The sequence below is a fragment of the Anomaloglossus baeobatrachus genome, chromosome 1 (genome assembly GCF_048569485.1).
Source record: "Anomaloglossus baeobatrachus isolate aAnoBae1 chromosome 1, aAnoBae1.hap1, whole genome shotgun sequence".
In the NCBI taxonomy this organism is placed as follows: Eukaryota; Metazoa; Chordata; class Amphibia; order Anura; family Aromobatidae; genus Anomaloglossus; species Anomaloglossus baeobatrachus.
In genome coordinates this window covers 334,436,292-334,580,470 of record NC_134353.1, presented here as the reverse complement: position 1 = coordinate 334,580,470, position 144,179 = coordinate 334,436,292, and the positions used below count along the sequence as shown (strand labels likewise).

Below are 144,179 nucleotides of genomic sequence, written 5' to 3'. Positions count from 1 at the left end.
AGGGATAAATAGATAGAGGTATAAATAGAGGGATAGATAGAGAGATAGATAGAGGGATAGATAGATAGATAGAGGGATAGATAGAGGGATAGATAGATAGATAGATAGAGGGATAGAGAGATAGAGGGATAGATGGATAGATAGATAGATAAATACATTTTCTGTCAGTTCTAAGGGTAGGAATGCTTTGAAATCTCACAGTAAACACAAACTAACCTTTTTCTCCAGCTTCATATCCAGTGTGAGCTGCACAAACACAGACTGATTTGGGCTGGTAAAGTCCAGCGTCTGGAACGTTTTAAGCATCTGTATAGCAGTTTCTGGTTGGATGGTAGGTTTGCGGTAGTAGCGGGCCACGTACACATCATCACTAGGCTTCCATGCTGTTAGGCCATAGGGTTTAGGACGTTCTGTGTCCTTTCTCTTCTCCAGCAGATCCTCCTTAGTTAGTCTTTTAGAAACTGGCTCTTTACTGGCTTTCTTTTGTATGATGAATCTGAAAACAGAGATGATGCGTCTTATCCAACCAGACTGACAAATGGGTGTATCCAAACTCAGAGATTCCTACCAAACATAGCTTGGTTCAGTATACAGAGAAAACCCGGAAACAAATAAAGACAGAAGATATTTAAAAAGCGCAGTGCCTCAAATTTAATTTTAGGACAATATGCTCAAGGGAACTGGTCAGCACCTTTTAGGTACCTAAAACAGTATGGGTTGGATCTACTGCTGGCGTATGAAGCTTTGTTGGGTAGACATAAATTAAAGCGGACTTTGGCGTGATAGCAGCAAGGAGATCCCCTACTGTATTTTGTCATCACTCAAGTGACATTAGTGGTAATGTCACTTTAAATGACATATCTGCTCAATAGTCAATGAATAGAGAGGTTTTTTTCATGATCATACATGGTTAAAATTGCAAAGTGTTTTGTAAAAAAAAAAATAAGCAATTTTATAATTTACCAGCTATAAAAACGCAAAAAACTGTATGATTTTTAATTCTATCGTGTACTTCTCAATGCATAGGTTACCACTCTTTAGTCTAGCAGTGCTGGCCGGAATTTCAGGCAAGAAGTGCAGCACTGCAAGTTCTTTGTTATAGAGCTTGAAAACGCTGCTCTGAAAGTGGCTAGATTTGGCCAGTTCCAGCTCAGTCACCCCTGTACGCCTGCCATGCTGCAGGGGAAAAGCTGCCTCTGCTTCCAGGATTGGAGAATACATAGTTCGGGCCTTCGGCTCAGCCATGGAGCTAGACTGAGCTGTCAATCCACAGGAGTACACAGCCTCCAGCAACTGAGAAGCCAAGAAGGCTGTGTTCTTGAAAATCCTGGAAGAGACTTTATAATAGACCTACACACTCAAACATTCTGCAGGGAACCTATACTGTTTAGAGATGGCGTCACATTATAACTGTGAAGACCAAAAGCCCCTACTTACAACTGATAAGTGCAATATAACTGAAACGACACAAAGCAGTCCTCTAGTGAAGCCCCCACATATACACCTCCGATGGTTCAGCCGATCATTCAGCCAGCAGCAATCGACCAGTCTCCATACTCACAGGAGTGCTTGCTCAGTCGAGCACTTCAGTGTTCTCAAGGAGAGTCACTGCCAGACACCTCTGACGGAGGCTGAGCCCAGGGAGAACCAAATTAGTGGAAGTCTGAAATCAGACATGCCGGATTCTTAACTCCCTTGAAATAATCTGCCCGGGGTCCCCATACACATTACACTGTTGGCCGGACCCATTGATATACATGAGTTTAGTCGACATTAGTTAATGTGTATGGGGGACTTAAAATACCACTCCAACATATTTTTTATTTTACCGCTGGAGTGTTGCTTCTAATCTAAGTCCCCTGCTCCTTGTCTTATAATCACCCTCCGGGGTCATCATCTGTTTTCAGCAGCACTCCTGTCAGTCTTCTGCAGTTTGTGACCTGCATACCTTAGATCACAACTCAATACAAGTCTATGAGAGCCTTGTTCTGGATTTCAGGTTTGCACTGAGAGCTTGTGACATAGCTTGACTTCCGGCCAGCCGGAAAATGGCGCTGCGGGACCGGAGCGATACTGAAAAAAGGTGAAGATGCTGGAGGGTAAGTATAAGATTAGTGCCAGGAACGTTCGGTTAAAAGCACCACTCCAGCACTGAAAGAAAAAAAAAAAAAACAAAACTGCTGAAGTGGTACCACGACCACGGGCAGTAATCTTACGTCCTAGCGGTCATAGTGTTACTGCCCGCGATCTGCTGCAAGTAGCTTGCAGCCATCTCAGCTGATTTATACAGCTGACATGTGTGCCTGCCAGACACGAGCAGAATCGTTATCCGCCCGTGCCGTTTAAGCCCTTAAATGGCGCTGTCAATATGTGACAGCGCCATTATATTGGCACTTGCGGTAAATATTTACTCACCGACCGATACTGGAAGTCACGTGACGTTATCACGTGTCTTCCGGTTGTTGTCATGGTAGCACAGAGTCATGTGATGACTCCTGTAGCTCACATGACTCACTTCCTGCCTCACACAGCCGAGAGCTGGGTGAGACAGCTTAGCATAATATCTGCTGTTCACAGCTGTGTAGCTGTGATCAGCAGATACGGCAGAGCGATCAGACAGCTGATCCATATAGCCCCCTAGGGAACCTAGTAAAATTATAAAAAAAAGTTTTAAACAGTTAAAAAAAAAAAATAAAAAACCTAAAAGTTCAAATCACCCCCCTTTCGCCCCTATGAAAATTAAAGGGTTAAAAAAAACCACACACATTTGGTATCGCTGTGTACAGAAATGCCCGATCTATCAAAATATAAAATCAATTACACTGATTGGTAAACGGCGTAGTGGCAAAAAAAAATACGTTTTTTAGTCACCACAAATTTTGCGCTAAATGCTATAATGGGCGATCTAAACGTAGCATCTGCGCAAAAATAGTACAGTTAAAGACGTCAGCCTAAGACACAAACAAAAAGCCGTCACTGAGCCATAGATCCTGAAAAATGAGAACGCCATGGGTCACAAAATATGGCATAAAATATACGCCACTTTTTTCGGACAAGCGTCTGATTTTTAACCCCTTAGATAAAAGTAAACCTATACATGTTTGGGGTCTACGAACTCGCACTGACCTGACGCATCACACCAACGCATCAGTTTTACCATATAGTGAACACAGTGAATAACATATCTCAAAAACAATAGTGCTATCGCACTTTTTTTGCAATTTTTCCACATTTGGAATTTTTTTTGCCATTTTCCAGTACACTATATGGTAAAACTTATGGTGGTTTCATTTAAAAGTACAGCTCGTTCCGCAAAAAAAAAGCCCTCATATGACCAGATTGACTGAAAAATAAAAAAAAGTTACATCTCTTGGAAGAAGAATGGCAAAAAAAAACAATGAAAAATCAGCCGATCGTGAAGGGGTTAAGTAATCTACAACAGATAACAGTTGTTTTACGTGACTTTCTTCTTTATCCACTCTATTTCATCCTTGTATTTCATTACAAGTTTATGTACGCCACAATCCATAAATCAAGTGAGCATGCACTATAAGAATCATTCACAGAAACATACTTTTTTTTAACCACAGCGGATTCAGCGGCGTAGAACCTTACGGCAACCCAGCTTCTGTTTGCCATGGTGGAAGAAGGACAAATAAATCTCGCGTGCTGGAGCACATGCCTATGACAGCCATGGATAGCTGAAAAACAACAGAGAGAGTTAGAGATTTGTGTACATTTTAGGCTATGTATTATTCATGACCATATTTACCGTAATACTAGATTGCTAGAAACACTAAGGCCCTGTGCGCACGCTGCGGTTTTTGCCACGGATTTGCTGCGGTTTTGCTGCATGAATTCCTGCAGAAAATGTTTATAACCTCGCTGCAGTCCTTCCCCAGCAAAACCTATGCTAAAAAAAATGCTGTGTGCACGCTGCGGTTTTTTCCCTTACAGGTTTTGCTGCAGAATTTCTTGAGAAAAAGCATGAGCATGTCACTTCTTTTCTGCAGGTACCTGCGGTTTTTGCCCTAGATAATGGTAAAAAAAAAACGCAGGGACCAACCCTGGGTGTGGTTTTACTGTGGTTATTGCTGCGGGTGCGGTATTCTGCCAGAGGGTGCGGAATTTTCTTAACAAAAGTCCATTTTCTAGTGCGCACAGGGCCTAAGGACATATTCCTATAAGTTTACCACATAGGTGGGCTGAAATCTGTTACAAGAGGTTTCATTGTTTATTGAGCAATAAATGGAATTTGTCAGTGGGAGCAACCCTCCTAAGCTGTCTATATGGGCATGCAGGTCATAGCAAGCTGAACAATACCAAACCTTGATATCTTTGAGGCGGTGTTTTTCCTAATATGTAAATGAGTAGTTATGATCTACGGGCCAGAGATAGATCTCCCTGAGAATCTGCCTCCATTTTCATGAAAGGGACTAGTTATAATCAGGTACAGTTCTGCAGCAGAATGAGATGACAACTACTGCAATGTAATGAGAGTTAGGCTAAGTTCAGACGTCCATTGTTTTGCATCAGTCACAATCCGTCGCCTTGAGGAATTACGGTATCCTGCAAAATATTTTGCAGGAATCCATTTTTTCCCCATAGACTTCTATTAGCGACGGATTGTGACTGATGGTCTTTCGTTGCATCCGCCGCATGACGGATCAGTCGTTTACTGACTGACCGTCAGGTGGGAGCAACGTTGAATGTAACGTTTTTTGTGTGCGGCGGATCATTTTTTTTACTGTGAAATTGTGCACAGTAAAAAACCATGATCTACTGTAAATTCAGTTCCAGCAGCCGGAACAATGATCAGCTGATCACCCGGCGGCCGGCTTTTGAGTGCAATTAGCTGTCTGCCCGGTGGCCAGCTGTGAGCTGATTGTTCAGAAAAGGCGGCCAACGGGCAATCAGCTGATCGCTCAGTGGCCAGCTTTTGTAAGCAACCAGTTGTCTGCCCGGCGGCCGCCTTTTCTGAACAATCAGCTGATCGCCCAGTGGCCGGCTTTTGAGCGCAATTAGCTGTCTGCCCGGCCGCCAGCTGTGAACGATCAGCTGATTGTTCAGAAAAGGCGGCCAACGGGCAATCAGCTGATCGTTCACAGCTGGCCGCCGGGCAGACAGCTAATTGCGCTCAAAAGCCGGCCACTGGGCGATCAGATGATTGTTCAGAAAAGGCAGCCGCCGGGCAGACAACTGGTTGCTTACAAAAGCTGGCCACTGAGCGATCAGCTGATTGTTCAGAAAAGGCGGCCAACGGGCAATCAGCTGATCGCTCAGTGGCCAGCTTTTGTAAGCAACCAGTTGTCTGCCCGGCGGCCGCCTTTTCTGAACAATCAGCTGATCGCCCAGTGGCCTGCTTTTGTAAGCAATCAGCTGTCTGCCCGGCGGCCGACTGTGAACGATCAGCTGATTGCCTGGCGGCCGCCTTTTCTGAACAATCAGCTGATCGCCCGGTGGCTGGCTTTTGTGAGCAATCAGTTGTCTGCCCGGCTGTGAACGATTAGCTGATTGTTCAGAAAAGGCGGCCTAAAGGCAATCAGCTTATCGTTCACAAAAGGCGCCCGCCGGGCGATCAGTAAAAAACAGTAAATTGTTTTGCAGCATCAGTCACATGAGTTGTGCCACTATCTGCAACGCATCCGCTGCATCAGTCACACAACTGATTGTGACTGATGCAAAATAACGAAAGTGTGAACTTAGCCTAAGCTCACTTCAGCAGCCCTGTGCGAGCTCTGATATTACAGCTGTGTGTGATTATCAGAGAAAAAGTGTCAGTCATTACATGTCTCACACTCAATGTCTCCTTTCACTTAAAATAAGTTCTGGAGGCAGACTCTCAGGGAGATTCGTGCCTGGCCCATAGATCTTAACAGCTCTTTTACATATACTGTAATAGTAAGGATTTCTCTGGAATAAGATGGCAGATCGCAGATATCAAGGTATCGTTTTATTCAGCTTCATATGACCTACATGCGCATATAGGTGGCTTAGGAGGGTTGATCCTAATGATAGATGCCGTTAAGACCTCATTCAGACATCCGTTTTTAACATGTGTGTTCTATACATGTTATTCATGGATAGAGAACACACCCATTAGATATAGGCTGTTCATATGTTTGTGTTTTTTCGGCCAACTGTTTTTGATCTGTCACAGATCAAACTCAAATCATGTTTGTCCATGAAAGACACAGACAGCAGATGGATGCCATCCTAGTGCTGTTTATTTTTCAGGAGACTATTGGAAAACCTCTATCAAATTTTTATTCCTTTTACATACAAAAAATAAGGCTACTTTCACATTGCGTTTTGACTTACGTTCAGTGGTCCCGTTGGGGCATCCGTCCGAACCGCCCATTCCCCACAAAACGTGTTTCGGACACATGCGCCGACAGGGCCACTGACTATAATGGAGCAGGCTCCGATAGCATGTGCTCTGTGTTCGTCTGCAGAAAATGTATTTGTGCAAAAATGGTGCAAGACACAGCACACGCTAAAAGATCCTGCTCCATTATAGTCAATGGCCCTGTCGGCGCATGCATCCGAAACACGTTTTGCGGGATGGGGGAGGGGTGGTTCGGACGGATGTGCCGACGGGACCACTGACCATAAGTCAAAACGCAATGTGAAGGGCCTAACTGAAATGTGCAAAAAATAAAAGTGATATCTGAATGAGTCCTAAGCAAAATCCATAACAAATGGAAATAAAAAAATGTGCACCCATTTCTGTCTATGAAACAGGGTTTTCTATATCCCATATCCATGGGCCTTTGTGGATATACAGTCATATGAAAAAGTTTGGGCACCCCTATTATTGTTAACCTTTTTCTTTATAACAATTTTTGGTTTTTGCAACAGCTATTTCAGTTTCATATATCTAATAACTGATGGACTGAGTAATATTTCTGGAATGAAATGAGGTTTATTGTACTAACAGGAAATGTGCAATTCACATTTAAACAAAATTTAACCAGTGCAAAAGTATGGGCACCCTTATCAATTTCTTGATTTGAACACTCCTAACTACTTTTTACTGACTTACTAAAGCACTAAATTGGTTTTGTAACCTCATTGAGCTTTGAACTTCATAGGCTGGTGTATCCAATCATGAGAAAAGGTATTTTAGGTGGCCACTTGCAAGTTGTTCTCCTATTTGAATCTCCTATGAAGAGTGGCATCATGGGCTCCTCAAAACAACTCTCAAATGATCTGAAAACAAAGATTATTCAACATAGTTGTTCAGGGGAAGGATTCAAAAATTTGTCTCAGAGATTTAAACTGTCAGTTTCCACTGTGAGGAACATAGTAAGGAAATGGAAGAACACAGGTACAGTTCTTGTTAAGCCCAGAAGTGGCAGGCCAAGAAAAATATCAGAAAGGCAGAGAAGACGAATGGTGAGAACAGTCAAGGACAATCCACAGACCACCTCCAAAGACCTGCAGCTTCATCTTGCTGCAGATGGTGTCAATGTGCATCGGTCAACAATACAGCACACTTTGCACAAGGAGAAGCTGTATGGGAAAGTGATACAAAAGAAGCCATTTCTGCAAGCACGCCCCAAACAGAGTCGCCTGAGGTATGCAAAAGCACATTTGGACAAGCCAGTTACACTTTGGAAGAAGGTCCCGTGGACTGATGAAACAAAGATTGAGTTGTTTGGTCATACATAAAGGTGTTATGCATGGAAACAAAAATACAAGGCATTCCAAGAAAAGCACTTGCTACCCACAGTAAAATTTGGTGGAGGTTCCATCATGCTTTGTGGCTGTGTGGCCAATGCCGGCACCAGGAATCTTGTTAAAGTTGAGGGTCGTATGGATTCAACTCAGTATCAGCAGATTCTTGACAATAATGTGCAAGAATCAGTGACGAAGTTGAAGTTACGCAGGGGATGGATATTTCAGGAAGACAATGATCCAAAACACCGCTCAAAATCTACTCAGGCATTCATGCAGAGGAACAATTACAATGTTCTGGAATGGCCATCCCAGTCCCCAGACCTGAATATCATTGAATATCTGTGGGATGATTTGAAGCGTGCTGTCCATGCTCAGCGACCATCAAACTTAACTGAACTGGAATTGTTTTGTAAACAGGAATGGTCACCTATACCTTCATCCAGGATCCAGGAACTCATTAAAAGCTACAGGAAGCGACTAGAGGCTGTTATTTTTGCAAAAAGAGGATTTACAAAATATTAGTGTCACTTTTATGTTGAGGTGCCCATACTTTTGCACCTGTCAAATTTTGTTTAAATGCGGATTGCACATTTTCTGTTAGTACAATAAACCTCATTTCAATCCAGAAATATTACTCAGCCCATCAGTTATTAGATATATGAAACTGAAATAGCTGTAGAAAAAACCCAAAGTGTTAAAGAAAAAAGGTTAACATTAATAGGGGTGCCCAAACTATTTCATATGACTGTATATTGGCGTTATCTGCATCATTATATATTGGCTGGGTAATAAATAGTAATGTATTTAGTGAGAATTATCGGGCCAAGCCAATTACACTTGACAAAAGTAAATCAGTAATTTCATTGGGATAAATAAAAAATTAATAATGATCTATTACGACTTTAATACATTTGTCCCATTTGACCCACACCTTTTATTTTACACTAATACTTCTGGCACATTGCAGATTGTTTGGTATACAATTTGCACCTCAAAATTCATTTTTACACATGCAAGTGTTCCAGCACTTACATTTCCTGATGACTGTGATCAAGAACTACGGCTACCCATCTAATATATAAAGCTGTGCGTATGTGTGTATGTATGAATGTCCGCTAAAGGAATCCGCACCGTCGCATTTACAATCACGAAATTTTGCACAGACACTCCATGTGTCTCAGGGAACGTCATAGACTATGTTTGGGTAGGAACATGTAACCCCGTGCTTTCCATTTACTGTCCAAACATCCTGCCTACATTAAACTGAATGGAGGTGGGAGTTATAAACTGTTAGTATAAGAAGCTTATGTGTGAGGTAATAAGATGTCGGTGGAGAGACGGATAGAGAGACAAAGAGAGACAGGCAGACAGAGACTGTCTGTCTCTTTCTACGTCTGTCTCTGTCTGCCTGTGTCTCTTTGCCCGGGCTGTCTCGGGCTGTCTCTTTCTACGTCTGTCTCAGACGTAGAAAGCGACAGCCCGAGACCGCCCGGGCAGAGAGAGACACCGCCCGGGCAAAGAGAGACACCGCCCGGGCAAAGAGAGACACCGCCCGGGCAAAGAGAGACACCGCCCGGGCAAAGAGAGACACCGCCCGGGCAAAGAGAGACACCGCCCGGGCAAAGAGAGACACCGCCCGGGCAAAGAGAGACACCGCCCGGGCAAAGAGAGACACCGCCCGGGCAAAGAGAGACACCGCCCGGGCAAAGAGAGAGACCGCCCGGGCAAAGAGAGACCGCTCGGGCAAAGAGACAGCGCTCGGGCAAAGAGACAGCGCTCGGGCAAAGAGACAGCGCTCGGGCAAAGAGACAGCGCTCGGGCAAAGAGACAGCGCTCGGGCAAAGAGAGACCGCTCGGGCAAAGAGACAGCTCGGGCAAAGAGACAGCCACACACATAGAGACAGACTGATACAAATACAGACAGAGAGATAGAAACAGACAGACAGAGACACAGACAGACAAGGAAAGAGACAGACAAAGAGAGACAGACAGTGACACACATACAGAGACTGGGAGAGAGACAGAGAGACAGTTACTATCCCGGGCAACGCCCGGGTACTACAGCTAGTATTCAATAAAGTGGAAACCTGTAGGATAGGGCATGTTGGATCCCATGATTCACACATGGCAGATCTTCAAAACTGTTGGGACTGTTGCCATATACTGTACATTAGCGTGCCAACTAATGTGCCTGATGTCACCGCTCATCAGTGTGCTGGGTCTAACGGAGCGAAGCGTGAGTCGGGAGAGGCTGCTACTCAGTCTATGGAACCTCATTCTGAGGCTCCATAGCCTTTGATGAGGAAAGTCATTGGAACCACAGAACTATGTCAGACTTGGAAACTTTGTTTTGTAATAAATTGGTGAACGAGGGACAGTCTCTTGTTTTTTTGTCTTTCATGTTTCTATTTCTGGGCTACGTCGTACTCTCTGGACTACTGTGGACCTGCTTGTGTGTGTGTTTTCCCAATCTCGCTATATCGGTTTGTTTTTTGTGCGGCTGTGTATGTGTGCATTGGGACGTGGCAATTATACTGTCTCTTATGATATGGTGGTGGTTATACTCATGCAGGATTTTTTTATACCACTATAGTCTGCAATAATAAACTTGTATCTTTGCTTTGGGCAACTTCCCATTTGCTCTGCTGCCTGTGTTTCAACCAACTTTATTGCATCAAAAACACATACAAAAACGCAAGTGAACTTAGTTATGGGATTGATGGGGAAATTCAGCCACGTCAAAAACTCAACAATCACTGATCGTGGGTACGTACCCCAAGAATGCAGCCAATTTGGTGATAAAGCCATATAAGAGCTTATTTTTTTGTGGGGTGAGTTATAGTTTTGAAAGATACCACTTATACAATATGATATTCTGAAAATCAGGTGCAAGTCCAAGTAATGTGAAAAGGTCAAAAATTACAATTTTGCCATTACTATTTGTTTAGTTTCCACAGTGTTAATTGAGCAGTAAAAACTATCTGGTAAAATGATTCTCCTGGTCGGCTCAATTATGGCGATACCAGAAAAGCTGGCCTAAACCATGCAAGCAGAGGCAGCAGTAGCCTGGCTACCTGGGAGAAGGGTGGTCACCCCTGGCTCATTACTCGGAGCAGCCCACCCACAGTATCCATCATACAGGTACGGTTAAACATGGTGTCTCTGCATTAGCGCTCTCTATTCTGTAGGCTGCAGGTCGGAGTAGGCCGAGTGAGGAGATGACATGGCGCAGATACTATGACGTGTTGAGCGTCCCCCAGCACAATCACATCACCACATCGATTCATCCGCACCTTGAAGCTGTCTGGAGACTCGCCATGATCTTGGGTTAGGTGAGGACATGATTGATGTTTGCTGATAATTGTAATAATACTTGTAGGGGGACTGTGGGGGCATTAGTCATTGTTTACAAGGGCTTTTGGGTATTATATTGTGAATAAGTGGGCTTTGGTGGTACTAGACTATGCATAGGGGGCATTATACTGTGTAATGACTACTGATGGAGGCCATCATACAGTGTGTGTGGGGGGATAATACTGTGTATAGGGTAGCAGTGAGGGCCACAATACTATGTATAGGGAAACTGTACATAGGGCAATCAGGGGACATTATTACTGTAAGTTGGGGGTCTCAGGGTAAATTATAAGATGGTAAGTGGAAACTTAAGTATATTGTAGTAGAGACACTCAAGATATTGTGACTATCAAATGGGCAAACTGGGGGTATTACTAATTTCTAGACGGCAAAATGTAGGCACTGGTTTTAGGCACTTCCAGGGAGAACTAATATTATCTAGGGGCAATTTTACCATCTAGAAGGCACAAAGGAGGCCTTTTACTTTGAAAGACACAATTGCGGGCATTATTATGTGGAGCAGTAAGAGGGGCCCTGTTTTTGTGCCACACAGCAGATGCAGTAATAGGGACCCATCAGCATTGGGTATCAGCTGGATGAGGAGTTTGTGCAGGCTGGGAATAAATCGGGACGGTGCTGGAAATGTGTCTTTGCTGTAATATCTGTGGATAAGATGTGGCTGGAAGAAGTTATTATGGGGGTCTGCGCCTGATGGAAAAGTGACCGACTCCATCAGAAAAAACATCAGCTGTAAGTCACACGTACCCATGTTATTCTATGCTGTACTCACACGGTCATGCTTTCACATGGACCGTGTGACCTCTCATGACCCTGCACGCACACGTCCGTTTTTTTCTCCAGCTGCACGGGTGTTAGACGGATCGCACACTGATGTGATCCGTGTGACATCAGTGTGACACGTACTGGAGAAAACACGTGTCTTTTTAATAAAAATATTTTCTATATTTACCTGTCTCCAGCGATGCTGTGTTTGGCTCCTGATCCCCGCTCATTATACTCACTGAATATTCAGCGCCCTGTGGAGCTGGAACCAGGAGCAGCGCTGGGGACTTCAGTACCGGGGACCACATCGCTGGGTGAGTATACAGGTGGGTGAGTGTGTGTGTGTGTGTGTGTGTGTGTGTGTGTGTGTGTGTGTGTGTGTGTGTGTGTGTGTGTGTGTGTGTGTGTGTGTGTGTGTGTGTGTGTGTGTGTGTGTGTGTGTGTGTGTGTGTGTAGAACCTGGAAGCCATTGCGGTGACAGCATCGGGGACTCATCACAGTTCCCAAAGAGCCCGTGAAGCTGTAGCTCGGGTGTCATCAGAGTTCATTGGAAACTCCAATGACCTTATGGATGTCACTGTGCTTGCAGAATGCTCACCTGTCCCCATGATGCTGTCCACAGCGCTGCTCCAGCTTCCAGGTCCTGAGTGCGATGAATATAATGAGCGGCGGTCACGAGCGGGAGGCAGCAGAGCTGGAGAAAGCAGGTAAATCTTTTTATTTCACAGACCCGTGTTTTCTCTGGTACCTGTCACACGTAAGTAAACAGGGATGACACACGCGTGACCATAACCATGCGTGCGACTTGTACCTGATTAAACACAGACGTCTGAAACTGGCCTAAGGGTATGTGCGCACGTTACGTTCTGCTGTAACAAATATTCTGCAGCGATTTGCCCATGTCGCACAACCGATGTGGGCGGGTACCCACGCTAGCGATATCGGTCACGATATCGCAGCGTGTAAAGCGGCCTTAAGGGTATGTGCGCACGTTGCATTCTGCTGTGACAAATATTCTGCAGCATTTTGTCACTGCATGTGCTTTTTGGATGCATTGTAAATGCAGAATGGATGCAGAATTCATGCATTCTGGATGCTTGCTCTGCCATAGACAGAGTGGGAAAAGCCTCCAAAATGCACATAAGAAGTGACATGTTACTTTTTTGAACGCAGCGATTGTCAAAAATTTGGTATCCAAAATGCTGCGTTTTAAAATGCAACGTGTCCATGGAATTTGCTTAATTCTCACTTTGCTGGAGACGCAGAATGCATGAGTTTACGCTGCAGTTTAAAGGGCTGCATAAACGCATGAAAAAACACAACGTCCGCACATAGCCTAAAACTGTACTGTAATCTCTTACATGTTCTGCAGGACTGGTATCTACCACTATATGGCCATCGTATGGTGACAGTTATTTCTTTCCAGTAGCAGCATGATAATTTGCAGAGATTCCCCACGTTTAGGGTGTACCACTATGGTTGTTACCACGGTTACCTGTTTAGGGGCCCTCTCAGATCTGTTTCACCTCCCCTGTGCTGAGCCCCTAGCAACACCTCCGAGAGTGGCAGCTTTGTGTCAGCAGCATGGGAGGAATGCAGATCGCATCCGCTTCACTACAGTGCTTACAAGATCTACTACATAGCGTCTGGGCTGCTAAATTGGAGTAGCGGTAACCTAGGCAACAAGCAGTAAACAAAATAATAATCCCTCCATTTTTGCGAAGTTGCGAACATAGGAGTATTAAAGGGGTTGGTCCAATTAGTGACCCTTCTCAATCCATTTCTCCAGGAAAATAATAAGGCTCCATGCGCAGTTGCGCACGCTACGTTTTTTGGTGCAGTTTGTTGCATACAAACTGCATGCCTTTCCTTCCCCCAGGCAAACCGTATGAGAATTCTAAAATACTGTGCGCATGTTGCTTTTTTTTCTTCTTTTTGCCTTTGGCCGACAAAAAAATTGCAGCATATCAATTCTTTGTGCGTTTTTTAGCCCTTCCAGCCATTGATTTCACAAAAAAAATAAATGAAAAAAACATGCAAAAAAAATGGCAAAAACACGTGTTTTTTTGTTACGTTTTGTCACAAGGTGCATTTTTCTGCCAAAAGGTGCAGGATTGTTAATAAATAAACTGCAGTGTGTGGACCTTGGCTAACACCTATACTCCGCTCTGGTGCCAGCGTCTTTGCAGCGGTATCAGCACTGGCTCTCCTGAGGATTGCATGATATGTCACGCGATCCCTGCTGCAAATCAGACATCCAGAAGTGAGAACGAAGCCGCAGCTTTCATTTCCTCCAGATGTCATTAATGAGCGAGACCAGCATTACATCACGATTCCCAGGAGAAGAAATGGCGACACAATTAGGAACGGCTCCAGAGGGGAGTATAAGGTTTTGGCTCCACTTCCGTATTGCTTCCAATCGGATATGTCACTAATAGTGATGAGCGAGTACTAAAATGCTCGGGAGCTCGAGGCTCGGGCCGAGCATCTCAAAATACTCGTGTACTCGGCCCGAGCACCGAGCCCAATGTTATCCTATGGGAGACCCGAGTATTATTCTGAAATGACCCCCGGCAGCATGTAGAAACCATAAAACTGTAAATTAAAAAAAAAAAAGTGCGTGTGTGTGTAAGCGTGCATATATATATATACACGCGGAGTGGAGTGCGGGAGGGGCCGTAGCCGAGCGGGGAAGTGTCGGGCTAAAGGCACGGTCACGCTGTGCGGGCTGGCCAATCACTGCAATTCCACAACAGGGCTGTGGCATTGCAGTGGTCTGCCAGCCAATCCCTGCATAAGGGATGGCTGTAAAAAGAGCGCCAACATGAAGACCACGAGTACAGCACGAGTATCACGAGATTACTCGGTCCCCGCCGAGTAGCCCGAGTACAGTGATACTCGTGCGAGTACCGAGTAGTAACAAGCATACTCGCTCATCACTAGTCACTAACCCACGACTCAGGCTCTGCTGTGAGGGTGATCCAGGTGTCATTTACTGTAATCCGATCTTGCAATCGGCTCACAGGTGCGGAGAAGAGGGAGAGAGTAATTTCTCCATCTCCTCCGCTGCCTGTCTCTGGGAATATTGCACTGCAGTTGGATGACATCTGAGTGCAGTGTGATGTTTCACTCGCTCCCATAGACTTGTATGGGTGTGTAGGATGCGAGACTCACTGCCAAACGCAGCATGCTGCGATCCTTTTCTCTGGGCGATATGGCATGAGAAGAGAATCGCAGACGGACACTGCCTCATAGGTTTACACTGGAGCGAATGCAATCCAATGTTTTATCAGATTGCACTCATCAGTGTAAAACACAAGTGGAACCGAGGCCTGTGTTATTATTTACTGGGGGAAACATACGGACTGAGCAGTCTGAGGACAGGACAACCACTTTAAAGAGGAGCAAAATGTATTGTCTTTACAAACACTGTACTTTATACCTAAGAGCTTGCGGATAAAACAGACACAGGCAACAATTACAACACGGCACACATTCAGAAACACTGAGGCGTGAAAGGTCCCATGAATGGATAATCTGCTGACCCAGGAGTGTGCATCATCCCATAGGTAATAATGGAGAACACCAGTGACAGTGCAACCGGCCCAGACAGCACAACAGGGAACACGGCGTAATACGCGGACATAGCACATCTGATGTGCCTAATGGGTTAACCAGCCCGCCACCTCCTGCACCAGCTCACCTACAGAAACCAGGACAGCGATACACGGCTCAGGCAGGACACCGTGATGGAGGCACACCGGCAGGCATACAGTGCTCGTTTCAATAAACTTTATTGGAAAAAGACCCATGGACAACAGTCTTAACAAAACTCCAGCACCAAGCAAAGACACAGTAGTGACACGGCTCTGACAGGAGGAACACTATGGGCACCGCAACACGAGAAACCAGTCACTGACCTGTACGCAGGTGGCACACGGGGGCCGCCATGACCTACAGTACACAGGAAGCGTGTGTGCCGGAGGAAGGGGAGGAGTGAAGGGGCGGATGAGGAGTGACGAAGCAGAGGAGGAGTGACGGAGGAAAAGGAGGCGTGTGCGAGCTGGAGGAAAAGCATGAGTGACGGAGCTGGAGGAAGAGTAGGAGTGACGAGAGTGGAGGAGGAGTGACGGAGGAAAGGGAGGAGTGACGAGAGTGGAGGAGGAGTGACTGAGGAAAGGGAGGAGTGACGGAGGAAAGGGAGGAGTGACGAGAGTGGAGGAGAAGTGACGGAGGAAAGGGAGGAGTGACGAGAGTGGAGGAGGAGTGACGGAGGAAAGGGAGGAGTGACGAGAGTGGAGGAGGAGTGACGGAGGAAAGGGAGGAGTGACGAGAGTGGAGGAGAAGTGACGGAGGAAAGGGAGGAGTGACGAGAGTGGAGGAGGAGTGACGGAGGAAAGAGAGGAGTGACGAGAGTGGAGGAGGAGTGACGGAGGAAAGGGAGGAGTGACGAGAGTGGAGGAGAAGTGACGGAGGAAAGGGAGGAGTGACGAGAGTGGAGGAGGAGTGACGGAGGAAAGGGAGGAGTGACGAGAGTGGAGGAGGAGTGACGGAGGAAAGGGAGGAGTGACGAGAGTGGAGGAGGAGTGACGGAGGAAAGGGAGGAGTGACGAGAGTGGAGGAGAAGTGACGGAGGAAAGGGAGGAGTGACGAGAGTGGAGGAGGAGTGACGGAGGAAAGGGAGGAGTGACGAGAGTGGAGGAGGAGTGACGGAGGAAAGGGAGGAGTGACGAGAGTGGAGGAGGAGTGACGGAGGAAAGGGAGGAGTGACGAGAGTGGAGGAGGAGTGACGGAGGAAAGGGAGGAGTGACGAGAGTGGAGGAGAAGTGACGGAGGAAAGGGAGGAGTGACGGAGGAAAGGGAGGAGTGACGAGAGTGGAGGAGGAGTGACGGAGGAAAGGGAGGAGTGACGAGAGTGGAGGAGAAGTGACGGAGGAAAGGGAGGAGTGACGAGAGTGGAGGAGGAGTGACGGAGGAAAGAGAGGAGTGACGAGAGTGGAGGAGGAGTGACGGAGGAAAGGGAGGAGTGACGAGAGTGGAGGAGGAGTGACGGAGGAAAGGGAGGAGTGACGAGAGTGGAGGAGGAGTGACGGAGGAAAGGGAGGAGTGACGAGAGTGGAGGAGGAGTGACGGAGGAAAGGGAGGAGTGACGAGAGTGGAGGAGGAGTGACGGAGGAAAGGGAGGAGTGACGAGAGTGGAGGAGAAGTGACGGAGGAAAGGGAGGAGTGACGAGAGTGGAGGAGGAGTGACGGAGGAAAGGGAGGAGTGACGAGAGTGGAGGAGGAGTGACGGAGGAAAGGGAGGAGTGACGAGAGTGGAGGAGGAGTGACAGAGGAAAGGGAGGAGTGACGAGAGTGGAGGAGGAGTGACGGAGGAAAGGGAGGAGTGACGAGAGTGGAGGAGAAGTGACGGAGGAAAGGGAGGAGTGACGGAGGAAAGGGAGGAGTGACGAGAGTGGAGGAGGAGTGACGGAGGAAAGGGAGGAGTGACGAGAGTGGAGGAGAAGTGACGGAGGAAAGGGAGGAGTGACGAGAGTGGAGGAGGAGTGACGGAGGAAAGGGAGGAGTGACGAGAGTGGAGGAGGAGTGACGGAGGAAAGGGAGGAGTGACGAGAGTGGAGGAGGAGTGACTGAGGAAAGGGAGGAGTGACGGAGGAAAGGGAGGAGTGACGAGAGTGGAGGAGGAGTGACTGAGGAAAGGGAGGAGTGACGGAGGAAAGGGAGGAGTGACGAGAGTGGAGGAGAAGTGACGGAGGAAAGGGAGGAGTGACGAGAGTGGAGGAGGAGTGACGAGAGTGGAGGAGAAGTGACGGAGGAAAGGGAGGAGTGACGGGAGTGGAGGAGGAGTGACGGAGGAAAGGGAGGAGTGACGGAGGAAAGGGAGGAGTGACGAGAGTGGAGGAGGAGTGACTGAGGAAAGGGAGGAGTGACGGAGGAAAGGGAGGAGTGACGAGAGTGGAGGAGAAGTGACGGAGGAAAGGGAGGAGTGACGAGAGTGGAGGAGGAGTGACGGAGGAAAGGGAGGAGTGACGAGAGTGGAGGAGGAGTGACGGAGGAAAGGGAGGAGTGACGAGAGTGGAGGAGAAGTGACGGAGGAAAGGGAGGAGTGACGAGAGTGGAGGAGGAGTGACGGAGGAAAGAGAGGAGTGACGAGAGTGGAGGAGGAGTGACGGAGGAAAGGGAGGAGTGACGAGAGTGGAGGAGAAGTGACGGAGGAAAGGGAGGAGTGACGAGAGTGGAGGAGGAGTGACGGAGGAAAGGGAGGAGTGACGAGAGTGGAGGAGGAGTGACGGAGGAAAGGGAGGAGTGACGAGAGTGGAGGAGGAGTGACGGAGGAAAGGGAGGAGTGACGAGAGTGGAGGAGAAGTGACGGAGGAAAGGGAGGAGTGACGAGAGTGGAGGAGGAGTGACGGAGGAAAGGGAGGAGTGACGAGAGTGGAGGAGGAGTGACGGAGGAAAGGGAGGAGTGACGAGAGTGGAGGAGGAGTGACGGAGGAAAGGGAGGAGTGACGAGAGTGGAGGAGGAGTGACGGAGGAAAGGGAGGAGTGACGAGAGTGGAGGAGGAGTGACGGAGGAAAGGGAGGAGTGACGAGAGTGGAGGAGAAGTGACGGAGGAAAGGGAGGAGTGACGGAGGAAAGGGAGGAGTGACGAGAGTGGAGGAGGAGTGACGGAGGAAAGGGAGGAGTGACGAGAGTGGAGGAGAAGTGACGGAGGAAAGGGAGGAGTGACGAGAGTGGAGGAGGAGTGACGGAGGAAAGGGAGGAGTGACGAGAGTGGAGGAGGAGTGACGGAGGAAAGGGAGGAGTGACGAGAGTGGAGGAGGAGTGACTGAGGAAAGGGAGGAGTGACGGAGGAAAGGGAGGAGTGACGAGAGTGGAGGAGGAGTGACTGAGGAAAGGGAGGAGTGACGGAGGAAAGGGAGGAGTGACGAGAGTGGAGGAGAAGTGACGGAGGAAAGGGAGGAGTGACGAGAGTGGAGGAGGAGTGACGAGAGTGGAGGAGAAGTGACGGAGGAAAGGGAGGAGTGACGGGAGTGGAGGAGGAGTGACGGAGGAAAGGGAGGAGTGACGGAGGAAAGGGAGGAGTGACGAGAGTGGAGGAGGAGTGACTGAGGAAAGGGAGGAGTGACGGAGGAAAGGGAGGAGTGACGAGAGTGGAGGAGAAGTGACGGAGGAAAGGGAGGAGTGACGAGAGTGGAGGAGGAGTGACGAGAGTGGAGAAGTGACGGAGGAAAGGGAGGAGTGACGGGAGTGGAGGAGGAGTGACGGAGGAAAGGGAGGAGTGACGGAGGAAAGGGAGGAGTGACGAGAGTGGAGGAGGAGTGACGAGAGTGGAGGAGTGACGGAGGAAAGGGAGGAGTGACGGAGGAAAGGGAGGAGTGACGGAGGAAAGGGAGGAGTGACGAGAGTGGAGGAGGAGTGACTGAGGAAAGGGAGGAGTGACGAGAGTGGAGGAGGAGTGACGGAGGAAAGGGAGGAGTGACGGAGGAAAGGGAGGAGTGACGGAGGAAAGGGAGGAGTGACGGAGGAAAGGGAGGAGTGACGAGAGTGGAGGAGGAGTAACGGAGGAAAGGGAGGAGTGACGGAGGAAAGGGAGGAGTGACGGAGGAAAGGGAGGAGTGATGAGAGTGGAGGAGTGACGGAGGAAAGGGAGGAGTGACGGAGGAAAGGGAGGAGTGACGAGAGTGGAGGAGTGACGGAGGAAAGGGAGGAGTGACGGAGGAAAGGGAGGAGTGACGAGAATGGAGGAGGAGTGACGGAGGAAAGGGAGGAGTGACGAGAGTGGAGGAGGAGTGACGTTGGAAAGGGAGGAGTGACTGAGGAAAGGGAGGAGTGACGGAGGAAAGGGAGGAGTGACGGAGGAAAGGGAGGAGTGACGGAGGAAAGGGAGGAGTGACGGAGGAAAGGGAGGAGTGACGGAGGAAAGGGAGGAGTGACGAGAGTGGAGGAGTGACGGAGGAAAGGGAGGAGTGACGGAGGAAAGGGAGGAGTGACGGAGGAAAGGGAGGAGTGACGAGAATGGAGGAGGAGTGACGGAGGAAAGGGAGGAGTGACGAGAGTGGAGGAGGAGTGACGGAGGAAAGGGAGGAGTGACGAGAGTGGAGGAGGAGTGACGGAGGAAAGGGAGGAGTGACGAGAGTGGAGGAGGAGTGACGGAGGAAAGGGAGGAGTGACGGAGGAAAGGGAGGAGTGACGAGAGTGGAGGAGGAGTGACGGAGGAAAGGGAAGAGTGACGGAGGAAAGGGAGGAGTGACGGAGGAAAGGGAGGAGTGACGAGAGTGGAGGAGAAGTGACGGAGGAAAGGGAGGAGTGACGAGAGTGGAGGAGGAGTGACGTTGGAAAGGGAGGAGTGACTGAGGAAAGGGAGGAGTGACGGAGGAAAGGGAGGAGTGACGGAGGAAAGGGAGGAGTGACGAGAGTGGAGGAGGAGTGACTGAGGAAAGGGAGGAGTGACGGAGGAAAGGGAGGAGTGACGAGAGTGGAGGAGAAGTGACGGAGGAAAGGGAGGAGTGACGAGAGTGGAGGAGAAGTGACGGAGGAAAGGGAGGAGTGACGGGAGTGGAGGAGGAGTGACGGAGGAAAGGGAGGAGTGACGGAGGAAAGGGAGGAGTGACGAGAGTGGAGGAGGAGTGACGAGAGTGGAGGAGTGACGGAGGAAAGGGAGGAGTGACGGAGGAAAGGGAGGAGTGACGGAGGAAAGGGAGGAGTGACGAGAGTGGAGGAGGAGTGACTGAGGAAAGGGAGGAGTGACGAGAGTGGAGGAGGAGTGACGGAGGAAAGGGAGGAGTGACGGAGGAAAGGGAGGAGTGACGGAGGAAAGGGAGGAGTGACGGAGGAAAGGGAGGAGTGACGAGAGTGGAGGAGGAGTAACGGAGGAAAGGGAGGAGTGACGGAGGAAAGGGAGGAGTGACGGAGGAAAGGGAGGAGTGACGGAGGAAAGGGAGGAGTGATGAGAGTGGAGGAGTGACGGAGGAAAGGGAGGAGTGACGGAGGAAAGGGAGGAGTGACGAGAGTGGAGGAGTGACGGAGGAAAGGGAGGAGTGACGGAGGAAAGGGAGGAGTGACGGAGGAAAGGGAGGAGTGACGAGAATGGAGGAGGAGTGACGGAGGAAAGGGAGGAGTGACGAGAGTGGAGGAGGAGTGACGTTGGAAAGGGAGGAGTGACTGAGGAAAGGGAGGAGTGACGGAGGAAAGGGAGGAGTGACGGAGGAAAGGGAGGAGTGACGGAGGAAAGGGAGGAGTGACGAGAGTGGAGGAGTGACGGAGGAAAGGGAGGAGTGACGGAGGAAAGGGAGGAGTGACGAGAGTGGAGGAGTGACGGAGGAAAGGGAGGAGTGACGGAGGAAAGGGAGGAGTGACGAGAATGGAGGAGGAGTGACGGAGGAAAGGGAGGAGTGACGAGAGTGGAGGAGGAGTGACGGAGGAAAGGGAGGAGTGACGAGAGTGGAGGAGGAGTGACGGAGGAAAGGGAGGAGTGACAAGAGTGGAGGAGGAGTGACGGAGGAAAGGGAGGAGTGACGGAGGAAAGGGAGGAGTGACGAGAGTGGAGGAGGAGTGACGGAGGAAAGGGAAGAGTGACGGAGGAAAGGGAGGAGTGACGGAGGAAAGGGAGGAGTGACGAGAGTGGAGGAGAAGTGACGGAGGAAAGGGAGGAGTGACGAGAGTGGAGGAGGAGTGACGTTGGAAAGGGAGGAGTGACTGAGGAAAGGGAGGAGTGACGGAGGAAAGGGAGGAGTGACGGAGGAAAGGGAGGAGTGACGAGAGTGGAGGAGGAGTGACGGAGGAAAGGGAGGAGTGACGAGAGTGGAGGAGGAGTGACGGAGGAAAGGGAGGAGTGACGAGAGTGGAGGAGGAGTGACGGAGGAAAGGGAGGAGTGACGGAGGAAAGGGAGGAGTGACGGAGGAAAGGGAGGAAAGGGAGGAGTGACGAGAGTGGAGGAGGAGTAACGGAGGAAAGGGAGGAGTGACGGAGGAAAGGGAGGAGTGACGAGAGTGGAGGAGGAGTGACGGAGGAAAGGGAGGAGTGACGAGAGTGGAGGAGGAGTGACGGAGGAAAGGGAGGAGTGACGAGAGTGGAGGAGGAGTGACGGAGGAAAGGGAGGAGTGACGGAGGAAAGGGAGGAGTGACGGAGGAAAGGGAGGAGCGACGAGAGTGGAGGAGTGACGGAGGAAAGGGAGGAGTGACGGAGGAAAGGGAGGAGTGACGAGAGTGGAGGAGTGACGGAGGAAAGGGAGGAGTGACGAGAGTGGAGGAGGAGTGACGGAGGAAAGGGAGGAGTGACGGAGGAAAGGGAGGAGTGACGGAGGAAAGGGAGGAGTGACGAGAGTGGAGGAGAAGTGACGGAGGAAAGGGAGGAGTGACGAGAGAGGAGGAGGAGTGACGGAGGAAAGGGAGGAGTGACGGAGGAAAGGGAGGAGTGACGGAGGAAAGGGAGGAGTGACGAGAGTGGAGGAGGAGTGACGGAGGAAAGGGAGGAGTGACGAGAGTGGAGGAGGAGTGACGGAGGAAAGGGAGGAGTGACGAGAGTGGAGGAGGAGTGACGGAGGAAAGGGAGGAGTGACGGAGGAAAGGGAGGAGTGACGGAGGAAAGGGAGGAGTGACGAGAGTGGAGGAGGAGTGACGGAGGAAAGGGAGGAGTGACGGATGAAAGGGAGGAGTGACGGAGGAAAGGGAGGAGTGACGAGAGTGGAGGAGAAGTGACGGAGGAAAGGGAGGAGTGACGAGAGTGGAGGAGGAGTGACGGAGGAAAGGGAGGAGTGACGGAGGAAAGGGAGGAGTGACGGAGGAAAGGGAGGAGTGACGAGAGTGGAGGAGGAGTGACGGAGGAAAGGGAGGAGTGACGAGAGTGGAGGAGGAGTGACGGAGGAAAGGGAGGAGTGACGAGAGTGGAGGAGGAGTGACAGAGGAAAGGGAGGAGTGACGAGAGTGGAGGAGGAGTGACGGAGGAAAGGGAGGAGTGACGAGAGTGGAGGAGGAGTGACGGAGGAAAGGGAGGAGTGACGAGGGTGGAGGAGGAGTGACGGAGGAAAGGGAGGAGTGACGAGTGGAGGAGTGACGGAGGAAAGAGAGGAGTGACGAGAGTGGAGGAGGAGTGACGGAGGAAAGGGAGGAGTGACGGGAGTGGAGGAGGAGTGACGGAGGAAAGGGAGGAGTGACGAGAGTGGAGGAGGAGTGACGGAGGAAAGGGAGGAGTGACGAGAGTGGAGGAGGAGTGACGGAGGAAAGGGAGGAGTGACGAGTGGAGGAGTGACGGAGGAAAGAGAGGAGTGACGAGAGTGGAGGAGGAGTGACGGAGGAAAGGGAGGAGTGACGAGAGTGGAGGAGGAGTGACGGAGGAAAGGGAGGAGTGACGAGAGTGGAGGAGGAGTGACGGAGGAAAGGGAGGAGTGACGAGAGTGGAGGAGGAGTGACGGAGGAAAGGGAGGAGTGACGAGAGTGGAGGAGGAGTGACAGAAGAAAGGGAGGAGTGACGAGAGTGGAGGAGGAGTGACGGAGGAAAGGGAGGAGTGACGGGGCTGGAGGAAAGGGAGGAGTGATGTGGCGAAAATGGAGGTGTGTCGGAATGGGAGATGCAACTGGGCCAGAGGAAAAAAAAGGAGTGAAGGGGCTGGAGGAAAGGGAGGAGTGATGTGGCGAAAATGGAGGTGTGTCGGCGGAATGGGAGGAGCGACTGGGCCGGAAGAAAGAAAGGAGTGACAGGGTCGGATGAAAGGGAGGAGTGACGAGGCCGGAAGAAAGGGAGGAGTGACGAGGCTGGAAGAAAGGCAGATGTGATGTGGCCGGAATAAAGGCAGAAGTGACGGGGCCGGAAGAAAGGCAGAAGTGACGGGACCAGAAGACAGGCAGAAGTGACGGGGCCGGAAGACAGGCAGAAGTGACGGGGCCGGAAGACAGGCAGAAGTGACGGGGCCGGAAGACAGGCAGAAGTGACGGGGCCAAAAGACAGGCAGAAGTGACGGGGCCGGAAGACAGGCAGAAGTGACGGGGCCGGAAGACAGGCAGAAGTGACGGGGCCGGAAGACAGGCAGAAGTGACGGGGCCGGAAGACAGGCAGAAGTGACGGGGCCGGAAGACAGGCAGAAGTGACGGGGCCGGAAGACAGGCAGAAGTGACGGGGCCGGAAGACAGGCAGAAGTGACGGGGCCGGAAGACAGGCAGAAGTGACTGTGCCAGAAGATAGGCAGAAGTGACGGGGCCGGAAGACAGGCAGAAGTGACGGGGCCGGAAGACAGGCAGAAGTGACGGGGCCGGAAGACAGGCAGAAGTGACTGTGCCGGAAGACAGGCAGAAGTGACGGGGCCGGAAGACAGGCAGAAGTGACGGGGCCGGAAGACAGGCAGAAGTGACTGTGCCAGAAGACAGGCAGAAGTGACGGGGCCGGAAGACAGGCAGAAGTGACGGGGCCGGAAGACAGGCAGAAGTGACTGTGCCAGAAGACAGGCAGAAGTGACGGGGCCGGAAGACAGGCAGAAGTGACGGGGCCGGAAGACAGGCAGAAGTGACTGTGCCAGAAGACAGGCAGAAGTGACGGGGCCGGAAGACAGGCAGAAGTGACGGGGCCGGAAGACAGGCCAGATGTACTGTTGGTTCTACTATCAAATCAATGTTGAACTGTTAGCGTACTTGGATGAAGATAAAAGGGTCCGGCTACCATACATTATTCAACTCAACACCATAATTCCGGGAGTATGACCAGTGTGATGTTCCCTGGTGAAGGCCTCTTAACGTCTTCATGACTTGACGTACTGGGTACATCATGGATCATGTTAGGATAATCCCCGCGGCCTGCCGTGGGCAGTCTGCGGCGATCCGCGTGCACTGATTTCAACAGCTGAGGTGTGTGCCTGCTAGTCGCCAGTGGAATCGTGTTTCACCCGCGACTATTAACCCCTTACATCTCGCTGCCAAAATCTGGCAGCGAGATGTATATGCGAGCAGCCATAACGGTAACTTACCCGCCCCCATCGGAAGTCATGTGACATGATCACGTGACTTCTGATGGTTGCCATGGTAGCACAGGGTCATTTGATGACGCCTGTAGCTATCATGAGTCACTTCCTCTTACACCCGACACACTGTGGTGCGTAATAGGAGAGTTCCTTTTCTGCAGATCTCAGCTGTATAGCTGTGATCAGCAGATATGGCAGAGCGATCAGACTGCTGATCGTTATAGTCCCCTAAAGGGACTAGTAAAATAAAAAGAAAGTTCAAATCGCCCCATTGAAAATTAAAACACAAGCATTACTCCCATTGAAAATTAAAGGTTTAAAAAAAATATACACATATTTGGTATCACCGCGTTCAGAAATGCCCGATCTATGAAAATATAAAATCAATTCATCTGATCGGTAAACGGCGTAACGGCAAAAAAATTCCAAATGCCAAAATTAAGTTTTTTGGTTGCCGCAAATTTTGCGCAAAATGCAATAACAGGCGATCAAAATGTAGCATCTTCGCAAAAATGGTACCGATAAAAACGTCAGCTCAAGATGCAAAAAATAAGCCATCACTGTGCCATAGATACAGAAAAATGAGAACTCTACGGGTTTCGGAAAATGGCGCAAAACGTGCGTCACTTTTTTTGGACAAGCTAGTGAATTTTTTTTTAACCCCTTACATACAAGTAACCCTATCATGTTTGGTGTCTACAAACTAGCACCGACCTCAGGCATCACAGCGACAGATCAGTTTTACCATATAGTGAACATGGTGAATAAAATATCCCAAAAACTATTGTGCGATCACACTTTTTTTTTTTTACAGTTTTTCAACCCTTGAAATTTTTTTGCTGTTTTCCAGTACACTATATGGTAAAACTTATGGTTTAATTTAAAAGTAAAACTCGTCCTACAAAAAACAAGCCCTCATATGATAAGATTGACGAAAAAATAAAAAAGTTACGTCACTCGGAAGAAGGGGAGCAAAAAAAAACAAAAATGGAAAACCGCCGGGGGTGAAAGGGTTAATGATGTTGCCCATATGGTCTCCCTATGGAATCCAGAGGATGGAATGAGGTGTATTCTCTTCATCGATCAGTCCTGCTTTTTGGATGCAATGATAGCTAGAGATTGGTCAGAAGACTACAAGAGCAATGTCATAACACTATACCAGTCCTAGTGCTAGGATTGTGGTGTGGCGTGGCATAATCTATGGTAGCCAGACACCTCTGACCTTAATTCCAAGACAACTAACAGCTTGGTATTAGATTGATTTGGTGGTAAAACCAGTTTTACAGCCATTTCTCCAAAATTCCGGAAGAGTTATGCAGCATGTTGCTTATGCTACTGTCAGCAGCTTGCATGGCATGAATGTGCTACCATGGGCTGAAGCGTTTCTGGACTTGTCTCTCATCGAGCACATCTGAAACATCATTGGCAATCGTGAAATGAGGTGCCAGCAGAGGATCTTGATGATTTGCATGCCAAAATGCATTCAGAATGGTAGAACAGTCCTCAAACATTAATAACCTCACTGATAGTATGCCAAGGTGTATAAGTGCATGTATTTCAGTACATGGTGCTCATTCTTGGTACTGAAATTAAGATGCTTAGAAAATGTTTCTATATTTTCATAATTTGCATGTTATTATCAGTCTATCAATCCTGCAATTTCCATATCTCCACGACTTTTCCTTCTTGGTTTTACAATTTCATTGTTGAGGAGTGTAGATAGATGGAAAATTCTTTCATAAGGTGCCACAAGATGATGTATCAATGTAGCAAGATCTCTGTTTATAGTGGAAGCAAAGAAATCTAGTCACTACACTGCTCTGCTATGGTTGTTGGGTTTGTTTATTATGAAAACAGCAGAAATAGGTTATAAAAACGTGCCACGTTAAAGTACAACTCCAGTGAGAAGCTGACTTTTTGGCTGGATTTTACCGACCCCTTCATTTGCACAGGGACCTATACAGGGAATAAGTAAGTACTGTTTGCTTGCGAAAAGTTTGCTGTATTTTACACTGCCAGCACACTGCGTGAGATTTTAAGAAAATCCACCCAAGCTGTGGAAAATATCTGCAGTGTAAGGCTATGTTCATACAGGGCGTTTTTGCTCAGGTTTTTCCGCAGCAAAGCTTCATCTTTTGCCAGGAAGTTTCCCGTGTTTTTTGCTGCATGCACTTCCTCATTTATTTGTATGGGTGAAAAACCGCAGTAAAACGGCAGCAAAAATGGATAAAAGAATTGGTATGCTCATTCTTTCAAAAACGGAGCAAAAATCAAGATGGTTGACAAAATAGTCAGTAAAAAAACGCAGGTGTTTTGTGTGTGTGCACATGAGATTTAAGGAAACTTGCAGGCTTTGCTAGGACCGTGAAGGCAGAGTTTTATTAGCATGGATTTGCATAAAACCAAGACAAAAACCATGCTAAAAGCCGCAGCTTAGACGCCCTGTGTGAACATAGCCTAAAACTATTCTACTATTACATCATGTCTTATCCTCCAATCACATCCCATGCAATCACTTCTCTGCAGTATAAGGCATTTATCACATGGTGCGATGCACACACGTTTTGCATGGTCCGTGGTGAGGTGCGTGTGTGTGTGCGTGCGTGCGTGCGTGGTATGTGCTATCAATGTGCTATCCGTGTGACATCCATATAGCACATGGACAGAATGAACTTCTATACTTACCTGGCCCCGCCACTACTGTCTCTGGCACTGCTGTTACTTCCAGGTCCGCGGTGCAGTGAATATTCATAAGCATAATGAGTGGGCCCAGAAGCAATTGACAGCAGCACCCGAGACAGGTGAGTATACAGAATAATTTTATTTCAAAGACACGTTTTCTCCAGTGCATGTCACATGGGTTACATCAGTGTGTGGGCCGTGTGATATCAGTGCTGCTGGAGAAAAACAGACATGTCACCATGTGGAGCACATGGACACAGGGTCCATGTCAAAACACGCATGCGTGTACAAGCCCATTGATTTTAATGGGTCTAAGTGTGTCCGTGTCTACGGTACGTGTGAAAACGGACAGTGTCACACATACCAAAAACACGGACGTGCAGAAGAGGCCTAAAATTGACAAGAGCTGTGGGTTTGAGCTCGATTTATGCTGTGCATGTGTCTGTGAATGTCTATACTCTAGTCACATCCAAACCTACGGTGACAATATACAGCTTGACAGAATACCTCAGTGAACGTATTGTGCCAACACTAATTATCGTGGGGAGGGAGGTTGTGACTTTTGGGCTTACATTGAGGGTGTGATAGGGTGGTCAATCATTTTAGGTTCAGTTGGTCAGAAAAAATGTAAAAAGTAGGCTGGCAACCCTGTAGGGGATGGAGACAGCCACACATGCATCTCTGCTCCATTTGGAAAGTATGCTCATTGTCTTTACTTTTTCCCCCAGAAATCATTAGTAAAATGTCTTAAAGTCACAGACTATCCCTTTAATCCCATTTTTAGGATGTGAATATACATCTTGGGCAGGGGTTCTTAAGTGTGGAGGTGGCTGAGGAGCGAAGCCCACTCTTCTCACAGTATATGTCGTTTACAGTACATAGCCAGCATCTGTCTCTACTTCTCAGCTCCTGCCATAGCTGTTACATGACTGTCAAACTCAGCACGTAAATGGAGCGGCTGCTGGAGCTCACAACGCCATTGTGGGTTGCCTATGGGATATCTTGGGTGCCATCTTGGTACCCTTAATACGGTCAGGTACAGGCTAAGCTCCATATGAGACCATGATTTTTCATATAAACTGTAATATTGTGGCATTGTAGAATACAGGACAAGCAATTACAGGGTCAAGTCCAACAAAGGGACTAAAAAGTGCAGTGGGAAAAAAGTTTTAAAAATATCAAAAATTTAAAAAAAATAAGTTCACATCTTTCTGCTTTTTCCCATTAAAAATAAAGTAAAAAATAAACAAATGGGTAGTGCCGGCAAAGTAAAAAAAAAGAAAAGAAAAGGTTTACTTAAAGAGAAAAAAAAGTTTTACTGTGCGGTTTTTGTTTTTTTTGGGGTTTTTTCACCATTTCATCTCATTTTACATTTTTCTCCTGTTTTTCAGTATATTGTATATTAAAATAAATGGTGTTATTCAAAATTATACCTTATCCCGCAAAAATACCCAGCCTTTATGTTTATGTCAATGGAAAAAAATAAAAAAGTTATGGCTCATGGAGGAAGTCGAGGGAAAAAAAACTAAAGGCGAAAACTGGAAAATTCTCTGGTCATTGAAAGGTTAATAACCCATTTGTAAAATGAAAACAGCCCTTTAATTTGTTGTTATAGGAAATTTCCTTTGCACCAGCTTTGATATCTATGTCCAGCGTATCTCATTTTTCTATTCTTAGTTTACCAAAATGTATTGGCTTTATGAAACCATGCTGGCAAACAATGTTCTCTCTCCTAGATTGGGAAACACGTAACTGTGTGGTGTAGTTATAGTGTTAGGCTATGTGCCCACGGGACTCTGTACCCGAGGATTTTGCTGCTGAAAAACAGTGGATTTATCTGGATTTTCTAGATCAATCTGCAGGTTTTAGCAAGAACAGACACTCTCCATGTTATCCTATGGTACATGGGCAGTGTGTGTCCATGCTGCGGTATGTGCGGCTGCGGAATATGTTGCGGATGTCCCGCAGCCGCACGTAACTGCATGTCAATTATTCCTGTGGAAATACCTGCAGAAATCCCGGCCCTCCACTATGGAGATAGAGGCCGGGACGTCCGCAGGTAAGCCGCATGAATGTCCGCAGGTTTACCGCAGATATTTTGCTGGAATCCCGCAGCAATGGATAACTGTGGATTCCGGGGAGCTGCTGCGGGAAACCTGCGGATATACCTGCGGATATATCTGCATGTGCATAGTCCCGTGGGCACATAGCCTTATGGATAAACATGACAGGATTGGTAAATCTGATTAATCTGGAAAAAAAATCACTAGTGAAGTCCTGCAGTAACCAGCAGCAACCATTACACATATAATAGAGCTGCGCATTGCAGTCTCATTTAAGGTGCTGTGCACACGCTGCGTTTTTTACCGCGGTTTTGCCGCAGTTTTGCTGCAGCAAATGTTCATAACCTTGCTGCAGTGCTTCCTCAGCAAAACCTATGGTAAAAAAAAAAAATGCTGTGCGCACACTGCGGTTTTTTTCACCAACAAGTTTTGCTGCATGTTTTCTGCATCAAAAAGAATTGCATGCCACTTCTTTTCCGCAGGTACCTGCAGTTTTTGCCATAGCAGATGGTCAAAAACCGCAGGGAACAACCCGTGGAAAAACAGCGGCAAAACCGCATGCGGTTTTCGGGTGCGGTTTGCTGCGATTTTTACCGCATGTGCATGTTGCAAAATGTTGGCGCAACGCAGAGTTGTGTTTACATTTTGCAACTTTTGAAGCTTTTACACCAGTTTTTCTCAGTGCTGACAAAATGAGCAGAGCTGCGGTAGGAAGCCAGAGCTCGTCTAGTGCGTAATGAGTTGTGGCATTCCTTACACCAGAAATCCCCCTTCAGTATCTGGACTGGAGTGAGACTTCTGGAGTAGTGCTCCAGATTCATGAAGAGGGTGCACATTTTAATGAATCAGGGTCATCTGATTCTAACATGCCTCCTCATCAAGACAGGCATGAACACCACCAGTCTTGATGAATCGGGCCCAGGATAGATTTACATGACAGTATAAAAAAAAAAATGGTCTGATTTTCATCCAGAAATGTTGGATTATTTTTTTCCTCACTGTACATCCGTATGCAATCTTTTATACAGTAGAAGTTGTTATTTTACAGCTTCCTGTTACAGAATTAACCACAGTAACCATAAAAATCAGATACCATACTTGTCATCCATTTTTTTCCCGGCACCCATTTAGTTCAAAGGGTGAATCTCATCTGAGTAAATTTGCAGCCCTAAGCATTTACATCTATCTGCCGCCAGGGCTTAAAACAGCCGATTAGTGCGAGGCCGGATGTCAGACAACCAGTGATCTATTGATGACCTGTCCCACGGATTGGTCATCAATATATTCTCACTGGACATCCTTTTAATTGTGTAATCTAATTTTTATTTATTTAATTCCACTGTTTATAACTGGTAAACAGCACAATTGGGAATTGTAATTTTTTTTTTCCCTTTTAGAAGACACACCAATAAAATATACCCTTTATCATTTTCTTACCTTCTATCTGTCCCTCTACATAACTGCTAATCTGTGGTACTTTGGGCAGGTCTGGAGCAATGAGAAGTCACTACCTGCTCACAAGTCAATCCTCGGCACTCTGCTGAGCTTTTCTGGAGATTTCTGTGTACAGGTTTCTGTCCTATCCCCTGACCTGAAGCATATAAACTATTTTTAGGTAGAGAGCTGATCAGTGAACGGAGGACCCCAATGCTGAGAATAATGAATGAAAATTCAGGGGTGGGTAAAGTGATTGACTATGCATCTTCTCCAAAACTTGGCACTGTAGGAGGATATGTACATTGATATAAGCTGAACATACTCTACCACCATAGAATAGAAATAAAAACACCTTAATCTTTTATTTTATTAGGCACTGTAAATGGAAAATTTCAGTGACTTTTCACAATCTGTACAATCAATTTAACATTTGCTCTTCCTTTTTTCCCCTACTTATGAATCCCGTCGCTATTCCTCCATACTGAGGCAAGGTCCCCCACATGTGACAGCATGTGATTGCTTCAACTAGTCAGAGAATCAAGCATTACATCATAACAAATTAGTGATACCCTACTAGTAAGATTTTACCAGTAGCGTAACTAGAGTTCGATGGGCCCCGATGCAAAATTTGGACCTGGGCCCCCATGTACCGACAGTATTTCCCTCAGTACCCAACTTCCCCATGCTCTGCTGTACATCTCTCCCTCAGCACAGAGCTTTCCCATGCTCTGTTATATATCTTTACCTCAGCACAGAGCTTTCCCATGCTCTGTTATACATCTTTACCTCAGCACCCAGCTTTTCGATGCTCTGCTATACATCTTTTCCTCAGCACCCAGCTTTCCCTTGATATCAGAGCATGGAAGAGCTGGCTGCTGAGGGAAAGATGTTTAGCAGAGCATGGAAAAGCTGGGTGCTGAGAGAAAGACCCTTGTTCACCCAGCTTTCCCATCCCATGCTTGAATCTTTGTCCCCCATCCTTGTATATATGTCCCCATCCTGGTACATATGATCCCCATCACACCGCACACTTAAAAAAAAAATTAACAATTATACTCACCTTCCTTCTGCTGCCCCAATGTGTGGTGTTCTTTTCTGATACAGTTTTTCCACATGCACTCATATACCCCTACAGAGAAACACACGCTGTATACTGTACATACACTATTACAGCCATAGTATACTGTCCACAATATTACATTTACTGTATACCATATACACACTTATATACAATATAAACTATTATATACATTATATGCCAACTTTTATACACTATATACTACCAACATACACACTCATACACACTATATACTACCTACATACACACTATACAGTGTGCCCACCCATATCCTGTCCTCCAACATTAAATTGAGAATGGCGGCAGCTATAGGCATAGAAGTGGTGTCTAGGTATAGTAAAGTAGCCATGTGCTACGCAATGAAACCACCTATAGCGCCACCTGGTGGAAAACAACAGAGTTAGCATTTTTATCTCAAAACGCAAACAGAACAAGATAGAGAAAAAAAGTGAATTACAAAGATATGGGGCATCATCAATTGAATACGAATCGACACCTTGCATACAGAAATGCTATGATAAGAACGTGTAAACCTCACAAGGCTGCGGACGTGAAGCGATACCTCATGGAGACCTTCCTACAAGTCATTGCGTATGGTAGCTGTGTGCCAACCCCGTGCCAGCATCCGGGCTGCTCTGATCTGGATCCGCGGTGGCTCGAGGGGTCTCTGGAACCGGGGGTTGTGCGGCCACTCAAATGAAGGGGGGTATTTACAGGGGATTGTGTTAAAGTTTGTGATGCCACCCATGGTATGTGGTAATGCGGAGTACCACCGCTGCAGTTGTGAGTACCCAGGTGTGATGGAATGGAGCAGCCAGGTGTTAGAACCCTCCATGGGTAGGGGGGATGCCCCGGAACTTGGTGATGGTGTTCGGGGAGTGCCGTGGGGTGCGAAGGGGTCACTTTTGTACTCACTCAGTCCATTAAGCTGACACTGACAACTGGGTAAACCAAAGTTCTGTATACCGCTGCGGGGAGCTAGTTCGGGTCCCGTCCCCAATGGTGCTGCCTGGTGATCCGTGACCTTCCTTCTTGCACTAAGTTTACTTCTCTGTTGGTCCCGGTAGTATGGAACTAGTAGGGTCCCGCTCCCCATTATGGCTAAGTGTGGGAGCTTGCTCTCAGGGTTCACGCTTGGGATTTTCTGGACTGTTTTGGTGAAAAGTCCTATCCCCCTCGTTGTGCTAGTACCCCGATTTTGGAGTGGGTGTAGAGCGGATCTTGAAGGCTCTGTTCTCATCGGGTATATTGTCAGGTTGCCTGAAGCTACTCCCTGACCTAGGGTTCACGTACCCAGTCGTGCCCTGGTCCCAGCCCGGTGACGGTGCAAGGCCACCGGCTGTCCTCCTCGACAGTTCCGTGCCCCTTGCCACGATCCCCTGCGACCGGGGATCCAGCTCCTCTAGGTCCAGGCCACCGTCTGGTACCAAGATGGCTTCTTAGGAGCCCAGCTCCTGACCTCCTCTCTCCTTCACTTCCAACACTTCACTCTCTAGTCACTCTCCTGATACTCCTGACCTCCCCTAACCAACCCTCCAAGTGGGCGACCCTATTCCACTCAAGCTGTCCACTGGTGGGTGTGGTGCAGAGTGTACCTAGGATTTTAATTAGCTGATGTAGGCAACACCATGTCGTTGGAGACCCATAACCAAGAAGGATGTGGATATTGCACGGGAGGGCAGATTGTACAATACCCTGTGACGACCTGATAGTCCAGGAGTGTCACAGCTGTGTGGTGTGGCCTTCACGCTCACCTGACCTGACCCCATTGGACTTCTTTCTGTGAGGTCACATCAAACAGCAGGTGTATGCGACCCCTCCACCAACATTGCAGGACCTACGATGACGTATGACAGATGCTTGTGGAAACGTGTCAGCTACCATATTGCACAAAGTGCAGCAAGATACAGTATGCTGTCCAGATGTGCATTGCAGCTGATGGTGGCCACTTTGAGCATCAAAGTTAAATGTACGTCATATGCGTGACCAGCATTCAATGTTTTGGGGGGGGGTCATGGGTTTCATATCATAGCATTTCTGTATTCAAGGTGTTGATTTATATTGAGTTGATGATGCCCTACAATTTTTTAATTCACTAATTTTCTCTATCTTGTTCCGTTTTCGAGATAAAAATGCTAACTCCGATGTTTTCCACCAGGTGGCGCTATAGGTAGTTTCATTGCGTAGCGCATGGCTACTTTACTATACCTAGATACCACTTCTATTCCTATAGCTGCTTCCGTTCTCAAGTTAATGGCGGTGGACAGGATATGGGTGGACACACTGTATACTACCCACATACATACTATATACTACTCTCATACACACTATATACTACCTACATACACATTGATATACACTACCTACATACTGTACACACATATACACTATATACCACCTACAATCCTACATACACCCTGATATTCATCATGTACTACCTACACTCATATACACTATATACTACCCACATACACACTCATAAATTTTATACTACCCACATACACAATAATATACACTATATACTACCCACATACACCCTGATATACACTATATACTACCCACATACACACAGATATATGCTATATACTACCCACAAATATACTAATAAACACTATATACTGCATACACTTACATGTACTTACCTATGCTGAAGTCAGTCTTCAGGAGCAGCAGGGCCTTCACATCAGTGCTCCATCATAGGGCAGCAGCCATGACCAGTGAAGTCTCTGGTCTGCATGAAATGAAGAACACAGCACAGAGCAGGACTGGGAGCTTAACTGCCCACGTCACAGGTTCTGCTGCTACAGCTGCCATGTCCTCCTCCATCTAACTCTGCCCTCAGGCCCGACTACTTCTAGTGACAAGAGGGAGGGAGAGTAAGGGGCTGCACTGACCATTAGGTTCCCTGCAGATCACGATGGCAGCAGTGCCACACTCCACACACTGTAGAAGACGGCGATGCGGCAGGGCCAGTGAGCCCGAGGTCACAGGCAGCAAGAGGTTGTAGGGGGTGGAGCCAAGCACTGCCCGGCCACTTGTATTAAAGCTAGTATAGGAACAGCACAGTTTCTTTCTGAGTGGAGCCGGCTGCTTCCCTGCAGGGTGGGGGCGCCAGGCCCCTAACCTATCTGGCCCGGTCACAGTTGCGATCTCTGCGACCACAGTTGTTACGCCATTTCATCTTGCCACTATAGCTGCCTCAAGAGACAAAAGCGCTGGTATTGTAGAATGGGTCCTGCCATCATACAAGACTCCCAAAAAGTTAGGGATATTTTGCTTTTGGGTGAAATTTCAGGATAATCCTAGCATGCACTCTAACCTTTTCGGGGGACGTTGACGTAACCTTCTCTAAACTTTTCAATGCACATGTCCAGCAGTTCAATGTTTTAGTACGTTTTGCACAACTTGCTGTTCTCTAACAAGGAGCTTAATGACAAAATTCACAAAAGTTATTTGATGCATGAATTTCCCAATACATTTTGGGGTTCAATTAGAATTGGTATTTAACCAGTCCGCCTCATCATGCTGTTCACATTTTGACATCATGAGACCAAGAGGACACTTAACAATTGATCAACAGTATCTCACGATTGTGAGGCTTCAAGCAGGATGTTTTCAGATGGAAGAGGCCACTGAGCTTAAAGTGTCACCAGCAAGTTGCAACGGAGATACAGAGAGACTGGAAGAGTCACAGAAAGTAATAGTCCTTTGGCCATATTCCACACAGATTACTGATTCATTGTGAACAATGCCCTTCGGAACCGGATGATGAATGCCACACAACTCTAGGCATATTTAAAGGTGAAAGGTACCCAAGTATCCTGTCAGACCATTCGAACCATTTACATTAGCATGGTCTGCGTGCTAGACGACCTGCAAGGGTACCTCATTAGACCACCAGGCACATGCATCATCGTCTAGCTGGATGAGGGATCAGTGTACCTAAGTGCTGTTTACTACCGAAGGTCGATTCAAGCTGAGCAGAAATGACAGCCGCCAAAGATGTTTGAAACATCAAGGAGAGCATTATGCATCAGCCATGGTTGTCATCAGACGATATTTTGGTGGTGAAGGTATTAATGTGGACAATGCTCCAGCTCATCGAGGTTGCATCATTAGGGAATGGCTGCTGGACACCGGGGTACCTCAAATGGAGTAGCCTGCACTTTCTCCAGACCTGAATCCCATAGAAATCCTATAGGATCCCACTGTGGAGAGGCTTGTAACGCTGTACCCCAGCCGCTCTTCAAGAGCTGGTTGCCATGCCTCAGCAATGACCTCACCTGTGAACAGCATGAGATGTCATCATCAAGATGTAATTGATTCTAAAGGCCATATGACAAGCTATTGAGACATTTACTTTTTTTGGGAGGGGGGTTATACCCCCCACAGTTGGATTTTGTTTCAATAAATTGTTTGATATGAGGAAGTCACCACTGCATACTGCTACTTGATTGTCCTACTTTCATGATAACATATCACTGTGTCATGCACTTTTTACATTGCCATACATTTCACCTAAAAGCGGAATTTCTCTAACTTTTTGTGAATAGTGTATATATAACCAGTTAGTACACACATCTGCATGAGCTGGTGACCAGCCAGTATCTGTGCATTTACATGCATAAATTACATATGGGAGCAAGGCCTTTGAGGATAATGTCACAGTTTAATGTTGAAGGTAGACACAACTACATACACTTCTACCTGTAACCCAACATGTTGATCCAGAGGAAGACAAAAACCTTATGAGGCACCTGCTAATTGTCCCTTTTTAGGGGAAAAATTCCTTCCCAACTCCACTAACCGCTATCAGTTCCCTGGATCAATGTTCCATAACAGAATTTAGTATCCAGGCCACAACATGTAATGTTATATTTCTCAAGAAAGGCATCCAGGTCCTCCACGAGTTATGAACCAGCCATGGGTCTACAGCCTGTAACACAACAGACTCAAACATATAATTGACTGTAAATTTTGTGTCACGCCAGTCCGTCCATCATAGTATGTACACAGACTGTGACAGATGGCTATCTGAATACAGTACGCTTTTTGGAGTACGGGAATTAATCCAATTGTCCAGGACAGATGCAGAAGGAGCAAAGTCTAGGAGACAGGAGTGGGAGGGTCAGATTTTGGCAAACCAGAGCACAGATAGGCAGAGATGATAGAAAAGATCTGGGGAGCTGCACTATTGTGAAGAGCCTTGTAGGTAAGTATTAGGTTTAGTTTTCTGTAGTGACTTAGAAAGGCATATGTGTAGACGTACATGACTTAAGCATACATGGCCTACTGTTTAGGGCCCAAAAAAGGGGGATGACATGTGAGCTATAGAACCAAACATTTCCCGTGCATGTTAATTTATTCCTATTGACACGGTGCTGCATGGGATGTCTACTGCTGCTTGCATTGGACATAAAGGGCTGGTTAGGGGGGACGCATTTAGCATTTTATTGAACACTATTACATACACATATATATTTTCCGGTCAGGTCCCACAAACATGCCACAGTGTTAACATGCTGATATAGGACATGCCCCCTCCTTTGCTGATGGGTGATTGCCCCATCCCCTATAGCCCTATGCTGATGTGACAGGTCTCCTTGCCTCTGTCTCCTATATCCCCATGCTGATAATGATTGCCCCCTTCCCCATATTTCCATGTTGATAGATTACCACCCATCCCCCATATATCCTCATGCTGATAGGCGATTGCTCCATCCTCTATATTCCCATGCTGATAATATTGTCCCCGTCCCTTATATCTCCATGCTGATAGGCAATTACCCCACCCCCGATATAGCCTCATGTTGATAGGCGATTACCCTCATCCCCTACATCCCCATACTGATAGGTGATTGTCCCGTCCCCTATATTCCCATGCTGATAGGCAGTTGCCCCTGTCCCCTATATCCCCGTGCTGATCGGCAGTTGCCCGTCCCCTATAGCCCCGTGCTGATGGGTGGTTGCCCCCTTCCCCTGTATACCCATGTTGTTGTGACAGGACTCCTTGCCTCTATCCCCTATATCCCCATGCTGTTAGGCAATTGCCCCGTCCCCTATATCCCCATGCTGTTGTGACAGGACTCCTTGCCTCCGTCCCCTATGTACCCATGCTGATAAGTGGCTGCCCCATCCTCTATATCCCCATGTTGATTGCCTGCATCCCCTACATCTCCATGCTGTTAGGGGATTGCCCCCGTCCCCTATATCCCCATGCTGTTAGGGGATAGCCCCCGTCCCCTATATCCCTATGCTGTTAGGGGATTGCCCCCGTCCCCTATATCCCCATGCTGTTAGGGGATTGCCCCATCCCCTATATCCCCATGCTGTTAGGGCATTGCCCCCGTCCCCTATATCCCCATGCTGTTAGCCCCGTCCCCTATATTTCCATGCTGATAGGTGGTTGCCCCTTTCCTCTATATTCCCATGCTGATGTGACAGGACTCCTTGCCCCCATCCCCTATATCACCATGTTAATAGGTGATTGCCCCATCCCCTATATCCCCATGCTGATAGGTGGTTGCCTGCATCCCCTATATCCCCCTACTGTTGGCCCCGTCCCCTATATCTCCATGCTGATACGTGGTTGCCCCCTTCCCCTATATATCCATGCTGATGTGACAGGAGTCCTTTCCCCGTCCCCTATATCCCCATGCTGTTAGAGGATTGTCCCCATCCCCTATATCCCCATGCTGTTAGGTGATTGCCCTATCCTCAATATCTCCATGCTAAGTGGCTGCCCCATCCTCTATATCCCCCATACCGTTTGGCGATTGCCCCGTCCCCTAGATCCCCATGCTGTTGGCCCCGTCCCCTAGATCCCCATGCTGTTGGCCCTGTCCCCTAGATCCCCATGCTGTTGGCCCCGTCCCCTAGATCCCCATGCTGTTGGCCCAGTCCCCTAGATCCCCATGCTGTTGGCCCAGTCCCCTAGATCCCCATGCTGTTGGCCCCGTCCCCTAGATCCCCATGCTGTTGGCCCCGTCCCCTAGATCCCCATGCTGTTGGCCCCGTCCCCTAGATCCCCATGCTGTTGGCCCCGTCCCCTAGATCCCCATGCTGATGGCCCCGTCCCCTAGATCCCCATGCTGATGGCCCCGTCCCCTAGATCCCCATGCTGATAGGTGGTTGCCCCTGTCCCCTATATCCCCATGCTGTTGGCCCAGTCCCCTAGATCCCCATGCTGTTGGCCCCGTCCCCTAGATCCCCATGCTGTTGGCCCCGTCCCCTAGATCCCCATGCTGTTGGCCCCGTCCCCTAGATCCCCATGCTGTTGGCCCCGTCCCCTAGATCCCCATGCTGATAGGTGGTTGCCCCGTCCCCTAGATCCCCATGCTGTTGGCCCAGTCCCCTACATCCCCATGCTGTTGGCCCCGTCCCCTAGATCCCCATGCTGTTGGCCCCGTCCCCTAGATCCCCATGCTGTTAGGTGATTGCCCCCTTCCCCTATATCCCCATGCTGTTGGCCCCGTCCCCTATATCCCCATGCTGATAGGTGGTTGCCCCTGTCCCCTATATCCCCATGCTGTTGGCCCCGTCCCCTATATCCCCATGCTGATAGGTGGTTGCCCCCGTCCCCTATATCCCCATGCTGATAGGTGGTTGCCCCCGTCCCCTATATCCCCATGCTGTCAGCCCCCGTCCCCTATATCCCCATGCTGTCGGCCCCTATATCCCCATGCTGTTGGCCCCCGTCCCCTATATCCCCATGCTGTTGGCCCCGTCCCCTATATCCCCATGCTGTCGGCCCCCGTCCCCTATATCCCCATGCTGTCGGCCCCCGTCCCCTATATCCCCATGCTGTCGGCCCCCGTCCCCTATATCCCCATGCTGTCGGCCCCCGTCCCCTATATCCCCATGCTGTCGGCCCCCGTCCCCTATATCCCCATGCTGTCGGCCCCCGTCCCCTATATCCCCATGCTGTCGGCCCCCGTCCCCTATATCCCCATGCTGTCGGCCCCCGTCCCCTATATCCCCATGCTGTCGGCCCCCGTCCCCTATATCCCCATGCTGTCGGCCCCCGTCCCCTATATCCCCATGCTGTCGGCCCCCGCCCCCTATATCCCCATGCTGTCGGCCCCCGTCCCCTATATCCCCATGCTGTTGGCCCCTGTCCCCTATATCCCCATGCTGTTGGCCCCGTCCCCTATATCCCCATGCTGATCGGTGGTTGCCCCCGTCCCCTATATCTCTATGCTGTTGTGACAAGACTCCTTGCCTCCGCCCCCTACATCCCCATGCTGATAGGTGGTTGCCTGCATCCCCTATATCCCCCTACTGATGGCCCCGTCCCCTATATCTCCATGCTGATGTGACAGGAGCCCTTGCCCCCGTCCCCTATATCCCCATACTGTTAGATGGTTGCCCCCTTCCCCTATATCTCCATACTGTTGTGACAAGACTCCTTGCCCCCGTCCCCTATATCCCCATGCTGTTGGCCCCATCCTCTATATCCCCATGTTGTCGGCCCCCGTCCCCTATATCCCCATGCTGTCGGCCCCCGTCCCCTATATCCCCATGTTGTCGGCCCCCGTCCCCTATATCCCCATGCTGTCGGCCCCTATATCCCCATGCTGTTGGCCCCCGTCCCCTATATCCCCATGCTGTTGGCCCCATCCTCTATATCCCCATGTTGATAGGTGTTGCCCCCTTCCCCAATATCTCCATGCTGTTGTGACAAGACTGCTTGCCTCCGCCCCCTACATCCCCATGCTGTTGCCCAAACCCCACAACCCGAGGACTACGTAACCCCCCGGCCTATAAATAGCGCCGTCTGTGCGGTCCCGGCCATGTCTCCTCCTCTTCCTCTGTCGTCATCACCTCCTCATCAGCAGAGCCCGCCTCGGCCTGTGAACGCCCCTTTTATCCCCTCAGTGTACACACATCCTCCTCACCCTGATTATTCATCTCAATATTTATATCCCTGCACTCTACGGCCATCGCTTATAAGCCGCCGGAGACGGGAAGCACCGAGCGCGGTGTGAGGAGAGCAGCACAGTCCCCGGAGCCAGAGCTGAGCGCGGCCGGTCCCCGCACCTCCCGCCGCTGCCTGCATGTATTTACTGCCTAGTGGCTCCCGCTTAGCCCCTGTCCGCCGCCAGCAGCAACCAGGCCCGAAGGGAGAGCGACGAGAGAAGCGACTGAGCCCGTGCGGAGAGCCCGTGCTGTGAGGCGCTGAATGCAGGTGAGGGGGAAGTGCTGCTTTGTCTGGCATGCTGCTCTGTGTATGCACATGTGCCCGGGCCCGACCAGTGTGCCCCCCCCTCCCCGGTAAGGCCCCGCCACGCTTTACTTCCCGTGCAGAGGTGTGAATGGAGGTGAGGCCCCGCTGCCCACCCCCTATTGTGCCCCCCAGCCACAACACTACAGCTCCCCCTCCCGCACAAGTTCTGTCTTTGTCTGCACACGTCAATATGTCAGCTCCATCAGGCGGCTGTATGTATGTCGGTCACTTTCCTTCCGTCTGGGATGCTTTGTTTCAGTTCCCATTCTGGCCCATGAATTAAATGCTTATAGGGGCCCCTGGCCCTATAGTGTGGAGAAGTGTACTGTATATACTGGCCACAAGCTAATGTACAGTGTCAGGGCTGTGCAATATATATGCTCTATGCAGTATGGACAGACTGGAGTCTAATGTATTGTCCATAGTGATGTGCTCATACATCTATAGCTATACAGCCATCAGGCCAGAGCCTGGCTTCCATACATAATCTGTACATCACTGGAATATGTGGGTGCTGTGTGTACCTTGTACTATAAGGTGTAATCACTATTATGTGGGTGCTATGTGTATACCTTGTGTACTGCAGGTTCTAATCCCTACTATGTGGGTGCTATGTGTATACCTTGTGTACTGCAGGTTCTAATCCCTACTATGTGGGTGCTATGTGTACACCTTGTGTACTGCAGGTTCTAATCCCTACTATGTGGGTGCTATGTGTACACCTTGTGTACTGCAGGTTCTAATCCCTACTATGTGGGTGCTATGTGTATACCTTGTGTACTGCAGGTTCTAATCCCTACTATGTGGGTGTTGTGTATACCTTGTGTACTGCAGGTTCTAATCCCTACTATGTGGGTGCTATGTGTATACCTTGTGTACTGCAGGTTCTAATCCCTACTATGTGGGTGCTATGTGTACACCTTGTGTACTGCAGGTTCTAATCCCTACTATGTGGGTGCTGTGTGTATACCTTGTGTACTGCAGGTTCTAATCCCTACTATGTGGATGCTATGTGTATACCTTGTGTACTGCAGGTTCTAATCCCTACTATGTGGGTGTTGTGTATACCTTGTGTACTGCAGGTTCTAATCCCTACTATGTGGGTGCTATGTGTATACCTTGTGTACTGCAGGTTCTAATCCCTACTATGTGGGTGCTATGTGTATACCTTGTGTACTGCAGGTTCTAATCCCTACTATGTGGGTGCTATGTGTATACCTTGTGTATTGCAGGTTCTAATCCCTACTATGTGGGTGTTGTGTATACCTTGTGTACTGCAGGTTCTAATCCCTACTATGTGGGTGTTGTGTATACCTTGTGTATTGCAGGTTCTAATCCCTACTATGTGGGTGCTGTGTGTGTATACCTTGTGTATTACAGGTTCTAATCCCTACTATGTGGGTGTTGTGTACACCTTGTGTATTGCAGGTTCTAATCCCTACTATGTGGGTGTTGTGTACACCTTGTGTATTGTGGGTTGTAATTAGTATTGTATGGGAATGACACTGAACTTCACTGTGGAATATGTGGGTGCTATGTGTATATTTTGTGTATCATAAGTTAGCACCCACATTCCACATAATAGGGATTATATGTGTATACCTTGTGTACTGCAGGTTATAATCCCTATGTGGGTGCTATGTATATACCTTCTACACTAGGTTCTTATAAGTTATAGTACACAAATATCACCCACAAAGTAATCACTTATATGGGTGCTGTGTATAGCTTGTGTAATGCAGGTTGTAATTACTACTGTATAGGATATGACACTGAACGTCAGTGCAATATGTGGGTGCTGTGTATACACCTTGTGTTCTGTAGGGTCTAGCCCCGCAGCCCTTGATATGGTTTATGATCCACCTTGCACACTTGTTTCCGCTTTGGTGACCCCTGTATTTCGGGGTGATCCTATCCTATAGCGCTCTGTCGCCGATGATCCATGTGTCCCCCCCCAGCTTCCATGTTGTAGTCCACCCTAGTCGGGGCCTACCCTGCATTTATTTCCTGGTCTGAGTTGAGGCCTTTGGAAAATGCCTGAAGTGTAAATACAAAATGTTTTTCTTGTGGTGATTGCATAATATGTATGCTATTGTCTGTATATAATCACATGGTGTATATGTGGGACTGTAGGAAGGAAGAGGAGGTGGCTGAGACTCAGCCTTGGCCTAGTAAGAAAAACAAGCAGCGGTGGGATTGTTCAGGCAGCACTGCACGCTTCTCCACTGGTCGCTCACTATTCCTCCACTGGAGGACTCCTACCCCTTCCGTTTTAGTTCCTTCGTTCAGTCCTATTGTTGTGGAGCTGATATCTGAGGGATCACACAGGCTGCTAGTGAGGCTCTAACTTCTATCCATTTGTTTTTCTTTTGTAGCTAATCTTCTAATTCTTGACTTTCGAGAATCTTGTAGGTGTTCTATGTAGCCTCTAAAGCAGAGTTCTTTCTTATGGCCTTTCTTGCAAGTTGGAGAAATGGTTTGTAGCGTTAGAATAAGGCAATGATGCAATCATGAAAGCCTGTGAAAAAGTAAAACCACCTGAATCTGTAAAGACAATGCTTGTAATGTTCACAGGCCACATGCGGGCTTCGACTAAGTTTGTATATTGTCACTTTCCGTTATCTAGATTCATCACAAAACGCCAAGCAATACTATTGACTTCTAATTTGTGGAGTCTGTCATTTTCGTGGGAAGAACAGGCTACAGGTTGCACTTGTCGTTCTATCATATGACCAATCGGGAGATAGACCTTTTGTAATGATTGACTATGTATAAAGATAGTGGATAAGGAGCCTGGAGAACTGGGTCTGTAGCATCCTAACCTGCCCGCTCCCCCTTGGGTGAGGAGATTCCCCATACAGTGCAGCAGGTGGGGAGAAGCTGCCAGTCTACCGCCTGTCCGAATAGCCTACCATGTGGCTTTGCCCCTGGCGCTATTAAACGGTGTCCCTAAAACACCACAGCATCTGAGTTAGCTATATTTCTGATGTCCTAAAGCCACTGCCAGATACAATCTGCCTGATCCACACACAGCATGTATCAGCTGTAAGGTTCTGTTTAACCCTAGAACGCGCAAGCAATTCAATCTACCATAGAAAACAAATGACCTAGCAGGCCTGCGAGGCCCCAGGTATGCGTTCTAGGGTTAATTAAAGAACAATTGTTAACGATTATCTTTCAATATTCAGTGCAAACTACAGTAGCTCATTCTTCGGGAGAAGTGAACTTTTACACAGGACGAAAAAGTTCATTGTTCTCGACAGCACTTGTCGCAGTCGCACTGACGAGAAAAATGTCAGCCTATGAGCAATCTAGTGTAGATCCCTGAATGCATACTTAGGCTATGTCCCCACGTTGGGTATTTGCATGCAGTTATGCAGCGTATTGCACTGCAGCGTAACTGCATGCGTCCTGCGTCCCCAGCATAACCTATGAAGATTGTGCATAATCCATGCGCAGGTTGCGTTTTAGAACGGAGCGATTTGCATGCTGCCAAATTGCTGCGTTCTAAAAAGCAACATGTCCCTACTTTCGTGCGCTTTGGATGCAGGTCCTGCTCTCTATGGTGAGGGCTGCATCCAGAGCGCATGAAATCTGCTTTTCAGTACTGTGTTTCTGCAGCGATTTGAAGCGCACATGTGCTGTTCAAATCGCTGCAGAAATTTCTGCAGGGACAGAATGCAACGTGGGCACATAGCCTTTCTGTGATCTACCTCTGTAAGGCTGCTTTCACACATCCGTTTTTTGCAGTGCGGCTCAATCCGGCTCAAAAACCTATGCAACGGATGCAGCGAAAAAACTGATCCATTGCATAAGTTTTTCAATGTAGCCCGTCCATTTTTTGACGGATGCGGCTTGATAATGAGCATGCGCAGTAGATAAAACCACTTCCGGACGCCGGATGTGGTTTTTGCCGCATCCGGCGTCCATAGGCTTGCATTGTAAATCGCGCCGTATCCGGCGCGAGGCTGTTTTTTGCCACACAAAAAAACGTGCCAGGCAAAGTTCCATCGGGCCGCCGCATGTGCTAAATATGCCACATCTGTCAAAAACCGGACGCAACGCAAGGCCATGCGGCACAATACGGTGCTAATGCAAGTCTATGCGGAAAAAACGCAACCGGCGGCAAAAAAAGGTTGCGTTTTTTCTGCAAAGCGCCGTATTGTGCCGCTCAGCAAAAACCGGATGTGTGAAAGCAGCCTTAGCATGCTATAAGGCTAGGTTCACGCACTGCTCTTTTTTGACGCTGCGTTTTGGTGCGTTTTTGCAGCAAAAACCGCACAAAAAACGCACCCGCGTAAAAAAAGCGGCCATAAACGCACGCGTTTTTGCCGTGATTTGGTGCGTTTTTTGCTGCGTTTTGCTGCATTTTTGCTCACTGCGTCTTTATGCGTTTATCAGTGAACAAAAAAAGAGGTCTGTCATTTCCTTCTTCAATATGTTCTTCATTCTCCACTAGTGTATGCAGGAGAGCAGACAGCAGCTGAAAAACTACAAAGCTCAGCATGCTCCATCCAGGACTGTATGCTGGAGGGAGAGTCAGGGGGAGCAGACCTACAAGGCTCAGCATCCTCCATCCAATAGTGTATGCAGGAGAGCAGACAGCAGCTGTCGAACTACAAGGCTCGGCATCCTCCTTCCAGGACTGTATGCAGGATTTCTTTGCCCCCCCAAACAAAAAAAATGATGTGGGCTTCGCCATATTTTTGTATGCTAGCCGGGTACAGCAGGCAGGTACGGGCTGCCCCCAACCCCCAGCTGCCTATTTGCACCCGGCTGGGAGCCAAAAATATAGAGAAGCCCTTTTTTTTTAATTATTTCATGAATTTCATGAAATAATTAAACAAAAAAAAATGACGTGAGCTTCGCCTAATTTTTGTGTCCAGACGGGTACAACTAGGCAGCTGGGGATTGGAATCCACAGTGCAGGGTGCCCATGCTTTCTGGGCACCCCCGCTGCGAATTGCAGTCCGCAGCCACCCCAGAAAATGGCGCTTTCATAGAAGCGCCATCTTCTGGCGCTATATCCAACTCTTCCAGCTGCCCTGATGCCGGGTGGCTCACTGGGTAATAATGGGGTTAGGGCTAGCTGTATATCAGCTGGCCCTAAGCCCGAAATTCATGGTGTCACGCCAATATTAGACATGGCCACCATGAATTTCTAGTAAAGATAAAAAAACCACAACACACAGAAAAATATTTTTATTAGAAATAAAACACACAACACAATTAGTGACTTTATCTTTATTGAAATAAAGAACCCCCCTCCGCAGTAATCCTGGGTCAAGGGTCCCGCGCCGTCCAATCTGGATCCAATATCATCTGATCGGTTTGCTGGAAGGCAAACCGATCAGCTGATGTGTCAGGATCAAGTGCCTGAATTACATCACACATCAGCTGATTGTATAAAAGCCGTTTATACAATCAGCAGATGCATCAGTGCAAAAAAAAACAAAAACAACTTGTGCTGATTACCAGCAGCTCCTTGAGCGATTGGAGGAGTCTGATCCCGTCCGATCGCAGCTGCAGGTAATCAGAGATGAAGTCTCCTGATGCATCCGCTGATAGGTTAAACCGGCTGGCTGCTGGCATCAGCCCGAGACGTACGATCAGCTGATGCGTCAGGTGACTGCATCAGGTGATCCATCGCCAGGTCCTACATCCTGCAGGCATACGTACCCGGGGAGACTGCACACACCCAGAGCGGCGGTACTGGGAGGAGGAGATGGGAGCGGGCATGGCACCGGGAGTCTGCAGACAGGTGAGTATGACTTTTTTTTTTTTCTTTTTTTTTTCTACTGTTCACTTTTGATTTCGCAGCTGCCTCCACCTCCTGCCCAGACATGGCGCCGCATGGCAACATACATGCACAGGATTGGAGGTGGACGCAGCGGTGACGGTACCGGGAGGATTCACACTTCTGTATTTACTGACAGAAGGAATCCTTTTCCTGTACATGTCACTTTACTACCCACCTCTTGCGTTTATAGCTGCGTTTTTGGTCTTAGAAACGCACTAAAACGCACCAAAACGCACCTATTTGCGTTTCTCATTGCGTCTTTCAACATCCCATTGCACTCAATGGATGAAAAGCGCAGTGAAAAACGCGGGAATAATTGACATGCTGCGTTTTTGTGGCACCACAAAAACGCAGCTGGAAAAAAACTGTGCAGACAGCAAAAATGAAAACTCATAGACTTTGCTGGGGAAGCAGTCATGCAGTTTTCTGAGCAAAAACGCACCTGAAAACTGCGCAAAAACGCCGCGTAAAAAAGGAACTGTGTGAACTTACCCTTAAACTTTTGCTAATCGGTGAAGGTGGGCAATTACTGCCACAAGTTCTTGTAAATGGACCCTTAGTCTAGACACAGTGCACCAGACTTTTCAGCAGATCATGTAGGATAATAACTTTAAAGCACTACTCCAGTGTTTTTATTTTTGCAGCACTGGATGCATGCTAATAAGGTGAGGTCCTTGCACCTAGTATTATATTCGCCACTAGAGCTGAGCGGACTCGCAAAAACAGGATTGGCGATTCTCTGCTCATTTTCTTAAATCTTGATCTGGTCCGGAATCTGGTACCCATATAAGTCTATGGGAACCAGAATCCGGTTATTAAAAATGTTGGTGGAAGGGATCGGGGAATAGGAGCGTGCGTGGTGTACTCACCCATACTCCGTGTCATGGTGGCAAGCTGCTTCTGGGTCACGCATTCACTTCCGGAGCTGCGTGGGTCTTGATCATGCACTAAAAGTAAAGATAGACGCTAGAATGTATGGGCTCCTTCCAGGTATGACGTAATTTGTCACGTGATAGTGGGGTGCATGTAAATGCAGCCCACAATGTGTCCTGATCTGCTCAGCCTGAGCGGCATGCTTCATGGAGTAGGTAGCCCTGGATGAGCTGTGCCTGCGATATGTACTCCTCTGTTCAGCCTGCTTCATGAAGCAGGCAACCCAGAATGAGTAGTGCCGGCGATGTTTCCCTCTCTGCTCAGCCTGGGCCTCCCGGTGCATGACTCGTGCACTGGGAGGCCCAGGATGAGCCACGCTGGCGATGACCTGCAGACAATGTCTGTGAGCAGAAGCAGTCAGACGCTGTCACAAAGGCTGGGGGCGTGTCTGCACCAGTCACAGATGCCAGGCCGGCCGGTGGGCGGGGAATGCTGTGCATATGAAGGGAGGGAGCAGTGTACAGCCGGGCCGGAGCTGGGTAAGTATGAAGCTCTTGCTTCATTCTTATTTTCTTTATTTTTCTTATATTTTTGAGTTCCGGATCAAACACCCAGAATCCCGGGCCCAAGCCCGGCGCCTGGGCAACTTTGAAAGTGTGCAAATCCGGACTTTTACAGTGTGGGTCTGCTCAGCCCTATTCACCACCGGCCGTCTTCAGCTCTCCCCACTGGTGCCTCAGTACAGATCCACCAACTTGTGGCTGCAGCCTCTAACCAGTAGTCAGAGGTAACAGTCACAAGCCTCGTTCTTAGGCTTATGTGCCCACGCTGCAGAAAATGCGCGGAATTTGCCGCAGATTTTTCGCGGAAATTCTGTGGATTTTTCAAAAATCTGCAGCACAGCTACTCCCCATCCATTTCTATGGCATTTGGGAACTGATGTGCCCACGCTGCGGATTTTTCCGCAGCGGAAATAATGCGGATTTCCCTGCGGAAAAATCAGCAGCATGTCAATTATTCCTGCAGATTTCTCCGCAGGGTCCCATATACTTACCTGCCTCACCGGAGTCACTTTCTCTGTCCGGTGTACAGAAGCGCGGTGAATCCAGGTACAGGAAAGAGGTGGGCGGGGCCTGCACGAGCTCCGGTCATGTGACAGCCGGAGCTAGTTCAGGCCCGCCCACCTTCTCCTGCAGACGCTGACAGTGACACGGCCGCCGGAAAGCGAGGTGCTGCGTGATGGAGATCAGTATGAACACCCGATCACTCAGCACTTGTTCTGCATTGAGGATGCAGTGCCGAAGCCATGGTACTGTATCCTCAATGCAGAAAGCCCGCAGCATATCCGCAGGACATTCCGCAGCATGGAAACAGACAAGTTGTGGTGCGGTTTCCTGGGCGCTCCTGCGGATATATCTGCAGGACACTGTCCCCGTGGGCACATAGCCTTATGCCGGGGTCAGACGAGCGTATGAATCAGACGAGAGCAATATGAGAATCTCGCATTGTACTCAGGCCAATGGTATTCAATGAGGCAGAGCAGATCTGCAAATTTTTCCTCAGCTATAATCGGATTGAAGAACAAAAAATTGCTGCATATGGTAACTTATATCGCACAAGACAAGCCAATGCAAGCCTATGGGCGTGAGAAAAAAGGCACTCGTACATCCCAATTTGTACTGCTACATTACAATTCTGTAGCACAGAACACTGTAAATGGTCCTGTGAATGAGTGTAGAATAAGAACTGCTGAGAAACAAATCTCATTGCATACGGATGTTAGGCCAGAAAAAAGTCACTCGTATAGCACTCACATAACATACGGAATACCAAACTGATATCTTCAACTTTTCTGGATGAAAATCGGAGCAATTCTTCTTAAGCTCATGTGACCCTGGCCTAACCTGCAAGATAAAAATGAAGAAAAGTGCTCCGTGTGTGAGTCTGCACCACTAGCAGATGGAAAACCAGGTGAGATGCTCGCTGGTCAGGCACAACACTGAATACACGTAGGCTATGTGCGCTTGCTACATTTTTTTTACCACAAAGATGCACAGTTTTTATCTTGTGGTGACCACAAAGATGCAGCATTTTTTTGCCTAAAAACGCAGCAGTCCACCTGTCAGGCCTCTATTGAAGTGAGCCACGGGATTGCCGTTGATGTCACTCAGGTGATGTGCGGCGACAGTCCTCCACATGTCACCGCAAACCGCATGAGTGACATCATCGCTGATCTCGCGGCTCACTTCAGCCGCTACCTGATATGCAGTCACAAGTGGAGGACTCCAGCTGTCACCACACATCACCTGACTGACGTCACCGCTGATCTTGCGCAGCTCACTTCTGGCGTGGTCTGATTTGCGTTAACAGGTACAGGACTCCAGTCAGGTGATGTGCGGTGATATTTGGAGTCCTCCCCCTGTTACCGCAAATCTGGCTGCGACTGAAGTGAGCGCGAGATCAGCAGTGACTTAAGTCAGGTGACGTGCGGTGACAGCTGAAGTCACCGCTGATCCCGCTCGGCTCACTTCACTTTGACCCTCACAGCGAGCAGTCTTGTTCTATGGCCGCTTGCTGTGATTGTCAGATATAGCAGAGCTGGATGCGTCGTGGGACCTTGTGTGGATTACGTCGGACCTGGAGAGGTGTTTTAGGGGTTAATAAGGTGGTGAAAGAGGGGGGGCTTTTTTGGGGTGATTGTGTTTATTTACTTTCACTTACAGCTTAGTGATGTGGGGGTGTCTCATAGACTCCTTCCATTACTAAGCTAGGACTTAGTGGCAGCTATGGGTTGCTGCCATTAACTCATTACCCCAATTGCCACCGCAACAGGGCAATCGGGATGAGCCGGGACAAGTCCTAGGACTGTTGTATCTAATGGATGTGGCAATTCTGGGCGGCTGCTGGCTGATATTTAGGCTTGGGGACTCCCAATAACGTGGGTCTCCCCAGCCTGAGAATACCAGCCCCTACCTGTGAGATTTTATCTTGGCTGGTTTTCAAAATTGGGGGGGACCGCACGTTGTGTGTGTGGTTTGTTGTGTGTTTTTTTTTTTTTTTTTTTTTTTTTTTTTTAAATCTACGATATAGGCCCGCTCGCAGGCATCTGTGATTGGATGTAGTCACAGCTGTCACTCAGTGTGGGGGCGGTGTCTGCCTGCAACCAATCACAGCCACCGGTGAGCAGGGAAGGAGTGAATGTTATGAGCCTAATATGCGGCCGGCTCTGGATGAGAAAGCTGCCGCGGCAGCAGTGTGACAGCCTCCTGGTGATCGGTGAGTATAAAGCGCTTGCATCTACCCCTTTGCGCCTGATTTTTGTCCCCATAGACTTTATATGGGGAGCGGTATCTGGCCAAATACCAGCAATCAATCCCTGACGACCCGGAGTCTAGTTAGAAAAACGCATGTAAAATAACTTGCGTTTTTAATTGCAGTTTTCCACACCTCATTGAACTCAATGGGTGAAAAACGCCAAAAGAATTGACATTCTGCATCTTTGTGGTCACCACAAAGACTCAGCCAAAAAAACCTGCAACGTGCGGACAGCAAAAAGGAAATCTCATACTTTGCTGGGGAAGGAAATTCATGCAGTTTTGAGACCAAAACTGAACCCAAAAAAATGCGGCAAAAAACGCAGCGTGCGCACATAGCCTTACAGTAGAGTGAACTGTCTGGTTCCACACCTCCTTGGATGACTGCATTAGCCAAGCACGAGCCCAGGTGGACTCATGGATTCACTTTCCAGCAGTTGCTGCACGGACCACGGTCTCCACATTCCTCAGTGCAGGAGCGAAGTATGTGGAAATGCAGACTAAAAAAGCAGATATATACAGCTGCTGCAAAGGAGGGTATTACCCAGGTTGTGGGACTCCTCTGCAGCTCCTGAATATATCTGCCTTTTTTTTTAAAATTCCTTAATTTTTTTTTATTTTTTTCTTGGTTTTACATTACACGGAGGTAAAATGAATGGTGTAATTCAAAAGTACGTCTCTTCCCGTAAAAAACAAGCCCTCATGAATGTGGGCTGAAAAAGTTATGGTTCTGGCAAGAAAAGTTGGGAAAAAAAACTGTTCGGCCTCGTCGTGAAGAAGTTATTGCATCTTCAGATACTTTTTTAATGTTCCCCCCCCCCCCCCCCACACCTTAGCTGGCCTTCTTTTAGGCTACTTTTGAAGGCAAATAGCTGGCCATGGCCTTCAGTTGTTTATTTTATAAATACAGTTCCTAGCTGCTACAAACATCCTTGATACATTGTGTTAAAGGCCCCTTTACACACTGCAACATCGCAAATGACATCGCTGTAACGTCACCGGTTTTGTGACGTAATAGCGACCTCCCCAGCGACATTGCAGTGTGTGAAACACATCAGCGACCTGGTCCCCGCTGTGAGGTACACATCTCTCAGGACCATTTTTTTGGTCCTTTGTTTCCCGCTGTGCAGCATGCATCAGTGTTTGACACCATTAGGCTGGGGCCACACGGGGCACTACTGCGATGCTCGCATGAGACTCCGGTCGTGCTGGCAGCACAGCAGGGACCGAGTGTCATACGAGTGTGCCTGCATCTGAGGTCCAATCATGTGAGCAGACCTCAGCTGCGGGAGGCGGGCTGGCACGGAGGAGGGGCGGGAGGGATTTCTCTCCCTCTCTCCTCCATAGTCGGCTATTGCCATTCTCGCACTGCACTAGCGGTACACCGGTGTACCGCGAGTGCAGTGCGACTTTTCTCTCGCCCCATTCACTTGAATGGGTGCGAGAGAGAGTCTCAGCTTACAATTGCAGCATGCTGCGATTTGTTTTCTTGGTCCGATTAGGGCTGAGAAAATAATCGCTCATGTGCGCTGACACACAGGCCAATATTGGTCCGAGGGGAATGCAATGTTTTATCGCACTCCACTCGCACTGATTTTCTCGCCGTGTGGCTTAGGCCTTACAGCAACTTCGTTAGCGACTTCTCTTTCAAAAAGCTGCTTTACAACGTCCCCAATGACTAGCTAGGTCGTTCTGCAGGTCCGGATCGCTGTTTCGTTTTCCAGGTTTGCCTGTTTGACAGCTCACCAGCGACTCACCAGAGACTTTGTAGCGATCCCAGACAGGTTGGGATCGCTGGTGGGATCGCTAGAAAGTGTGTGTAAAGGGACCTTTAGTTTCTGGTTCAGTGCATAAGCTGCCTAAAACCTATGTGGTGTGCATGGCATGTGGTGGTTTTTTTTTTTTTTTAACCAAATGGGTTTTCAATTCTGCTACTTTAACACATCAGTTTTTTGGCATCAGGCACAATCCGGTGTGTGCCTGATGCAACGGATCTGGCTCAGAATATGCAAAAATGGATGTGCCTGATCCTTTTTCACAGATCCAGTATACCTGATCCGTCTAAAAACTGATCCGTTTCGTCCGTTTTTTCCAATACATTGGAGCATGCTCGGTTTACAAAAATGGATCCGGCGCCGGATCGTTTTTTTTTTTTCCGGATTGTGCCTGATGGAAAAAAACTGATGTATGAAAGTAGCCTTAGGCTAAGTTCACATTTCCGCTAAAATGTATCAGTCACAATACGTTGCTCTTGTAAACAACGGAATCCATTTAGCGGATTCCGCTGCTCCCATAGACTTGTATGAGCAGCGGATTGTGACTGATGATGCTGCGTTGCACCCTCCGCCCGACTGATCAGTCGTGGAACGACTGACCGCCGGGCGGGGGGAACGCAGCATGTAACGTTTTTTGAGCAGCGAGATCCGTCGGATTTTGCTGCGCATGCTCTCTGGCTCCCTGCACACGTCACCAGCTTTGGTTGGTTACCCGATATTTACCCTGGTTATGGTGCAAGGAGCCAGCGCTAAGCGGTGTAGGCCCGTAACCAAGGTAAATATCGGGTAACCAAGGTAAACATCGGGTGCTTTGCTGTTACCCGATATTTAGGCTGGTTACGTGTGCAGGGAGGCAGACACTTCCCCGCCCCCTCCCGCACTCCGCACATGTATGTACACACACACACACACACACACACACACACACACACACACACACACACACACACACACACACACACACACACACACACACACACACACACACACACACACACACACACCTGTCCCCAGCCATGCAGACAAGCACTGCCACTGACGCCCTCGTCTGGCCCCGCCCCCCGCTCGGCTCCGCCCCCTCCCGCACTTTACATACATACATACATACATACATACATACATACATACATACATACATACATACATACATACATACATACATACATACATACATACATACATACATACATACATGCACATACACACTCACTCACACATACTCACCTGTCCCCAGCCATGCAGACCGCAGCACTTCCACTGACATCCTCAACACCTGGCCCTGCCCCCGCTCGGCTCCGCCCCCTTCCGCACTTTGCATGTGCACACACATACATACATACACATACACACACTCACTCACACATACTCACCTGTCCCCAGCCATGCAGACCGCAGCACTTCCACTGACATCCTCAACGCCTGGCCCTGCCCCCGCTCGGCTCCGCCCCCTTCCGCACTTTGCATGTGCACACACATACATACATGCACATACACACACTCACTCACATACTCACCTGTCCCCAGCCATGCAGACCGCAGCACTTCCACTGACCTCCTCAGCGCCTGGCCCCGCCCCCCGCTCGGCTCCGCCCCCTCCCGCATTCAGCATGTGTACACACACACACACACACACACACACACGCACACACACGTCCTGCAGTCCCTGCGGCACTGACGTCCTCAGTGCCACGGCCCCGCTCGGCTCCCCTCCCCCCCCCGAACTCCGCCCCGCGCACACAACGGAATCCGACAAAGAATTCTGTTCTTTGTCATCCGTTGTACAGCGTTGAACAGCGCATCAGTCACATGCGTCAAGCGACGCATGTGACTGATACAAAACAACGGAAATGTGAACTTAGCCTTAGGCCTCTTTCACACATCAGTTTTGTGACTGATGGAACAGATCCGTCGCAGATTGTAGTAAAACTGATGCGAAGGATCCTGTAACAAAAAACAAAAACTGACCAGTCGTACCACTTTAACTTTTTCTGATCAGAAATGAATTTACATCTCATCTGAGCATTCCATTATAACAAACAAGGGACGCCGAAGGCTCTGTCGCTGTCCGTTTTTTGGCGCAGTCAAAAAGCGTTCATTTGGACTTGTCGGCCGGACAAACATTTTACGATGGATCCGTCGCACGACGAATGTAACGGGGGGCAATCCGTCGCTCATACAAGTCAATAAGAAAAAAAACTGATCCAGTGCCAGATCATTTTTTTTTTTTTTCCACAAAACGACGGATTGCGACTGATGGCAAAAAACTGGGTGATTGAGGCCAGAATTTTTTTTTTTTTTCTTTTCTGGCCTCAATTTATTTAAGTCAGAAACAAATGGCAAACTGCTAACATGCAATACAAAAACCAGACTTTATTTTTTTTTTTTAATTTCTTTGACCCTTTTTTTTTTTCTTTGCTCTTGTTGCTAGTTTTGAGCAACAAATTCTTCAAAGTGACAAACTGGTCCCCAGGCAGTGTGAAAGAGAGCGGGCAGGAGAGGTGCAACGGTGCTCAACTCAACTGCACTCATCGACATACAACTTCAACTATGGATTTCTGTAAAATGGCGAGTCTGGTGTGTACAAAAGAGAAGGATTGATCTGCATTAAAGCGCCTTTAAAGGGAACCTGTCATCAAATTTGACAACTATAAGCTGCGGCCACTACCAGTGAGCTCTTATATACAGTATTCTAGAATGCTGTATATAAGAGCCCAGGCTGCTCTACATAACCTAAAAATCACTTATTATACTCTCCTAGGGGACGGACCGGTCCGATGGGCGTTTCTGCTCTCTGGTCCGCCGCCCCCTGCACCGATCACAGCCCTCCTTCTGAGGGCTGTATGCATGACTTGTCCTAAGTCACCCACACAGACCACTATTGAGGTCCTGCGCAGGTGCACTTTCATCTGCCCTGAGCAGGATAGATCAAACTATTGTAGTGCGCCTGCACGGGCAGTCTTTAACCCTTCCTCACACCTGCGCATTACAATAATTTGCTCTGCTGTCAGCAAGGCAGATCAAAGTGCGCTTGCACAAGACCACAATGCCAGCCTTGTGGATTATGTAGGACACCTCATCCATACTGGGCTGGTAGGAGGACTGAGGTAGTCGCCGAGAGGAGGCACCTGACTAGAGAGCAGTGACAACAATCGGACCGGACCACCCCCCCAGGTGAGGTTTTTGTTTTGTTTTGTTTTTTGTTATACAGAGCAGCCTGGGCTCTTGCATTCAGTATTCTAGAATGCTGTATGTAATGGTCTACTGGTGGTGAGCGCAGCTCATAAGGGAATAACCTGGTGACCAGTTCCTTGAAGTACATGATTGGTTTCCAGAATAAGATCCTGATGACATTCTCTTTGGAGACCTGGTGCTTTTTTACCTGATTAAAGTGATGCCCTTTTAAGTCTATTTTGTTCTTCTGTAGTAGGCCGTGACATGTATGCTAATGGGGCGCAAGTGCAGTGGGGCTGGACTTTGCTCTTGGATCTACTCCTGGCAATCTGAATATCTGTCCTGTGACTTCCAGTCTGACAGGTCACTACATTCGGGTGTCCATCTGCAGAAAATGTATATGTGCAAAAATGGTGCAAGACGGAGCACACTGTAATGGAGCCTGCTCCATTATAGTCAATAGCCCTGTCGGTGCATGCGTCCGAAACACGTTTTGTGGGGGAGGGGCGGTTCGGACTGATTCCCCGACGGGACCACTGAACAGAAGTAAAAACGCAGTGTGAAAGGGGCCTTAGACCTCATGCACGCGCAGTTCTTCCCGGGCACTGGCCATGTGCTATAACTTCCAAATGACAGAATTGAGCCAAGAAAGTGATGTTCGTATGCGCTGCCCCTGGCACCCACATGAAATTTCATAAATGGGAGGTCACTGAACAAGCAACAGCCTGTCAGTCCTTCACCAGAGGCAGGCGGGGAAGGGGATAATCCCCAGACAGGCAGGAGTACAGTGTACATGCAAGTGCAGTGGCCAACCCCTATTGCATGCTCTTGCATTCATTAGCATAACACTTACATGGTGTATTACAGAAGGACAAAACTGATTTCATAAAGGTAGCATTTTGAATCCGCTTCAATGTGCCATTATAACAACGTCTGTAGTCCTGTTTGATCAGGGGCCTATATAAAACCTCATTCACACGTCCATATTGACAATGCTACTGGTATCATCAATGGTTTGTGTGTGTGTTTACTATTTTTCATCAGTGTTTTTCACAGAATAAATTACAAAGTTGTTTTTGTTTTGTTTTTTTTTGTTTTTTATTTTATGGTTCTATTGGCCCTTTTCATCCGTGCTGCTGGGAAAAACTGACATGTCTCCTTGAGTGTAGCTGGACGAACAATCTGTGCAACAATCTTGAGCGAACACTACCGTGCTCTGTACTCATGAAGAGCAGTTGGACGCTCTGACGGGCCTGACCCATGTACCAAGTAGTGTGGGAACTTTTTGGGGGAAAAATTGCTTAAAGCGCACCAATCACCAGGATTTTCCTCTATAACCTAAACCCAGTGCTATACAGGCACTATCAGGCTGATTCTATACATATCTGTAGTGCTCAGCTCTGATGTGTAGGTTTTGAAACACAAGCAAGTAAAGTTTGTAAAATTGGCAGCTTTTAATGACCGCAGCAGCTAATATCTGGGGGGTATTCATAGTTATCCCTTCCCCCTGTTTTTTATGCTATTCCTATTATAAAATCGGTTTAGTTTAAGACTAGAAGGACCAGTGCTGATGTCATACCCATGTCACCAGAAGGAGAGGGGCCTCAGCCAATATTAAAATGTTGCTTCCTAGTAGCCACTATCTTGGCTGAAGCCCCACCCCTTCTGGTCACATGGTTATGACATCAGCACTGGTCCTTCTAGTCTTAAAGTAAATTGATTCTATAATAGAATTAGCATAAAAAACGGGGGGAAGGGATAACTATGAATACCCCCCCAGATATTAGCAGCTGCTGTCATTAAAAAAAGCTGCTGATATTACAAACTTTACTTGCTTGTATTTCAAAACCTACACATCCGAGCTGAGCACTGCAGGTATGTATAGAATCAGCCTGATAGTGCCTGTATAGCCCTGGCTTTAGGTTATAGAGGAAAATCCTGGGGATTGGTGTGCTTTAAGTTCCCCATTGACTTCTATTATACTTGGGTACTCTAGCCATGCACATCGGAGGTTCTGACTGCTCTAAGGCTATGTGCCCACGTGTGCGTATTGCATGCAGTTACGCTGCGATCTGCAGCGTAAATGCATGCGTTCTGCGTCCCCAGCACAATCTATGAAGATTGTGCATTATCCATGCCCACGTGGCGTTTTAGAACACAGCGATTTGCATGCTGCCAAACCGCTGCGTTCTAAAAAGCAACAAAATCAACAAAATCAACACTTTCATGCGCTTTGCATGCTGGCTCCATTCAGAGGCAGCATCCAGAGCGCATGAATTCTGCAGTCACCAAAGTTTCAGAACGGAGCTTTTCAGCTGTGCTGTGAAGCGGACATGCAGTGACGTTACGCTGCGGTGCAGAGCGCACACACGTGGGCACATAGCCTTAACGAGTACCGAGGATGGGCGCTCATGATGAAGTCTGAATTTGTTGTATCTGTAACAAACAAAACTGGGTGCAATGCAGATGTGTGAATCCATGCTGTTTTCTATTGAGTTCTAGAAGTAGGTTACCACAAACAGCTTTCTCAGCTTATTAACCTGGCTTCTGGGAATTGTCCAGTCTGTCATTGCGTCATAACGTTTCCATCCTATGTATGCTGATCTGATTATGGTGATTGGTATGAGCATACTGAATGGGATGTAAATAGCGATGGGCGAGCACTAAAAGCAGGTCAGACATTGAGTAACTAGTATAATGGAAGTCACTGGTCAGATCGTCTCTCCGCCCACATACAGCCAGCTGAAAACAGAACATTTCTGGGTGGAGCAAGGTGTGTTTTGTTTGTTTTTTTTTTTTTGTTTTGTTTTTTTAACTACATCCGAAAAAAATGCAATACTTAGCAGAGCTCTGTGAGTAGCCGAGCACCCTGATGCTTCGAGTAACGAGCTGATGCGAATTATTCCACTAAAACTCTAAGGCTATGTTCACACTAGAAAAATGATTTTTCTTAAGAAATTTCTTGAGTGAAGGATTAGTGCACCTGCGTTAAAAAACGCACCAATAACGCAGGTGCGTTTTTTGGTGCGTTTTTTTCATGTTGGTCCCTGCATTTTTTTTAATGCTTTTACAGCAATAAAGCACATTGAAAATGAAAAAAAAATAGATAATACAGAGATAAAGATAAGAGGAATGGATAAGATATTCCAGCTTTATTTATGTTTCCTCCCCACACATACTGCACTTCTCACGGCCGGTAATGTGTTCACATCACCGGCCGCGAGAAATGTCCTGTAGTTACCCGCAGCCTCGCTCAGGAGCCGCATTCAGCAGTCGATCACTGACCGAGGCCGTAGATAACTGTCACAAGCGGCTGGAGCAGGGCTGGATGCGCTGCAGGACATCGCTGTGGATTACGTCTGAGCTGTGTTCTGGGGGATAATAAACTGGAGAAAGAGGGGCTTTTTGGCTTTTATTCAAAATAAAGGATATTTCGGTGTGAGTATTTCTTTACTTTTACTTTCAGATTAGTGACGGCGTGTCATAGATGCTGCCATCACTAATCTTGGACTTAGCGGCAGCTATTGGCTGCCATTAACTCCATATTACCTGGATTGCCCGCGCATCACGGCATCTGTAAGAGCCGGGGACACTCCGGGACTGTCGCATAATGGATGCGACAGTCCTGGGGCAACTGCGGCTGATATTCTGGGCTGTTGGAGGTGGAGGGGGCATTAACCTTGTCCCTCGCTCTCCCCAGCCTGAGAATCCCGGGCCGCCACTGTGTTTACCTGGCTCTTCTTCCTCTTCCTGTCCTAGTGACATCACTTCCCTGCAAAACGCAGGGCAGATAAGTACACTGTCCCGAAAACGCGAAATAACGCGGGTATAACGCAGGAATAACGCACATCACTTGCTACCTGCGTTATTCCTGCGCTATTTCATGATTACATTACAGTCAATGGAGTGAAATAACGCAGTTAGCTGCAGATAAGTGACATGCTCATTCTTTTTCTTAAGAAAATCTACTGAAAGAATTTTCTTAAGAAAAAAATGCAGTGTGCGCACAGCTAATTTTTTTTCCCATAGGTTTTGCTGGGGAATGTCTGCAGAAAGGTTACAACTATTTTCTCAAGAAATTTCTAAAGCCAAAACGGACCAAAAACGCGGGTAAAAAACGCAGTGTGTGAACATAGCCTAAGTGTACGTGCTCATGATGAGTGTTAGTAGTGATTTTGAAGCTGAGTATTTTTGCTGTCACAAATTCAGCGTTTTACAGTTCAAGGAAAGTGTATGAGATGAATGCGTGCACTGGGGCATTTTTCCAAGCCGCAACATTTCATTTTCTTCTGAATATGCTGAGACTCCAGTACAGAATTTCCCCATATACTGTTTTTTTTTTTTTTTTCTAAGACGCACCGGATTATAAGATGCACCCCAACTTTAGAGGGATAAAAAGGTAAAAAAGTAAAAGGGATGCATAGGGGGGGACAAGTCCGTCTTACACTCCAGTGTTGTCTTACCGGAGGGGGGTGGGGGCAGGGGTGGAGTCACAGGAGGAGGAGGCTGTGGTGGGTCTGTGGTGACATCAGCAGGTCAGTGGTAGCAGCGGAAGCTGTGGTCGTTGTGTGGTGGAGCAGGCCGATGCGGCGAATGTTCCAGTCTGTCCTCTGTTCGGGCTTCAAAGAAATCGTGCACGGAGCGGCGTATGCGCAGATGGCGCTCTTATCCAAGAGCTCCATCTGCTCCCGCGCTGACTCTCGGCGTCATCATTTGAAGCTGAGACCACAGACAGACTAAAACACCCGCTGCACAGCCACCGCTGTCCGGACAGCCACCATGCCAGGTGCCCGGCAGCACAATGGCAGCCAGCAGGCTGCTCTCCTGGACAGAGGCAGCCAGCCCGCACGCATGCACCCGGCCGCCCGCACACAGCCACACAGACAGCCCCCTGAAAATTCACCTCCCGGTAAGCTATAGTCGGATATTAAGACCCTCATTTTCCTTCCACATTTTTGGGAGGAAAAGTGCATCTTATAATCTGAAAAATACGATGCCTTCACCAGATGCAGAAATTCCACAGGTAAAAGATGCACATTTGTTTACACAGCAGAAATGCATGTAATCTGCTCCTAATGTCAAAAAAACCCAAGATGAAAATATGGCCGTATACTGAGCTGTAACTAAACGCATAATGCATATAAATTAACCTAGGGGATTTAGTAAACTATTTTTGATTAAAAAAAGCATAAAGCCAGTGTGAACATGCATATACATGCTTATACCATGCATGTATAGCAACTTGCACTCAATACCAGAAAGTTTCAAAACCAAATCAAAAAGGAAACTGCTTTATTTAAAGGATGACACACCAAATAGACAAAAAAAGCGCAAAAATGCGATAAAAGTAAATGAAAACAATAACAGAAGGTGATGGAGCCGAAATTCTCCAGCCAAAAACTGAACGGATAACGATCACTGGAACTTGGTGTCGCACACAGTTGCTAGAAAACAGAAAAACGTGACCCTGTTTATTTATAATCAAAATACTAGTCAAATGTTTGGACACCTGTTTTTAGAGGGTTTTTTTTTTGTACAACTGTACCGAACAGCTGAACCTTCTGAAGGCTGGGGATTCCACAAATGGGCTCTTGATGAGGCATACCTGCTCATTGGAAGCCAGGGGACTACCTGGTGAACCTGCTTCAGAGAATGCTGGGGAGGAGGGGAGCATAATGTGATCAGAATGGGAGCACTTTGAGGAAAGTAAGGTTGTTTCCACAATGAGTTTTTGAAGTTTCTTTTGTAATCCGCACATGACTATCAAAGTAACCTAGCTTGGGTCATGAGGTTAGACATTCTGCAACATCAAACTCAACATTGTTTCACACTTGTTTCTTTACTTTTTGGTGTTTTGTTTTTTTTTTCCCCAAATGTGTTCATTTGTTACTTTGCTGTTTTTGGACAGTCTGCAATGCACACATTCCAATTAGAAAAAAACACTACATGAGCAGGTGTCCAAACTTTTGACTACTATTATAGATTCTAGATCTGAAGGACTTGCATGGATGTTCAACCACACTATCTATAGGCATGGTAGAATTTCTAAGTTTAAAGGGAACCTGTCAGCAAATTTGGGGCCTATAAGCTGCGGCCAGCACCACCGGGCTCTTTATATACAGCATTCTAACATGCTGTATATAAGAGCCCAGGCCGCTGTGTAGAATATAAAAACACTTTATAATACTCACCTAAACCAGTCGCTGCGGTGTATGTGACCCAGATGGGCATCTTCGTCCTCCGGTGCCGAATGCCGCCTCTTTCGGCCATTTTTGTCCTCCCTCTTCTGAAGCCATGGTGCATGACGCGTCCAACGTCACACTCGCTGGCATTCAGGTCCTGAGCAGGGAAGATCAAAGTATTGCAGTGCGCCTGCATCGGACCGGCGAGTGTGTATGACTTAGACATGTCATGCACTGCGGCTTCACAAGATCGAGGACGAAGGTGTCCGAAAGAGGCGGCACCGGTGGGCGAAGACGCCAATTTGAGCCACATCCACCGTACCGACCATTTATGTGAGTATTCGTGTTTATATTCTACACAGCGGCCTGGGCTCTTATATACAGCCTGTTAGAATGCTATATACAAGAGCCCCGTGGTGCAGGTTGCAGATTATAGGGCAAAAAAGTGATGACCGGTTCCCTTTAAGAAGCTTGTCCAGGTTTAGAGGACAAACCACCAGGGTTTTTCTCTTGCACCCATCTTGCCAGTGCTATACTGGTGCTAGGATGCTGATTCTGTACATACCTTTATTTATGAGATCAAATGTATAATTTCTGAAATGTAGGAAAGTAAAGTTTAAGATGTGCAACGGTATATCGAATAGGTGGGTTGGGTTTTACTAGCTATTCTCAACCATGTCTGTCCTTCCTACCCCTGTCTGTTATTAGAGGTGGAGGGAGGAAGGACAGGCAGACTGGGTGGGAATAACCAGCAAAACCTGACCCACCTATTGACTATTCTGTTGCACCTCTCATCACATAACCGTGCATTTGACTTGCCTATGTTTCAGAAAGTATACATCCAATCTCACAAGTAAAGGTATGTATAGAATCAGCATGATGGAGCCAGTATAGCACTGGCTTTAGGTTATAGAGGAAAATCCTGGTGGTTGCTTTTATATCAAAGTCTGCAGTCACTGACTGTAGACTAGTGTATCCTGAGTGTACACTGAGTGCCACTGTCAGGGTTCTTCGAAGCTGGAAGCAGGCGGTCATGTGACCGGAAGCATGCAATATGCATAGTCCATTCCAACTACATGTGCGCGGCCTTGCTCAATTCACTTGTGTTGTCAAAGGCCACACACGTCTAAATGGGATGAGGCCAAATTGCGTATCATGTACTTGGGGGTCACATGAGCACCTGCTCCCAGCACTGGAGAATCCTGACAGTTCGCACTGTGCACTCCTATCTTGACATGTGAGCAGGCCAGATTTTCAGAATAACATGAACAATTTGGAATGGATTTTTCTGCGTTCTCCTAATGGGATAAAATGAATGCTTGATTTATTATCTAATTGGATGACAACTGCTGGCCATACACGCTGGATTGCTGGTGGTTTCTCTGAAATTGGTTCAGCAGTCAGTCTGATGTATCGGCTGCCTCTGAACTCTCCCTTCTATAGATTTTGGAGACAGATGCATCAGACGTGTCGCATATTAATGCCCAAGCCTTCTGTTCTGTGAAGAGATAAGCCGCTGCCAGAGGTATCTGACAACCAAATAATAATTGTTCAGCACAAATGTGTACCCAGCAAACCGAGCATGCTTCAGTATAGGAATGGATGGGGAAATGGGCTTGTAAAATGCTGCACGTTGGAGTTTCCAGAGAAGTTTCTAGAAAACCTTGCGATGTGAGTGTGCTCATAGGCAATAAATGGAAGAAAAGATACTACTCCAGACCGCAAAGTAGCCAATACACAACTGGCTTCAGTTATACTCCTATACATTATCACCCTTCACTTGATGGGTATATTTGAGCAGTAGTTTTGTAGATGCTGTCTGCTTCTACTTGAGTCCCATTCAGGCAGATTTATTTTAAATTATCTAATTTACCAATGCGGCATTACTCCCTATCCACATATGGACATAAAGGAATTTTAAAGGGAACCAGTCAGGTGCAATATTAGGAATTCCTGCTTAACTGTCCTTGTATACACTAGCATAAATAGATCTGTAGAAAAAGTATTTCCAAAGATTGTTTTATCATATGTTAAGGAGTGCAGGGACTAGTCGCAATGGCGTGATTTTTCCTTGGCTAGTCTGCCCATAGCATGCTAGTATGCCCACAGGGGCGTGCGAACATGCTAATGAATGCGCGGCGACATACCTCAGTCTTGATGGCAGCCAGCGGAGGAAGGATGCGCACTGCGCATGTTCCGGAGTCCCCTGGACTTCCAGTCATGTGTGCTATACCTCACTGAAGTCGGAAGCTTACACCCGCCATCAGTTTAGTGCGCATGAGCAGAAGTGCTGAGGATTACTTATCATGTGCAGTGCACATGCATCCTCCACCAGCTGCCATCAAGACTGAGGTATGTGCGGCGTCGCTGCTCATTCATTAGCATGTTAGTACGCCCACAGGGGTGTGCTAGCATGCTATGTGGGCCGACTAGCCAAAGGAAGGAACACCCTTGCGACAAGTCCCTGCGCTCATTAGCATATAAGGAACGATCTTTAGAAATACTTTTTCTAAAGATCTCTTTATCTATGCTAGTGTATACAGGGACGGTTATTCAGCAATTACTAATATGCACCCAGAACTGCTTGTGGTCGTGGGTGCATATTGGACCTGACGGGTTCCTTTAAAAATTCCTTTGTCCATATGTGGGTAGTGAGTAATGCCACATTGGTAAATGTTGCCCTGCTCCTGAGCCACTGGTCCATTATCTGCTAGGTTCTTGGTATCATTAAGGATACGCTCACATGAGCATATGACTTTGATGAGTGCAATGTGAGAAAATCTGGCATTGCACTCGGACCAATGTTCAGTTACTGAGAGCAGTTGGTCAGCTTTTTTCTCATCTTGAATCTTGATGAGCAAAAACTTTCAGCGTTCTGCGATTGTCAGCGAGAGCCATGTTGCGCACACCTAACAATTCTATGGGTGCAAGTGAAACCTTGGACTGTACTCTGATGACATCCAAGTGCAGTGCGATATACGCAGAGGCAGACAATGGAGGCGATGGGGAGACTAACCCCTCCTTTTTCCGTAGCCCCCACTCTCTCCTTCACAGCTGTGATCCAATCACAGGATCAGATCAGTTGCATGACACTCAGCTCACACTGGCAGCACAGCAGAGCTGAGGGTGATTAGCATATAGCATCCGATGCACTCATTGCCTGCCATACGATCGTGTGACTACAGCCAAATAGTGACACTGCAGGATTGATGTAGCCAGTAAGTTTCTGCCTGCCATTGTAAGAATATTGATCTTATAGTACTGTAGATTATACATGACTTGGGGTATGTGCGCACACTAGGTATGTGCAGTAGTCAATGTCACATGATTACAATTGGCATTTCATTTATGCGCCTGAGCCACAAACATGTGTTACTCTGAAATACTATGGTGGTTCTGCAAAAAACGTGATAGAAAACAGGTCCGGGAATGAGGGGACTAGTCAGAGAAATGCTGGCCTAGCTTCTCCCTGGCCCCTTGGCTACATTGATAAGTCTGCCTATACACCTGGGGGGTACAGGTCTGTATAATTGAGACTTTCATAGTAAAACCTGCCTGTAATGAAGAAGATGCATTGATTTATGCAGGCAATAGTGCGGACAACATGGATCATGACTCCTGTACAGAGTCTGGAACCCTAACTACTTTTTCAGACTCCTTCATATATGCATTATATGGACAAAGGCATTGACGCCTGCAGGAGCTAAGACCTTCTACAGCCATATGCAATTGACCCCGTTGCTCCAGGATGGCTAGAATTTTTACTTTTTTTTTTTTTTTTTTCTTTTTCCTCACTTTCTTCCAAGATATATATATATTTTTTTTTTTTTTTTTTTTTTTTTTACCTCATTACCATGAGGACAAAAATTCCAAGTGGGACAACAGTGGCAATAGATGCAATCCATGGTTTGTAGGTTGGTGTGGTAAGCAGTGTGATACCATTTTGGTATACAGTACATATCGATTGCCATTGTTCAGCTGTGTTTTTGGTTCAAACCTCTCAGATAACACACTATAACTTTACAGAGTTAACAGTACTTAAAGCGCACCAATCGCCAGGATTTTCCTCTATAACCTAAAGCCAGTGCTATACTATCAATCTGCTTATCTACATGCCTGTAGTGGTCAGCTCGGATGTTTAGGCTTTCAAATCAAAAAGTAAAGTTTAAAAAATCATCAGCTTCTTGATTGGCATTTGCAACTGAGCAGATAATCTCTGGGTGGGTATTCAGATGCATTCCCGCCCCCTGCCTGTTCCTCCCTCTCTTCTCTATGGTAAGCATTATACAAACAATTCACTTTGAAGGACCTGTGGTGAGATCATACCCATGTGACCTGGTATCCAGCTTGGTTGGCTGAGGTCCTGCCCCTTCTGGTCACACAGGTATGACCTCACACAGGTCCTTCAACAAAGTGAATAGTTTGTATAATACCATAGTGAACAGAGAGGGAGGAACAGGCAGGGGGTGGGAATGCATCTGAATACCCACCCAGAGATTATCTGCTCAGTTGCAAATGCCAATCAAGAAGGTGCTGATTTTTTTAAACTTTACTTTCTTTGATTTGAAAGTCTAAACATCCGAGCTGACCACTATAAATGTATGTATAGAATCGGCCTGATAGTGCCAGTATAGCACTGGCTTTAGGTTACAGAGGAAAATCCTGGTGATTGGTTCCCTTTTAATCACTTTTTTATATTTTACTAGATAAGGTATTTCCTAGTATTGAGGATTACCGTGCCCGGTACTCCTGCATTTAGATGCTTACATGGGCTTGACTTGTGTACCGAGTAAAATGGAAGCCACTGGGAAGATCTTCTTGGGGGGAAAAATACCGGAGTTCACCTTTCTCTTTCATTACTCGGTACATGAATCGCACCCATGTGAGCATCCAACTGCTCGTTACACCTACCAGCCACCCGAGCATGGTAGTGCTCGCTCATCACTAATGTTTACTGATGCATCAATGTTGGATATATTACTTTTTCTTAAAACCTTTTTTTTGACTGCCAATATGCCTAATTACTAAACTGAGCAGCGAAAATATCCAAACCCCCCTCATGATGGGTAAAAAATGTGATCAGTTGTATACTTCAGCTGACACCTGCTGCATTGGCAAGGATTGGTGCTGGCATCAATTATAGCTGTTTACCCCCCCTTCACTAGATTTCTGCTTCAATAGAAAGTCTCATCAAAATAATTAAAGGAATCTGTCACCAGGATTTTGCTACCTGAGAGCATTATGTAGGAGCAGGGACCCTGATTCCAGTGCTGTCACTCTCTCCACCAAGGCAAATTTACAGCTGTCAGTGTACCAGGGATCATATGAAGATGGTTCCAGTCCCTCCTTCCTTTTTTGTCTGTTCTGAGAAGGCTTTCCTTAAGATTTTTAGATTGTGGGAACTTCTCCATTCTTCCAAAAATGAGGTCACACTGATGTACTATTGCATTGGGTTGCGTTCGGGTATCTTTTGACCCAGTCATGTTCTTCCACCCCAAACGCGCTCATCCTGCCTTTGATCTTTGCTATGTGCACTCGGAACAAGTCATACTGGAACTAAAAATGAACATCTCCATCTGTTCCCTCATGGTGTCACTGCATTTGAGTCCTCAGAGCATTGACTCTCATGCACTGTGACTTATTGACCCCTGGTCTGCCATTTTTGTGGATTTTTTTTTTTTTTTTTTTGCCTCTGTTCCTAATCTTTCTCTCATTTGTGAATTTCATTCACCCTGGATAACCTTTTACAAGGAAGAAATTTCTATGTCTACATTACAATGGTACTATATTCTAATTCAGTGAGCTCTAGAAGGAGCCAGACTACAAGGCTAGGGGCTTTATTTCCTACAAGTGGTAATGGGAGTGAATGGAAAAGTCCTGAATTGGACAGCTGTTCCCATTCGTTTCTCTGTATAGTCTAAGGTAGTGCAGAGGTTAAATGGCCACTTTGGCCAGATTATGCCAGCTTTCTGATATCAACAGTTTGGCAGTGTCTGTCGTTACAGGGGTTGCCTTTGAGTAAATTCGGTTGTGTAATTTACACAATTAGTTTTCAGCTCCGCTTGTGGGGTCATCGGTTGTCATGTGACCACAAGTAAGCGGATTGCCTACTATTGGTTATGTGGCAATGAGTCTCTTCTGCTGCTTCACTCAGTGCTCTAGTAGAGATCTGTTACAATATGGGATGTTTGGGCCAAGATCATTCAGTCTATTGGTGGTAGTATGATTTTGTAATAGTAATTTACCGAATTTGCTATTGTGACTGACCAGATATGGTTCAATGTCACTGACATGTGAGTTTATAAGTTATGGATGGCATGAATCAATTATTGAAGATATATTAAATTAGCTTATTTTGTCCCTTTATACTCCAAGCCAGCTCTTGCCTGTGCAGTTAATGTCCTTAAAGGGGTGGTTCACCCATTTTATTTTATTTTTTTTCTCCCCAATGATTCTCACTTACCATTTGTCTGCATCTTCTGCATTGGCTTCTGTTTCCATTTCTGGCACTGAGCGGCGCTATCCTGCACGCTCAGTGCCAGTCACATGACCCCCTGGAGCTGTGGCCGCCGGCATCCTCTGACGTCCCGGCATTTCCGGGCTCTCAAACTAGACTGGTACGTCACAGGATGCCGGCGCCACTCACACTGATTGACTGGGCTGTGGGCGGTGACTACCGCACGTCACAGCCCAGCATCGAGGGGAGGAGCCTGAGGACGTCAGTGTGGAGTGTGGAGCGGTGAAGGCAGAGCGCGCTCTTACCCTCCGTCAGCTATGGCAGGTATGGGCTCCAGTGTGGAGTACAGGGGGGTTTTCCTCCACTGAAATCCCCCCTGTCACGCAAGTATGTGATCACACTGTCCACCCGCCCGCTGTGCTCAGCTGTCAGGAGAGCGGGCGGTGTCAGCAGTGTGATCATATACTCCCACCAGCAGCACAGGTGACCGGACGCTGCATGGGACCAATCTGCTCCACTCTGTCACCTGCACAACAAGTCCCACAGTGGAGACAGTGACATGTAGCATCCGGTCACCTGCACAACAAGTCCCAGAGTGGAGACAATGACATGCTCTGCTCTGACACATAGTGTGCTGCATGTCACTGTCTCTATTCTGGGACTTGTTGTGCAGGTGACCGGATGCTACATGTCACTAACTGTCTCCACTGTGGTACTTGTTCTGCAGGTGAGAGTGTATACAGTTGGTACTATGCAGCAGAAATCACAGAGTGGATACAGTTAGTGACATGCAGCATCCGGTCACCTGCACAACAAGTCCCAGAATGGAGACAGTGACATGCAGCACACTATGTGTCAGAGCAGAGCATGTCACCAACTTGCTCTGCTCTGTCACCTGCGATGCTGCATGTCACCAACTAAGGGTAAGTTCACACAGTGCGTTTTTCTGGTGCGTTTTTACTCAGAAAACTGCATGACTTTGCTTCCCGAGTAAAGTCTATGCCATTGTGCGCACTAGGCGTTTTTGCTGCGTTTTTTGCGGCGTTTTTTTAACCACATTTTTGTGCTGAAAACGCAGTGACATTGCTTCCCCAGCAATGTCTATTGGTTTTCAGAAGTGCTGTCCGCAGACAGCGTTTTTTTGTAGCTGCGTTTTTGTGTTGACCACAAAAATGCAGCATGTCAATTATTTCTGCGTTTTTCACTGCGTTTTTCACCCATTGAGTTCAATGAAATGTTCAACAACGCAATGAAAAACGCATATAGCCGCGTTTCTATGACTAAAAACGCAGCTGTAAACGCAAGGGGTGGGCAGTAAAGTGACGTGTACAGGAAGAGGATTCCTTCTGTTGGTAAACACAGAAGCATGAATCCTCCCGGTACCGTCACCGCTGCGTCCACAACCCGCCCAGTGCCATGTCAGCTCCGTGCGGCGCCATGTCTGGGCGGGAGGTGGAGGCAGCGGCGAAAACCAAAGTGAACAGTAGAAAAAAAAGTCATACTCACCAGTCTGCAGGGTCACGGTGCCATGTCCGCTCCCAGCCCCTGTCTCTGTACCGCCGCTCTGGCTGTGTGCAGTCTCCCCGGGGCACGTACGAAGCTTGCAGGACCTGGCGGTGGATCAGCTCATCGATTCTCGCGGTGTTGCCGGCTTTTTCTCTAGTCCCTTCCACGACAGCATAGGAGGTTGTCTCTCCACGCCCTAATTGGGACAGGAAGTTCAAGAGGTTTAAAAGGACCCTCCCACCTCCCACAGCCAGTGTCTTTCCTGTCCCCATGGGGCATGGAGAGGTTTTGTTTTTTCTCCTATGCTGTGGTGGCCGGCGAACTGCAGCATATTTTTTTTTTTTTTCCCCCTATTACCTTCAGCCGGACGGCATCGGTCGGGCCTTCACCGCTCCTCCCTTGCTGTTCCCTCACGCTGTGGGGGACCGCTGCTCCAGCCTTCCGGATCCTCCTGAGGGGTGATGCAGGCTGTTGAGCTCCCCGGCCGGCGTCCTCCCTGAGCCGCCGGCCGCCTCCCGCATGCACGCTGCCGGAGCGATCCGGAAGTGCTCCCGGAGGCGGGACTTCTGGTCTTGCGGACTTCCGGTCGAGCGCTTCCGGTTTGCGGAGGCAGCGTGGAGGCACGCCGACTGCGACTCGACCTGCCCAGGACCGGATGCGGGAGGCGGGGAAACGTGCACCGTCACTGGGGAGGCAGGCCCTTGTCCATAAGGGCTGCCACGAAGACATCAGATCATGGTAAGACCGTGCTCCCTGTCATGTCTTCCGCTGCAGCTGCCTCTGCAGAACCCAGTGTGCCCCCTGCTACTGTGAGTATGGAGGGGACTGGTCCCTCGGACATAGGTCTCATCGGTGATTATGGCTCTCTGCTCTGTGTTTTCTAGGAGGACAAGGCCACCAAGAAAACTGACAGAAATGAGAAATCAGAGAAGCCTGAGAAGTCAGAAAAAACTGACAAGTCCGATAAGCCTGATAGACCTGACAGAGTGGACAAAATTAAAAAATGTCCCATCTGTATAAAGAAGCTCCCTGCAGTATGGGATAAAAAGCTTTGCCAGCAATGTACGGACCAGGTTATTAGGGCCGAACAACCATCTCTGATAGATGAGTTGCGGTCCATGATGAAACAGGAGATTAGGGCCTCACTGGCTTCTCTCCCTGTGCCTGGCCCTGTTCCTGGCCCTGTGCCTGGCCCTGTTCCTGGCCCTGTTCCTGGCCCTGTTCCTGGCCCTGTTCCTGGCCCTGTTCCTGGCCCTGTTCCTGGCCCTGTTCCTGGCCCTGCTCCTGGCCCTGCTCCTGGCCCTGCTCCTGGCCCTGCTACTGGACCCTCTCCTCCAAAAAAGAGGAGACTCCAGTCGACCCCTTCTGATCAGGAGGACGCTGATTCCACCTCTGAGGGTCCTGATGAAGGATTTCCATCTGGGGGGTCTGACCAGTCCTTTCTTTTTCACTCAGAAGAGTTGGGGGATCTTATTGAGGCAGTTCGGAGCACTATGGGTTTAGAGGAAGTGCAGTCTCTTCCTTCAATCCAGGACGAAATGTTTGCTGGCCTGAAGTCAGTCAAACAGTTGGGATTCCCAGTTCATGCCAATATATTGGATATTGTTTCTCAGGAATGGGAATGTCCTGAGAGGCGGGTACGGAGTGACCTTAGACGCCGGTTTCCTCTGGAACCTTCGGGACTACATTGGGAGATCCCAAGAGTAGACGTTCAGGTGGCTAGGGTAGCTAAGCAAACGGCTCTTCCCTTGGAGGATACTTCCCAACTGAAGGATCAAATGGATAGGAAGGTAGAGGGCCTGATGAAGCGGTCCTGGGAGGCATCGTCTTCCTCTATTCAAGCCAACATTGCCTCCACCTGCGTATCCAGGTCCCTAATTAGGTGGTTGGACCAGTTGGAGGCTCATATTTCCCAAGGGTCCCCTAGGGAGGAATTACTGGAATCCCTTCCCTTGCTTAGGAAGGCTACCTGTTTTCTGGCAGATACCTCGGTGGAATCTGTCCGCCTGGCAGCCAGGACCTCGGTGCTTTCTAACTCTGCCCGACGTGCCCTCTGGCTTAAGGCATGGAGTGGAGACTCCACCTCTAAAATGAGGCTTTGTTCCCTTCCTTTTAAAGGGGATTTGGTGTTTGGACCTGCCCTGGATGATATCCTGGACAAGGCGACTGATCGTAAGGCCTTGCCCGATCCTAGACCTACCAGGAAGCGGTCCTTTCGTCCCTCGATGCCTCAGGCCTCCCAGCCCAGAGGGAAAGGGAAGGCAGGCAGGTGGAGCTATCCCAAAGGTAGAGGGAGAAACATCCTCATCCCTCCACATCAGCAACGTCCTCAGCAGGACAAGCAGTGACTCGGCCCGGGTGGGGGGAAGACTCTCAGCGTTTCTTACCCAGTGGCAGTCCATAACCTCTTGCCAATGGGTTCTGAAGATCATCTCGGACGGTCTTCTCATAGAATTCCTTTCCCCCCCTCTTCCGGGTCTCCGAGTCACTGCGCTGGCATCGCCGGGTTCACAGACTCTGTTGTATACAAAGATTTTAGAGTTAGTGCACTCGGGGGTCGTTTCCCCAGTCCCGAGTCGGGAAGAAGGGATAGGACACTACTCCCGTCTCTTCCTGGTCAAGAAGCCATCCGGCGACGTCCGTATAATTATCAATTTAAAAAGTCTAAACCGTCAGGTCAGGTACCGGCGGTTCAAGATGGAGTCGGTGAGATCAGCCATTCCCCTGATAGGTCTACACCACCAGATGGCCTCTATCGATCTGAAAGATGCCTACTTCCATGTACCCGTCCATCCGGGACACAGACAATACCTCAGGTTTGCGGTGCTTCACGGGGAAGAAGTACTTCATTTCCAATTCAATGTACTTCCCTTCGGGATCTCCTCAGCTCCAAGGATCTTTTCCAAGATCATGGCAGAGGTGGTCGCCTTCATAAGATTGCAGGGTATCTGTCTAGTTCCGTATCTGGACGACTTTCTTCTCATGGCTCCGTCTGCTCCAACCCTCCGGAGCCATGTGGAGAGGTCTTTGGGAATCCTTCGGTCTCTGGGATGGATTCCCAATCTCAAAAAATCACAGTTAACCCCCTCCTCCACACGGCAGTTTCTCGGAGTGCTGCTGGACTCCGACAGACAGGCATCCTTTCTCCCAGAGGGCCACAGGATAGCTCTGTTATCCAAAATCTCGAAGCTCCGCAGGCAGGCTCGCCCAACGCTTCGAGCGGCTATGTCAGCCCTGGGTTCCATGACATCCTGCATCCCCTCGGTCAGGTGGGCTCAGGCCCATTCTCGGTGTCTCCAGGATCATATCCTGGCACACTGGGACAGACTCCCGTCATCCCTAAACAGAAGGTTTCGCCTCTCGGAGTCCGTCTCCTCATCCCTTCTCTGGTGGCTGAGTCCCGCCAACCTGCAGGGCAATAAGGGCAAGAAGGTGGCTAAGAGTACAGTCGCCAACTGGATTGTGCGAGCAATTAGAGATGCATACCTCGCTCAGCATCTCTCTCCGCCTACTGGATTCACGGCGCACTCCACCAGGGCTACCTCTGCCTCCTGGGCCGAACGGGCAGGGGCCTCCCCTGAGCAGATCTGCAAGGCGGCTACGTGGTCTTCGCTCCATACCTTCACGAAGCATTATCGTCTGGATCTGGATTCCAACAGGGATTTGGCCTTTGGCAGGAAAGTCCTGCAGGCTGTGGTCCCCCCCTAGGTATCAATTCTTTGGTATTCCTCCTATGCTGTCGTGGAAGGGACTAGAGAAATAAGAATTATTCTTACCGATAATTCGCTTTCTAGGACCTTCCACGACAGCAGGTAATTCCCTCCCCTATGTATTCATGTATTCCTGAATGTGTAGTACTTCTCATATGCTATGGATTCTTTGTAAGACACTGGCTGTGGGAGGTGGGAGGGTCCTTTTAAACCTCTTGAACTTCCTGTCCCAATTAGGGCGTGGAGAGACAACCTCCTATGCTGTCGTGGAAGGTCCTAGAAAGCGAATTATCGGTAAGAATAATTCTTATTTTGCGCCCGGCCGGCTATCAGTTGATCCTGCCGTCAGGGGACTTAATCAGCTGATTACCGACAGCTCCTGCAGCGATGGGACAGGATCATACTCCTGTCCAATCGATCGCTGCAGGAGCTGCCGGTAATCAGCACATAAGTATGTATTTATTTTTTTTGACTGATGCATCAGCTGATTGTATAAAAGCCGATTATACAATCAGCTGATGTGTCATGTGATTCACGTAGTTTAACCTGACACATAATCTGATCGCTTTGCCTTCCAGCAAACCGATCAAATGATATTGGATCCGGATTGGACGGCGCGGGACCCTAACCCAGGATTACTGCGGAGGGGGGTTTATTTCAATAAAGATGGAGTCACTAATTGTGTTGTGTTTTATTTCTAATAAAAATATTTTTCTGTGTGTTGTGTTTTTTTTTTTTATATCATTACTAGAAATTCATGGTGGCCATGTCTAATATTGGCGTGACACCATGAATTTCGGGCTTAGGGCTAGCTGATAATATACAGCTAGCCCTAACTCCATTATTACCCGGCTAGCCACCCGGCATCAGGGCAGCTGGAAGAGTTGGATACAGCGCCAGAAGATGGCGCTTCTATGAAAGCGCCATTTTCTGGGGTGGCTTCGGACTGCAATTCAGTGGGGGTGCCCAGAAAGCTTGGGCACCCTGCAGTGTGGATTCCAATCCCCAGCTGCCAAGTTGGGCCCGGCTGGACACAAAAATTAGGCGAAGCTCACGTCTTTTTTTTTTTTTTTTTTTTAATTATTTTATGAAATTCATGAAATAATTAGAAAAAAAAAAAGGGCTTCTCTATTTTTGGTTCCCATCCGGGTACAAATAGGCAGCTGGGGGTTGGGGGCAGCCCGTACCTGCCTGCTGTACCCGGCTAGCATACAAAAATATGGCGAAGCCCACGTCTTTTTTTTTTTTTTTTTTGGCAAAAAACTGCATACAGTCCGGGATGGAGTATGCTGAGCCTTGTAGTTCTGCAGCTGCTGTCTGCTCTCCTGCATACACTAGTGAATGGAGGAGAGCAGACAGCAGCTGCAGGACTACAAGGCTCAGCATCCTCCATTCACTAGTGTATGCAGGAGAGCAGACAGAAGCTGCAGAACTACAAGGCTCAGCATCCTCCATCCAGGACTGTATGCAGTTTTTTACCCAAAAAGAAAAAAAAAATGACATGGGCTTCGCCATATTTTTGTATGCTAGCCGGGTACAGCAGGCAGGTACGGGCTGCCCCCAACCCCCAGCTGCCTATTTGTACCCGGCTGGGAACCAAAAATATAGAGAAGCCCTTTTTTTTTTTTTTTTTAATTTATTTCATGAATTTCATGAAATAATTTAAAAAAAAAATGACGTGAGCTTCGCCTAATTTTGGTGTCCAGCCGGGTACAACTAGGCAGCTGGGGATTGGAATCCACAGTGAAGGGTGCCCAAGCTTTCTGGGCACCCCCACTGCGAATTGCAGTCCGCAGCCACCCCAGAAAATGGCGCTTTCATAGAAGCGCCATCTTCTGGCGCTGTATCCAACTCTTCCAGCTGCCCTGATGCCGGGTGGCTAGCCGGGTAATAATGGAGTTAGGGCTAGCTGTATATTATCAGCTAGCCCTAAGCCCGAAATTCATGGTGTCACGCCAATAATAGACATGGCCACCATGAATTTCTAGTAATGATATAAAAAAAAAAACACAACACACAGAAAAATATTTTTATTAGAAATAAAACACAACACAATTAGTGACTCCATCTTTATTGAAATAAACCCCCCTCCGCAGTAATCCTGGGTTAGGGTCCCGCGCCGTCCAATCCGGATCCAATATCATTTGATCGGTTTTGCTGGAAGGCAAAGCGATCAGATGATGTGTCAGGTTAAACTACGTGAACCACATCACACATCAGCTGATTGTATAAAAGACGATTATACAATCAGCTGATGCATCAGTGCAAAAAAAAAATAAATAAATACTCACGTCTGTGCTGATTACCGGCAGCTCCTGCAGCGGAGTCTGATCCTGGCCCATCACTGCAGGAGCGGCCGGTAATCAGCTGATGAAGTCCCCTGACGGCAGGATCAGCTGATAGCCGGCCGGGCGCGAAAAAGCCGGCGAGACTACGATCAGCTGATGCGTCAGGTGACTGCATCAGGTGATCCACGGCCAGGTCCTGCAAGCTTCGTACGTGCCCCGGGGAGACTGCACACAGCCAGAGCGGCGGGACAGGGGCTGGAAGCGGGCATGGCACCCGGACCCTGCAGACAGGTGAGTATGACATACATACACACTCACTCACACTGTATATACGCGCACACACACTGTATATACACACAAACTGTATATATGCACACACACTGTATATACGCGCACATACACTTTCTTCCCCTGGCTGTGCAGAGCTGCTGTATCTGTGATTTCTCTGAGTGCACATCCACTGGGAAGAGGCAGGGAGGAGGGTTTGGGTGGGAGCAGAGTGGGTGTATTAGACACAATGGGTGTGTTAGATAAGCCAGACACCGCCCTAGAGCCACAAAGAATTCTGGGACTTGTAGGAACTGAACACAGGAAGTCAGAGGAGAGATTAACCCCATCAGAGCTGGAGCCAGCAATGAGCATGTGCTGCTAGTGCACAATGAAAGGTAATTTTGCTGAAAAAAACATAATAGATGTGTTGAGGGGCACATATTAGCAAGATTTATCAGAAAAAAAAAAAAATCAGTTTTGGTAACTGGACAACTTCTTTAAGGCTATGTGCCCACGAGACTTTGTACCTGTGGATTTTGCCGCAAAAACCTGTGGATTCATTTGGATTTTCCAGATAAATCTGCAGGTTTCAGCATGTACAGACACTCCCCATGTTATCCTATGGGACATGGGCGGTGTCTGTGTCCATGCTGCGGTATGTGTGGCTGCGGATATCTTGCAGCCGCACATAACTGCATGTCAATTATTCCTGTGCAATTCCCAACCCTCCACTATGGAGATAGAGGCCGGGACTTCCACAGGTAAGTCGCACGAATGTCCTCAGGTTTACCGCAGATATTTCGCTGGAATCCCGCAGCTATGTATAGCTGTGGATTCCGGGGTGCTGCTATGGGAAACCTGCGGATATATCCGTGAGTACATTGTCCCGTGGGCACATAGCCTTAAAGGGAACCTGTCACCTAGAATATGCGTTCTGACCTATCAGCAGACACGTGTGCCCTAATTACACCTCCCTACCCATCCCTGTTATAAAATTGTATAATATGAACGTAACAACGTTTTATTACCTTCATATTTCGTATGTAAATAGCAGGGAATGTGGTCACAGGGGCGGCGCCTTGCCCTATGGACGTCTGCATATTTCTGTGTATCACGCCCCTGTGGGCATGATACCATGGAGCGACGTCCCAGTCTCATTCTATCCGGCGCGCATTGCAGCAGGCTTCTTTTCCGGGTGTTCAGTTGCCGGCTTCATGCATGCATGCGCAGTGCGCATCTGAAACTGACAAGGAGAACCTGGAAGAGAAGCCTGTTGCAATGCGCGCATAAACGTTTTTTGTTACTTTCATATTATACAATTTTACAGCACAGGGATGAGTCGGGAGGTGTAATTAGGGCACACATGCATCTGCTGATAGGTCACAACGCATAGTCTAGGTGACAGGTTCCCTTTAAGGGCATCGGTTACTAGGTTTTTGCTCGCCCATCATAGAGCATAATCTAGACTAACAGATTCCAGCAGTGTGTCACTTACTGAGCTGTTTGCTGTCATTTTGAGAAAATCAAAGTCTTCTCTGTTGCAGATCTAGCAGTTATACAAAGCTCATGAATATGCTGGACTACCCAAGTACTTCTCTAATGATGACCTACTGTTGATTAACCAGTAATTTTATGAAAACTATACTAAGCAGCTCAGTAAGTGGAACATCGCTGTAATCAGGACCTCTGCCCCTACATTATGCTGCTCTCAGATTAAACGGCAAAAACCTGGTGAGATTCCTTTTTTTTTTTTTTTTCTGCACCCCCCCCCCCTTCCCTTACTTACCCCTCCCACTTTCACTTCCCCTTCCCCTCCCTCTTGATAAATCTGTAATACTTTTGATGTTTTTGAGTCACTTTACTGGTAATTGCTTGAAAATCTGCTGACTTTCAGGTGAAACATCAGGAAAGGATCTGGTCGCTGCTCTAGAATGTAACAAACATTTGCAACATTTCTGTTCACTCTAAATTTCTTCCAATGTAAATGGCTAAGCTGGATACAGATATTTAAGCTCCCTTCAACTGTTGTGTAGCTGCAATATTAGACACTACTATAGTACTCGGGAGAAGTTTAAACACTTGTTACTCGAATGTGCACATTGTAGATTCAGTCTGAAGGCGCCAAAGCCATGAAAGAACATGGAAATAAAGAGGCAAGATACATGCAAAACTAACCAGAATGTGATAAAACCTAAAGCATAACCGTTTTTATTTTTTTTAGTTTTTTTATTCATAAATCAATAGTACACAAGATATTACAAAGTTGTTTTCATAACAGACAAATTGATCAGTAATGGGAAGTAGTCACTGAATACAGATTATACTTGTGAATTTTAGTAATGACTGATCCATTCTGGCAGGGAAAGTACATTTCTCTAATAAACAGTACACATGAAAATAAGAAACTTTGTAATATCTCAAGTAAAATTTTAAATGACAGTTACGCTTTAAAGCGCAGCAATGAACACACACGTATTTTATGGACGCCATGTTTAATGCAGATACCGTGACAAGATCCTGAGGCCCATTGTTGTGCCGTTCATTTACCTTCACCTGATGTTAAAGCATAATGCACAGCCCTATGTTGTAAGGATCTGTACACAAATCCTTCAAGCTTGGTCACACTAGATGCTGACTCGTTTTCTGACAATCCTCCTCCAATACCCCAATACTGTTAGGCTATGTTCACACTAGAAAAATGATTTTTCTTAAGAAATTTCTTAAGAGTGAAGGATTAGTGCACCTGCATTAAAAAACGCACCTGCGTTTTTGCCGCGTTTTTGCTGCGGTTTTGGTGCGTTTTTACCGCTCGTTGCTCCCTGCGTTATTGTGCCAATTATCTATGGCAAAAAACGCAGTTAGCTGCAGAAAAGAAGTGACATGCTCATTCTTTTTCTTAAGAAAATCTACTGAAAGAATTTTCTTAAGAAAAAAACGCAGTGTGCGCACAGCTAATTTTTTTTGCCATACGTTTTGCTGGGGAATGTCTGCAGAAAGGTTACAAGAATTTCTCAAGAAATTTCTGCAGCAAAAACGGACCCAAAACGCAGGTAAAAAACGCAGTGTGTGAACATAGCCTTAAACTGCACATATGGGTGTCCTTTTATCGTGGCCAGCCTAAGGCACACATGTGCAATAATCATGCTGTCTAATCCACATCGATATGCTGCACCTGTGAGGTGGATGTATTCTCAGTAAAGGGCTTACTAACTAATATAGACAAATTTGTGAACCATATGTGAGGCCTTGTGTACATGGAAAGTCTTAGATCTTTGAGTTCCGCTCATAAAAATGTAAAACGCAACACTTGTGTTTGATAACGTTCAGTGTTTTATTCAGCATAAAAGATAATTGTTCTTGGTTGTGCGGCATCCTGTGTAAACAGGCCTCGTGCTGCCGAGAACCATGGCAGCCTTTGTGCACAGAGTGAATTAGTGTACGTTACTTAGGGCACATTCTTTGCTGTGGTCTACCTAAGTGACCAGTTGAACAATAGTCGACTGGTAGTTTAGCAGACTGCCTTGCCATTTAAGTCTATTGGTCTTAAAAATGGTAATCCCACCTAAAGCATGTCACAATGTGGCGCTTGGTTTACCTGCGCTTCATAGATGCTACTCACTATTGATTGCTACAACTAAAGATTAAGTCAAAAGGAACAGTAATTTCTGGTAAGTTCTTAGGCCCTGTGCGCACCCTGCGTTTTTTACCCGCGTTTTTTTGCGTTTTTGCTGCAGAAATTTCTTCAGAAAATGGTTGTAACCTTTCTGCAGACATTCCCCAGCAAAACCTATGGAAAAAAATTAGCTGTGCGCACACTGCATTTTTTTTAAAAAAAAATTTCTCTCAAATTTCTTTCTGTAGATTTTCTTGAGAAAGAATGAGCATGTCACTTCTTTTCCACAGGTAGCTGCGTTATTTCACTCCATTGACTGTAATGTAATCATGAAATCCCGCAGGGAATAATGCAGGTAGCAAATTATGTACGTTTCATGGCGTTTTCCTGTGTAATTCCCACGTTATTTCGCGTTTTTTGGGACATAATGTTCATCACTGCCCTGCGTTTTGCAGGTAACTGATGTCATTATGACAGGAAGAGGAAGCTGAGCAGAGTAAACACACATCACACTCACACTCAGACTGACATATTGAATACACCTAAATCAAACGTACATATTAAAAATAAAAAATTTAAAAAAACAAAAAACCTGGGCTCCGCCGTATTTTTACCGTCCAGCCAAGGTAAACACACAGCGGCGGCCCCGTATTCTCAGGCTGGGGAGGGCGAGGGGCATGGTTAATGCCCCCCACTGCAGCCAAGAATATCAGCCTGCCGCTGCCCAGAAAATATTGCATCCATTATGCTACAGTCTCAGCGTGTTACGGACTGTTCCGATTGACATGATACGGTGGCCATCGGGGTAATAGCGAGTTAATGGCAGCTATGTGCTGCCACTAAGTCCTATCTTAATCATGGCAGCGTCTGAGACTACCTACAGGTAAATCATGTAAGCTAAGTGAATAAACACACACCGAAAAATACTTTTATTTTAAATAAAACACAAAAAAGCCCCCTCTTTCACCACTTTATTAACCCCCTTCACCTCCAAACACACAGCACAGGCTTAATCCACACAGGTCCCACGATGCTTGCATCTAGCTGCGTCTGAAACATACTCAATGCAGCCTCGTTCAGTGAGCGATGCTGCAAGGGAAACTACAGGTCATTTCTCACGCTCAGTCATGTGAACACATTACCGCTCGTGAGAACTGCAGTGTGTCCTCACAGGGACTCTATCGATTTATCTTTCTATCTATCCATTATATATCTATTTATCTGTCTATTCATCTATCGATCCATTATCTATCATCTATCTTACCTGTTTATTCCTGTTAAAGCATTAAAAAACGCAGGGACCAACCTACAAAAAGCACCAAATCGCATACAATGCACCACAAACGCATGTGTTTTTCTGTGCGTTTAACACATGTGCGCTAATCCTTCACTCAAGAAACTTGAGAAATCCTTTTTCTAGTGCTCACATAGCCTTATAGTGTAAAAAGCTTAAACTGTCTGAATCCCCTCGTTATCGCTGGTAGTATCTATGTATTCAGCTGCTGTCCACATCCCTATAGCGACTGCGTCCTGTGTCAGACTGCTCAGAAAACTCCTATAGAAGTCAATGAACATCTCCAAAGTTCCTGTGGTTGCTGTAATATAAGCCTCTGAATGTACTTACCAGATGGGCACTCCTAGGATTGCATACAGGATTAAAAAATCTACAGAGATGCTGATGTTTTTTTTTTTTTTTTTTTTCTTTGTATATCAGTAATTCTGAATTTCCACCACACAAGGCAGTAATGGTAGTTTTGCTGTATTGGGTAAACCGTCCATTTTCCTGTAGCTGAGCTTTTTTATTTTATGCTGCTTCGGATTTAACTGTGTTAGTGTACTAAGATCGCTGAGAACAGCAGAATAGGACATGATTTAAGATGCTTGTTGCCATAACAGAAGTTTAGTTTTTAATCTGCTCCTTTTTAATAACCCAGAAAAACAAGTGTAAATGGATTTGGTAAACTCCCACTTGTCCATGCATGTCTGTGCTGGACGTAGCTGTTCTTTCAGTTGTATAGAATCTGAGTGCTGTCACAGGTGAATGCTTTGTATTCAGGCCTTCCATATGTTGGCCCCGCTTTGTGTCTGATTCCTTGGCAAATTTAAGTTGCTGATCCAGTTTATGCTGCACGTACAATAACTGGATACTGATTAAGGCTGCTTTCACACATCCGGTTTGAGCCGTGCGGCTGTGAAATCTATGCAATGGATGCGGTGAGAACACCGCATCCTTTGCATAAGTTTGTTTACATGCGGCCCGTCCGGTTTTTGCCGCTTGCGGCATGCTACTAAGCATGCGCAGTGGCAAAAACCGCATGCGGCGGCCGGATGCGGTTTTTGCCGCATCCATAGGGATGCATTGAGAAAAGCGCCGCATCGGCTGGATGCGGCGCGATTTTATTTTATTTTATTTATTTATTTTTTTTTTTTTTTTTTTTTGCCGCACACAAAACCGTGCCAGGCAACGTTCCATCCGGCCGACGCATCGGCTAAATCTGCCGCATGCAGCAAAAACAGGACGGAACGCAAGGCCATGCGGCACTAATTAAAGTCTATGCAGGAAAAACGCAACCGGCAGCAAAAAAAAGGTTGCGTTTTTCCTGCAAAGTGCCGGATTGTGCCGCACAGCAAAAACCGGAGGTGTGAAAGCAGCCTTACATTACTGATTTCATAAGGCCGAGTCACACTTTACTGTTTTCTTTTAGGCTAAGTTCACACACTGCGTTTTTTGTTTGTTCGTTTTTTTGACACTGCGTTTTTGGCCGCTAAAAACGCACCCGGGTAAAAAAAGCAGCAAAAAACGCATGGATTTTTACCGCGATTTGGTGTGTTTTTGGCTGCGTTTTGCTTCGTTTTTGATCTCTGCGTTTTTCCAATGCATTGCATGGGGGGAAAAAACGCAGAAAGAATTGATGTCCCTTTTTTTTTTTTTTTTTTTTTTTTAGCTCAAAAACGCAGCTTAAAAAAACAGCTGTGTGCGGACAGCAAAATTGAAAACTCATAGACTTTGCTGGGCAAGCAAAGTCATGCAGTTTTGAGGCCAAAAACGCACCCGAAAAACGTGCAAAAACGATGCGAAAAACTCACTGTGCGCACATAGCCTTACTTTGTTTTTAGAAGCCTCTCTTGTAACAGAATGCATTGTAAAGTAGTAGCTGACATCAACTGTGATGCAATTAATTCATTGATCGTCAAATAGCTTCTGTTAGCACAACTCCATGTCAAAATTGATATCTATGTAGCTCTGTGCTGATTGTGTGAAGCCCCCCCCCTCGCCCCTCCCCGCTGCAACAGCCACTGGAAACCGGTGATGTTGTATAACTTGAGCTCTAGAAGTTGGCATAGGCTAAGTTCACATTTCCGCTTAAATCTATCAGTCACAATCCGCTGCCCTTGTAAACAGCGGAATCCGTTTAGCGGATTCCGCTGCTCCCATAGACTTGTATGAGCAGCGGATTGTGACTGATGATGCTGCGTTGCACCCTCCGCCCGACTGATCAGTCGTGGAACGACTGACCGCCGGGCGGGAGGAACGCAGCATGTAACGTTTTTTGAGCAGCGAGATCCGTCGGATTTCGCTGCGCATGCTCTCTGGCTCCCTGCAAACGTCACCAGCTTTGGTTGGTTACCCGATATTTACCCTGGTTACGGTGCAAGGAGCCAGCGCTAAGCGGTGTTAACCAAGGTAAATATCGGGTAACCAAGGTAAACATCGGGTGCTTTGCTGTTACCCGATATTTAGGCTGGTTACGTGTGCAGGGAGGCCGACACTTCCCCGCTCGGCCCCGCCCCCTCCCGCACTCCGCACATGTATGTACACACACACACACACACCTGTCCCCAGCCATGCAGACAAGCACTGACACCCTCGTCTGGCCCCGCCCCCTGCTCGGCTCCGCCCCCTCCCGCACTTTGCATGTGCACACACACATACATACACACATACATACATACATACATACATACATACATACATACATACATACATACATACATGCACGCACATACTCACACATACACTCACCTGTCCCCAGCCATGCAGACCGCAGCACTTCTACTGACATCCTCAGCGCCTGGCCCCGCCCCCCGCTCGGCTCCGCCCCCTCCCGCACTTTGCATGTGCACACACATACATACATACATACATACATACATACATACATACATACATACATACATACATACATACATACATACATACATGCACATACACACACTCACTCACTCACAGATACACTCACCTGTCCCCAGCCATGCAGACCGCAGCACTTCCACTGACATCCTCAGCGCCTGGCCCCGCCCCCCGCTCGGCTCTGCCCCAGAACTCCGCCCCCCGCACACAACGGAATCCGACAAAGAATTCTGTTCTTTGTCATCCGTTGTACAGCGCATCAGTCACATGCGTCAAGCGACGCATGTGACTGATACAAATCAACGGAAATGTGAACTTAGCCATAACCTCAGCGTTGTGCAGCCACTCGCCCTGACTGTTCTGTGGGCAGTGTTTCATTGCACAGCCTAGAAATGGAGCGCTTGGTACTGGGACCTTCAGCTGGATGTAGGTCTGAGGGCACACATCCAGCTAAAATACATGGCAGCACAGAGACCGGTCAGGTACCTGCACTGCAAATTGTGGCGTCTCAAGAGGCAGGAGCCGACGCTGGGGAGAACACATGTGCCTGCTGTTTTAAGTGGCTGAATATTCACTGCTCCCCACTCATAATCCTGCCCACCTCTTCTTATTGAAGCCGGTGCCTAGAGGTGGGTGGGATTATGGGCATGACAGCAGTGAATATTAATTTTCTTAAAAAAGCACACTTGATCACCCAGCCGCCGGCTTACTGTAGCTGCTAGGCGATCCCATGTGCCTGCAGATTAAGGAACTATTTGCTTCTCCTCAGTCGCATAATCCCAGGCATTGGGAGCAGTGGATATGCCGGCTGCTGAAATTGGTGTTAGCCGGCATGCTTGCACTGCCACAAGATAAAGGTGGCTGACAATAGAGTAAGGAGGGGTTTAGATGGAGTTTTGAGTGGTTGTGATAGATGCAGGGTTATAGGCTGATCAGAGGGGAAGTTGTCAACCCCATCAGAGCTGTTTCCAGCTAAGGCTGCTTTCACACATCTGGTTTTAGCAGAGCCGGCCAATCCAGCTCTAAATCCTATGCAACGGATGCGGCGACAAAACCGCATCCTTTGCATAAGTTTTTAACATGCGGCCTGTCAGTTTTTTGTTGCTTGCGGCAGGCTACTGAGCATGCGCAGTGGAAAAAACCGCATGCGGCGGCCAGATGTGGTGTTTGCTGCAGGACGCCGCATGCGGCGTCCATAGGCAAGCATTGCAAATCGCGCCGCATCGGCTCCATCCGGCCGCCGCATCGACTAAATCGGATTGTACTTCACAGGTAACTGGATGTGAAAGCAGCCTTAGAGGTTGTGCTGCTCGAGCATGATAAAAGGGTATACGGTATTAATAATGAATGGTCCGGTGCCACAAAACAAACTTTTTCATAAAGTTTGTTACTGGGCAACCTCTTTAAGAAAAATATGAAAAAACATTCTCTATGCACATCCTTTTACTAACCATGGCATTTACTATTCACTTTGTAAATCAAAAATACTGCACCATTGCAAGCCTGTGACCCTATGATACATGGTTTTGTCCATGGGTTTCTAGATCAAGCAAATATATTGGGTAATCTTTTCTGATGAATCTATTCACTGAAAAATCTCCCTAATGTATACATTGATACCAGATGTGTTTTTTGTTTTCAGTCCTTTCCCCTCTGATTCACTCGTCACTGGCTTTAAAAGAGCATCAATGTGGCAGATGTGATGTAACTTTAAAGGGTCTCTTAGAAAACCCATCACCTGGCTGCAGTTTAAAGGGACCGGTCACCAGGTTTTTCCCTTATGAGCTGCGGCCACCACCAGTAAGTTCTTATATACAGCATTCTGGAATACTATATATAAGTGCTTAAGTTGTTCTATAGCATGTGAAAAAAACCCCAACTTTATACTTATCTAAGGGGCGGGGCTGGTCCAAAAGGATGTCACTGCTCTCAATCCGACGCCACCTTCATCTTGTGCAATCTGAATCCTCCTGCCCAGCCCGTGTGCGTGACACGTCAGAGGCCGCCATTGCGCTTCTGCACATGCGCAGTTTGATCTGCCCGCCTGAGTGCAGAATACTGTAAAGTGCAGGCAGGAGGAAAGATAAAAGACCATGTGCATTAGTATTTTGCTCTACCCAGCTTAGGAGAAATCAAAGTGCGCATGCCCAGGAGTACAATTGTGAATGACACAAGTCATACACACAGGGCTGGGCAGGAGGACGGCGATTGCACAAGATGGAGGAGGCGTTGGACCGACACTAGCAACACCCATTGGACCAGACCGCCACCTAGGTGAGTATAATAAAGGTGTTTACATTATACAGGGGCCTGGGCTCTTATATATAGTATTCTGGTATGCTGTATATAAGAGCTCACTGGTGGTGGCCGCAGCTCAGAAGGGAAAAATCTGGTGACAGGTTCCCTTAATAAAAAAAACCCTGCTTTAATTTTCCTCCCCAGGTCCAACCCCTGCCCTGGTGTCTGTTCATGTCTGCAGTGCTGATGTCATGTCAATAACTGAACACAGTGGCTATGCCCATGTAGACAGCAGGAGCTACTGAGCTTACTGGAAGCAGTCAACGTGATGTCACAAGTTCAGCCAGAGTAGTGGCATCAATATTGCTGCAACCTGGGGAGGGTGGTATCTGCTGGTGGTTCCTGTGTGGCCTCCCCCGGCACCTCACCTTCCCACTCTGATGGCATTCATAAATTTGGCAGTGGAAGTGCCTGAGATTTTTGCTGTAGTATTCATAACCCATTAAAATAACACACTAGCGTTTACATAGCAAGAACCTGCTGACAGAACCTTTTTTTAATCTTAGGACAGTGTGATGTAGGGGTTAGGACACTGAATTCACCAATGTCATTAGGTTTTCTCACCAGGAGATAATCGCTGCCTGCCAGGACTGGCCTGGCCACACTTCCTTTTATTTAAGCCACTCATGGTCAATAAACAATGTATACAGAAAGCTGGGAACGTGCAGTGTTGGCTTTCTGAGCTCTGCATGTAAGAAATCTGTCAACTGCTGAGCCAAGTAAACTAAGTGATTATTGTTGAAAGCCGGGTCTTTTATATTTTTTTTTTTTTTTATCCTACAGTATAATGCCCTTGAATCTGGTTACAAAAACCTGCTGACTGATTATTTTTTTGTTTACTTTTTGTATTGCACCCCTACTTGAGTCTAACTCAACAGTAGTGTTTAAAATACTTGCCTGTTGCTGTCTTCTGCAGTCTTCGTGGTGTGTGTGTTTTTTGTTTTGTTTTTTGTGTGCATCTTTGTGACAAATGTATGTCTTTCCTTATGCCAGCAAAGGCAATGAGATTTCTTAAGTACAGTACTTAATTTTTATTTTTCTCTTGTGGTTTTGGGGTGCTAAAAAAATCTTTAGCATGTCAATTCGTTGTTTTTTTTTTTTTGTCCCCCCCCCCCCCTGCGTTTCATAGCACTTTCAGCCATTTTTCACTAAAGAAAAGCATTGCAAAAGTGTGTGTATATTATAATTTTATTTTTTTTGCCTAAAGCTGAGTATTTTAGTGCAGAAAACATCTGCTCCGAAAACTCAGCGTGCCGACATACCCTTAGATTCTTTAGGAAAAAAAAATCTCACCAGATTTTTTTTGCCAACTAATTGAAGAGAAGCCTAATGTAAACAGACCGTGACTTCAGCAGTGTCACTTACTGGGCAGGGTGCATGCTCTATCTATCTATCCCACCTGTTCAGAAATGCCTACAATCTACAATGAACTCACTGCCGCCCGACCACCGTGCGGAGGTGCCGCCCAATCTACACCCCACCTACGTTCTCCTCCCCATAATCCTATAGAATGTAAGCCCTCTTCCCTCTGTACTAGTCGGTCTACTGTAACTTGTATATGTATTTTGTATGTAACCCCCTTCTCAGGTACAGCACCATCGAATTAATGGTCCTCTATAAATAAAATATTAGTATTTATTATTATTAGTATTATTATTTAAAATGTATGTATGTGTATATGTATGTGTATGTATTTCTTAGGTTTTCAGTGTAGCAATAGTAAACCTGCTGTCCAGGTAGTCAAGCAAGGGTTTAGATTATGGGTGGTGCTGTGATGTTTATTACCAAGCAACCGCCCATAATCGCGGGACCGCGCTTTCCCCCTCGGCGTCCTTCGTTCTGCGCAAGCGCGGTGCTGCTGACCCCACGTCACCTCCTTCCCATCTTGCCCTGAGGCAGGAAATAGATGGGAAGGAGGTGACGTGGGGTCAGCAGCACCGCCCATAATCTAAACCCTGCGCGCACGTCACCAGCGGTGACACTGGGCACAGTGCTCATCCACGAGAGATGGGCACTGGGCATGTGCGGGGATGGCTGGAGCAGTGGTCGGTGTCCACAAGTATGGAAATCAGCGACGGGGGCGGCATACAGGACCAAGGGGCAGAATAACGGCCATCAGGCAGCCCGCCCCCGTGTCACATTTATAGAATCCGAAGCCAAAAAGGTACCACTTTATAAACTTTTTTTTTTGGTCAGAAAGGGGGCACAATACTAACAGGGACCTTTCTAGAATGCAGCCCAGGAGCTGCAGAGGGGGAATCTGTTAGGTTTTAGGGGAAATTTCTGCTGACAGGTTCCCTTTAAGCTCTGTATAATTCTGCCCTCACAATTGATGGCCAGCTTTCTGCGTACACCATGCATGTCAAAGTTTGGCTGGCTAGCTAAATCTGACATGCAGGGTAATTTGGCCATGAGGAATTGCCCAATGTCTACTGGAGCTGGCCCGCTCTAGAGGGCTAATGCTAATTCCACAAATAACTTGTTATAGAGAATCTGTCGGCAGGTTTGTGCTATGTAAGCAGAAGACTAAGTTCCAAGATTAAATCAGGTCACCATTCCGAGAAAGTCTTGTTGCGGGCGGTGAACGGAAAGTCCAGTCCTGCTAACTGGCTTGATAGGAGTCAATGCAGGCAGAAGGGGGTATCCAGCACTAATGACAATAGCAATCCAAAAAATAGATTGAAAACATCACATTTATTGGTAATCTATTTTTTTGGATTCCTATTGTCATGAGTGTATGATATCCCCTTTTGCCTGTAAGCTGATGAAAGCATGATGTAGAGGTTTAAAAACCAAAAGGCAACTATGCCTCTCATCTGTGTGCTATTGTTTACTTATACTGATGCCATTATTACCCTGTGATTACCATTGCTGGAGCAGAGCAGTCCTGAGTCAATGCACAAGCTCTGACAGCCAGGTGTGGTCAGGACAGCTCTCTGGGCTTAGCTACATGCTTAACTCTCAATTCTTTGATTTTTGTGAGAACGGCTGCACCCATTAATTTGTGATGCACCATTGGGTTCAGAATCTTCTTGCGTACATTGTTGCTGTCAAATGAGGTATCAAAAACCTGCTGATAGATTCCCTTTTTAAAGGGGTAGTCTGAAGGCAAAGGTTGTCATTTTAAATCCCTATATTTGATGCTATAACTTAGAAAATAACTTAATACACTTGTCATGCAGAAATTAAAAAAATCCATGCAGACCTTTTTACCCCCACATTGAACATATGGGAATTAATAGAGGAAGAAAAATAAATCTAACACTACATCTGGCCCCTGTTCAGCCAGGCTCCCCTGGTGTGGTCAGGTAATTAAAACTGGTATATCTGCCTCTGAACATACAGATCCCAGACCTTGTGTGTTTACAAGCCAAGTAGTGTATTTTCAAAAGAAGCAGCTTCCTCTGATCAAAGTAGAATTTTGGGGCCAGCGGTTGGTGAATATTGTGATATCTATCTATTTAGATATCTATGGGAGGTACAGTTTCAGCTTTGTGATTCCCAAGTAGACTAACATGTGTATGTAATTGTGCAATCAGTGGATTAGCCCCAATTTAATATTGCTTAATGGATGATTCTATTCATGCCATGTGTCATCTCTATAGAAAGGTAAATCATAAATATAACTATCTTCCACCTGGGACCTCCCAGGGGCAAAAATATCTTGAAAGTTGGGGATCTCATAAATTTCTAAAGACTGAAGCCACATCCCATGACCAGCCATGTTGTCACCAGAGGGGTGGTATGTGAGTGACTGTTCTCTAATACAGAAGTTTGAACTGACAACTTAGTCAATGCGAGGAAGATGCATTGCTGGGTATGGTTGTTCCACATTTCCTTGGAGTTCATCCCTCTATAAATCTGAGCCATTTGTATGATTGCATATATACTATAACCTCACTGTGCTCCCCAATAATCTGCCTGTAGTGAAAGCTGCTGCTGCCTTGCTCATCAATCTTAGGACAATACGCAATTGCCCTGACTGGAGGCAGCAGAGCGCTGTTCTTGACAAATTGGTGGGATATCTGCATGATCTCCAAGGCTGACACTTGGCTTAAAAACTCCCTACCTACATTATCTAACTATTCTATATATTTTTTTTCTTATCTACTCCCCCTCCCCCCTCACTTACTTTTTCCTGTCTGCTGACTATTTAAGGATCCCAGTGCATGCTGGGATACTCGGTGTATTCAGGGGGCAGTCTGTAGCAGTAACCACAGCCTTTGTCCACTCCCTGAAGCCTCATCGTGGTGCCAGTTTCAGGGCCTGGTTGACGTTTTGTCCCTCCCTGTGCTGTGCACTGTGCAGTCTGTGCCCACTCTGTCGTCTGATCTGTATTAATCTGTTGGTCTATTCCCTCATGCAGGAGCCTAGCACTCCCCTCAGTGGTGACGTCACCGGTCTCCTGCATGCTGGGTATAGAAATCAGTTTCCTGCAGATTACTGATCTGAGCCGACAACAATGCAGGGACTGTGCAGACTGCACAGAGCAGCCCCCTACGAGTGTCATAACACTTGTTTCAGAAAGGAGACATGGGCCGCCATCACTGCCACAGACTCTGCCCTCTGACCATGCTGCGGGATTCTCAAACCACTCATCAGACAAGAAATAGATTTATTTTTATCTGTGTATTTGGAGAACAGTAAGGGAGTCTTTATTAAAAGTATATTAGATAATAGCTTAATTATAGCATCAAATAGGGATTTCCAATTAAATTTACTTTTGGTTTTGGACCAGCCTTTTAAGTTTATAGTTCCCATGGTTACATCACATGCCCTTATTTATCATTCTGGCGTCCATGGCAACCTTGCACTTGGTACACACGTGTGCTGTGAGTTGGCAGCCTTATTCCTGTGCAGGTGCTCCAGTTATGTGATCTGACTTCATGCTCGCTGGTCCATATGTGGACAGGGATTCGGGTCTCTTGGCCGCATCCTTAGCTGACATGCGCTGTGATGTGCCTCCCCTGTCCTGTCATGCTGTGCACCAATGAATGGGGTTCTAGATTCACACTACCCACACCTTATATTGGTTGAAGCCTGGCTCACCTGTTCTGCCGTTCTACTCTCCTCCAATGAAGTGGGCAGTTACATGCCGTGTTGCTGATGTTGTTCATGATTGGGTGGTGACTGATACAAAAATATCCTTTTGCAGGTGTGGTGACACCCGCCCCGCCCCCCCTTCTCCTTCCCTAGAAGAAGTCATTGTGCAGAAATATTCCTCAGTTTGGCACCACCCACCTCAGGAGGAGTGATCCATTTTGTTATTGTTGTAGTTTTCATTATTTTTGGTTATCATATTCCATCTCTTTTGAGGGTGTACTTTATTACCTTCGGTCCCTCATTAGGTTTAGAAAGCTCTAAGCATGCGCTGTATGAATTCCAGTGTTGTCCTTTATTACATATTTAAATTGGGCCATGTTTGTTTTTTCTTCTCTGCTCTTGCATAACCTATTCCAGTATGCTGAATTTGTGATTGACCAAATACATCCAATTGTGGAACTCTAAGGCCTATTAAGTAACTTCTCTTCTCCCCCCACAGGTCATTTTTGGAATTCTGACCAGTGTCACTTTGACTGGTTAGAACTCTGCTCAATGGATCCCATGACTGAGGTTTTTTTTTTTCTTTTACATAACATATTGTACTTCATGTTAGTGGTAAATTTAGCCAGATATTTTTTTTTTCTCTGAAAATATTGAAAATTTTGCAAAAAAAATGAGAACTTCGCCATTTTCAAACTTTTCGTTTTTATGCCCATAAATCCAAGAGTTATGTCACACAAAACAGTTAATTTTCCATACAAGGGATAATCAATCCAAGCCAATTCATCCAAATACCATAACTAGAATATTCCATACAAGGGATATTGTGGTATGGTATCACACAAAATAGTTACTAAATAACATTTCCCAGTTTATTTTTAAAAACTATTTTTTTTTTTTGTTCGGAAGTTTAGAAGGATTCAAAGTTTCAGAGAAGTGTGTGTATATGTACACTCATCATAGAGTGTAGAATAAATGTGAGCTGCACTGTACTGCCATCTTTGGGAGGCAGAATGAACAAGTCAACAGCAGTTCATGAATTGGCTTTATTTTTTATGCTGTTTAGCTTGCGGCATATATGATTAGGTGACCACCTTCCTCCTTTCAGAACAATTAGAGATACCAGATTTGTGGTGGTGGGTGGTGGTGTGTGGTTGTGTGGTGGGGGTGTGTGTGGGGTGGGGGGGTGTGGTGGTTTGTTTTTTTTTTTTGTTTTTTTTGCTGCCATCACGCTAAAAAATGACCGTAAAGTTTGGATTTGGTTGTTTTCCAGGATGAGTTGAAGTTTTCATTGGTACCATTTTGAGGCCACTATTTTTTTTAACATTTTATTCTGCTTTTGCAACTCAGAATCATGAAGAAACAGTAATTAAGAGGTGTGTGTTTTGTTTTGTTTTTTTTTGTTGTTTTTTGGGCATGGTCATAAGTGGTAAAGTTTTTTATTCTTCAGGTCAGTACAAACACAGCAATACCACTTATTTATGTATCTATTTTGATCTTGCCACCTAATTGCTGTGATCACGTGACAGCACATGTGCACGTCAAATCGCTGCAGAAAGACTGCATAATGCAGTTTTTTGTTAAAAAAAAGCCGATTTCATGCTCTATGGCGGCTGCCCCACCATAGACAGTGGGAGCTGCAACCAGAGCGCACAAATAATTGACATGTTGCTTTTATGAACGCACAGATTTGAGTCAAAATTTTAGCATCCAAATTGCTGCGTTCATAAAAGCAACGTGCGCACGTATCATGCACAATCTACATAGATTGTGCAGGAGATGCATGCATTTGCGGTGCAATACGCAGCGTAAATGCATGTGAGTACGCAACGTGCGCATGAGCCCTTTGGTTTTGTCTAGGAAGGTAATATTAATAAATGATTTGCAAGTTAACTGTATTTGTGATGTTATGGAATTTCCTTTTAGTTTTATTATTTGACAGTTCCCTAAAGATGTTTCTGATGTATGTCTTTACAGGTTCCTGTGTACATCGGGGGGATATATGTATATGGTATTTCATGTCATCTTGGTATGGGACCCTCAAAAAAATCATGAACAATGATGTTATGAATGGGATTTTTAAGACTTTATTAAAAATAGATGGGAGGAGTGGGGAAATGTCTTTGCTCTGAAAGACCGATTTTGGTGCAGTCTTCTGATGTAAAGCTTTATTTTTCATGTTACTGGAAACTTATTCTGACTGTCTTGCTTTTCTTTCTACCCATGTTTTTAGATTAACAGGGATGCCCAAAGAAAAATATGACCCTCCTGATCCTCGTAGAATATATACCATCATGTCAGCAGAAGAGGTGGCCAACGGCAAGAAGTCTCACTGGGATGAATTAGAAATCTCTGGTAAGGTGGTCCTGCCCCCTTTTACTTTTTAATTTTGAGATCTATTGAATTGGCTACTAAATTCATTCTGTCACTAGAATTGTGTTTTTTATTAAATTTTTTTCTTAATAGGTCAGCTGGTATTGCTTTATAGTTTCTATTTGTCATAAAATGTAATGGTAATTTGTTAGGCCATGGATCACATAGTAGCCCCCTTGAATTGACATGGATTGTTCTCTTCGGGAGGTCGCCATTTCAGTTAGTCTCTATAATGAAATTGTATGGAATATATCACACATTCTCTCCACAGGGGGAAACTATCTGATTATTAGTGCCAGTTAGATTCAGTACACCATAAAGGGAGGCTGAGCAGTGTCCTCTGCATTATACTGGCTCATCTAGGAGAATATTCAGTGGCAGCAGGCAGATTTTACTGGCTTGAGCTTCCAATGTGATGCTGTACTGATGCATCATGGGAAAGATAGTAGAGCATGGAGGAGAAAGAAGCAGAGTACAGTCCAAAGAGAAAAAAACTAGTTTACCGTACGTATTTTGAGGTATGATCCCTTGCAGAGTGCTAGGATTGGAGTGGACCTGGAGTGCTGCACAAGTCATATATAATTGGAGCAGATGGGAAAGAGGTGACGTGGGGTCATCTGGCCAGCGCTTGCGCAGAACGGTGGAGGCAGAGGGGAAAGCACGGGCACGAGATTATGGGCGGGTACTTGCTGATGAAAATCACAGCGCCGTCCATAATCTCATGCATGCGCAACACGTCACCAGCGGTCACATTGTGCACAGTCCCGCTAGAGTGGCACGGCGCATGTGAGAGACCTCGGGCGCTCTGGACGGTGTCCTGAAGTATGAAATTGAGCGATGGGGGACAGCGTAAAGCGGCAGGAGGCAGAATAACTGACACCAGACAGACCGCCCCCATGTACGATTAACAAGATTTGCATAGGAAAAGGTACCACTTTATAAAGTATTTATTTTGGTCTAGGGGGCACAATAACAGGAACCTTTCTAGAATGCAGCCCAGGAGCTGCAGAAGGGGAAACTTTTAGGTTTAGTGCAAAGTTTCTGCTGACAGGTTCCCTTTAAATACTGTGAATGTTCCCTTTTGAGACTAGTAAGTACTTTCATTTAAAAAATAAATAACACACTTGATATTGCCACTTTCATAATAATCCTTAGAACTAATTTATCTTGGTCTGAGAACGTTGCAAAAAGAAACAATGCCATAGTAGCTTTTTTTTTTTTTTTTGTTTTTCCCACCTCGATAAGTCATCTAAAAGCTGCATGCACCCCAAAATGGTACCATTAAAAAAAAAAAAAAAATATAGATAACCTGGTCTATAGTGAGATCAAGAGATGAGTCACGCCTGACAAAGTAGACAAAACAGTGATATTGGTTTTTAAAGACTCTTCACCCTCCAGCTGCTTGCCACCTGTCATATAGTTTTTTTTTTTTTTTCCTTCACTCTGCCATTTGGCTGTGCTGTATTTCTGTGAATTCTGGCAGCATCCGTGTCCCAGAGGTCACTGCATTATAAGGTCGCGACCTTGTGTGGCGCAGTGGCCTCCAAGTCATGGTCGTAGCAGCACAGGATGGCAAATATTTTGTCCTTTTAAGGTAAAACATTTTTAACAGGCAGGGAAATGTTTTACCTCACAAAAAGAATCATCTGATGCCACTGTAATATCGGTATACTCTTTTTGCGTTAGTAAGTTATTTATCCCTATTTGGTGCCTCTGATACAACGCAACCATGTGAGGTGTTATTCTAAGGCAAGTTTAACAGAGAAATACAAAGGATTATGGCTTTTTGAATGCCTAGGTGAAAAAATAAATATTGCTTCCACCTGAAAACACAAAATGGGACGGATCTGATAGGTAAGAAGTTTTTTGGGTATTTTCACAATTATTTTTTTTTATTGCAATTTGAGTGAAATCCACATTTAAAGTGTTTATCTTATCACTTTCTTTGTCCCCTCAGGGAGGGTGCGCAGTTTAAGCACATCGCTATGGTCGTTGACGCACTTAACAGTGTTGCACCTCAGTGATAACAACCTCTCTCGTATTCCACCTGATATTGCCAAGCTCCACAATCTGGTTTATTTGGACCTCTCTTCCAATAAGCTCAGAAGTTTACCAGCAGAGCTAGGGAACGTTGTGTCTCTCAGGTGAGTGCTCACCATGCCACCCCTTTTTGGATGAATACGGTTTGTGTTTTGGTGATATATAGTTATAATTTCTTTGTCGCTCCATTGGGAGACCCAGACAATTGGATGTATAGCTTCTGCCTCCGGAGGCCACACAAAGTATTACACTGAAAAGTGTAACCCCTCCCCTCTGCCTATACACCCTCCCGTGCATCACGGGCTCCTCAGTTTTATGCTTTGTGTGGAAGGAGGCACACATCCACTCATGCATTCCCATTTTAGTCAGCAGCAGCTGCTGATTTTATCGGCTGGAAGAAAAAAGGGCCCCCACAGGGCCCCCCGGCATGCTCCCTTCTCACCCCACTATGTCGGCGGTGCTGTTAAGGTTGAGGTACCCATTGCGGGTACAGAGGCTGGAGCCACATGCCGTTTTCCTTCACCATCCCTTAGAGGCTCTGGGAGAAGTGGGATCCTGACCGGTCATCCATTCACTGGGACCGGGCTCCCTCCGCAGCCCCTGTGGTGGGAATCTGCCGGACAGGAGTCTATGTATCCTCAGGGACAGGGCCCTGCATCTAAAGGTACTCTGTGTCCCCATGGGGACTGTGCATGGAGCGCTTGTTTCACAGACGCAGCAGCTGCTGGTTTGTGAAGACCGGGACTTCCGCGCCGACCGAGCCTGTTTGTCGGCCGCGGTATTAAATTTAGTCCCCGGCTTCATTGCGGCCTAGTACCATAACTCGCGCCCCCGGGCCTGCCAGTCAGGGGTAAAGGCGGGACGGTCGACCTGACGTCGGCAGTGAGGGCTGGAGCATACTTTAGGTTTCCTCCCCCCCCTCACTGATCACTGTGGGGCCCCAGATTCCCGCACTTTACTAGTCGCCGCCCACGGCTCCCTCCCCTGAGAGCTCCGGCAGCCATTTTTACACACATTCTGCCGGTGGAGGATTTCAGGAACGAGCTCTGGGAGACCTAAGGCAGGGAATCTGGTGGACACACACTCCGCTTTGAGCGGTCGGTAAGCCACACCGGTCACCCGGTGCTGGTCCCCCTAGGGTGCCGGAGTATGTATATGTATATGTATATGTATATGTATATATATATATATATATATATATATATATATATATATATATATATATATATATATATATATATATATATATATATATATATATACACATATATATATATATATACACATACACATATATACACATATATTTTCTCTGTTCGGCCGGGTTGTTTACTTTTGGCTATATACCCTCAGTGATCACTCTCCTAGGAGAAAACAGCATGTCGTCCACAAGGAGCAAGGGCGCTAAGGCAAAGGGTTTTTTTGCAACCTGTACCTCTTGTGCGGCTAAGTTACCTGCGGGTTCCACCTACCCTCACTGTGAGCAATGCTCGACCCCTGTTGCACTTGCTCAGCCGGAGCCTCGGTCACTAGTGGGCCCCTCGGATCAGGCAGACCCTCCTGCTTCCACTGTCCAGGCGGCAGGGACAGAGTTTGCAGTTTTTGCTGAGAAACTGAGTCGCTTTCACAATCCATGGCTCAGTCTATGGACAAATGGTCTGCCAAGCTACTAGAAGCCTTGCAGTCCAGACCAGTCCTTACACAGGCCCCGGGCACTGTTGGATCATCGCCTCCAGGCCCCTCACGGTCTGCGCCGCAGCGTGCTCCTGGGGTGGCCCCTAGGTCTCACGTGGAGGACTCCTGCACGGACCACAGTCCCAGACCGGCTAAGCGGGCTCGCTGGGAATCTTCCCCGACTTCCTCACGCTGCTCGGGGTCTCAGCTTGAGGACTCTCTGGAGGACGAGGCGGACGTCGCAGCTCAGGGCTCTGACCCTGACGTTGCCCTCAATCTTGATACACCTGAGGGGGACGCCTTAGTAAATGATCTTATATGGTCCATTAACCAGGTGCTAGATCTTTCTCCCCCCACCTCCACCTATAGAGGAGTCGGCTTCGCAGCAGGAGAAACACCAGTTTAGGTTTCCCAAACGTACACGGAGTGCGTTTTTCGATCACTCTAACTTCAGAGATGCTGTCCAGAAGCACAGAGCATTTCCGGACAAGCGCTTTACTAAGCGCCTTAATGACACACGTTACCCCTTCCCCTCTGACGTAGTTAAGGGTTGGGCTCAATGTCCCAAGGTGGATCCTCCAGTCTCTAGACTGGCGGCTAGATCTGTAGTATCAGTTGCAGATGGCTCATCGCTCAAAGATGCCACTGACAGGCAGATAGAGCTCCTGGTGAAATCCATCTATGAAGCCACAGACGCGTCTTTTGCCCCGGCCATTGCAGCCGTGTGGGCACTCCAAGCTATCTCAGCTTGTCTGTCTGAGATTAATGCGGTCACACGTACCTCTGCTCCGCAAGTTGCGTCTTTGACTTCTCAGGCGTCTGCTTTTTCGTCCTACGCCATGAACGCCGTCCTGGACTCTGCTAGCCGTACAGCGGTAGCATCAGCTAATTCGGTGGCAGTCCGCAGGGCCATGTGGCTACGCGAATGGAAGGCAGACTCTGCTTCCAAGAAGTTCTTAACCGGTTTGCCGTTTTCTGGCGACCGATTGTTTGGCGAACGATTGGATGAAATTATTAAGGAATCCAAGGGAAAGGACTCGTCCTTACCCCAGTCCAAACCGAAGAGACCTCAGCAACGGAAAATACAACCGAGGTTTCGGTCCTTTCGGCCCTCAGCCAAGTCCCAATCCTCCTCGTCCAACAGGCCGGAGAAGGGCCAGAGGAACTCCTATGCGTGGCGGTCCAAGTCACGCCCCCAAAAAACCGCCGGAGGCACTGCCTCCAAGGCGGCCTCCTCATGACTTTCGGCCTCCCCGAACCGCATCCTCGGTCGGTGGCAGGCTCTCCCGCTTTTGCGACACCTGGTGGCCACATGTCCAAGACCGATGGGTGAGAGACATTCTGTCTCACGGTTACAGGATAGAGTTCAGCTCTCGTCCTCCGACTCGTTTCTTCAGAACATCTCCGCCCCCATCTCGGGCCGGCGCACTTTTTCAGGCTGTGGGCCTTCTGAAGACAGAAGGAGTGGTGATTCCCGTTCCCCCTCAGGAACATGGTCACGGCTTCTACTCCAACTTGTTCGTGGTGCCAAAGAAGGACGGATCATTCCGTCCCGTTCTGGACCTCAAACTGCTCAACAGGCATGTGAGCACCAGAAGGTTTCGGATGGAATCTCTCCGCTCGGTCATCGCTTCGATGTCACAAGGAGACTTCCTAGCATCAATCGACATCAAGGATGCTTATCTCCATGTGCCGATCGCACCCGAACATCAACGCTTCCTGCGTTTCGCCATCGGGGACGAACACCTTCAGTTCATGGCACTGCCTTTCGGCCTGGCGACAGCCCCACGGGTCTTCACCAAGGTCATGGCATCCGTTGTGGCGGTCCTACACTCTCAGGGACACTCGGTGATCCCTTACTTAGACGATCTCCTACTCAGGGCACCCTCCCGGGTGGCGTGTCAGCGCAGCCTGACCGTCGCTCTGGCGACTCTCCAGCAGTTCGGGTGGCTCATTAACTTCCCAAAGTCAAAGTTGACACCGACCCAATCACTGACTTACCTCGGGATGGAGTTTCATACTCACTCAGCGGTAGTCAAGCTACCGCTGGACAAACAGCTTTCGCTGCAGACAGGGGTGCAATCTCTTCTTCGGGGTCAGTCACACCCCTTGAGGCGCCTCATGCACTTCCTGGGGAAGATGGTGGCAGCAATGGAGGCAGTGCCCTTCGCGCAATTCCATCTGCGGCCACTCCAGTGGGACATTCTCTGCAAATGGGTCAGGAGGTCGACGTCCCTCGACAGGAACGTCTCTTTCCCTTGCAACCAAGACGTCACTTCAGTGGTGGCTCCTTCCCAACTCTCTGTCGCAGGGAAAATCCTTCCTACCCCCAACCTGGGCTGTGGTCACGACGGACGCGAGCCTGTCAGGGTGGGGAGCGGTTTTTCTCCACCACAGGGCTCAGGGAACCTGGACTCCGATAGTCTTCCCTTCAGATCAATGTTCTGGAGATAAGGGCAGTGTATCTAGCCCTAAAGGCGTTCCATCGGTGGCTGGAGGGCAGGCAGATCCGCATACAGTCGGACAACGCCACGGCGGTCGCGTACATCAACCACCAGGGCAGCACGCGCAGCCGTCAAGCCTTCCAGGAAGTCCGACGGATTCTGCTGTGGGCGGAAGCCACAGCCTCCACCATCTCCGCAGTTCACATCCCGGGCGTAGAAAACTGGGAAGCAGATTTTCAGTCGTCAGGGCATGGATGCGGGGGAATGGTCTCTTCATCCAGACGTGTTTCGAGAGATCTGTCGCCGCTGGGGAACGCCGGACGTCGATCTCATGGCGTCACGGCACAACAACAAGGTCCCGGCCTTCATGGCACGGTCTCAAGATCACAGAGCTCTGGCGGCGGACGCGTTTGTTCAGGATTGGTCGCAGTTTCGACTCCCTTATGTGTTTCCTCCTCTGGCGATGTTGCCCAGAGTGTTACGCAAGATCAGATCCGACTGTCGTCGCGCCATTCTCGTCGCTCCAGATTGGCCGAGGCGGTCGTGGTACCCGGATCTGTGGCATCTCACGGTGGGTCAGCCGTGGGCGCTTCCAGACCGCACAGACCTGCTGTCACAAGGGCCGTTTTTCCATCTGAATTCTGCGGCCCTCAACCTGACTGTGTGGCCACTGAGTCCTGGCTCCTAGCGTCGTCGGGTTTATCTCAATTACCTCACTCCGAAGAGTGTCGGAGCTTGCAGCGCTGTCATGCAAATCCCCTTTCCTGGTTTTTCACCAGGATAAGGTGGTTCTGCGTCCTGTCCCGGAGTTTCTCCCTAAGGTGGTATCTCCTTTTCATCTCAATCAGGATATCTCCTTACCGTCATTTTGCCCTCATCCAGTTCACCAGTGTGAAAAGGATTTGCATTCATTAGATCTAGTGAGAGCACTCCGGCTCTACGTGTCTCGCACGGCGCCCCTGCGCCGTTCAGATGCGGTCTTTGTCCTGGTCGCTGGCCAGCGTAAGGGTTCGCAGGCTTCCAAGTCAACCTTGGCTCTGTGGATCAAGGAACCGATTCTTGAAACCTACCGTTCTTCGGAGCTTCCTCTTCCTTCGGGCCTGAAAGCCCAATCTACCAGAGCCGTGGGTGCGTCCTGGGCATTGCGACACCGGACTACGGCTCAGCAGGTGTGTCAGGCAGCTACCTGGTCTAGTCTGCACACCTTCACAAAACACTATCAAGTGCATACCTATGCTTCGGCAGATGCCAGTCTAGGTAGGCGAGTTCTTCAGGCGGCGGTTGCCCACCTGTAGGAAGGGGTCGTTTTTCGGCTCTCTTTTATTGAGGTATTCTTTTACCCACCCAGGGACTGCTTTTGGACGTCCCAATTGTCTGGGTCTCCCAATGGAGCGACAAAGAAGGGAATTTTGTTTACTTACCGTAAATTCCTTTTCTTCTAGCTCCTATTGGGAGACCCAGCACCCGCCCCTGTTCCCTTCGGGCTGGTTGTTCTTTTGTGTACACATGTTGTTCATGTTGAATTGTTCTTTTGGTTATGGTTTCAGTTCTCCGAACATCCTTCGGATTGAATTTACCCCAGACCAATTTATAAGTTTCCTCCTTCCTGCTTTTGCACCAAAACTGAGGAGCCCGTGATGCACGGGAGGGTGTATAGGCAGAGGGGAGGGGTTACACTTTTCAGTGTAATACTTTGTGTGGCCTCCGGAGGCAGAAGCTATACACCCAATTGTCTGTGTCTCCCAATAGGAGCTAGAAGAAAAGGAATTTACGGTAAGTAAACAAAATTCCCTTCTTTCCATTATGTTGCCATTAACTTTAAAAAAACACATTACAGTTCAGATTCTTGTCTTGTCCACTACTTTATAACCAATCCTAAGGATAGGTCGTCAAATATCTGATGTCCGATACTCCGCACCCCCGCCGATCAGCTGTTCTCGGTCCCCGCGGTGGCAGTAGTTAGCCAGAAATGCTCAGTTCCGGAGCTGCTCAATCTTCTGATAGCAGCCGGGTACTGCAGATCCGCTTCCGATTGATTAGAATGGGAGGTGGATGTGCAGTACCCGGCTGTGGCCACTATAAAGACTGAGCAGCGCTAGAACTGAGCATTGCCTGCTGCCGGGACAGTGAACAGCGTATCGGTGGGGGGGGGGGCGGAATGTCTGACTTCGGCCGATCAGACATTGATTGCCTATCCTCAGGATAGGTCATCAGTGTCAAAGCAGTGGACAACCCATTTAATTAATGAGTGAGCATGGTAAGATTGCCATTGTTATGAAGATGGGGTTTTGAGATATGTGCGCACACTGCAGTTTTGCTTCTCCAGCGAAAAACGCACCCTCTGGCACAAAAACTCTCCTCTGGCTGAAACTGCGCTTTTGCCGCGTGTGTGTTTGTTTTGTTTTGTTTTTTTTTTTTTAACATTGTCAATGGCAAAACGCAGAAAGGTGACATGCTGCTGCTTTTTTTCTGCCACCAAAACTGCAGGAAACAAGAGCAATGTGCGCACAATCTTTTAGATTTCTCAAACTTTGCTGGGGAAGGTCATACAGGCAGTTTAGGACCACAAACTGCACTAAAAACGCAGCGTGCGCACAAGGCCTAAATGAATTTCTAATCATGGCTTCTCTCTCCATACAGGGAATTGCTTTTAAATAACAATCTGTTACGGGTTTTACCTTATGAGCTGGGGCGACTGTTCAGGCTTCAGACACTGGGTTTAAAAGGTAAGTTTTATGCATGTTGTCATAGATTGTGTACACAATCTGTCTCCTCTATGATCATTAATTTATATATTTTTTTTTTCTCTCCAGGCAATCCTTTATCACAGGATATTCTCAGTCTGTACCAGGAGCCAGATGGGATCAGAAAGCTACTGAACTACATGCTTGACAATCTAGCAGGTGTCCACCTTTAGCTCTTCTACATAGTCATACTCTTACCCCAGCAATGGCAGGATTCCAAGTCCGATACTTTGGAAGACCAGTCTTAAAAGTTTAGAATGAGATACCTATGTTTGTTTTGTATGTATGTGTTTGGGTAATGGAAATCCATTCCTGTAGATAGGACTTGAAGGACTAATCAGAAGTTAAATCTGCTTCCGTGGTATTGATGTGATTCTCATAGTACACTTGCAGCTAACATCAATTTTATTGGAAAACCAAATATTTTTTGAAAGACAAACTTTTGAAGAGGGTTAAACGTTTTATAATTGCATGGAAGTTTGTTCATTGTTTAGATCCTACAGCTGACCTGTGGGGTGTCAGAGCCCATCAATCTAAGGCTGCTTTCACACTACGTCTTTTTAACATGGGTCATGAACGTTTTTTCTAACGCAAAAACGGATCCAGTGCAAATGTGTTTTCATTTCAATGCATTTGCAATGGACTCGCGTCGAACATGCGTTCACATGCGTTTGCGTGCGTTATAGTGAGGATCCAGCGACTTGCAGTTTTCAACTTTTTTCAAAAACTCTACTTGTAGCGTTTGAGCTGCGTCCAAATACTGCGAATTGCTGGATCCTGACTAAACAGCATGCAAACGCATGTGAACACTGGCATGCTGATAGACTGGATCCTGCTTGGTCTACTGAGCATGCCCAGAAACCAGCCTCGCGTGATCAGTCTCTCTCCCCCCTCCCTCGCTCCCCCTCCCTCACGCGGAGGACACTCGTAACCAAGGTAAATATTGGGTATCCAAGCAAGTTACCCGATGTTTACCTTGGTTACGAGCCTCCGCAGCTGTCAGATGTTGGCTCACAGGCTTTCACGTTCAGTTCCCTTCACTCCCAATCACATGACTCAAATGCCCGCCCATAAACTTAAAGTGACAGGATCCTGCAAAATAACACATGTTTGCATACGTTTTTCTTTGCAAAAACAGGATCCGCTTTTGCAGCAAAAAAACGTTCATGACGCATGCTAAAAAAACGTAGTGTGAAAGCAGCCTAATTCTGACTGGGCGGTTCGGCTGTCTAATATGTCTCATAGCCCTGCTCATGCTGCAGATGTTGTGATTAGAGCTTACTTTGGCTCCAGCAAGTTAACCACATAACTCAGTAGCAGCATTTAGGGGGGAGGGGAGTTCACCCCAGTGGCCCACGTTTGGTCTACAGAAGTCTGTCCCAAAAACGTTTCCCCCAATATAAATGGTTTTATTATGAAAGAAAACATTAGATTTCTGTTTATTTTGGTGTTCAATAATGATTAAATACCATTATCAATTGATGGCTTGCATCATTACAAACAATAGCACTATTGTGGTTTTTGTTCATTTCACAAAAATGGGCTAAAAAAGGTAATTAAGTTGTCCCAAATGATCCTGATTAAAAACGTTGATTACTCCTGTAAAGCCATCATGGCCTCTTGGGTGTAAACTTGCCTTATCTCCTGTACCACAAGGGGAAAATGTGATAGGGCGAGGGTCTCATCTCCTTCCCATTCAGTAACTATTAGCCATGAGTATATGGGAAGATAACTAGTTTAGGGTGAGCTGAGGATTCCTCCAAGAATTCTTGTCTTTGCTTAGCTTCAGGGTTTGGGGATCCATACTTTAAATTTCATGTGTCCATGTTTTCAGCCTCTGCTAATGTGACGATGCCTTCATTATTAATATGCCAATCTTTTGTCACTATTCAGGACCAGTGGTAATGGTGATGTCTCCTCACACTTTTCTTGTACACTTGCAGTTCATCCAGAACAGCTTCCTCAGAGGCCGTGGATAACTTTAAAAGAACGAGACCAAATTCTCCCCTCAGGTATTGTATATCAGTATTGTGAAGATTGTCCATTCTGGCTTAGTACGCAGAGGTGTTCTTCTGTGTATGTGTGTGTATATGTATATATGTGTGTATGTGTATGTATGTGTGTGTGTGTGTGTGTGTGTGTGTGTGTATGTGTGTGTGTGTGTGTGTGTGTGTATATATGTGTGTGTGTGTGTGTGTGTGTGTATATATGTGTGTGTGTGTATATGTATGTGTGTGTGTATATGTGTGTGTGTGTATATGTGTGTGTATATATGTGTGTGTATATATGTGTGTGTGTATATATGTGTGTGTGTGTATATGTGTGTGTGTGTATATGTGTGTGTGTGTGTATATATGTGTGTGTGTGTATATATGTGTGTGTGTGTATATATGTGTGTGTGTGTATATATGTGTGTGTGTGTATATATGTGTGTGTGTGTGTGTGTGTGTGTATATGTGTGTGTGTGTGTATATGTATATATACCGTATTTTTCAGATTATAAGGCGCACTTTTCTTCCCAAAAATTGGAGGAAAATGAGGGGTGCATCTTAAAATCCGAATATAGCTTACCAGTGGTGGCTGTGTGCGGGCAGCCGGATGCCTGTCGGTGCCGGCTGCCTCTCTGTCCTGCAGGCCGGCGTGTGTCCTCGGTCCCAGTTTCAAATAATGGCACTGGGAGTCAGCGCGTGTGCAGATGAAGCTGATGGATGAAAGCTCCATCTGCACATGCACCGCTCCAAGCGCCCTCATTTAAACGGGACCGCGGACAGACTGGGATGCTCACCGCACCGGCCTGCTGACGCCACTCAGCCGCTGCTGCCTCCTCCTCCTGTGACCCCGCTTCACCACTACTGCTGCCCCCCTTTAGTAAGACCACACCGGAGTATAAAACTGATCCCATTTTCTTTGTCGCTCCATTGGGAGACCCAGACAATTGGGTGTATAGCTTCTGCCTCCGGAGGCCACACAAAGTATTACACTTTAAAAAGTGTAACCCCTCCCCTCTGCCTATACACCCTCCCGTGCATCACGGGCTCCTCAGTTTTATGCTTTGTGTGGAAGGAGGCACACATCCACTCATCATCTCATTTTAGTTATATCGGTTGGAAGAAAAGTGGGCCCACACGGGGCCCCCGGCATGTTCCCTTCTAACCCCACTATGTCGGCGGTGCTGTTAAGGTTGAGGTACCCATTGCGGGTACAAAGGCAGGAGCCTCATGCCATCTCCTTCACCATCCCTTAGCGGCTCTGGGAGAAGTGGGATCCTGAGCGGTCATCCAGTCACTGGGACCGTGCTCCCTCCGCAGCCCCTGGGGGAATCTGTCGGACAGGAGTTTGTTTATCCTCAGGGACCGGGCCCTGCATCACTAAAGTACTCTGTACCCCCATGGGGGATGTGCATGGAGCGCCTTCATCCCGGACGCTGCAGCAGCTGCTTATTTGTGTCGGCCGGCGGACTTCCGCGCCGACCGCGCCTGTTTGTCGGCCGCGGTATTAAATTTAGTCCCCGGCTTATATTGCGGCCTAGTAGCAAAACTCCCGCCCCCAGGCCTGTCTATCAGGGATAAGGGCGGGACTGCCGACCTGACGTCGGCTGTGAGGGCCAGGGCTTCCTGTATGTTCCTCCCCCCCTCACTGATCACTGTGGGGACTCCAGATTCCCGCACTTTTCTAGCGCCGCCCACGGCTCCTCTCCTCCCCTGAGAGCTCCGGCAGCCATTTCTTTGGCATTCTGCCTGTGGAAGATTTCCTGGAAAGAGCTCTGCAACGCTGGGAGACCAAAGGCAGGGAATCTGGAGGACACACACTCCGCTTTTTAGCGGTCCGTAAGCCACACCGGTCACCCGGTGCTGGTCCCCTTAGGGTGCCGGAATAGATACTATATATATTTATATATTTCTGTTCGGTCGGGCTGTATACCCTTCCCATATACCCTCAGTGATCACTCTCCTGGGAGACAACAGCATGTCGTCCACAAGGAGCAAGGGTGCCAAGACACAGGGTTATTTTGCGACCTGTACCTCTTGTGCGGCTAAGTTACCTGCGGGTTCCACCTACCCTCACTGTGAGCAATGCTCAACCCCTGTTTTGCTTCCACAACCGGAGCCTCGGTCACTAGTGGGCCCCTCGGCTCAGGTAGAATCCCTTGCTCCCCCTGTCCAGGCGGCAGGGACAGAGTTTGCAGTTTTTGCTGAAAAACTCTGAGTCACTCTCACAGTCCATGGCTCAGTCTATGGACAAATGGTCTGCCAAGCTGCTTGAAGCTTTGCAGTCCAGACCGGTCCCTACACAGGCCCCGGGCCCTGTTGGATCTTCACCCCCAGGCCCCTCTCTGCCCGCGCCGCAGCACGTTCCCAGGGGGGACCCTAGGTCTCACGTGGAGGACTCCGGCCCGGACCACAGTCCCAGACCGGCTAAGCGGGCACGCTGGGAATCTTCCCCGACTTCTTCACGCTGCTCAGGTTCCCAGCGGGAGGACTCTCTGGAGGACGAGGCGGACGTCGCTGCTCAGGGCTCTGACACTGACGTTGCCCTCAATCTTGATACACCTGAAGGGGACGCCATAGTAAATGATCTTATCTCGTCCATCAACCAGGTGTTGGATATCTCTCCCCCACCGCCACCTGTAGAGGAGTCGACTTCTCAGCAGGAGAAACACCAGTTTCGGTTCCCTAAACGTACACGGAGTGCGTTTTTCGATCACTCTAACTTCAGAGATGCTGTCCAGAAGCCCAGAGCGGTTCCGGACAAGCGCTTTACTAAGCGCCTTACTGACACACGTTACCCCTTCCCTTCTGACGTTGTTAAGGGTTGTCCCAAGGTGGATCCCCCAGTCTCTAGATTGGCGGCTAGATCTGTGGTATCGGTTGCAGATGGATCATCGCTAAAGGATGCCACTGACAGGCAGAGCTCCTGATGAAATCCATCTATGAAGCCACGGGCGCGTCTTTTGCCCCGGCCTTTGCAGCCGTGTGGGCACTACAAGCTATCTCGGCTTGTCTGGCTGAGATTAATGCGGTTACACGTAATTCTGCTCCGCAGGTTACGTCTTTGACTTCCCAGGCGTCAGTTTTTTCTTCCTACGCCATGAACGCAGTTTTAGACTCTGCTAGCCGTACAGCGGTGGCATCTGCTAACTCTGTGGCAGTCCGCAGGGCCATATGGCTGCACGAATGGAAGGCAGATTCGGCCTCCAAGAGGTTCTTAACCGGTTTGCCGTTTGCTGGCGACCGATTGTTTGGCGAACGATTGGATGAGATTAAGGAATCTAAGGGAAAGGACTCCTCCTTACCGCAGTCCAAACCAAAGAGACCTCAGCAGCGACAGATACAATCGAGGTTTCGGTCCTTTCGTCCCTCCGCCAAGCCCCAATCCTCTTCGTCCAGCAGGCCGGAGGAACTCCTATGCGTGGCGGGCTAAGTCACGCCCCCAAAAGGCCGCAGGAGGCACTGCTTCCAAGGCGGCCTCCTCATGACTCTCGGCATTCCCGAACCGCATCCTCGGTCGGTGGCAGGCTCTCCCGCTTTTGCGACGCCTGGTGGCCACATGTTCAAGACCGATGGGTGAGAGACATTCTGTCTCACGGTTACAGGATAGAGTTCAGCTCTCGCCCTCCGACTCGTTTCTTCAAAACATCTCCGCCCCCCCGAGCGAGCCGATGAACTTTTTCAGGCGGTGAACGCTCTGAAAACAGAAGGAGTTGTGATCCCTGTTCCCCTCCAGGAACATGGTCGCGGCTTTTACTCCAACTTGTTTGTGGTGCCAAAGAAGGACGGCTCGTTCCGTCCCGTTCTGGACCTCAAACTACTCAACAGACATGTGAGCACCAGACGGTTTCGGATGGAATCTCTCCGCTCTGTCATCGCTTCAATGTCACAAGGAGACTTCAGTTCGTGGCATTGCCTTTCGGCCTGGCGACAGCCCCACGGGTGTTCACCAAGGTCATGGCATCTGTTGTGGCGGTCCTACACTCTCAGGGACACTCGGTGATTCCCTACTTAGACGATCTTCTGGTCAGTGCACCCTCTCAGTTGGCGTGTCAAAACAGCCTTTCCGTCGCTCTGGCGACTCTCCAGCAGTTCGGATGGATCATCAACTTTCCAAAATCCAAGTTGACACCGACCCAATCACTGACGTACCTTGGGATGGAGTTTCATACTCAGTCAGCGGTGGTCATGCTACCGCTGGACAAACAGCTTTCTCTGCAGGCAGGGGTGCAATCTCTTCTTCGGGGTCAGTCACACCCCTTGAGGCGCCTCATGCACTTCCTGGGGAAGATGGTGGCAGCAATGGAGGCAGTGCCCTTCGCACAATTCCATCTGCAGCCACTCCAGTGGGACATTCTCCGACAATGGGACAGGAGGTCGACCTCACTCGACAGGAACGTCTTTCCCTTGCAACCAAGACGTCACTTCAGTGGTGGCTCCTTCCCAACTCTCTGTCGCAGGGGAAATCCTTCCTACCCCCCACCTGGGCTGTGGTCACGACGGACGCGAGCCTGTCAGGGTGGGGGGCGGTTTTTCTCCACCACAGGGCTCAGGGAACCTGGACTCCGATAGTCATCCCTTCAGATCAATATTCTGGAGAGAAGGGTAGTGTATCTAGCCCTATTGGCCTTTCATCGGTGGCTGGAGGGCAGGCAGATCCGAATCCAGTCGGACAACGCCACGGCCATCGCGTACATCAACCACCAAGGCGGCACTCGCAGTCGTCAAGCCTTCCAGGAAGTCCGACGAATTCTGCAGTGGGTGGAAGCCACAGCTTCCACCATCTCCACAGTTCACATCCCGGGCGTAGAAAACTGGGAAGCAGATTTTCTCAACCGACAGGGCATGGACGCGGGGGAATGGTCTCTTCATCCAGACGTGTTTCGAGAGATCTGTCGCCGCTGGGGAACGCCGGACGTCGATCTCATGGCGTCACGGCACAACAACAAAGTCCCGGCATTCATGGCCCGGTCTCAAGATCACAGAGCTCTGGCGGCGGACGCATTAGTTCAGGATTGGTCGCAGTTTCGACTTCCCTATCTGTTTCCTCCTCTGGCGATGCTCCAGAGTGCTGCGCAAAATCAGATCCGACTGTCGTCGCGCCATTCTCGTCGCTCTAGATTGGCCGAGGCGGTCGTGGTACCCGGATCTGTGGCATCTCACGGTGGGTCAACCGTGGGCGCTCCCAGACCGCCCAGACTTGCTGTCTCAAGGGCCGTTATTCCATCTGAATTCTGCGGCCCTCAACCTGACTGTGTGGCCATTGAGTCCTGGCTCCTAGCGTCCTCAGGGTTATCTCAAGAGGTCATTGCCACTATGAGACAGGCCAGGAAACCAACGTCCGCCAAGATCTATCACAGGTCTTGGAGGATCTGCTTATCCTGGTGCTCTGACAAGGGTTTTACTCCCTGGCCCTTTGCCTTACCCACTTTTCTTTCATTCCTTCAATCCGGAATGGACAAGGGTTTGTCTCTCGGCTCTCTCAAGGGACAAGTATCGGCGCTTTCCGTATTTTTTTCAAACGCGTCTAGCCAGGCTTCCGCAGGTCCGCACGTTCCTGCAGGGAGTTTGCCACATAGTCCCACCTTACAAGCGTCCGCTGGAACCCTGGGACCTCAACAGGGTGCTAACGGCTCTTCAGAAACCACCTTTCGAGCCGCTGCGGGAGGCCTCTTTATCACGTCTTTCGCAGAAGGTGGCTTTTCTAGTGGCAGTTACATCGCTCCGTAGAGTGTCGGAGCTGGCAGCGCTGTCATGCAAAGCCCCCTTCCTGGTTTTTCACCAGGATAAGGTGGTTCTGCGTCCTGTCCCGGAATTTCTCCCTAAGGTGGTATCCCCGTTTCATCTCAATCAGGATATCTCCTTACCTTCATTTTGCCCTCATCCAGTTCAATGTGAAAAGGATTTGCACTTGTTAGATTTAGTGAGAGCTCTCCGGCTCTACGTGTCTCGCACGGCGCCCCTGCGCCGTTCTGATGCGCTCTTTGTCCTTGTCGCTGGCCAGCGTAAGGGTTCGCAGGCTTCAAAGTCAACCTTGGCTCGATGGATCAAGGAACCGATTCTTGAATCCTACCGTTCTTCTGGGCTTCCACCTCCTTCAGGGTTGAAAGCCCATTCTACCAGAGCCGTGGGTGCGTCCTGGGCACTGCGGCACCGGGCTACGGCTCAGCAGGTGTGTCAGGCAGCTACCTGGTCTAGTCTGCACACTTTCACGAAACACTATCAGGTGCATACCTATGCTTCGGCAGACGCCAGTCTAGGTAGGCGAGTCCTTCAGGCGGCTGTTGCCCACCTGTAAGAGGGGGTCGTTTTTCGGCTTTTTATCGAGGTATTCTTTTACCCACCCAGGGACTGCTTTTGGACGTCCCAATTGTCTGGGTCTCCCAATGGAGCGACAAAGAAGGGAATTTTGTTTACTTACCGTAAATTCCTTTTCTTCTAGCTCCTATTGGGAGACCCAGCACCCGCCCCTGTTCCCTTCGGGCTGGTTGTTCTTTTGTGTACACATGTTGTTCATGTTGAATTGTTCTTTTGGTTCATGGTTTTCAGTTCTCCGAACATCCTTCGGATTGAATTTACCTTAGACCAATTTATAAGTTTTCCTCCTTCCTGCTTTTGCACCAAAACTGAGGAGCCCGTGATGCACGGGAGGGTGTATAGGCAGAGGGGAGGGGTTACACTTTTTAAAGTGTAATACTTTGTGTGGCCTCCGGAGGCAGAAGCTATACACCCAATTGTCTGGGTCTCCCAATAGGAGCTAGAAGAAAAGGAATTTACGGTAAGTAAACAAAATTCCCTTCTTTACTTTTTTTTTTTTTTTTTTTTTTTTTTTCTAAATTTGGGGTGCGTCTTATAATCCAGTGTGTCTTATAAAACGAAAAATACGCTAAATCCACTGTGCCTTCACACTTAAAGAGAACCTGTCATGTAAAACAACTGTTAATCTGAAGGTTAATGACATTCAAAAACTTAAACGCGCACAATGAAAGCACAGCTACCAGGAGGAAATGAGATGTATTCCTCCAGAAGCCACAGGCTTTGTCAGACGTGGACGGAGCAGTTTGTCTCCGCTCAGTATAGTGAGTGGCGGCTGTAACCACGCTTCAGCATGGACAGCCAGCTCATGATTGAATCAGTGCTGAGCTCACCGTCTGTCGTGGTGCGGTTACAGCTGACGTTCTCTGTACACGAAGCAGTGACTGAAACTGCTCCGGTCACAGCTATGACTGAAAGCCCACGGCTGCTTGGAGGCATAACTTCTTTTGGTGCAGCAGCTGGCTCTTGGTGTGCTAGTAACCTGCAGGTTCCCTTTTAAGCACTGTCCACTCCATGTACTTTGAATGTAATGCTGATAATGCCAGACAAGTAAACAGTTATGGATTGTAGGGGTCGTCTTGCTGCTTACAAGCAAGGGATTGGACTCTATTGATTCAATGACTGATTTCTTTGATGCTCATGAGCTGTTGGGATTGTTAATTTCATCTATATCCCCTCCGTGGGCATGATTTACATAGTGTTGTGTACTTGGCAGCTTCTAAGGGAAAGCGCTTATGTAAGGTTCTGTCAATGACAGGAGTGACATTTATCTCTGCACGTACCATTCAGTATGTGCTGTAAAAGAAACGATTAGAGCTGTGGGGCTTTAAGCTTTCTTTCCCTCAGAGACTGATTATAGAATACAAATTAAAGTTTCTAATCCACTCATTAGCAGTATTAGCAGACCTCAAAGAACCTTATCTGTACAGATTTAACAGTGAAAATAGATCTTACAAATTTCACTTTTTATTTTGCTGTGATGTAAGTCTCCCTCTCAATATCTCCCTAATGCAGTGCCATCATTCATGTGGTGTCGGGCTATATTCTGGCGCTCTTGATTGCACAGCGTATAGTATTTGGGCTGTACATGATGTAGCTACTACATATGGGCAGTGTCCAGGAGGCTCAGTAGGTGGTGGCAGTGGCGTGCCGCCAACGGCAGCAGACCACACGGCTGCTATGGGGCCCACTGGCAGACATGGCACTTAACCCCTTAACGACCGCGGGCCGTAAAATTACGTCCTAAATGACATAATCTTACTGCCCGCGGTCCTCCGGCGGCAGCATGCCGCGATCGGCACACATCTCAGCTGATTTTCACAGCTGAGATGTGTGCCTGCTAGGCACGAGCAGAATCGTTATCTGCTCGTGCCGATTAACCCCTTATAATGGCGCTGTCAATACATGACAGCGCCATTATAAGCGCAATCGCGGTAAAGTTTTACTTACCGCCGAAACCGGAAGTCACGTGACGCGATCACGTGACTCCCGATAGTTGTCATGGTAGTACAGGGTCATGTGATGACTCCTGTACTACACATGAATTGGTTTCACTTTCGCTGTGCCCGGGGCACAGCAAAAGAGAGACAGCGTATCTGCTGTTTACAGCCTTCCAGCTGTGATCAGCAGATACTGCAGAGCGATCGGAATGCTGATCGCAATAGCCCCCTAGGGGGACTAGTAAAATAAAAAAAAAAGTAAAAAAATAAGTTTTAAAAAATTAAAAAAAAACCTAAAAGTTCAAATCACCCCCCATTCGCCCCATTAAAAATTAAAGGGTTAAAAAAATAAAAAATATACACACATTTGGTATCGCCGCGTTCAGAAACGCCCGATCTATCAAAATATAAAATCAATTAATCTGATCAGTAAACGGCGTAGCGGCAAAAAAATTCCAAACGCCAAAACGACGTTTTTTTGTCGCCACAACTTTTGCGCAAAATGCAATAAGAGGCGATCAAAACGTAGCATCTGCGCAAAAATGGTACCGTTAAAAACGTCAGCTCGAGACGCAAAAAATAAGCCGTCATTGAGCCTAAGATCCCGAAAAATGAGAACGCTACGGGTCACGGAATATGGCGTAAAACGTGCGCCACTTTTTTCGGACAAACTTCCGATTTTTTTTAACCCCTTATATAAAAGTAAACCTATACATGTTTGGTGTCTACGAACTCGCACTGACCTGAGGCATCACACCCACACATCAGTTTTACCATATAGTGAACACAGTGAATAAAATATCTCAAAAACCATAGTGCTATCGCACTTTTTTTGCAATTTTTCAGCATTTGGAATTTTTTTGCCATTTTCTAGTACACAATATGGTAAAACTGATGGTTTCATTTAAAAGTACAGCTCGTTCCGCAAAAAATGAGCCCTCACATGACCATATTGACTGAAAAATAAAAAAGTTACGTCTCTCAGAAAAAGAATGGCGAAAAAAAAAAACGGAAAGCGAAAAATCGGCCGGTCGTGAAAGGGTTAAACAATATTAGTATCATGGATTCTGATACAGCTGAAAGCTCACCCTCCGTCTTCTGCTGCGCCTGAGCGCTCTCTGTGCAGCGCGTGAAATGATGTCACTACTGTGCGCCTGCTGTGCTGCAGACAAATTACAACTTTTGCTCTGGAACCTCATGATTTTCTACGTTCGCCCCTGACTGGTGGTCTTACCGTAGAGATGCTCTTGGCCAAATCCAGTTATCAGCTAGTACATGGTAGCATAACCTTAAATAGGAAATTATTTCTATATAACTTATTTTTTTACGGGGAAACATGGGTTTTGTAGTAGTCTTAGGATATCTTTATGATCAATAGCCCTTTGGTGAGGGTCTGGCACCCACCAATTGGCTGTTATCACTTCTAGCTGTAGCTGGGTGGAAACTGTGTATGGAGAAAAACACCAGTTTAGTGGTTGCTGCCAAGTACTGCAGATTGGCGTCTATTGAAAATGCGAGCTTATCCGCAATACTCGCCAGCAGCTATTACACAGTATGACAAAGCTGTTCCACTCCCTTCAGGGGTTACATCTGGCCACTGCTGGAGTTAATAGAGGGATCAATGGGAGTGCTGCTTGCAGATGGAAGCAAATTATTTCATTTCAACTAGGATGATGGGGAACCTGTCACATCACAAAAGACAATTAACCTGCTGCAGGTAAATGGTGGTCCACAGCTGCCCGGCCTCTGCCCTGAAAGCCTGGCTAATGGGAGCAATTGTTTATACCCCAAGGAAGGTGGCACTGATTGGTCACGGGCCTCACGTGCCATAACAATGTCACGTGGGGCCTGGCAATGCAACTTCAAACATTGCTGCAACCGTGGCCGCACCAGAGAGGAGTATCTGTTTATTTTTCTTGGACGAACAAGGGGAATGATAAGGGGTTGTCCAGTACCTTTTTTAATGTTTTGAGACATGACAGGTTTATTTTATTTTTTACCACTTAACGACTGCGGGCAGTAATATTACATCCCTGTGGTCATACTGTTAATCCCCGCCTGCTGCTGTGGGCTGCAGGAGGGGGAATCTGTACAGCTGACGTGTGCTTCGCAGGTACGAGTGGAATCGACATTTCAACGGCGATCGTGGTAATCCAATACTCACAGGCCGCCACCGGGTAATCAAATAATCCAATACTCACAGGATCCCCGATGGTTCTCATGTGAGCTACAGAAGTAATCACCTGACCCTGTCCTACCATGACTTGGGTCCTTTAACCAGCAGCAGAGTACTGCAGGTTACAAGACACGATCATTCCTCCTGATCTGAGCGATGCTACTCTAATCGAGAGAAATGAATGAGCGATCAGACTGCTGATCCTTATAGTCCCCTAAGGGGACTAGTAAAATAAAAAAAGTTTTAAAAAAAAGTTTTGAAAAACTAAAAAAATAAGTTAAAATCACCCCCCCACTTTTCGCCCCATTGAAAATTAAAGGGTTAAAGAGATAAAAATTCTACACACATTTGGTATCGCCGCGTTCAGAATGTATCAAAATAAAATATAAAATCAATCTGATTGGTAGAAGTCGTAGCGGCAAAAAATCCAAACGCAAAAATTGTTTTTTAGTTGCCACATATTTTGCGCAAAATGCAATAACAGGTGATCAGAATGTAGCGTCATCACAAAAAATGCTACTGTTAAAAACGTCAGCCCGAGACGCAAAAAGTAAGCAGTCACTGAGCCATAGATCCCGAAAAATGAAAATGCTTCAGGTCACGGAAGATGGCACAAAATATATGCAACCTTTTCTGGACAAACTAACACCCCCTCCCCCCTCCCCCCCTTAAATAAAAGAAAACCTATACATGTTTGGTGTCTACGAACTCTCATCGACCTCAGACATCACACAGGCACATCAGTTTTACCATATAGTGAATAAAATATCTCAAAAGCAATAGTGCTACCGCACTTTTTTTTTGCAATTCTTCCACATTTGGAATTTGTTTTAAGTTTTCCAGTACACTATATCATAAAACTCATGATTTATTAAAGTACAACTACTCGTCTCCAAAAAACAAGCTTTCCTATGGCAAAAAAATAAAAAAAAGCGGAAAAACAAAAAACTACGACTCTCGGAAAAAGATGAGCAATAAAACGGAAAATTGCCCGAGGGTGAAGGCGGTTAAACACCGCTTCTCCCAACCTCCCACGAGTAACTTTCACACAGGCCTCATCAAGTGCTGTCCACAGGTTATGGGATGGCGTTGCAAAATGGAGTGATGGCCTTCCTTATTCAAAATCCCTTTTACATTGTACAAATCTCCCACTTTACCAGCACCAAAGGAACCCCAGACCATCACATTACCTCCACCATGCTTGACAGATGGCGTCAGGCCCTCTTCCAGCATCTTTTCAGTTATTCTGCACTTCACAAATGTTTTTCTGTGTGATCCAAACACCTCAAACTTCGATTCATCTGTCCATAACACTTTTTTCCAATCTTCCTTTGTCCAATGTCTGTGTTCTTTTGCCCATATTAATATTTTCCTTTTTATTAGCCAGTCTCAGATATGGCTTTTTCTTTGCCACTCTGTCCTGAAGGCCAGGATCCCGGAGTTGCCTCTTCACTGTAGACATTGACACTGGTGTTTTGCGGGTAGTATTTAATGAAGCTGCCAGTTGAGGACCTGTGATGCGTCAATTTCTCGACTTAGAGACTCTAATGTAGTTGTCTTGTTGCTCAGTTGTGCAGAGGGGCCTCCCTTTTCTTTCTACTGTGGTTAGAGCCTGCTTGTGCTCTCCTCTGAAGGGAGTAGTACACACCCGTTGTAGGAACTCTTCAGTTTCTTGGCAATTTCTCAGATGGAATATCCTTCATTTCTAAGAACAAAAATACTGTCGAGTTTCACATGAAAGTTCTCTTTTTCTGTCCATTTTGAGTTTAATGGAACCATCAAATATAATGCTCCAGATTCTAAACTAGCTCAAAGGTCTGTTTTATAGCTTCTCTAATCAGCAACACTGTTTTCAGCTGTGCGAACATACTTGCACAAGGGATTTCTAAACCTCAATTAGCCTTCTAACACAGTTAGCAAACACAATGTACCACTAGAACACTGGAGTGGTGGTTGTTTGAAATGTCTCTATACACCCATGTAGATATTGCATTCAAAACCAGACGTTTGCCACTAGAATAGTCATTCACCACATTAACCTTGTATAGTGTATTTCTGTTTAATTTAATGTCGGCTTCATAGAAAAGCATTTATTTTTGAATGAAAAAAAAAAAGGAAATATCTAAGTGACCCTAAACCTTTGAACTGTAGTGTACTTGCGCATGAATATTTCCTTACAAAGACTGATTTACCCTGCAGGGGATCGCTAAGTCCCCCTTGACTCTTGCAATAGGTTTTGTGTGAGAAATTGCTAATGAGCTCCTGAAAATGCATATTCTAGTAAAAATACTGAATTATTTAAAAAAAACCTAACTGAAATTTGTCTCCATTTCTTATTTTTCAGTTTCCTTCACAGTTATGTGCTACAATGTCCTTTGTGATAAATATGCTACAAGGCAGCTTTATGGCTATTGCCCTTCCTGGGCATTAAATTGGGAGTACCGGAAGAAAGGCATCATGGAGGAGATTGTCAGCTGCGATGCGGATATTATCAGCCTTCAGGTAGGGGGGGAGAAATGGCTATTAGCAGGCTATTGGTATTCAGGTCAGGCAATGTCTGTATGCTTTACTCTTCCTGTCCACAAGAGGGCAGAGCTGCAGAAGTAATCTAATGTAAGAAGCACTTGTTGATTGCATTACCGGTAGAGTTTAGCTGATCCAATTCAACAAGATCATGTGCTGGGGCTCAGGGGGGAGATGTTTTTCAAGCTGTGCAGAGTGAAGACCACGTCTTTTCATTTATGCTATTGTCATCTTCTGAACTTGAATGCTTCTGACAAAAGTATGTAACGTAGTCTTAGTATGTGCATTATTATTCAGACCTATAGGGGTCTTTCATTTGCTAATACTCTAAAATCACCGAACGACCAAAGTAACACATTACTTGCCTCAACTGGAGATGGTGTTTTTTTACTTAAAGTTTTATAACTTGCTCCTGCGGCTTAAAATTGGCTAACAAGTATTTGGGAGGATGACTGGGATGAGTCTGAATGTACCCAACTTGTTGATGGGGAGGGTGGCAGTGGAGCTGGGATGCCACTGCATGAAGCTGGTAGGAGCAGTCAATATTTATTCGTCCATTCTGACAAATACAGTACCTCACATTACACTTCTGTCAAACTTAAAGGGAAGGTGTCATCAAAAAAATATTTTTTTCAATAACTGAAAACATTAATACTTTAGATTTTGTTAATTTAATATTTCTCAATTAAAAATAAATAAAGTTTGATATTTTCCACTCTTAAACACTAGGGGGAGCAGCTTCTGAAATCCTGCTGTAGAACTAGCTCACTTTACAACTGCAGTAAACGTGGGTGGAATCTGCTCTTCTGTGTGATGTCACACCTCACCCTCCCAATCTAGGTCCTTCCAAAAGGATAACGGAAGATTAAGTTTACGATCAGTGTGGATCCATTTTGTTGATGGCCACAAAGTGATCCTAATGTGTCTAAAGTGTCACTAAGGCCAGCTGCATAGTGCTCCACTGTATCCCGTACCTGACTGTATCCCTATGCCTCACTGTATCCCACGCCCCCATATACTGTGCTGCCAGCCGGAATCAGATATCTGAGGTGACATGCGGCAAGTAGGGGTGAGCCGTAGTGCAGTGCCGCTCAGGCTGCAGATCTCCGCTCCCAGCCGCGTGCATTCACCTCAGACCTGCGCCCCCGGCAGCCTCTCCTGTCAGCGATCACAGTACATAGCGGCGATCAGCGGAGGCCTGAGGTGAGTGTCCAGATGACAGCAGGGAGCTCCCCTGTATTAAGTATAGGGGCCAGAGTCCGACTATCAGTCAATGCACAGAGGGCTGCCATAAAGGAGGTGAGTAACTGTCGTTACACACAGCAAATCCATGATGGCAGCCTTCAGTAAAACTGGAATTAAATAAAAACTAAACGGTGAGTTTAGTTTTCAAATTAAAAATACTTTATTCCATAATCACTATTAATGCAAAAATAAAAAAAAAGACACCTTCCCTTTTAAATGGCACATGCCACTGGCCGACCCTTTGCCTAACAGTTGTTTCCCTGTTACATCCTGACTGTAGTTCTGCAACTTATTGAGAGCCGCAAGTTGTGTGACCCTGGTCTACAGATTTCTCATGTAGTTTACAGCTTTGTCTTTTGATCGGTTTTCTATTCATGCTTACAATTTTCCATTGTGGAATCTCTCATACATTGGCAATTACAAGTATCTGCATGTGTTAAAGGGATCATGATGCTGGTTTTACTCTATAAATTGCTGTGGATTTAATACTGGCACTGCTGCTCAGTCTTCCTATTGTGTAGCATTCTTTTTTTTTTTTTCTTCAATGGCTGTAGATGCTGTTCCTCTAATAGGCTTTGATTTATGCCTACAATTCCTAAAGGGGATATGGTGCCCCTTACATGTGAGGCCACTCTTATAATGGGTCTGAGTTAATGTAATGGTCACTGTTCTAACATCTATTGTGTTTTTTGGTTTTTATGCACTTGCTTTAGTTAATAAAATCCAATATGTCTATTTTTATTTCTTTTAAGGAAGTTGAAACCGAGCAATACTTTACCCTATTCCTGCCAGCATTAAAAGAACGTGGATATGATGGTTTCTTTTCTCCAAAGTCACGTGCCAAAATAATGTCCGAGCAAGAGAAGAAGCACGTGGATGGTTGTGCAATATTTTTCAGGACCGAAAAGTAGGTGAACTATGTATGCATGGAGCGGGGGTGATGTAAAGGGTTCCATTGATTTACAGAGCTGGCAGTGTAGAACCACAGGATCGGACGCCAATGGTTTAGATCTGATCGCTGGGTGGTTCTCTGGAATTACAACCAAAAGTCTGCCTATATTAGTTTGCATTGGATTGAACCTAAGGAGCTCTGTATATTGAGTGCGTAAAGTACCCTAACAGGTTAATTAACATTCTGGAAAATTGGCACATAAGGGAGCTAAGAAATGGCAATGCCTGGAGGAAATCTGCGCAGAATATACAATGCAGATGTTGGGTTAAGTCGTAGCTGAAAGCAGGTCTGCAATGCATTGTATTATACGGTTACTTGTAACTTATGTGGTGTTTAAGGTTTTTTGTTTGTTTTTATCAAGATTTTCCTTGGTGGCAAAACATACTGTGGAATTCAACCAGGTAGCCATGGCAAACTCTGAGGGGTCAGAAGCGATGCTGAACAGAGTTATGACCAAGGATAATATTGGCGTCTCGGTTTTGCTAGAAGTCCACAAAGATCTCCCTGGGGGAGGTAGGTTTACCACAACTAGAGTGCTGGTAATTTATGGTGTTAAAGGGGCTGTTCAAACCAAATACAGGCGCTCAGTGCATCATGGCGGGGCCACACATTTATGTGCACCTTCCTACCTGCTTGTTTTCCATCTATCGCTGGATCTGAAGCCATAGATGTCAGAGGGGAGGGTGGAGATGGAGAGCACGTTGGTGGAAAGACTTAAATGTTTGGCCTGGCTATGATGCACTGAGCACCTGTACTTGGTTTGAACAGTGCTTTTTAATGGTAGCTTATCTTTATTACATTAGACATGCACTTAGAACGAACACACACACACACACACACACACACACACACACACACACACACACACACACACACACACACACACCTTTAAATTCAATGATTGGCTTGAAATTAGATTTACAGAGCTTAACCTCTTCCCGATGCTGTTTTTTCATTTTTGAATTTCCAGGTTTTCAGCCCCTACCCAGAGCTTTAGTCTTGTCAAGACATGAGGGCATGTTTTTTTTGCAGGGCGAGATGAACTTTTGAATAATGCCATTCATTTTACCATCTGGCATATGTGTTTGTTTTTTTTTGTGGCAACAATGACATCTTAATATGGTTCTCAATCTGTACAATTACGGTGATGCCAAACGTGTGTCCGTGTTTTTGTTTGTGGTGAAAAAAAATGTTTGCGCATTGTTGCCATTTTTACACACCTGTAACATTTCTATTTTTCAGTTGATAGAGCTATATGAGGGCTTAATTTTTTTGTGTGGCGAGGCAACACTTTTTTTTATTACCTTTTTTGCATAGAAATTATTTGATCACGTGTTACAGCATTTTTTGTGATGTTGCAGTGGACCCGAAAACAAAACACAATTTTGGCGCTCTTGACTGATTTTTATTTTTTTTTTTCTTTAAAAACTTTGGGTTATTTATATTTTTTTAAATTTTTACTTTCACTTTTTTTTTTTTTTAATAGTCCCCTTTTAAAGGACTATGACCCACTATCTGATTTCTTGCGACCCTAAAACAATGCCACAGGCAAGCTTTTAAAGGAGCGCTGCTATGACAAGCATGGAGATCTTCTGCAGAACCTTGCTGTCATAGCAATCAATGCTCTGGGATCACATCAGGGGTGCACTGATGGGCGTTTAAAATGGCTCGCTCCTATGCTGGTGCCTGTTTGACAGCGGGATTTAACAGGTTAATCGCAGTCTGAGCTCCGCTCCCCAAGCGATTGTTCGCAACAGATATCACACACATTACCTGCCAAGCATGGGGCGGGCTCAACCTGTGAAGCAGCTCCATAGTCCCACTTCTGACATGCACCTAACATGTACATTGGATGTTGTAAAGGGGTTAGAATGACTTTCTATATAATCACACTCTCACTTTTTAATTGGTGGTCTTTGAGTGTTTGCACGTTGAAAAGCTAATTGTTTTTCTTTGGTTAACCATTCAGGCATGAAAAGTCATCATTCAGCAGATAAACAGCTTCTTATGGTAGCTAATGCCCACATGCATTGGGACCCAGAATATTCTGATGTCAAGCTTATCCAAACTATGATGTTTGTCTCAGAACTTAAAAGCATTATTGAAAAGGCAGCAAGCAGACCTGGCAGCCCCGCACCGGATCCAAATTCCATCCCCTTTGTCTTGTGTGCTGATTTGAACTCGTTGCCAGATTCAGGTAAAATGTCTTCAGACGCTCTACTGAAGGTCTACGGAGGTTGTGATCTCCTTAGTGCCATCTACTGCATAATAGTCACAGGTAGTTAATGCCATACATAATTGTTAGTGTATGCTGCGCTAACTGGAAAACTCAGACCGCTACCCTGAATTGACACAGGCCAACCCTCCCCAAAACTCCCTTTTTAATTCAAGTGCTCTATAGCAACCGTGGCATCTTCATGGTTAAAGATAAGGGGCCTTGTGGCTATGCTTGGCCTATTTCATAGCATTTGAGGCCAATTGGCCCCCTGGCATTCCATTCCTGGAGTTGCCAGATGCCTATCCATTTTACTTAACATGCTATAAAAAAATCCAATAAGTTTAAAACCCTTTTATTAAAAATGTGTGCCCCTACTGTATGCTATTTGCAGGTGGATGCAGCGCTCAGTGGGTTTTTAAGGGCTCACTCACACTTGCGCTATTTTAACGCAAACGGAATCCGTCACTAATGTAGTACAGTTCATTTATTTACAGTGGAAGCGCGACATCATGTGGACACAAGCGGGTACTGCATGACACACACGCGCCATAGTAACGTGCTTCCACTGTAAGTAAATGAACTGTACTACATTAGTGACGGATTCCGTTTGCGTCAAAATAGCGCAAGTGTGAAACTAGCCTAATTCAGCTTATTGGGGGCATTCGAAGGATTTGTCCAGTAGTGGACAACCCTTTTAATATACTTCCCCACTCCCTCTGCTTTTGAAGATATGTCCCCTCTATTACTACAAATTTTGTGTATAATGAAGTAGTGCTGCAAAAATAAAATTTATTGATTTATTTATCTCCACCCCCCCCCACTATTAGGTGTGGTGGAATATCTAACCAATGGAGGAGTAGCTGACAATCATAAGGACTTTAAGGAGCTTAGATACAATGAGTGTCTCTCGAACTTCAGCTGCAATGGAAAGAATGGGACCCCAGATGGAAGAATTACACATGGCTTCCAGCTGAGGAGCGCCTATGAAAACAACTTGATGCCTTACACCAATTACACCTTTGATTTCAAAGTAAGTTCCTAAAGCAGTGCTCTAGGGGAAGAAGAATATCCTCTTGGCCCCTTTTTTAACATACATTCTGCTGCATTTTCAACTTTGGGTGCCATTCTTGTGCCCTTCTGTGTTTTTTATAGAAGGATCAGTGGCACAGATCAGTAAGGTGTGTGTTTGTACACCATTATAATGAATGGCATATACATTATAAAAAAAACTCTCGAGTGCTTCTTTAGCTATATTAACAAGAGTAAAATTAATGTAAATGGGTAAGCCATTATTGTCACCTGCTGGAAAAAAGTAATCATTCACTTTGAATGAAGAAGCAGAAGTAGTGGACCTCATGGATTTTTACATTTGGGGCAACATTGCCCCATTGCAGAGATACTGCACGTCAAAATAAAAAGCAAAATGTCTAATCTCTGTATATTGTGAAAGTGTCTTCAGTTTTTTCTGGGGGAGTGTTTTCACTCTCCCTCCCAGACCTTACCCTTTCACAGCTTGGCAGTTAATCTACCAGTCCAGTAACTTCAGACACTGCTAGGCTGTGATTGGCAGCATCAGGGAGGGGTGAAGGTGCACACCCCGAGAGAAGACTCTGAAGAAACACCCAGTTGGTCTGCAAGAGATTTTACATCGTGTGCTAATGGCAATAAATGTGAAGATCTCTGCAATGAAGATTCTCTTCAATGGGAAACAGCAAAATTAAAGCTCAGGTTTGTGTCCCCACCCCCTCCCCACCCCCTCCACACCAAAGGTAGTAGTTAATTTAAAAAAAAAAATCCTAATTAGTCTACTGCAAGGGCACCTCAGAGCAAAGAGAATGTGTATCTGCTGTACTCAGCTAGATATCGTTTCTGTAGAGTACAGGCTTCCCCAATATTTAAGGTTTTATTAAGTGTCCATCTCTTTACAGACATGCTACTTTGGTTTGCTTATCCATACATTGACACAGAATGTGTTGCATGTCTTACTCTGCTTGTTTATTTCCCAGTTGTGTAGTGATAACGTACATTTCAAATTTTATTTATAGATCGTAATTTTCTTTTTCTTTAGGGTGTCATTGACTACATCTTCTACTCCAAGACACACATGGATGTTCTTGGCGTCCTGGGGCCTTTAGATCCTCAGTGGATGGCGGAGAACAACATCACTGGCTGCCCTCACCCCCACATACCCTCTGACCACTTCTCACTGTTAACGCAGCTGGAACTCCACCCTCCACTTCTGCCTCTCATCAATGGGGTACACTTGCCAAGCAGGAGGTAGTTCTGACTGAGGCTTGGCAAGCTTTCTCATGGACCTGTACAGCTGTAAGAGTCTGTAGGAGTGAAGTATGGCCAACCTAAAGCTGCTTTTTCACGGCTCCTTCCCTTTTGTCAAAGCCGTGGTTCTGCATTTTATTGCAGGGAGGCAATATTTGGCATTGGGGTTGGTACAGAATCTGTTCACCACCCCAACTGTATTTTTGTTACTTTTTAAACAAGCTTGATTTATTTTTTATTTTTATTTTTTTTTTTTCTGTCCATATTTTTTTCTTGTGTTGTAAGAAATACCATTGACAGCAGCTAGATACCAGGCCGTTCTCCCTTTTTTGAGTTGACTCCTTCCAATGTGTAGTTAATAAGGACACCCAACTTTGTAATTGTCCCAGGGAAAGCAAGCAACCATGTTTTTACCCTACTCTATAAAGGCTACCTTGGCTCTCCTAAAAGTAAAGCACAATCTTGCTTTTATGCCCTATCCAAACTCCATTCTAAAAATGTAATTGCTTTTAAGAGTTTACAACCTCCCACCGGTCCTTTTTGGCTTAACACTGGCTATGAAGAGAATTGTTAAGATGGGCTGCTTGCAGCTGTCATGCATTGGTGGTTGGTAGTCACATCCCAGCCACCTGTCCTAGGTGTATTTCTGTATTTTACGTTTGGTTAGCTATTCCTAATGGAAAAAAAGAATTGCCAGTCTAAAGTTGTAACCAAAGATACTACTTGCCAACCCAATTTTATAGTATTATTTCGACTCTAGTCTTTCTTGCTTAGCCAATCCTGATTAGATTCTGTGTACTCTTCAAAGCCAGATGTAGTAGCGTTACACAGTCCAACGAACACTTAAAAAAAATCTGAAATCTATCGATCTTCTTTTTTTCTGTTCTGGTCTTATCCCCGAGACTGGTAATCATAGGGAGTGGCTAGGAGTAGTGTACTTCTTTAACTTTGGGGTTTCCCAAGCTCTTAATTGGCCAGTTAGCCTACATCCTGCATTTCCAAGACTGTCCACCCCAATTCTCCTCTTCCAATTCCAAATGTAGAGTTGCTTGGTAGCCCAATGTATCTTGCCTATAAGGAGGGTCTTCAACGTTTTGTTCCCCGAACACCTGGCTATGAAGGGGTTAGAGTCTTGCTGGTATAAATTATTTTTTTTTCCTTTTTGAAAAATTTTGTATTGCACTGGTTAAATGGCCTCTAACTGCAACATTTTCTTGTCTCTTGCTGCTATGTTTTTAAAACTGCTTTTAAATGAATCTTCTCAATGCACTTTATTGCTTTGTCTCCCAATGTGGTCGCTTTCTCAGACACAATCTTATCTAAACTTTTTAGCAAAGGGCCCTTTTGAAAATGTTACTGCTGCATGTTATGTAGTCCATTCGATCGGTCTGAACACAGGACTTGCCCCCTTTTCACCAATTAATGACTACATTCCTCTCCTAAGTGGTGTGGGTCATTCCCACATGCGTAAATCTTCTATAGAAACTATTTTCCGTAAGGTACATATCAACTGCAGTCTATTAAATTCCTAAAGTGCCTCTGTAGATGTTTCAATAAAGTAAACCCTATTCCATAGAACTATGAAATTTGCAGAAAAAAAAACTCCTTGTAAATCCCTGCTCTAGACTTGGTAATGAAAGGCCTTGTTCACATCATGTAGTCATAATACAATTTTTTTTTATATTTTTTTTTTCCCAAAACTGATTTAAAAAAAGCCATTTTGGATTTGAACCTAATTTGTTGCCGCTTTTGGCTTACACATGCAGCTGAACAAGGTCTAAACGCAGTTTCTTTGCATCAAGTTTAGCTTTGAATGTAGAGGCACACTAAATCTTTGCTAACACAAAGGTGCATCCAGATGCCCTAGTTTATGAAATGTCTCCTTGTTCTAGGGTTATCCACTCTTGCCCCTCGTGCTTTGCCTTGCTGCGGAGCATAGGTGTTCTCAGCTGGTCTCCTGGTTTAGTTATCTACTCTTGTCCCTCGTGCTTTGTCTTGCTTTGGAGCATAGGTGCTCTCAGCTGGTCACACTTTAACTGTCCCAAGAGTAAGTAAGAAGATATTAGACCCACTTGGGAACCGTTTGGTCACTACAGATATAATGAAATAATTAAATGTCGCGCTAGATTATCTGCATTTACAACTTCTCAGGTACTGTATATAGTAAACTGTAAAGCATCAGACAAAGGATTACTGTTTTTGGTAGTCTGCTCCTTCCAGGAGAAGTGACATGTAGCAGCACAAAGTACTTTAAACATGAGAAGGCCTAACCCTTAAGAATGGCTTCGGGTCATTGTTAGAAGTAGAGCGTGTCCCCTCACTTTTCATTTTTTGGGGGGCTGCAAATGGCCATGTCGCATTTGATAGGAATCACTGCATATGTGTAAGTCATTCAATGAGTACCAGCCGATTTAATAAACCATAAATGCTTAACTGTTGCAGTGTTGACTATCATAGTGGCGTTTTTGTTTTTTTGTTTTTTTTTTGTTTTGCTTTCTTTTTCCTACATAAATGCGTTAAATCATGTCCGTAAATACATTGCCGTTAGGTTGCTAATACATTTATCAGTTGTGGTTCCTTTTTAATTACATTCTTGATACTGGCTGATCTTTACCCCTTCCCTTTTTCTCTATCCCTACCCCCTTCCCTGCTTATATTCATGAATTACCTTTCAACATGGCCCCTTGTCATGAACAAAGTAGCTGAATACAAAATAAATATCGATTTTTATTTGCAGTATGTGTGGCCAGGACTGACTCGTGACTTTAAAGTTTTAACATTTATATCTTCAGAGCTAATTAAACATGTGAAAGGATATTTTATTAAGAAACTGTCCAGTTTTTATTCCTAAAAAAAATGTACTCTGTAAATTTTGTAAGAATAAAATGTTTTCTTTTTTTTTTAACTTAACACCCCCCTTCACCGCCAGAGGTTGGAGCAATTTGGAGACCCCTCTAAGGTCAAAGGGATACATTTGCTTTTCAAACCTAGTTTGTTTTGCACTCAGATCTGTCTGTTGGTATTTTCTTGTCCTTGCATATAAATGCCATTAAACCCATTATACATTGGTAAAACGCAGAAGCACTGATTTATTTACTGTTTGGCAATGTAACTTGAAGCTTATCTTTAATTTTTTTTTTTTTTTTATTTTTTTTTTTATTTAAGATTTTTGTCTATTCCACCTGTTTTTGCAGAAATTGTTAAACCATCTTTTATTGTAATCTATGCATCTAACCAACTGCAAGCTTGATTTTCTGGTTGAGTAACTCTACATTTACAAAACGTTATATGGGTTGCCTTACCCAAGTACATTTATGGCATATCCCTGTTTTGGCTGGTGTTCCACCACCACTGAGCGGTGGGGTGGTGGCAGTTGCACTGGCTTTCTCAGTTTCGCAGTGGGAGTTCCCAAATACTGCCGATTTTGTATGTACAATGGGTTCCAATTAAATCATTGGATTTCCCAAATACTGCCAATCGCATGTACTTTGGGTTCCAATTAAATCATTGGATTTCCCAAATACTGCCGATCGCATGTACTTTGGGTTCCAATTAAATCATTGGATTTCCCAAATACTGCTGATCACATGTACTTTGGGTTCCAATTAAATCATTGGATTTCCCAAATACTGCCGATCGCATGTACTATGGAACTCCCATAGCAATGAATGGAGACAGCCGCACATCTGCTGCCAACGCTCTACTCACTGGTAGTTAAACGTCAGGGGCTCCCATTATGTAGCTGGATGTGTCCCATAAATGTCTCAGGAGACAACCCTGTTAAATGCTAATACACCACCTACCATTTATAGTATCCCATTGTTGACTATGATTTTGCTTCTGTCGATTGGTATTGTTGGGGCTGTTGGTCCTGCATGTGTTATACCATTGCTCAGGCACTTGTATCAAGTTCCTATTCCAGCTTATTACACAATTATCTATAACCTGACGTTTCCTATTTGCTTTGCAATGCCTTTATTAAATACTGATGGCATTTTTCAATTTTTTTAAAATTGAATGACCCCTAAATATACAACTATACCCTCACGACAGTCTTCTGCCCTAGTGTTTGGCATGACTGGCATTCAAGAGTCTGAGATGCTACTCTCCTAGTGGCAATCGTTTCTCTACCAGGGTTTATTTTTTTTTTTCACTTTTTTTTTTTTTTTTTTCTTTTAAGGAAAGCGATTTCCAAATTTCATTTTTCTGGTCTTCACAAGCTTAAGGTTGGTAAATGTGATTAGCTGTTTGATGTTTGGTTTCCTGCAGCACCCTCAGGGCCTGTCTGATTACTGGAATTGGGGATTGAATAGCTCCGTTCTCTCAACTGTCTCAAAGTATCTGGTTTTTCATGATTTAACCAGCAGCACTGCCTATGAAAGCAGATAAATAATAATAAAAAAAAATCTTAGCCCCGTTAAAGGGCGTTTGATTTTTTTTAAAAGTAATTTTATGTAATAAAATGTATGAGATGGCTATTTTCTATTTTCTGTGTATTGGTGAAAAGATTGTCGATTCTGTAATACAGTATCCTCTGAACTGGCACAACAGTCACATCTTTTTGATATACGTTCATCTCCAAGAGTTATATATAAATATATATATATATTTTTGTTTTACACCCAGGGCTCAATTTTTTTTCAATAAAAGCTTATACCCTGTACAAAAAATAAAAAAAAAAAATTGTTGGGGGCACTTTTAAGCATTTGAGCCAGCTCAGATTCCACTATCCTTGTGCTTGTATATGATGTAGATGTAAAAGTGACATTGTACAAATACTTTTTCTAAGCAAAAACGCTTCATATTGCAGTAGTGAAGAGAAAAACAAACCTTCCAGTGGTTTTTGTATCTGATCTTCCCATACCATGCATTGGTGTTTGCTTCATGTGAAGCCATTTCATTGAAGTCTATGTATCACATTCAGCACTGTCTCATGGCTTTGTATCCTCATTAGGAACAATTTAGCCTGATCAATCTTAAAAATGTACGCAGCATGTAAAGCGTTGCCTAAAACTCTAAACCCTCCCCACTTTTATAACTTATCGCCATATGCTTTTAGAATGTGTTCACTTCCTTTAGCTAATCACTTTACAGTCGTCTTTGCTCTAAAAAGTAGTCCTCCAAGAAACAACTGTATCGCAGCTACCCGATTTCTAATGTGTGAGGTCACAGCCATTTTATATAAACTGGTAACACTCAAATATGGTTTTTATATGGTGGTGTGTTTGTCACAATAGTGAAGGAATATTTTAATCTGATAATGCCCAACATACCCTTATGCTATGTTCTGCATTGCAAGCTTCATTAGAAGCCTTTTTTTTATTTATTTTATATTTTTTTTTTTTTTTTTTTTTTTTAAGATGTAGCCAAAATAGCCGAATTTTATAGGGGGTTCATCAATGTTCACAGGAGCAGAAGTTCGTGTTCCTAGTTAGAGATGAGAAGTGATATCCAGGCGGCACTCAAAACTGCAGGTGCTTGGTCAAGGGGTGGCACACCCAAATAATATATGAACAGAAGACCGGCACCTAGTTAGAGATGGATATAGATAATTATAGTGCTACTGAAAATATGTGGCGGAAACCTTAAGGCCATGTGCCCACAGAAGAAAGTAACCGTGGACTTTCTAGCTTTTCCAGATATATCTGTGGGTTTACCCAAGTACACTCCCCATGTTATCCTATTATCCTATCAGATTTGGGGAGTGGTGTATCAATGCTGCGATATTTGCAGCTGTGGAAAATGCTGCGGATTTTCCGCCGCTGCACGTAATTGCATGTCCATTATTTATGCGGAATAATCTGCGTAATTCCCGCTCCTCCACTAAGGAGAAGGCGGGAATTCCGCACTGTTTCCGCAGGTTTACCGCAACAAGTCCGCAGATGTACTGCAGCAATGGATAGCTGCGGATTCTGTGAAGTTGCTGCATGATCCTGCAGAAAAGTTCGCAGGTATGATCTCCTGTGGGCACATGGCCTTAGTACAGATTTGATTAAAGAACCTTAACTATGTGTGGAACGTCAAATTTCTTTGACCACATTTTGTCCTGGTTAAAGTTCTTCAAGTTACAGTACATATGAAAATGGTATCTTTTGCTCTACAAGATTTATCCTAGGTGCCCTCATTTCACAAATCTAAACAGGCTGCTTATTAATTAGCGAAATACTCGTTTATCGGGTGAAATTATTTCAAGGCTGGCTTAAAACATTTTTTTTTTTTTTTAAAAATCCTTTAATTTTTGATGGTGCATCCCCTTGTTTCGCTGACCATGGGCAGCCTAGGTGCACTGAGCGATCTACAATAGATGGTTAAATGCCTATTATTTAGCATGGTCTTATTGGTGGCTGCTTATTGCCACTAGTTGGTCCCCGTAATCTGCTCTTAAATTCAGTCTGAACTGAGCCAAAGTCTTGTCATATATGCAGTGATTAGCTTTCAAAATGTAAAACGGTCATGGAACCCAATGTACTTATTGTTGGCTTACTTTGCATTTGAAAGCATCTAGAACTATTCTTTTCTATACAGGAAAAAAGTATTCAAGACCAAAAGGACAATCTTGGCAACTGTCTAATAAAATGGGGGGGCTATGACTTCTTTTACTGTTGGTGCCAGGTATTGAATTTGCTCTCAAATCTTAAACCAAAAATAGTCATTTATTCACTACACTTCAATAGATTGAAATGTACATAACTAACTTGACATATTCATGACAATGGGCACTTAACTCCACTGAATCAACTTAAAATTGTATTTAACATATATTTTTGTTCTTGATTTAACTTCCATCAATTATGTATCAATATTTTTTTTTCTCTGCATGAATTTATTGACCAGTGTGAAAAATTTTGGGTTTCATATTAAATTTGGTCTAACTTTCTGTAAGGCACTGAATCCACTCTCCCCTCCCTTTTTTATTTAGTAATTTTATACATTGTTTTTTTTTCTGCTATATTTTGCCTGACCTCCCCTTTCACAAGCTTTGCCACTATGAAGTTTAAACCTTTACCATAGAATTGCATAATAGTGATGTTTTATGTTGTGCTAAGCTCAGGACCAGTAAACAAACTTTTCTGGGGTTCAGCAATTGCTTTTTCATATTTAAAAGATTAAGCACAACTTTTCAGCTGGTTTATATTGCCAAAACAAGTTTCTTGCTGCTTTACATTCCCACAAACAATGGGAGTATTGAGACCCACAATTTTACAGGGGTTAAGATAGAATGTATAGTTAGGTCTTCATTGTACTTTATATTGCACTAGGTATATATTTCCATTAAAAGGGCTGTGTAGTCTAAATCCACATGGCCAGTCCGATTGCAGACTTGCGAATCTTTGCATTGCGCATGATGAGGATTCTGTGGTATCTGCGCCAAGAGCAGTGATCATGTGACCATAAGTATGAGAGTATAATATGGATGTATGTATTATAATAATTTTATTACTCCTGGCCAGAATCCATCTAGATGGCTGCGGCCTTTCTCAATGCAAGTATATTGTGAAGTCTGGAAACTGTCTAGTCTGCTTCTGGCCCAAGTGTATACATATTACATTATGGACACGTGACTGGCGCGCCCCGCGCGGACACCGCACAATCCTCACTGTGCGTATTGAGGATTCAAAAGTCTACAGTGACTATGGACATGTGGGTCTAGACCGGGCAACCCCTTTAACTTCTGCAAAACTACTGTGGTTTACAATCCCCTCACTAGTTCACTTATTGGTGGTCTTACATTTACATCCAATGCTTCACCTTCAACACTTTTACTGATGTACAGCTATGGCAGACCTAACACTGCCTTCACTGGATGTACAACATGGTGCCTGAGCTTACCACTCAATACTTGTATAGCATTGTCTCAAGATCATGGATATCTATTGCTCATTGTTGCTTTTCATGTGTCACACAGTATCAATATGCAAAACTAGTTAAACACTTCCTTCAGTTAATTTATGGCAAAGGATTCTTATTGCGGTGTGAATGTATATCTGAGGGAAGAAATCACCAGCCGTGTCTGAACTTTTTTTTTTTTTTTCTTTTTTACGGAGTTAAACCACATTCTGGATTGCACAGCTGATGTATTTTGGGCAATATTTGATGTATAAAATATGCTGTGCTCTGGAAACTTCATAGTATTACAAATGTGAACAATACAGAATCCAGCCTAAAAAGTTGCACTGTTTGTCCTGCTTTCTAGACCTGTGGCAGCTGAAGAGGAGAGGTGATGAAGAACCTCACTATTTCTGATGACAAATTACTTTTTATCCATTTTGGAAATCGGGTACTGCTTACACATAATGTATAGGGCTAAATAATTGCTTGTATCCTTGTGTACCTTTTTTACCCCCATCTATGTAGGCAATAAAAGGCTATTTTGCAACTGCATACTTGTGTCATTTCTCATTGTATTTATTGTTGTGCTATTACAAATCTACAATACATACATGCTTTGCATGTATGATGCAGCTGGCATGTAGATGATTGAGAGCTCCCTATTTCACTCAATTGGCTCCCATGTGATTGCGTGTGCTAATGGTCGTCTCAACAAGAGGTCAAATGACCATTGGGTTTGCAATATTACCGTAAGCCGGGTCTACCGGGCTCCTGTCATGTATTGCAATTGTAAGAAAACAGCAATAAGACAAGTATAAGCTAAGGTCTCATTAAACGCACAAGTCAAAATTTGTGAAGCCAAAAGATTTTCACCTCCTACAATGCTTTTTTTTTATTTTAAACAAAGGTACACAATTGGTATCGCTCAACCTGAGCTATACAAAATCACATATTGCATTAACCCATACAGTGAACGCACTAAAAAAAAAAAAGAAAAAAAACAAATATGGCACACTATAGTGTTTTCATCCACTGGATAAAAAGTGATCAGTCGTTTATAAAAATTATCACTGAAAACCTTATCTGTGAGGCTACTTTCACACATCCGGTTTGAGCTCTGCGGCTCAATCCGGCTGTGAAAACTATGCAACGGATGCGGCGAAAACACCGCATCCTTTGCATAAGTTTTTACATGCGGCCCGTCCGTTTTTTTCCGGTTGCGGCATGCTACTGAGCATGCGCAGTGGAAAAAAACGCATGCGGCGAGCGGATGCGTTTTTTTCCGCATCGCGCCACATCCGGCCTCCATAGGTATGCATTGAAAAATGCGCCGCAGCGGCCGGATGCGGCACGATGCGGTGTGTTTTGCCGGAGCAAAAAACGTTGCAGGGAACGTTCGATCCGGCCGCGGCATCGGCTAAATCTGCCGCATGCAGCAAAAACCGGACCGAACGCAAGCCCCTGCGGCACAATACGGCACTAATGTAAGTCTATGCAAAAAAAAACCGCAACCGGCGTTACAAAAGCCGGTTGCGGTTTTTCTGCAGAACGCCGTATTGTGCCGCAGAGCAAAAATCCGGATGTGTGAAAGTAGCCTAAGTGTACCAGTAAAATTTCAGTTCACTGTGCAGAACATACTTTCACCCAGAACAGCTCTTCTGGCAGAAAAATAGTTATAGCTCTGATTATGTTGCAAAAACAAATTTGTGTTGGTGTTTGTATGCAAAAAATATAGAGAAACAATTCAGGTAAGCACATCGCTAAGATGCCATCTTATCAAAAGGATAGGTGACTCGTTGAGGGCCGTTTTGGGTTGAACACTTGACCTCCACTAAGACAAGTGGCCAATGCCATATTACACCAGTACATCTTAGTTCTTACTGGAGCAATTTTCCAGGTATTTTTGGGGTTAGCTGACTCAATCGATCCCATATCGTGAGGTAATCAATTAAATTATAGACCACACATAATTTACTGTCTTTGCAGAAGCTAAGCACTTACATTGCATAATTTTCACTCTGCAATGTGTACAATACACTAATTTCTGAAAAATGCTTTTAGGTCCTAAATTGTCAGTACAATCGTAGGATGATTTGCTGCGTGTAATTTGCAAAATGGGGTTACCTTTTTGAGGATATGTGCTTTTCTTGCACCTTTTCGGGCACAGGTTTTTCTGAAACATGTGCCAGAGCCCCTAAAAGTCAAATAGTCCTTATCACAATGAATCGGATATATTTTGGCGAGCGCATAATTATGGTTGGTTTTGTAATTTTTACCATAGGGGAAAAAAGTAGAGAAATTTAACATATTGTAGTAAATGTAATAGCTCACTTAAAGCAATTGGTGAGACAACTTTGTGGGGAAAATGATGCTAATTATTCGTAGACTCATTTATTAAGGAATAGCGGGGCTGAGATTCTAAAATGGGAGGGTTTCCTTTGGGTGATGGTACTATGCTGTTCTGGTACATTGTGGAGCTGTCAAGTAGCGCCTTAAAACTATTCCAGCCAGGACTGTGAAATCTGAGTTTGTATAAAATGGACAGACTCCTAAAATGTATAATAAATTTGGTACAACGGTTCAATGCAGTATGTGATAAATATTTTTTTTCACAAGAATTTGGGAAAATTATGAAATGTCCTATAAATGTCTGTTATATTCTTGATCTTGGCTTTTGGCTGAGATGAATCTGTGCTGCATTTCAGCTACTTGATACAAGTAAGTAGTGATGTTACCATTTTACTACAGTAAACTTATCACACGAGTTTTCTACAGTTGAAACCAGGAGTTCCCACCCATTATTTAAACACATTTGCATGTTTTTCTCACTATCTGCCATATCAGAATAAACCTTTCCTGTTTTAGGTCAATTAGGATTACCCAAATTATTTGACAAATGCTAATATAATGAGAGCAAGAGAGAATGTTTAATGCATTTTTTTTTATTACTTTCTGCTAAATCAAATGTTTACACGAAGAGTACTATGCCTCTAAACAAAATGTCACAACCCATATGATGTCTTGTCTTTGGAAGCTTCTGATAGGTTTATTGGCAATATCTAAGTTATTGCACACCTGTGGATGTGTTCTAATGCACACCTGAAATACACTGCTTCTTTGTGTAGCATCATGGAAAAGTCCAAAAGCAGCCAAGAACTCACAAATATTGTACTTGCACAATTTTGGTTCATCTGTCGCGGGCGGGGGGGTGCTGCTCGACAGTGCTTGCGGCTCGGGTCCGGCTACTGCTGCTGCTGCTCGGTGGGTCGGATCCCGGGACCTCGAGCGGCGCTTCTCGCCCGTGAGTGAAAGGGGTGGTCTGTTGGGGTTTGGGATGTCTGTTTGTGACGCCACCCACGGTGTGTGGTGAGGTTGGGGCACCACCACTGCTCTGTATGGGGATCCCGGGAGCGATGACAGGGAGCAGCAGGGATATTTCTCCCCCCTCCGTGGGTAGGGGGATTTTGGTAGTTCCGGGGCCCGGAGTTGTTGACTGTAAGGTGGATTGCGGGGCTTGGCCAGGTGCAGGGTCGCGGGGGCAGCGCTGTGCCGGACGGCACGGTGGTACTTACTCAGCCAGTAACGTACACGGAGTCTCTGGTAAAACAAACGGCTGGATGGACAAGTCTCACAGACGGCTGCGACGGTCACTCCGGGTAGGTTGGCGGTAACTGTCTCTCCCTGCACCGGTGGCTTCCCACCGGTAACCCGCTCCCCAGCGGTATATTTGCCGGAGGAGCCTCTTTTGCCTGCAGGCGCTGGCCCTGGGAACTCTAGCTGTGGCGGTAGCTTTATTTCCCCTCACGGTTGAGCGGTTGCCTTTAGTCGGGTCTTTGCTGCTGGGAAACCCCGGAGGTTCCCGTCACTGACGGATTTGACCGGTTTAACGGCGACTCCAAGCCTGGTCAGGGTACGTAGGCCCTGCCGAATGGTGCTGGCCTCTCTTCGCTCCCCGGTCCGGTACCGGCGGGCCACCGCCCGTCCCCGATCCGTACGGTTGTGCGTCAATTGGCCTCACCTGCAGACGGTCACCACCATCTGCCAACCTTGCTCGTAGGTGCCTGGGCCACGTACCCGGACACGGTCAGTCAGCTCCTCCACTACTACTTCCACTCCTCCAACTCCACTTCACTCAACTGAACTCTCTTCCCGCCTCCAGGACTGTGAACTCCTTGGTGGGAGGAGCCAACCGCCTGGCTCCACCCCACCTGGTGTGGACATCAACCCCTGGAGGGAGGCAACAAGGATTTTGTGTGTGCGGCTGATGTGCCTAACCAGGGTGTGGGGTGTGTTGTTGCAGTACCTGTGACGACCTGGCTTGTCCAGGGCGCCACACATCTATGGGAGCAATTTCCAGATACCTGAAGGTATCTTTCTTCTGTGCAAAAAATTATATGCAAGTACAAACAAGATGGGAATATCCAGCCATCATACCGCTCAGGAAGGAGACTGGTTCTGTGTAATAGAGATGAATGTGCTTTGGTCAAACATATGCACATAAACACAAGAACAAAAGCAAAAGACCTGGTTAAGATGCTGGTGGAAGCTGGTACGAATGTCATTATCCGCAGCGAAACAAGTACTTTATCAACATGGGCTGAAAGTCCACTCTGCCAGGAAGAAGCAATTACTCCAAAAGAAATGCAAAAAAAAAGGCAGATTAATGGTTGCAAATGCACAAAGGAACAAAGACCTTAATTCCTTTCTCGCCTTTTCATTGGGGGACACAGACAGTGGGTATTATGACGTCTCCAGGGGAGGCGTGACACTGATTTGAAAAAGTGTTAGCTCCTCCTCTCACAGCATATACCCTAGCTAGGCAGGAAACTAGCTCAGTTTTTTTTTTCTAGTGTCAGCAGGGAGGCTGACATGTCTGGCCTTAACCCCAGGCCAGCTTATTTTTATTTTTTATTTTGTTTTTTCCTATTTTTAATTATGGAGCAATACCAGGGTGCCTGCCACCCTCGCTCCCCCCGCTTACGGGCAGAGGAAACCTGGCGTGCACACGCTGTCAGTCTTCCCTCGCGCCCAAGTGGTCGGGTCTGCGTACCCCTCCAGGCTCCCTGGAAGCACCTCACACCAAGGTAGCTCCAGAGGGCTAAGCAGAGCCGAGGACCTGCTTCAGCCTTGAGCCGAAGATGTGTCCCTGAGATCCCCGCATCCCCGGACCGACGCGTCTTCAGACAGAGCCAGGAGCAGGTAGGGAGACGACGAGTTCTCTGTCCCCTGCATCCAAACCGCCGCCTAATAAGGCGCCGGTGGGGCGATTGCAGGCCGTGATCCCGGGGAGCCTCATTAATTTAGCCCCCGGCTCCGGCCTGCATTCTAGCAACGCCCCTCTCACTGCTCTGGAAGCCGCTCCCTCAGTCAGCAAATCTGCCTCTGGGGGCCATCTCTCCCCTCCATGCTGCCAGGAACGCTGGATGCCAACTTCCACGTGGGGAGCAGACACTGGTGAGATCGCCTCCTTGGCTCTGCACTTCTACAGCGCTATATACCGCTCTGCTCAGCGGTATATCGCTGTCTCTAGCGGTGTGTGCCTGCTGGCTAGCGGTGTATATCAGCTGTTAGCGGTATATACTGACTCTGCCTGCAGGTATATGCCGACTGTTTGACAGTATGTCATTTTGCTATCGGTATATACCGGCTCTGCATAGCAGTCACTGTATAATACTGCTAGTGGCTCCTCACTCATAGTAACAGCGGCATAACCCTACTATAGGACTGTTGCTGACATGCGTAACCGCAAGGGTGATAAAGCTTCCCAGGCGTCCTCTACGGACCTGTACTATGCTTGTACCACCTGTGGACGCTCGTTTTCTAATGGCCGAAGCTATCCACTATGCCGGGGCTGCGATGCCCCTACTACCGTGTCACAACAGACCCCGTTGCCGGACCAGGAGGCCGTGCAGTCTTTAAATTCTGCTCCGGCCACCAGCCAGGCAGCACCCCCGTCTGATGACATTATTCCATGGGCTCTTCTAATGTCTAAAAGGTTAGATGACCTTGCTGCTCAGATATCCCAGCCTTCCACAGCCTCCCCCCGGCTCAGCTCCCTCAGAGGAGCCCGCCTGCTTCGTCTGGTCTCTCTTCCCCAGAACGTAAAAAGGCTGTTTCCAAAAGGCGCCATTGAAAATGCTACGCCTCATCCGACTCGGACGATGATCAGTCTGACCCAGGCTCCCTGACTTTCAGTAGTCACGATTCCCAAGACTCTGACTCTGATTCAGATATCCCTTCTGAGTCTAGGCATATAGAAGACACACTAATTTCGGCTGTCAATCACTCTGTCGATTTCTAATCAGCCTCTGGACCTGACTTCTCAGTCGGCAATCAAGCGGACCAAGAAGCCTCCTAAGTCCTTTGCCCAGGATCCGGTTTTTCGTCAAATCCTATCTAAACGGTGGGATCACCCTGATTGAAGGTTTAATAAAAAACCCTTCACTTCATTCGCTTATCCCTTTCCATCTGAAATGGTTAAGACCTGGTCAGTGCCCCCCCCCGTTGTGGATCCGCCAGTATCCAGGCTGGCTAAACACACGGTTATGTCTCTTTCAGATAACGTGTCTTTCAAGGACTCGTCCGACTGCACAGTTGATGCTGCGGTCAAATTTATTTTCCAGGCTTCGGGCTCCTCTCTTCGCCCCCTGTTTGCCTTGACATGGGTCGCGAGAGCTATGGGTGTGTGGAGTAGGAATCTGCGCAGGATGCTTCGCTCTTGTAATATTCCTCCGGAGGCTTTTTAGAGATCCTTGATTTGTTCTCTCTAGCCTCTAATTAATTAATTAATTAATTAATTTTCTTCACGGCTCCCTAGATGCAGCTAGTTTGTCAGCCCTAACGGCAGCCAATGCTGTCTTTGCCCGCAGAGTCCTGTGGCTAAAGATATGGAATGTGGACAGTGCCTCCAAGAAATCCCTGTCCACACTCCCCTTCCATGGCCTTCGTCTGTTTGGAGAATCCCTGGACAAACTCATATCTGAGATGACGGGTGGTAAAAGTACCATTCTACCACAAAAGCGGCCTGTATCCAGGAATTTTAAAAAAATCTTCTTGGCGCAGGCTGTCCTTTCAGCCCACTCCCCAAAAACCATCAGCACAAGGATCGTCCCAACGCTCAGATCGAGGATCCGGTCTCTCAAGGGGCTCTTCCTGGCGTTCCCACTCCAAGCAATCTAAACCTAAGGGACCTCGCCCTGTACAGGCCCCCTCAGCATGACGCCAGGTATCCCTCAGATCCGACTACTGTTGGAGGGCGGCTTCTGCTTTTTTGGGATATCTGGCTAGACCACACTCACGATGCTTGGGTTCGAGAAATCGTCACCTCAGGTTACAAGATCGATTTCCATTCCCTGCCGGCCAACAGGTTTCTGCGTTCTCGTCTTCCAAAGTCCAAAACACAAAGCCAGGCCTTATTTCAGGCCATAGCCTCCTTACAGAAAGCAAACGTTATCATTCCAGTGCCCCTGGAACAGCGCGGCAAAGATTTCTATTCAAACCTTTTTGTCGTTCCCAAAAAAGATGGCTTTTTTTTTTTTTTTATTCTTTATTTTCAAAATTTTTCAAAGGGAACCAGCATCATAACTAAGTACATTTGTTAGGACCATATTGGCCTTTTTTGCAAATACATTCCATATGCCTCGGATTGGGTATAAAGCAAAATTTACATATTCATATATTATCAGGCAGTATTCCCGCAAATACCCTCACTTAGGCGTCCAAGACTTCGGGTTCCACTGAACTGTTTCATAAATAAGTACATATTAAACAAATAACCATAAGTAATCAGCAAGAGTGCTTAGTAAGAGGAAGGGAAAGAGAGCAGAGGGAGAAGGAGCAAGCTAGTTAGAAAGAATAGGGAGGAATGAATACCAGGGGAAAAGGGGGTGGGGGGGAAGGTGGAGGGAGGGAGGGGGGTGTGGCTATGTGTTGCCTTCTGCGGTTCCCTCAGCGCACATTGCGCCCCCCCACTAGAACATCATAGTCCTCGGAATGCTGGAAATCCAGCAATTCCCGCCACGTAGCCCAGAATTTCTCATATGAATCGTGCAGAGATGAGGTTAAATCCTCCATTAGCATGAGGCCATTGACCTTGTTTATCCATTGAACTAACATGAGAGATGACGTACTCCTCCATTTTTCTGGTATACATACTCTCGCTGCCGTAATGAGGAATTTCTTAAGGGAATTCTTCTATCTTTTTTCGGGAATCCTCGCAGTGATGCAACAGGGCCTCCGCCGGCCCCAATTCCTGTCCGCTCTATCTTGGACCTCAAAAGGCTGAACAGATCCGTATGGATTCGGACCTTCCGAATGGAATCATTAAGAGCAGTACTAGCTGCCATGGAACCGGGAGAATTGCTAGCTTCCATAGACATTCAAGATGCTTATTTACACATTCCCATATGTGTATCTCATCAACGGTTCCTTCGTTTTGCCGTAGGACACCGTCATTTCCAGTTCAGGGCCCTCCCCTTTGGAGTGGCCACTGCGCCTCGGGTCTTCACAAAGGTCTTGGCGGCCGTCATGTCCATTTTACACCCCAGAGGAGTCCTGGTCGTTCCCTATTTGGACGACCTACTTGTCAAGGGGAGCTCTCCAAGTTTGCTCAAAGCGTGCAGATTTGCCTAGACACGGTCAAAGCTAGGGTGGCTTATCAACTTCAACAATTCATCCCTCATTCCTCATCAGTGCATCACCTTTTTAGGTATGCTGACAGTCCCGGGTTTTTCTTCCAGAAGACAAGAGGTCTTCCCTGATCCGGGCCGCCCAATCCCTCCGCTCCCGCCGTTACACATCCCTTCGGAATGGGATGAGAGTGTTAGGCAAGATGGTAGCAGTCATGGAAGGCCGTGTCTTTTGCCCAATTCCATCTGCACCCTCTACAACTGGATCTTCTATCCTCCTGGGACAAGAATCCAGCTTCTCTAGACCGGTCAGTCCGTCTATCTCGGACTGCGCTCAGCTCCCTCATCTGGTGGACTCAAGCCTCATCCCTATCTCAGGGGAAGTCCTTCCGCCCTGTCCACTGGCAAGTAGTCACGACAGATGCCAGCCTGATAGGCTGGGGGGGCGGTGTTTCTCCGCCACACTGTCCACGGACGCTGGTCTCCCTCCGAGCGCTCCCTTCATATCAACATTCTAGAGATCAGAGCCATATTTTTGGCCCTTCAGAACTTTCAGCCCTTGCTATTGGGCCTCATTGTTCGGATCCAGTCAGACAATGCCACGGTTGTGGCTTACATCAACCGTGAGGAAGGAACTCGCAGCAGGGCAGCGATGAAAAAAGTATCCAGGATTATTCTTTGGGCAGAGATGCACATTCCCATTATTTCAGCTGTCCATATTCCAGGGGTAGACAACTGGGCCGCAGACTTTCTCAGCAGGCAAGGTCTAGCGGCAGGGGAATAGTCCCTCCACGATGAAGTGTTCCATCAGATCACTCTTCGTTGGGGTCTCCCAGATGTGGACCTCATGGCATCTCAGTTGAACGCAAAATATCCCTTCATATCCCGGTCGAGAGACCCGCTAGCGCTCGGCTCTGACGCTCTAGTCTTTCCGTGGTCGCAGTTTCGCCTGTCCTACATCTTCCCTCCGTTTCCTCTCATTCCGAGAGTAATCAAGAAAATCAAAGCGGAGGGAATCCCGGTGATCCTCGTGGCACCGGACTGGCCCAGGAGAGCCTGGTACCCAGAGCTTCTCCAACTTCTCGGCGACACTCCCTGGCGTCTCTCCGACCGCCCGGATCGTCTGTCGCAAGGTCCAATATTCCACCAGAATACAGCACAGCTGCATTTGACGGCGTGGCGCTTGAATCGTTGATTCTAGCCAAGTCGGGTCTTTCTTCTAGGGTAGTTCATACCATGCTTAATGCTCGGAAGCCCTCCTCCGCCAGTATTTATCACAGGACCTGGAAGACCTATCTTTCCTGGTGTGACCGTCATAATCGGTCGCCCCTTACCTTTTCAATCCCTAATGTTCTTGCCTTTCTGCAAGACGGTCTGGACTCGGGACTAGCTCTCAGTACCCTCAAAGGACAAGTTTCTGTCTTGTCAATATTTTTCCAGAAGCAGCTGGCTTCTCGACCTCAGGTCCGTACCTTTGTCCAAGGGGTAGCGCATTTGGTCCCTCCTTATCGCCACCCCTTAGATCCCTGGGATCTGAATCTGGTTCTCGGAGCTCTTCAGCTTCCTCCTTTCGAACCTCTGAGAGAAATCTCTCTTCAACGACTGTCTTGGAAAGTTGCCTTTTTTAGTCGCTATTACCTATATCAGGCGAGTGTGTGTCCGAACTGGCAGCTCTTTCCTGTCGCTCATCTTACCTGATATTCCATCATAAGGTGGTCCTTCGGCCTTAGTATCATAGTATCATAGTTTTTAAGGTTGAAGGGAGACTCTAAGTCCATCTAGTTCAACCCGTAGCCTAACATGTTGATCCAGAGGAAGGCAAAAAAAAACCCAATGTGGCAAACAAGTTCCAATGGGGAAAAAATTTCCTTCCTGACTCCACATCCGGCAAACAGACTAGTTCCCTGGATCAATACCCTGTCATAAAATCTAATATACAAAACTGGTAATATTAAATTTTTCAAGAAAGGCATCCAGGCTCTGCTTAAATGTTAGTAGTGAATCACTCATTACAACATCATGCGGCAGAGAGTTCCATAGTCTCACTGCTCGTACAGTAAAGAATCCTCGTCTGTGATTATGATTAAACCTTCTTTCCTCAAGACGTAGCGGATGCCCCTGTGTTCCAGTCGCAGGCCTAGGTGTAAAAAGATCTTTGGAAAGGTCTCTATACTGTCCCCTCATATATATTTATACATTGTGATTAGATCCCCCCCTAAGCCTTCGTTTTTCCAAACTAAATAACCCCAAGTTTAATAACCTGTCTTGGTATTGCAGCCCACCCATTCCTCTAATAATCTTGGTCGCTCTTCTCTGCACCCTCTCCAGTTCAGCTATGTCCTTCTTATATATCGGTGACCAGAATTGTACACAGTATTCTAAGTGCGGTCGCACTAGTGACTTGTACAGAGGTAGAACTATATTTTTTTCATGAACACTTATACCTCTTTTAATACATCCCATTATTTTATTAGCCCTGGCAGCAGCTGCCTGACACTGTCCACTAAAGTGAAGTTTACCATCCACCCATACACCCAAGTCTTTTTCTGTGTCTGTTTTACCCAGTGTTCTACAATTAAGTACATAATCATAAATGTTATTTCCTCTACCCAAGTGCATGACCTTACATTTATCTACATTAAACTTCAATTGCCACTTCTCAGCCCAATCCTCCAATTTACATAAATCTCCCTGTAATATAAAATTATCCTCCTCTGTATTGATTACCCTGCAGAGTTTAGTATCATCTGCAAATATTGAAATTCTACTCCGCATGCCCCCAACAAGGTCATTTATAAATATGTTGAAAAGAAGCGGGCCCAATACTGACCCCTGTGGTACCCCACTATGAACTGAGACCCAGTCCGAGTACGTACCATTAATAACCACCCTTTGTTTCCTATCACTGAGCCAGTTTTTAACCCAGTTACACATATTTTCCCCTATCCCCATTATTCTCATTTTATGTACCAACCTTTTGTGTGGCACCGTATCAAAAGCTTTTGAAAAGTCCATATACACAACATCCACTGCATTTCCCTGGTCCAGGCTTGAACTTACCTCTTCATAGAAGCTGATCAAATTAGTTTGACAGGATCGATCCCTCATAAACCCATGTTGATA

General features: G+C 46.7%; 2 protein-coding genes across 2 annotated transcripts in view; one reads left to right on the top strand and one right to left on the bottom strand.

Annotated features, from left to right (window-relative positions):
• Positions 1–15,846, bottom strand: part of MRPL1 (mitochondrial ribosomal protein L1) — an 81,456-nt gene extending 65,610 nt beyond the window's left edge. The window contains exons 1-3 of the mRNA XM_075352173.1: positions 15,741–15,846; positions 3,575–3,701; positions 217–496 (exon numbers count right to left, since the gene is read on the bottom strand). Of these exons, the coding sequence (XP_075208288.1) occupies positions 217–496; positions 3,575–3,701; positions 15,741–15,771 (438 nt within the window). The 5' untranslated portion in view covers positions 15,772–15,846. The remainder of the gene's footprint in view (positions 1–216; positions 497–3,574; positions 3,702–15,740) is intronic.
• A 25,038-nt stretch (positions 15,847–40,884) lies between these two features.
• CNOT6L (CCR4-NOT transcription complex subunit 6 like) lies at positions 40,885–127,032 on the top strand. The gene is made up of 12 exons (XM_075352164.1): positions 40,885–41,219; positions 93,924–94,045; positions 96,021–96,207; positions 102,862–102,947; positions 103,035–103,124; positions 104,909–104,977; positions 117,729–117,886; positions 119,905–120,059; positions 120,466–120,617; positions 122,074–122,301; positions 123,150–123,352; positions 124,391–127,032. The coding sequence occupies exons 2-12, from the start codon at positions 93,934–93,936 to the stop codon at positions 124,601–124,603; spliced, it is 1,653 nt and encodes a 550-aa protein (XP_075208279.1). The 5' UTR covers positions 40,885–41,219; positions 93,924–93,933; the 3' UTR covers positions 124,604–127,032.
• Positions 127,033–144,179: the final 17,147 nt, after the last annotated feature.

What these genes read in the sequence shown, in the direction of transcription:
- CNOT6L (XM_075352164.1), top strand. Translation starts at nt 93,934, where the DNA reads ATGCCCAAAGAAAAATATGACCCTCCTGATCCTCGTAGAATATATACC. An exon ending in AGACCAAATTCTCCCCTCAG is followed by an intron (nt 104,978 to 117,728) that starts GTATTGTATATC and finishes CTTATTTTTCAG; the next exon opens with TTTCCTTCACAGTTATGTGC. An exon ending in CGGATATTATCAGCCTTCAG is followed by an intron (nt 117,887 to 119,904) that starts GTAGGGGGGGAG and finishes ATTTCTTTTAAG; the next exon opens with GAAGTTGAAACCGAGCAATA.